General features: G+C 42.3%; 1 protein-coding gene and 1 long non-coding RNA gene across 7 annotated transcripts; both read right to left on the bottom strand.

The window, feature by feature from the left end:
- Positions 1-36,998: 36,998 nt before the first annotated feature.
- On the bottom strand, positions 36,999-121,943 carry ARK2N (arkadia (RNF111) N-terminal like PKA signaling regulator 2N). Of its 6 annotated transcripts, none has more exons than XM_027068899.2 (7): positions 121,634-121,943; positions 83,639-84,423; positions 61,965-62,147; positions 49,463-49,589; positions 48,328-48,381; positions 46,294-46,361; positions 40,823-41,034 (listed from the first exon to the last, which is right to left on the bottom strand). In XM_027068899.2, exons 2-6 carry the CDS (start codon positions 84,351-84,353, stop codon positions 46,334-46,336), a joined length of 1,107 nt encoding a protein of 368 aa, XP_026924700.1. In that variant the 5' UTR covers positions 84,354-84,423; positions 121,634-121,943; the 3' UTR covers positions 40,823-41,034; positions 46,294-46,333. The 6 variants fall into 6 exon arrangements, with proteins under 6 accessions (XP_026924696.1, XP_026924697.1, XP_026924701.1 ...); XM_027068897.2 differs by having other exon boundaries at positions 46,301-46,361; XM_027068895.2 differs by lacking the exon at positions 46,294-46,361 and having other exon boundaries at positions 36,999-41,034.
- A 4,136-nt stretch (positions 121,944-126,079) lies between these two features.
- Positions 126,080-135,561, bottom strand: LOC128312316 (uncharacterized). Its single transcript, XR_008291428.1, has 3 exons — positions 133,528-135,561; positions 132,566-133,311; positions 126,080-126,593 (listed from the first exon to the last, which is right to left on the bottom strand). It is a non-coding gene; the product is annotated as an uncharacterized LOC128312316 (long non-coding RNA).
- Between the last annotated feature and the right edge of the window lie 310 nt (positions 135,562-135,871).

Here is a 135,871-nt window from a genome sequence, read left to right as displayed (position 1 = left end):
TAAACACTGTACAAAGACTCACGTGTGTACACTACTGTAAAGAAAGTTAAGCAAATCGAAACAACAAAGCAATTATTAACTTTGGGAAAAACAAAAACCAAAAAACCAGAAAGAAAACAATAGCACGAATTACAAAGCTCAGTTGTGAATAATTTTTGCATAGGCGTGAATGATACTGTAGACTCTGAATGTTGACTTAAGGAAAAATTGTAAATTAATCATATTGGAAGGATGGGGGAGGGGAGGAGAGAGGATATTAGTGTCAGAGCATTAAACCTCATCTATCATAATGAGCAATCAATCGATAATGCCTATAATTAAGTAATTGAAAGATAGCAGCATAGGCATATTCTTTAGACATATAGAAATGGGTGAATTCCAGAAGAAATAGGTAACAGAGTTTGGTGGTTGCCTTTAAGGAAGAGAACAGGGAAAGTGGGGAAGGGTGGAACAGGGAACCACCACACTGTCATCAGCCTTTTTCGCACTATTTGACTTTCCAAATGTGTGTATACATCATATTGGCTTTCCATATTAATTAAACAAATAAAAGTACAGCAATATTGGAAGGCTCTGACTTGGAAATTGTTCCAATGTCTGATTTGTAAACACTGCACAAAGACTCACGCGTTTGCTCTTACTTAATAGCTTTGGGTCTGAGCTTCTTCCCAAGACGGTGAATATTTCCAAGATATACAATAAGCATTTGTGGAGTGAACAAATGCACCAGCAGATGAGCTAACAAGCCAGACAGCCACCAGAAGTAAAGCAGAACACACAATAACTCATAAGATGCCGGTGTCATGTGGATGGATGCCATCTGCGAGGGGCCATGGCAAAGATGGCTGCACACAACCAGGCAGCCTCTGGGTGAGGGATCCCCATTCTCCACAGGAGGCCTGGTGGTCCCAATCCCAGACACACATGGGACAACTAACCCCACGGCCTGGGCGCCTGTGTCCACAGGAGCTTGGGCTTTGTTAGTAGGACTCCTTTGGTAGAAAGAAATCGAGACTCACCTAAACCACCTTCAGAAAGGAAGACATAATGGTCAGAAAAAGGGACGACTGAATTGGAACAGGGCAGGGCAAACTGGGAAGGTCACCAGAGTCAGCCCTGGGGACCTGCTCCTCTCTGGTGCCACTCCTCCCTCCACGTTCTTCCCTCTCCATTTCTCTCGCTTCTCTGGGAAGCCGACACCGTTGAATGTTCTGGCTAGGTTTGGGGGCATGTCCACCCTTGTGAACGCTCCTCCCCACTGCTGAGCCCAGAAACCTGACCTCTGCAGCCTCCTGGCAATAAAGCTCCAGGCAAGTGACCTAGACTCCATATTGAGGTCTCACCCACACCAGACTTGGACCAGACATGAGCACTGGAAGAAGAAAGTGCCACATGGCACAGGCATCTAGCTTCGGGACAGTGGCACCGTCTTCTCCTAGGCAGGGGCCATCCTTCCTGGGAGCTGAGCTTCAAGCCTGGTTCCCAGTTCTCCAGATGATTCTGTGTGGCTCTTGGCTTACATTCCCCCAGGGTAGACAATGGTTGAAATATTCAAGTGTAACTATTGGGGTTGAGGGCGGGGGGGAGTCCCAGGAAACACTGGTAGAAGAGGGGAAGAGAGGGAAGGAAGCTAACTCAGTATGTGCTACCGGGTGTGGTGGGCTATTTCATGGGCCCCATTCCTCCCCTCCAGTATCCAGTACCCATGCTCCCTGGGAATGTGACTTTACCATGCTTCCCATTCAGGTGGGGAGTGTATTTCTGCACCCCGTGGATCTGCCCAGGCTTGGGCCTTGTTTGGCCCAAGAGAATAGAGATAGAAGTGGCATTGAGTGAGTTCTGGAGCCTAACAAAGCCCTGCAGCTTCTGCCTGTGTCCTTTCAGAACACTGCCTTGAGACTGCCTCACAAGGAAGCTGGTCTAGCCTGCTGGAGGATGAGGGGTCACTTGGAGGGAAACTGAGGCACGCAGCCAACTGCCAGACATGTGAGAGAGGCTATCTTGGACTTTCTTTCCTGCTGAATGCAGCTGCACGAGATGACACCCGCATTAGAGTCGCCATCCAACCCACATGAGAAACAATTCATCATTACTGTTTTACGCCACACAAGTTTTGGATGGTTTGCTCCACGGCAATAGATAACTGTTGTATCAAGCCAGTTGCCAGTCAGGACACCTGGAGTTCAATCCTGCTGGGGAGCTCTGGGAGACAGTGGGGAACAGGCCTCAGAGTTAGCTCCGTTGAAGGAAGGGGGTGTTTTTTGACCTACACCTCATCTGTCATTGGTTCAGGCTGCTTCCAGGGACATGAACTGGCCAGCACTTCTGGTTTGCCTGGCACACAGGCCAAGCGTGCTCCCCGCGGTCAGAGATCTTGTACGGTGTCACAGTAAGTAGACTTGGCGTGTGGCAGTGAACGCAAGGGGGCCTGGGCAGGGCACTGGCAGGGCCTGCTATAGTGGGTATCCCAACGTGCTTTTCAGAAACTTCTTTTCTGATTTAATCAGCTAAAGCCAGTGTCTGATGTTGCATCCTGGAGCCCTCCTGACTGATGAATGTGCGTCTCCGTTCCAGTCCTTCCTGGCTACCAGCTGACCTCATCCCTCTCTAATTCATAGTCCAAATTCTGGAGGCAGCCAAGTGGATTGGCTCTGCGCACCTCCACGGCCCCTGATGGACAGAGTTCTTCCAGCCAGATGGTCACCAAGTGACCTGCACATGGGCCGCCTGCAGTCAGGGGCCCGCCTGGACCAGTCAGGGTTCAGTTACTTCCCTGAGCAGGGCCATTGAGTATGTGCAGGCACCATGACTGATCTGCTCCAACAAGGTGGGGACAGCCATTTGTGTCTGAATTCCTGCCCCTGCCCTATCTCACTGCAGGGACATGGCCCATTGTTCTGCAATTCAGAACTTCTGGGGCATGGAGCTCTCTGTCTACTGTGGGGGGAAAATTAAGGACTCCCTGGTCCCAAAATACTTGCCCCCCCCCCCGGCCCCTTGATGCCACTTAGAAGTAAGATGCACATCTGCATTCCCAACTGGAACCTGAAATGCATTTTCTCACCATACCAAGACCGTCAAAGGTGACCGAGGGCAGTTAACGTTGTACTGTTAATGATAAACTTCAGGAACACTATGAGTTAAAGAGAAATTTGTGGACTGGAGTGAAAAACCAACCACCATTTATAACTTGGTTTCTATGGGAAAAATGCATTCTGAGTTTCCAAACAACTGGCTCACATGGAGATTTCTGGAACATAGCCTGGTCCCAACGTTGGGAACTGTAGGTGGCTTCTCAGTATTCTCCATTAACGTGGTCACTGTGGGTAGTTTGTAGCGGGCTCTTGCGCCAGGCTCAGAGAGCCCGGAGGAAAGCTGTGGGATACTCCGGACAACCTTGTGGAGTACCCAAACCTGTCCTTCTGAAGCTGGACAGGACCTCTGAGCTGACAGGGACAGCAGAGGGCATCTGATCCCACATGCTCCCCAGGGTCACATTGCTGACAGTCTCTGCTTACATGCTCACTGCTACACAGGGATCTTGTAGGGCCAACTGTCACTGGTCAACAGCTCTTTCTTCTATTGAGCTGAAATCTGCCCTCCCACCACGATTCCACCACTGCAATTTCTGCTCAGCCTTCAAGCCTTTCTCAGGTTTTAACGTCTCTGTGAAGCCTTCCCTAACCCCTCATCGTCCTGCACATTAGTTAGAGCACTACTAGCTGCGACCACGAACAAACCTGAAACACCGCAGAATATATCACCCCTTATCAAATAGTGAGTGTCTTAGCTCGGGCCGTTCTAACAAAATACCATAGACAAACACCTATTTCTCACAGTTCTGGGGCTACAAGGTCCTGCAATCTAGGTGCCGGCAGCTTCAGTGTCTGGTGAAGACCCGCTTTCCGGTTCCTGGATAGCCATCGTCCCGCTGTGTGCTCACGTGACAGAGAGAGATGGTCTCTCTCGGGTCTTTACTCGGAAGGCCACTAATCCCGTTCGTGAGAGCCCCACCCACCTTCATGACCTACTTACCTCCCAAAGGACCCACCTCCAGCTACCATCACTTTGGAGATCAGGGTTTCAACATATGAATGTAGAGGTGGGGGACACAAACATTCAGCTCACAGCAGTGGTGCTCCTGGCTGGCAAGCAGGCAGTATTTCCCATTTGGTGATTTAGGGTCCCGGGCTCCGTCACCCTGCCAGCCTGCCGTCGGCAGGTAGGAAGGAGAGCGGTGAGAAGTCATACCTGCTTCTTAACAGCCGACACTTCTTGTCTTGGAATTGATCCATCACTTCGACTCAGTGCCTTTGGCAAGGATTAGGCACATGGCCCCACCCAGATGAAGACAGAGGAGAGGCCGAGAAATGTCATCCATAGTTGGACAGGCATTTGTAGTGACACCTCTAGACAGAGGAAGCAGAAGCACAAAGATAGACATGGAGTTCAATCCCTCTCTCTCTCTCTCTTTCTCTCTCTCTCTCTCTCTCTCTCTCTCTCACACACACACACACACACACACACACACACACTCCAAGCCTGTCCTCAGCTGGTACATGATTCCCAGCTAATCTGCATGTGTTAAGCAATACACTGAGCTCAGTCTTATTGAAGCAAAAGACAGGATCAATCCCTCTGCCCTAAACTCATCCATGTGTCCCCTGAGGTCACAGGACACCAAGGGGGTTAGAAGGCAATGCTCAGAGAAATCCTTCCTCCGGCTGGAGACATAATGGGAATGGAAGCCCGTCTGACCGGGGCTGGGCCTCCCTGCACATGTACTGACTCAAGAGAGGCTACAGTCCCCTGGGGGCAGATGCCAGCAATATTGCCATCTGAGCAGTAGGCCTGAGGCCTTAAGGCACTTTTCCAGGAAGATAGGCAACTGAAAGCAATCGCTCACATTTCTTGGGCACTTAGTACGTACCAGCATTGTTCTGAGAACTTGACACTGTAACTCAACTTTCTTTCATGCTGTTACTGAGTTCTATTATTATGCTGTATATTACAGACAGGCATGTTGAGGCACTGAGGCTGTCACTTACCCAAGGTCACAGAACTAGAATGTGGTGGAACTAAGCCACAGTCCCAAACTCTGGCTGCAGAGCCAGGTTCTAGGAACCACTGACCCTACTGCCCAGCTCCAACAGTGTAGGGGGCCCCAGGGCTTTTGCACTCCTTTATAAAGCCAGCCCACCTCCCTTCTGTTAAGGGCAAGGTGGAGAGGGGAGGGAGCATGAAGACTCCAGGCTAGAGGCTAGGATGAGTTCCTTCTTCGGTCCTCCCCACCCCCACCCCCTACCCCCTGGGTGGGGGGGGCAAGAGTCCCAGTCTGCCACCTGTCACCCCCAGCACTGCAGAGCAGCTGCGCCCAGGAGGCGGGCTCCTGACCTCGCAGCAGGGAGGCTCCAGGGGAGGGGGGGGCAGGGAGGAGAGGCCGCCAGGACCCTTCGTGGACTTTTCTGCTGGGCTTGCAGCAAATCTGTTACCCAAGCTCTTTACAGGGAGAAGTTCCCTTTCCCAGCCCGGGGCCCCTACCCTCCTTCCCGCGCCCCCCCACCCCCACCCCAGGATCCTCCTTCCCAGTCCTGCAGCAGCCCCAGGTGGCTGGGAGGCCAGGGCTGGGGTAAGAGGCTGCAGGAGCCTAGTTCCCACTGTCCCAACGGTGGGAGGACCCCCAAGGAAGCCACCTCCCAGAGACAACTCCTCACACACGTGGTGAAAGCTGGGAACCCTTGCATTTCAGTCTCCTCTGTCAATAAGTGGAAAATAGCTTAGAGGGCGTACCCCCATTTGGAGTCTTAGTTTTCTCATCTATTAAATGGGCTTAGTACCCTCAGTCATTGCCTTCCTGGGGCTTTGCAGGGTGTCAGGTCCTTACTAAACCGGTGTCCCCGTGGCAGGCACCCTTAAAATGGTTAGCTTCTCTAGCAAAAAAAAAAAAAATTCCCGTGGGTGATATTCTGCAGCCATGAAAATGAATGTCAAAGAAAAGATGCTTCATATCATATCTGTTGTGTCCGTTTCCATCAGATGGGGGTCCCCAAATGTGGAGCAACAAGAGGTGGAAGCTGGCAGCCTGGGGCGGGGTGTGCGGGGGTGGGTGGTGAAAGGATTCACCCAAGGCTGAACAAAGAAGATAGAAGTTTATTGAATATACAGCAAGAGGCAAAGGATCTGTCTGCCGGAGGCCCGGATGGGCGCTGTTATTAAAAGGGGAAGGTGAGGAGGTATGGGGACAATGGAATTTTCCCTTTTTTGGTAGTTGTGCCTGGTAGCAAGCAGCCCACTGGTCATGTAGGGCCTATGGGTATTTTGAGGCGGGTGCCTGATGGACCCGTCTGGATTCAGCCAGGTGTTCGCTGTGGGCCCTTTTGCCTTGATGAAGTTTCCATCGCTCGAGCCTGTTGTCTAAAAGTGGCCTCTACAACATCTATACCTAAAAATGAGAAGCCACCATAATGCTAATAATGTGGAATAATTATGGGGAAGTTTTAATTTTGGGGTGTGTGTGTGTGTGTGTGCTTTCAGCTTTTTAAAACACACTTTCTATGAGTATTTGCTACCAGATCAAATTTTTTTTTCAGGTACCTAAAGCCCTAATTTTACTTGTTCATTCCCCTATCACTGAAGGCTCTTTCCAGCCCACATAATACGGTCAGTGAGAGACTTTTCATGCTAGAAGCATCTGGGGCAGTGATTTTTAACTCTTCGAAAGCCACACATTTCTTAGAGAGTCTGATGGAAGTTGTGGGCCAGTCTCAAACACGCGCACACACACACACACACACACACACACATAGATGCAACTCTTATGTGATTTGGCAGGATGTTCTTGGACTCCATGAAGTCTGTCCCTGAACTTCAGGTTAGAAGCTTCTGATTTGAGTAAATTCCCAGGCCGAGGGGTCCCCAGGCCAGGGGAGAGGCTTACTGAAGGTTACCATAGGCTAGTGGCACAGTCTGGGTTTTAAGGCCTCCCCAGTCTGGCTCCCGGCAGCCTTCCCAGCTATGGCTCCACCAGGCCCCCACACAGACAAGCTGGCCTCCACTCATGCTTGGCCTTCTCCAGGCTCTCCTCCAGCCACCGCTCTCCACCCCTCTGCTGAATGCCCAAGTCTTCTTCATCAGTTTGCAGATTGCCTTTAGCTGCATGTAAATGACCCCCAGCTCCCCACAGGAAGAGTGGCTCAAACACCCTAGGGTATATTCTATCTGGGCAAAGTCTAAAGGTGAGCAATCCACGGCGGGTATGCTAACTCGACAGAGGCATCAGAAACACAGGCTCCTTCCACCTTTTTCGCTCTGCCATCCTCAGAGTGCAGAGTCCACGCCCAAGGATGCCTCACGGACCAAGACATATACCAGGAAGCAGAAGGAAGGAAGGTGGAAAAAGCAATAAAGGCACACCTCCCACAAGAGTCGTTTTCCTCTGAGGAGTCTTCTAGAAAGTCCTGCATACCACCTCTGCTGCATCTCACTGATAGGGGGAGGCTCCTTGGCCACAGTCCACTGCAAAGGAGGCTGGGAAATGGAGTCTTTGCAACGAGGCCCTCTGCTCAGGGTTTGGTTACTAGGGAAGAAGGGTGGAGTGGATACTGGCCAGGCAAGCTTCAGCTTCTTCTGTGTCATGTCTACAGCCCACTGCCAACTGCCAGGGTCTCAGCTTCCTGTGCAACCTTCTGGTCTATGTCTAAGCCTGTTAGTTTCCAAGTCCCATCTCCAGATATTATTTTTTTTTTAATTTTTTTTTAATGTTTATTTATTTTTGAGACAGAGAGAGACACAGCATGAGCAGGGAAGGGGCACAGAGAGAGGGAGACACAGAATGTGAAGCAGGCTCCAGGCTCTGAGCTGTCAGCACAGAGCCCGACGCGGGGCTCGAACTCACGAACTGTGAGATCATGACCTGAGCCGAAGTCAGACGCTTAACCGACTGAGCCACCCAGGCGCCCCTCCAGATATTATTTAAATATGTCATTGCTATCAAATTTGGGGGGGGGGGTTGATACATTATAAATATGACTTACTTTTGTAACAATGATACAATTCTTTTTTTAAACCAAAATCTATATTCCAGTTTGATCAGTTGGCTCGATAATATTCTTTACACCACTACAAAAAGCAAACTTACGAAGAGATCAAGACTTATTTCTGGTTCTTTTTCTCTGTAGATTGAAGGACAAACGACTGTGTTTAAAACATTACACAGATTAGGGGCGCCTGGGTGACTCGGTGGGTGAAGCGTCCAACTCTTGATTTCAACTGAGGTCATGATCTCACGGTTCGTGAGTTCAAGCCCTGCTTCAGCTCCGCACTGACAGGTGGCAGCTGCTTGGGATTCTCTCTCTGTGTCTCTGCCACTCTCTCTCTCTCTCTCAAAATAAATAAACAGGGGCGCCTGGGTGGCTCAGTCAGTTGAGCGTCTGACTTCAGCTCAGGTCATGATCTCACGGTTTGTGAGTTTGAGCCCCGCATCGGGCTCTGTGCTGACAGCTCAGAGCCTGGAGCCTGCTTTGGATTCTGTGTCTTCCTCTCTCTCCTCATGCTCATGCTCTCTTTCTGTCTCTCAATACTAAATAAACTTAAAAAAATTTTTTTAATAAATAAATAAACTTCAAAAATATTACATGGATTCCTTGTTTTTTCTTTCAGTATGGCTATTTTGCTCCTATGAAATATGGTTGAATTCATTTATTTCCATCTGAACACAACTTTAGGGGTCACTCCCATCCTTGCTGACCTAATATTCAGTTTTAAATATATAGTATATTGACATAATTCCAAAAGTCAAGACTACATAAAAATGTATGCTCAGAGAAGTGCTGCTCTCATAAACCTTCCCCAGCCTCCTTCCCCCAAACCCCTCATGCATAACCAATTTCTTTAGTTTCCAGTCTAATCCCTTCTCCTATGCTTCTTTTGGAAATAAGCAGATATACATGTGTTTTCTTATTTTCTCTTCTTTCTCCTATAAAAGATAATATGTACAGTACATGTTCCTTTTTGCATTTTTTTGCATTTTTCATTTAACAGCGTATCCTGAAAGTCACGTCATATCAGTTCAAAGAGATCGTCCTCATTGACTTCATAGATGCACAGTATTCCCCGGGGTGGGGATGTTCCCCGGTTTATTCAACCAGCCCCTTGTGCTGTGACACGTAGGCAATTTCCCATGTTTTGCAATCACAAGTTATGCTGCCATGAACCATGTGTGCTTATGTATTTCCACCCTGTTGAGGTATGTCTTCAGGGTAAGCCCCTGCAGCAGGTTACCAAGTCAAAGGGTAAATGTGTCCATGGCTTTGTTAGGTCTTGACGAGGTCTTCTCCAAGGATTGTGCCAGTTTGCACTCCCACCAGCAGCGTGCAAGATGGCCTATTTCTCCACAGCCATGCCAACAGAGAGGATTGCCAAGCAATTGAATTTTTGCCAGTCTGCTGAGTGAGAAATGGTATTTCAGGGTAGTTTTGTTTGTTTTTAAGTAGGCTCCACGCCCAGCACAGAACCCAACTGTGGGGCTTGAACTCACAAGCCTGAGATCAAAACCTGAGGTGAGATCAAGAGTCAGACACTTAACTGACTGAGCCACCCAGGCACCCCTAGCTGAAATTTTAGTTAGCATTTTTCTTAATATTTTTATATTTGAGGGCTATTTTCTTTATTTTTTTTTTTTTTGTTTATTTATTTTTGAGACAGAGAGAGACAGAGCATGAACGGCGGAGGAGCAGAGAGAGAGAGGGAGACACAGAATCCGAAGTAGGCTCCAGGCTCTGAGCTGTCGGCACAGAGCCCAACACGGGGCTCGAACTCACAGACCATGAGATCGTGACCTGAGCCGAAGTCGGATGCTTAACCGACTGAGCCACCCAGGTGCCCCTATTTGAGGGCTATTTTATATTGTGTTTTATGTATGAATTTTCTGCTCATATCTTTTGTCCATTCTGTAAAGTTTTAAAGGTTTTTTTTCCTTCAAGTTTTAAATATTCTTTTTTAATAGTAGGGATATCTCATATTATTATTATTGGGTGACATCTACTTGCTCTGCGCGAGGCACCACGCTGGGGACTAGGGATCGTATACCTAGGGCAGTGATAGTTCAGAAAAAGAGAAGAATTCCACACAATGTCCTGCGAGTTGTAATAGAAACAAGAAAAAGATGGAAGGAACTTCGCTGCCTGATGGAATCTGGGAAGACTTCACAGAGAAGGTGACTTTTAGAAAGCTATCAAAACTATAAAAACATAGAAAGGCAAACAGATACAGGTGAGGAAAGGGTAGGGGAGAGGAGGGCATGGCCTGGACTCCAGGGCCCTTTCCGGCACCTTCTGACCCCTAGACTTGGAGGTGGAGCTCTGACCCCTCCACTCATCCCTCTTCCTGGACCATCCCAGGGTCCTTCCACGGAGTCATAGTTCTGCCTTGTCAAGCTCGCCAGCTGTCATAGCTCCCCTCACTTACCTTAGATGGTTAGACTAGTGGGGGGCAGTGGGTTCTGTTCTCTCTTACCGTGGACTCAACGGCTCAGCTGTTTCAGGCACAAGTGGCCTTGTGGTCTTGTTTGTGGGCCTGAAAACATTGTGTGTGTGTGTGTGTGTGTGTGTGAGAGAGAGAGAGAGAGAGAGAGAGAATGCACAGTGTATGGGGCACATGCCCAGGAACACCCAGGGGAAATGCAATCCATTACCGAGAGGAGAGGTCGTGTTTCCCACATATGCCTACAACCTGTGGGTTTGGTTAAAATTAGCACTCACTGTCCCTGTGCCACCTGAGACTGCCATCCCCAGCTATCTCCCCACCTGCCCAGCCAGGAAAGGAAGGGACAGAGCTCTCAGAGGCCTGGCCTCAGGGGCTCAGGGAGGGCCTCCAGGCAGACATGGGGTGTGAACTAGACTGTGAACGTTGCGGGGGAGGGGGGCGGGAATTCAAAGAAGGTGGAGGCCAGTGGGGAGTGTGAGCAACCCAAGGAGAAGACAAGGATCCCGCACCCAGCCCAGCTCACACATCCTGGAGTGTCTGTGGAGCAGCCATGGAGATGTTAGTGAAGACAGACCCAACAGGGGTAAAGAGGCGTGTGTGCGCAAGCCTGGTAACACGGGGAGGGTTACCAGGGAAGGTGCTGTGATATAGAGAGGCTTGATCACAATAGAAATCCATGTCTCAGGTTTTAGGCCAAGGCACAATCCCAAAGCTGGTCAGGGGACAGCCCTCTTTCACGTAGAGGTTCAGGTACCCAGGCCCGTTCCCTTCAGTGTTTCTGCCATCCCAGCCCTAAGGCAGTGTTGTCTGCAGCTGCCTGGTGTAAGCAGACCTTGGAGGAGGCGTGCCCACTCCTCCAAAGCCCCAGCCAGAAGTGACACCCATCATCCCTTCATACCCTGGGAGGGGTGGCCACTTTTCCAGGTACCTGGGACCCTGAGCCCTTTTCCTTTAATAGGCCCTGCTGGAGTGAGAGACCCCAGGCCCCTCCCCAGCTGACCATGGCCTCTGCAAACCTGAGCCTGCTCTCCTGTGTCCCCATCCTGGGATCTGCTGGCCTGGTTCTCCATGTTCTCTGGTGACCTAAACTGCAGCCTTGGGCTCTCTTTGCTGGATGAGTTTGGACCCTGACACCTCCTGTGCACACGTGTGCGTGCACACGCATACACACAGGCCGGCCTCTCCAGCTCAACAGGAAGCCCCAGCCTGCCCTCAACACTTGTCCCTAGAGGAGCCTCCAAAGGGGATCTGACACCCACAGAGCATGAAGAATGATGCCCAGCTCCAGGTTCAGACTGAGCCCTTGGCCTCATACCCTTTCAAAGGTACTAAGAAAGGCTAATTAAGGGAGTGTGCCTGGGAAGATGGTCTCCACTGTCTCCTTGCAGATTAAGGGGTCCAAATCAGCCATCCTTGCTTCCAGAGTCCAGCCAGATCAACCTCTGGCTTCTAGCACTCACCTCCTCCAGGGAGCCTCCTGGATTAACACTCCTACTACAACCTAACCATGCAAAGCCTCAGTGAAGGTTCATATATTTGACCACATTTGATCTGATCTGTGATCAGAGTCATTTAGGCTACGAAAACCCTCTCCCTCATTATAGTTCTCTGGAGCAGATGTACACAATTCTCCATTCTCGTTTCTTCTTTTTTCCACCTGGTTCAGGTTCCACTATTCTGTACCTGCACATGTTCAAAGTCTAAATCTCACTAGTAGGACTTATAAATGCCACTGATACCAGTGGTCCCGACAGGCTCCTCGATGAACCATTCCCTCCATTTACCCAGAGAGATGCTTCTTTTTCTGTTTTAAACTACATTTTAAAGACAACATTGTACCTGTCCTTTGTCCTTTGTTCTGCAAGCTTTAAAATGGCTTTTGGACAAAAGGGGGAAAAGTATGTCCTTAAGAAATTATAAATCAATGCATTTCCCATTTTTGAAAACGGAACAGGCTTAATGTTTTTACATGGAAAAATATGCATGTTAAGTAAATCCAAACTTTATTCCCAGAAAAAAACATTTAGAGGTGATTTGTAAAGAGTGTTCCTTCCCCCCCCCTCCCTCCTTCTGCCTCCTTCCTTCCCTGCCTCCCTCTCCCTATCTCCCTTTTCTCCTTCCCTCTCCTTCCCTCCCCCTCCCTCCCTCTCTTCATCCTTCCCTTCCTCCCTTTCCTTCTATCTCCCTGCCTCCCTTCCTCCCCTCTCTGTTCTCCCATCTCCTGTGGGCCCCACTCCCTCATCTTTCTTCTTTTTTCCACCTGGTTCAGGTGGAATCTGAAGGGCCCCTTCCTAACAGGTTTCGTAGTTTTGACACATGTACGTTCTTGTTTGGGCCACATGTAATTTTAATTAATGTAACTGGGTTGTGTTACGGATCTCATTCTGACTTCTTTTCTCTTGGCTCTGTTTTAAGCTCCTCCATTTGGTCATATGTACATCAAATCTGTTTCTTCTGACTGCTTGCAAGGAGCCATCAGACAGACCTGAGGGGAGAGCAAGAGAATACCGCAAGCAGGACTGTTTGGGTCCAATGGATTAAATTACCGGAAGGGGCTCAGCCAGGGCCTTCAAACTTTGGATTTGTTTGATCTAATCTTGGGCAGGGCCATCTCCTTAGCGGCACTTACCAAATGGCTGCTGTGGCGGCCCTGTGTCCCATCCAGTTAGGCTGGGATTAATTTCAGAGGTGCTGGCCTCTGTCAGGAGTGGGGGCAGCATGGGGGGATGCCTAGGGGGCATTCCACTGGAAGAGAGGGAGGGAGTGAGGGTAGGGACATCATCAGCTCCCTCATCAGCTCAGTGGGGCTCTGGAAGCTGCCTCAAAAGCACTCCCTGTGTATCCTGATCCCTGGGAAGTAGGAGAGCTGGGGTCAGACTTTCATCTTTGTTCCCATCCCCCCAGCTCCCAGGACCAGAGAACAAAAACTTCCAGAGAAGGAGCCCAGGGTTTGGCGCAGACAGGCTGTGGTGCTCAGCCCTTGCCCAAGCATCCTGGAGGGCAGCGCAGGCCAGAAGCCTGCCTGGTGGCATGGGCTTCGAGGAAGGCCCTTCCCCAGTCCCCACTGCCCATTTACCAAGAGCCTATTAGGAGTTGGGGGACAGAGTACTGAGTTCTAGTGCTGACTCTGCCTTGACTGGCTTCAGGAGGAAAAGGCAGTAGACCAAGCCTCCAGCTGAGGAAGCCCTCCCTTGTCGAATGGCTGGGCTTCTTGAACAGGCTTCCCTGGACCTGATGGCCACACGGGTCCTTGAGGAGGTCTCTCTCCAGTCTGAGCACTTTGTAAGAACGTTTGAAGAAAGTCACTATAGGGAATTGTCCTGAAACGAAATGCATTCGGTCCTCCAAACCTTCATGAAAGTGAGTTTACTAGTAGTGTGAAGGCCTGAGCACCCTGGGGATCGGGGTGGCCAGAGAGGAGGGAAAGGGGAGGCCAGGGAGCCTGAGGAGAATGGCCTCCTTCACAGCGGTGCTATCCCAGGCCCCAGCCCTTCCCCGTCCTTGGCTAGTCCTGCCCACCTGTTCCTGCTGAAAAAGCAAGCTGGTCTGCAGGCTCCCTCCTTCCCAGGACAACCCTCCCCCCATCCCCCCAGCTGCCTGAAGAAGGGGCTGGGAATGGGGATACCAGAGACTATTTCCCCAAACCGGTCTCCCCAGCCCCAGACAAAAGAGGGTGGTCTGGGCTGCCAGGCTGCTGAGCCAAAAGGAGATACTGCTGGCCTGGGCTGGATTTCAGGATGAGTCCCTGGGGTTTGGTGGCTGGCCTCCAGCCTCCTCCGTGTGGAGGAGGGAAGGAAGCCTGTCACCAGCTCGGGCCTTGGATAAGGGAACACTGTCTACCTCTCCCTTCCCGCTTGGTTGATGTCAGTGTAGGAAGTAACCACAGTGGCTGACATTTCTGAGCCATATGCGACAATTCTGTGCTAGGGGCATCACCTGCATGGTCACATCTCAGGTAAGGTGCCCCAGTTATTTCTGTATCACAGAGAAGCAGGCAGATTCCAGGGTCAAGTGACTTGCTAGGGTCAAAAGACTAGGGTGGGTCAGGGACTCAGCCCAGGAAGTCTGGCTCCACGTTCCCCTAGGAGCAGATGGCTCTGTACAGCGGTGAGCAGACCTGGGCCTCCGTGGGCTCCCGGTTACTCTCACGAGCCCCTCTGGCCTAGTTCCCATCCTGAAATTGGGTGGGTATCAGATTTGCCTGGAAGTTTCCCAAACGTGCCTGTCCTGTCTGTCCTCCAGCTGGTATCAGAATAGGCTGGGAGATGTGCACAGAACATGACTGGGGAAAGAACTCCTCCAAGAGGAAGGAGGCCCCAGGAGAGGTAGCCGAGGTCCCATTTCATGTTCTGAGGCTGTTCCAACCCGGCCCCGCCCGTGGGTTGGACGCTCTGCCCATCTTCCAGCCTGGCGGAAGGGTGCAGACATGACCACATATTCATAGCGTCAAGCGTCCTCAAGAAGCATGGGGGCAGCATGGAGAAAGGATTCGGACTGCTGAGACTTACCTTCTGGCTCCTCCATTGCCCAGCCCAGAGCCACAAGACCTCACCAAGCCTGCCCTAGAGGCTGTGGTTATGTCACCTATTTTTGTGTAAATTTCAACATTCCCATCATAAAAAGACTGGTTTTTTTCCCCTCATGGTTTGCAGTAAGGATCAAATGTAATAACGGATGCTTTGCCTCTCTGCAGGCAGGAGAGATGATGGCAGGATTAACCAGCTCACCTCTAATACTCCTTGGAAGAAAGCCTGGTGGAAGGTCAGGGGACCAACCCTGACCGGGAGGAAAGACACAGAGGCCCAAAGAGAGTGAGCGAGTCATAGAGGCGCAGGACAGGGACAGAGGGGCCTGAAGCTTATACTGCGTTTGGGGTGGGGGTGGGGGGGTGGAAGCAGGGTGAGGTGGGCAGGGACTATGTAAGAACAAGAATACAAGCAGAGGGGGGTATAGCTCAGGGGTAGAGCATTTGACTGAAGAAGAAGAATACAAAATGACAAACACAAAATTAGTCCAAATCTGAAAATCTATCTACAAAGAGATAAGAAAGCACAGCAAATTACAAATGTTAAAAAGCTAAGAAATACCAAAAATATCACAAAGTCCAGAAAAAAAACATAACACCTTAATGAATGTGGAGCCCAACCCACCTTTACTGTATTTTTCTTCTATATATTTTTTGGCTGCATACTCTTTGATTACCTCCACTTGGGACAGTTCTGTGATGTTTTTCCATAGAGAAAATGGAAGACTATTCTAGTATTTCCTCTAATATAGTTGATCCAAATTTGTTTCTCTATTATGGTTAGTTTAGAAAATGTTCCCGGTCATAAATTACTATTGCTATTGTCATGTAAATGTTTAGGATTGTTGGGAAATCCGGGAAAATTTCAATCAGTTTCTTTTTGTACGTGAGCTATGAAAATTCAAGGCATCACAAGTTTTCTTGTTCAAATCAGCGAGAAACGTAAACACAAAAATTCTAATAAATTCAGTTTCATGGGACTCCCACTTTAATACAAAAGTACAGTGTGTATTATGTTAAAAAAATTAGGGGTGCCCATGTGGCTCAGTTGGTTAAGCATCTGACTCTTTTTGGCTCAGGTCATGATCTCATGGTTCATGAGATTCATGAGTCTCACATCAGTGAACTCAAGCTCTGCTTCAGGTGAGCTTGAGCCCTGCATCAGGTAAACCCTGTTCCTCTCTCTGTCTTTCTCTCTCCCCCTCTTTCTCTCTCCTTCCCTCTGCCCCTCCTGGGATTCTCTCTCTTTCTCTGCCTTTTGCCCATTTGTGCCCTCTCTCTCTAAAAAGGGGGTTTTACAGTGGGGTTCTGTAGTAGAGGAGATAGATCGAGCAGGATGAGGGTCAGTGAGTGGAAAATCATTCAGAGGAAACATCAAGGGTGAGAAGGGATTCTGGCTAAGCTGACCTCATAGGACTTGCTGAGGGCAGGCCAGGGTGATCAGACATCACCTGGGTGCTAGCAGATGATGAGGGCGACCAGATCTGCAGGCTGGGGCATTCTGGCTCAATAGACTAAGCAGGATTCTTGCTAAAATTGGACGATGCAAAGAAAAACATAGAAGCTCAAAAGTCAGGGCCCCGTTGAGGCTGAGTAGAGTTCGAGCAAGGAGAGAACTTTGTCAATTATAGGATTGCAATTCCATTTTGAATAGGAATTAATAAAACCAAAAAGTTTCTAATTTTATGTATTTGATGACCAGAAGAACCCATCGTTTCAAACCTTATTTCTCCTGAATTACCCACACGTGCATAGGCCAGTGTCAGAGGACAGGCTCACATTGCAATACCACCTCGGGTCCTGTACTCACGTGTCTTGATGCTCATAGCGAGCCATTTCTACACAAACTAGAGTGTAAGTGGCTGAAAATCACATAAATAAATCCCACTCATTCCTAACTAAATGCACCTTCAACTCGACTTCCCCTTAGCTAGATCCCCAAATGCCCAGAGCCACTCCAACACCATCCATCATGAGAAGGAGTGACAGAGGGGGCTCAGAAAGGAAAAAGATAGTAGACTTAACTAATTATCTTACCTCTGCAAATTTTATAAAAATGTATGGCCTTGTGCCTACATTGCTAGGGCCTCCCCCAGGGCTCCATAACTCTCAAATTCACACTGACGGCAAGAGGCCAAGGAGACCGGTCGCGGGATCTAGTGTCCCAACTCCAAATTCCCAGGAAGAACTGAGTGGTCCAGTTTGGTCACAGTCCATCCCTGGACCAATCAACTCCAGCCTGATGGGCAGATATGTATGTCTTGTTGCAATTTAGATGGGGGTAGAGCAGTTCTGAGAGAAGGGCAAGACCGGTTCAGCACCAGCCCTACAGATTTGTACGGCTGCCCTGTAGGGATGGACAGAAGTAAATGCATTCATAAAGCAGGCTGAGAAGGACCTTGCCATTCCTGGACTGTACCTTGTACCTTAATATTTTTCCATATGCTAGGAATTCCTTCCACTCCATTCTCACCCGGACCATCCTGGAACTCAAATGCCATTTCCTCTTTAGTGGTGCCTTTGACTAATTAGCTTCTAATTATGCCTAAAGGTACTAATTATACCTTTATCTAGATTCACCTTATATTGGTCTCATATAAGCACTTTCACTGGTTACAGTTGTGTCTCTCTGCCCAGTCAGACTGTCACGTTGTGAACTCCTCTAGGATGAAAACTATGTCTCGGGGCACCCGAGTAGCTCACTTATAGTGCGGAGCCTGCTTGGGATTCTCTCTCTTCCTCTTTCTGCCCCTCCCGTGCTCTTGTGAGCTCTCTCTCTCTCAAAAGAAATAAATAAACTTAAAAAAAAAAACCAACTATGTCTCATCTTGGCAGCTTCAGCTCAGAGCAGTAGGGCTGGCACATGGTCAACATTCAGGGTATACTTACTGCAATGAAGAGTTTGCAAAGTCAATAAATAAATAACTATCCATCGTCTGGGGTTCGGTTCAAGCCCTCCTCCCACCATAGTAACATTCCCTCCCGTTAACTACCAAATGTCTGTTGAGTGCCTCCTGTGTTCTCTGCCCTGTTTAGGGTGCTGAAAAAGACCCATAGTGCAACTGTGAAGCAAGCAAAGACAATCTGGAAATACTACTGGAATTTCCATTCTCACCACTCCTATTTCTGAGACTCAGAGCCTCTCACCTGGATGTGCTGGGACCCACTAACTGGCCATTTTACCTTCATCTTGTGGCATGTCCTATACCCAGCTCCCCTAAAGACCCGCTTGCCTCAGGTACACAGCACAGTGTGCCATATGGCAAGAGCTTAAGAAATGTCACACAACTAAATGAATGAATGAATGAATGAATGAATGAGCGAGCAAATGAATGCCAATCCCTTGAGAATCCTGTGAGTCTCCCTGTTGTAACACTGATTCTGCAGGAACGCTGCATCTTTGATTACAGTATTGTGTCCTCTTGGCCCCACAAATATGCTGTTATCTGTCAGATTATCAGTCCTGAGTTTGGGTCAGCAAATAAGGTCACTATCATTGCTATTGCAATGGGTAAACCAACCTAAACAGTTCCTCCTGACGTTCAATTCCTCCACAATCAACCCCACCCTACATAGCTGTCTAGACGATGCTCCAACCCGCCACCCCCCCCTACTCCCTGGTCTATTGTTTCAGTAAAAAAAAGTATCCTCACTCGTAAGACACATTTACTTTACTATGACATTAATTGGATTTTAAAATAAGTCAATTGTAGAAAACTTGGAAAAATCAAAAGAACCTAAAAGATGAAAAGCATCTCCCACAGGAGCTTTAATATTTTCTTGCCATTACTTTTCAATGAATTTATGCTTAACTGTATACTTCTAACAAAATTGAGAGCACGCTGTTTTGCAACATGCTCGTTTCCCTTGGCAGTGACTGAATGCACTTCTTTTTGCCTCCACGTCTGCACAGCCAGATACATGAATGTTTGAGTGGAAAGGAACCATAGTAGGGCAGGGGGCGCCTTCAGTCACATTCGGAGAGAAGAGGAAACAGGCTAAGAACCAGCTTGCCCTCCAACGCTCCAGGTGAATGGGAGCCCCTCCCCTCCAGGGCTGGGAGTCCGTCGGTGGGCGGAGCTACTTCCTTCTCGGGGAGCTAAGATCGACCCGCAGGGCCTCTGAGCGCTGGCTCTACCGCCTGAGCAACGTGGGCCAGCCTCCAGTCTTCCTGACAGCCTGTCCACATGGCAAAGACTGATACAGCACAAACCCTTTTCTAGGTGCGACAGTCCTGAACTGACCATCTTAAACATCACCCAAATGCCATTCTCATCCTTCTCCTTGCTCACGCTATTAAACTGTGCCATTTGGGGAGAAGTACAGGTGTCTGTTAGTTACTTCTTTATGGTCTTTTATGTTTTCCAAGTTTTCTACCATGAATTTATTTTACTTCCATTGTAAGAAAAAAAAAATTACTGTATGACTTCCCTGTTTTGTTTTGCTCTTTCCTGTTATGTTTTGCTCTTAATTTTTTTAAATGTTTATTCATTTTTGAGAGAGAGAGACAGAGCATGAGCAGGGGAGAGGCAGAGAGAGGGAGACACAGAATCCGAAGCAGGCTCCAGGCCCTGAGCTGTCCACACAGAGCCTGATGGGGGCTCAAACCCACGAACCGCGAGATCATGACCTGAGCCCAGTCGGACGCTTTACCGACTGAGCTACTCAGGCGCCCCAATTATGTTTTGCTCTTAATTAGCTGAATCCTGAAGTGCCAGCTATGTACTCTATCGGCCCATCCTCCCCACCGTGTGTGCCTCTGACACTTCAGTGACTGGACGAGAGCCCTGGGGCCTGCCAGCCGGGCCAGCTCTCCAGGGTGATGTCCAGCCACTCATCCAGCTCTTGGGGGGAAATGTTCATATCGCTATAGACCTCACTAACCAGCCACCACCCTGCTCACATTCCTCTCTCATGTCCACATGGAAAGCATGGGAAACCTCATTCAGTGCCTTGCCAAGATATGCTGTGCTTTTCCTAACAGGCTGACAATAAATATGTTGAGTGAATGAAAAAAAAAAAAGAATCCTTTGGTAATTAAAGTCACTGAGAGTTTGGTTTGACGTGATTTAATGAATTAGTTCTGGAAAAGCATGGTTTTTTGTAAAGTGCTCCCAACCCATCTGTTTAATAATTCAAGAATGCTGCTGAGGACATTAAACTTACATCCCAACAACCACGTTCCTTTCTTTTAGACAATCAGAACATTTTGCTCCCTCCCGCTGGTTAGTCCTTCCTCTCTCTTGGCTAACCCATCCTCCGAGTCCCATCTCTGGCCATTCGGGATCATTCAGTGGATTCACCTTTTCCTGAATTATAACCATTCACGACCAAGCAAATCAGCAGCAATAGTAACAGTTTCCACCTCTTAGAGCTTGCTCTGTGCCAGACGCTCTGCTAAAGGACTCTACATACTTTATCACTTATACCACTTAATCACTGTATCATATATTTGAATCTATATAACTGAAGTTTTTTTTTTTTTTAACGTTTATTTATTTTTGAGACAGAGAGAGACAGAGCATGAACGGGGGAGGGTCAGAGAGAGAGGGAGACACAGAATTTGAAACAGGTTCCAGGCTCTGAGCAGTCAGCACAGAGCCCGAGGCGGGGCTCGAATTCACAGACCGTGAGATCATGACCTGAGCTGAAGTCGGATGCTTAACTGACTGAGCCACCCAGGCGCCCCTATAACTGAAGTTTTAATCACTTGAGTAACAGGTACTATTGTGACCCCACTTAGCAGATGAGGAAACTGAGATCTAGAGAGGTTCAGTTGCCTGCATTGCTCACTACCCTCAGCTGGTGAACAAACCTGGGGTTTGTCTGGGTCTGAGCTCTCAGTCCTTACGGCCCCACCCCCACCCCCAGGCATTAGCATCTGTGTGACACAATTCAGTCCTCCGATTGCTTCTGGGGCTTTCATCTTGATATTTCTGGTGCCTCTTGGGCAGCACCCCATGACCCCAGGCACACAGCCTCCTTAGAGGCTAAGTGGTCTTACTTGAGCTGCCCCTGGTCCTGCCCTTCACTCGGTGCTGGCCGCTCTTTCACCTTCAACCAGCAGGTGCTGGGAGAAGCCGCCTCAGCAGGCCTGGGCAAGGGTGCAGAGAGGGCCCCACTGTCACCACCCCTCACTGCAGGATGAAGGAGGGACCCCATCACAGAAAGGAGAGGGATGCACCTAACCCCCTTGAGACCCCAGGGAGGTCGACACGGTTAGAAGTTTCCGCCCTCTGTTCTCACCCACTGAACCCCCTCAGGGGCCCAGGCCCCAGCTGACAATTCTGATCATCTAATTCTCAGATTGAATTCAGTGTTTCCCTCCCAACCCAATGAGGGAGGCTTACCCCCCATATCTTCTCAGCCAAACACTGGGCCAGGCATCCTGGGAGGGGCAGAGGCATGGAGACCCTCTTCAGCCTCCTTGGGAGCTTGTATTTCAGCTGCTACAGTACGGCTCAGCACTGATGACAGAGTGAGTAAACCGCCGTCCTTCCCAGGACAGTAGCTGTGGTCAGGACGCTTCAAGCAGGCGAGGCTTGGAGTGTGTGTGTGGAGAAGGGGGTGGATGGAAGGCAGAATTCTGAGAGATGGGAGAAAGGCGGAGGCGTGGGCAAGGCCTGGAGGTGGGAACACGCATGACACATTTGAGTGCAAGGAGTGCGCCTCCCTGGATGGGCCTTCAAGGCCCTCAACCAAGCAATGGCTCCAAAATGCAAACCGCTCAGCTATTCCCAGGAAGAGTGCGCTTGTGGGGAAGGGGGCGGTGGGAAGAGGAGCAGGGAAAGGCCCCCCTCAGGACCCCTCACCCACCAGGTCTACAGAATGACAAGAAAACCTGGGGCTGGAGCTGGGTGTGAAGAGGGGGGCGCCCCAACTCAGCACACAGACCACCCACTTTGGCCCAGAATGGGACACGTCCTCACCTCCAGGTCCGTTTCACCATCTCGGTAGCCCCCCCTATTGCCCCTCTCTGCCAGGCAGGCCACCATCACTCTGACCTGCCTCAGGGCAATGCGCCCCCTCCCTGCCCACCCTCCTCTAGCCATGCTGTTCTCCAGTACATTCCCCACACACATCTCCACATGGCTCCCCAGAGCCTTCAGACCCAGAGTGTGGAGGTAAAGCCCCCGTGGCTTTGTCCCCAACTCTCTAGTGTCCTCTCCTGAGATACTCTGGCTCGTGTCTGGGCCTCTAGCTCAACTTATAATTATAGCCCCATCCCAACAGTAATAAGGAACATTTCTTGTGTTTGTTTTTTTATAAGGAACATTTCTTATATGTGTGCTTAATCCTCACAAAACCTCATGTGGATAAGGTACAGCGAGGTTAAAGGACTTGTCTGCAGCCCCACTAGAGCGTCTGGGTGCAGCATGATTCACACCCAGATGGCTTGCATCCAGAGCCCAGCTTCTACAGCACTAGATTAAAGTCCTTTAGAACCTTCTGTGGGCACCAGCAACCCCCTCACCCTCCACATTCCCCTCTAACCCATGTTGGCTCACAGCCCCCATTGCATTTAAGGTTTCTGCCTCTCTGACACCACCTCCAGGAAGTTTTCTCAGATGCCCCCTCCTCCGCCCTCCGCCCAGGTGTGGGTTGGGGCAGTGGTTCCTCTACTTTGCTGCACCCTGGAATCATCTGGGAATCTTTTTAAAAACTTGTGATGCCTGGCTCCCACTCCCAGCCATTGTGGTGACACTGGCAGTGGGTGTCTCCAGACAACTCTCAAGTGCAGCAGTCTGGTAGTTGCTGGCAGTCATTCCCAAACTGGGTGTGCACCAGCATCACTGGGAGGGCTTATTAAAACAGATAGCCAGGGGATCCAGTGGGGTGGGGAGCACCTGGGTGGCTCAGCTGGTTAAGCGTCCAACTTTGGCTCAGGTCAGGATCTCACGGTTCGTGGGTTCAAGCCCCTCATCAGGCTCTGTGCTAGGAGCCTGGAGCCCGCTTCGGGTTCTGTGTCTCCCCCCCTTTTTTCCCCTCCCCGCTCACGTTCTGTCTCTCAAAAATGAATGAACATTTAAAAAAATGTTTTTAATTAAAAAAAATAGCGGGGCCCACCTTCAGTTTCTGATTTTATACACCTGGGCTAAGGCCCAAGACTTTGCATTTCTTTGTTCGTTTATTTTTGAGAGAGATACAGCACAAGTGGGGGTGGGGGCAGAGGATCCAAGTGGGCTTTGCACCGTGGGGCTTGAACTGGAACGCTGTGAGATCATGACCTGAGGCGAAGTCAGACGTTCAACCAACTGAGCCACCCGGGTGCCCTGGAGACTTTGCATTTCTAACAAGTTTCCAGAAGTTTCCAGGTTCTGTTGCTGCTGATGCTGCTGAAGCTGCCGCCGCCGGTCTGGGGACCATAATTGGCGGGCTCCTGAGCTAAGGAGTCCTCTGGGTACCCATGTGCTCCCAGAGGGCGCGGCACTAATCACCACCTACGCCCTTGTCACATCTGTTGTAACCGGCTGTGTGCTTCTCAACCACCTCTGCCAGGCCCGGAGCCTTCTGCTCAGTTATCTTCAGTAACCCGTGTCAACACATGTTGGGTGAGTGAATCCACCAGACGCTAAAAACATCCTTGTTTCCGCATGGATAAGGAGCTGTGATTATAACAGGAGCTGTCCTTTACTGAGCACCGAGGGGCGGAGTATGTGGTCCTGGCCACAGATGGAAAGGGCAGAGCTGGGATTCCACGCGGCAGCCTGGCTCCCAAACCCACACCTTTAACCACTGTACTGAGAGATCCTATCCTAGGGGTCCCCAAATCTCCCCCATCCCATCCCCACTCCCCAGGCCTAGCCTCCCGGTGGGTCTCAGAGTACAGATCTCCATCTATTGGTGGGTGTGAGCAGCATTTTTAAAATGACCAAATCTCCAGCAGAACTGAACAAACTAGAAATAGATCAGAGTGCACCCATGTAGTAAGGGGAAGTATTGCTTAGCAAATTATACATGTGTGCAACCCTATACTGATGTAAAAACGCATGGCCAACGTGGGTCACGGTCAAGAGACTGCCAAACCCTAGAAATCTCCAGGCAGCAGCCAGCCCTTCACCACCAAGCGGGAGACGGAGAAGAGCTAGGCTGCCCCCTGCTGGGAGCTTCCAAAATTGCACCAGGAGCCCTAAAATCGTCCCTTTGGTGAGAGAGGGTCCGGCCCTGATTGGTGTATGGGTTGCGGGGAGGCAGCAGCAATTTCCTCATGACAGATAAAAATACAAAAAAGTTTGTTGATGAAATATGAATTCATTTTAACTTCCAAAATAAATACAGACCGCATGGCGAGGGACGGTACGGGCTGCGGACTGACCGACCAGCACCGAAGGAACTATGGAGGGCCACCAAACGTTTCACGGATTCTGAGCACCCAGACAAGAATCAAGACTCACATCTTTTTCTTGTTGCAGAAGTGGAGGGAATGTGGCATCCAGAACAGTAGCTACTCTGAGGCACGTATGCACAGATCCTCTTTCATTAAATCTGTTGCTCCCTCATTCTCCTTGAGAACATGGAGGCCGAAGATCACAAGGTTGACAAGCAGAGGAACAAGTCCCAGTCGCCGGGCCTTCTGACCTCTCAGCTGGCTCTCAGGAGACAAAATGAGGAGGGGGTGGGTTGGGACATTGTCCCAGTTGGGCCTTCTATACACCTCTAGCTTAACTCTGCCTTTTCGCTCCTCCCCACACTCTCCCTGGAGGAGCTAATACCTTGCAAGGTGAGTCTATGACCTCAGAGAGGGGGGCCTTCTGGTTTCTAGTGAGTAGCTGCACCGGGTTTGTGCGCCCAAACCCTAGCTGCCAAGTCTGTAGTCTTATGGGAAAAGCACATTTTCACGCAGTTCAACCAGAACCACCTTCTGCTAGAGGATGAGTCTAACAGAAAGCCTTCTTGTCTGCGGTGCACCATGACGGTCTGGGTCAGGGGTGGGGAGCTTGGGAGGGCTGAGTAAACAGGGGGAGGATGCGGACGATTTGCAGGGAACACATTAGGGGCAGGGAAGGGAAGAGGAAGAGGGCTCACAACATGGCTCGAGGGTGGGCACTGCATGACCCCAGGCCAGGCCACAAGCCAAACGTTTGGCGTGAGGTGGTTCCGCAGAACTGAGAGAAGGGCTTCATGTCCAAGTTTGAAGCCGTGGCCGAGAGAGCCCATACAGACACAGAAACCAGGAGGCAGAGGTGACCCCAACACTCAAATGCCCCAAGTCCACAAACCTCTCGGGAGAGAACTCTGGATCTCCGCAGGCATTCTGCAGAGGAGTGGCCGCTAATGTCTCAGGTGAGACCTGAGTGTCCACAATAGCCTCAGGAACACACCAGGCAATAAAAAGGACAGACTTCCCAAAGAGACTCTTTCGGGAGAGCAGAGCGATACCAATCGCAATACGATCAACAACCATACATAATCTATCATCAGGGAGTCCTTAAAAAGGTTCCCACCCTGCACCTCTCCCCTCACACCCTGCAGACAGCTTTTCCTAGACTTTGGAAGAACCGAAAGGCCCGGGGTTAACCCCTGGACAGTCTACACTCTCTCCCCCACGGCTGCCTGTGTAACTGCTCCCATGCCCTCCCGCGTCCAGCTTCAGAGGAAGGTTTTCCTTACCTGACCTGAGTTAGTGAGCCTGTGTTCTGGGGTTTGGCAGCACGGATGTCCAGGGGCTCTATCTACCATCAGGTGTCCCCGTCCCTGTGTCTCCATGGTTCCTGATCATCAAATACAGATGACGTTTGTCTTTCCAGGATCTTTTCAAACTCCTCCTCCACTCTACTGCTCCTTCCAGCCAGTCTCAGCAGCCCTTCCTTTCGTTCACCTCCGAGCTCCTGAGGAAGGTCTGTCCTTGTCCTCACTGCCTTTCCCTCATGCCTTCCTCCACACCAACAGACTTGTGCACCTCGGCTGAGGAAACTGCCTGGACGAAGGTCCTATCTAAACTAGATAGGCAATTATTGGTCCCTCCCTCCCCTGACCGCCTGCAGCATTGGCCGGCTGGCCCTTCTAGCCCCCGTGCAACTCTGGCTGTCACCACTCCCTCCCAGTTTTCTTTCTGCTGCTTCGGCTGCTCCTTTGCAATCTCCTTAGAACACTATTGACAACTGGGGCTGGGTCGTTCTTTGTTATGAGGACTTGACTTGTACATTGTTGGATGTTTAGCAGCATCCCTGACCTCTACTCACTAAATGCCTGGAGCAGCATCTGACTTCTCTCTACCCCTCCCCACCCATCATTGTGACAACCAAAACGTCCTCGGGCTTTGTCAAATGGCCCCTATGGGCAAAATGGCCCTGGCTGAAAACCACTGCCTTAAAAGGGTGCTTCTCTTCCACTGGTCACTTTAGACGTGGGTTTTCTATATAAATCTACATCTCCAATAGTCATGTGGTCACTGCTTGGAAACAAAATGTCTCTTCAGCCTGTTAAGTGCAGAGTGAACTCTAGACTCTCTTCTGGTCTTAGTTTGGAGTCTCTCAGAAGCAGAGCGTGAGACAAGGACTCAGGTGCAGGTGGTTTAACTGGGAGGTGGTCTCAGGAAATAGGAATGAGGAACGGAGGACTGTGAGAGAGCAAAGGAGGAAAATCAATATGAGGTCCAACATCAAAGTCACCGCTGTGAGCAGTGGGGGCTCCCTTACACTAGGAATCTCCTGAGAGGCACAGGGAATGCCTCCCAGAATTGTCCAACCAAAAGATGTAAGGCTGGGCATTTATCCCTCGGGTAGAGCACGTGCGGTGGGGGCATCTATCCAATGGCTCCCCATCCTTCATTGTTGAGGATTGTCCCAGGGCCATTAAACTCCCCTAACTTTGGGCTGCATTTGAGCCATGCAAGCCAAACAGACCTCTGTGGCTTTGAAGAAGGCCCTAGAAAGACATCAGGATGATGCACTCCCTGTGCTGCAATTGGGGGTGCCGTCAAAATGAGTCAAAGCTCACAAAGAACATCTCCCATGGCTGCAACTGAAATCAGAGGGTGACAAGGAGGATGCGACGCAGGGCACCCAAATAGTCTACCCTGGTCTGCCCCTTGCACCTCTCCAACCCACTTCTGCCCCACAGTAAGTCCATTCTGTCACACAGTCTTCAAGGTAGTGGCCAGCCGTGAGCTAGTGAAAGGACACAGGACAGAGGGATGAGCCACCACCCTTCACCGGTACAGCAAGTCGAGGCTGAAATTACTGCTCGTTACCTTCCTTCTCCACCACCTATTCTAGATTTTCCTGCCGGCTAGTCTAGGTTGTGTGCCTGATGGGTTGAGTCAGACCCACATCCGAGGGCTCTGGGCCCTCAGTTGACTTGGCCTTGTAAGGCGACGGTTGCTGCAAGGGCCCATTTTCTGACACTGCCAGGCTTGAGTTCCAGACCTCCTCTCACCTGATGCGAGGGGAGCACTGAGAGTGGTGGTCAAAGGGACTGAGCCCACACCCCCCCCCCTTGATTCCTGTGTATTCCAGCAACTGGGGACACAGCACCACAGGTCAGCTACATTCCGGTGACCGCGCCCAGCCTGGGCATCATCGTCGAGCTGGGGCCTTAGCTGAGCTTTTGCAAAGCAACCCATCATTCTATGAAGCCGGATGCTTCCCGCGATTTGGTATATGCCAGACCAGTGGGTCCCACTGTCACGCACCCAATGTTGCAGCACTTCCTTTGCCGTAAAACGGGCCTCTTGATCTGAGGGGATGTTACGAGGCAGCCCACGTAAATACATCAGGCACTCTGTAAACCCTCAGATTAACACTAGAGTAGGGAAAAAGCCCCAGAGGGAGGATTCGCTCCTCCTTCCAGCATGGGGGGGGGGGGGGGGGCAATGTAATCAACTTCTGGCCAGCAGCTGGCTGGTCAAGGGCTCAGGGCCTGTATCAGTCAGCAGTGGCAGTGGCCAGACCGTCCCGAGAGGGAGCTCGCGCTGGTGGGCCCCTGCCTAGCCTCCATCCGTCACCACGGCTACCCTGCGCAGGCGCTCACCATGCAAGCCCCGGGATGGCTGAGGACGAGGCTGACCTCCACAGGGCATCATGCTGTCCACCTGGTTGTCAAGTGTATCCTCTGTGGTGGGTGCTGACAAGCATGAGCGTGAACATAAAAGACCCACACATTTTGCGTCCACTCCCATAAAACAATCCGCACGCCCCTAGCTCAGGCCTCCCTTGTTTCCCTTCTTCTTAGCATTTTCTTTTCAGGCACCTGACCAACCAAATCCCTGGCCGGTGCACAAGATACATATTCTTATAAAATACACACATCTCCCACTGAACCATGTTGACTTAAGGTGTAGCGCCTGAAGTTCTGCTCATGGAGAGGGACTAACCACTAGGCACTGTCTTTCAGGGCTACCTCACCTGGGGCTTTAGTGACACCAGCAGTCCGGCTACTTCCTCCCTCGGCTGATCACAAGAAAATGCTTGGCGAGAACTGAGGGAGAGTCATCGATGCAACAGCGGGGGTGCCTTGGAGGTCTGGGGAAGAGGCACGTGCCGTGAGTCTGTTTGCGCAGCTTGCTTGTGCCCCCGGGCCCTGCTAACGCCCGATCCTAGATGTTGCCACTTCCATCTTAGAGCCGACTGCTACGGGGCCTGCCTGGATTTGTGACACGAACAGTACAAAACCCAGCTCATGATGAGAAGTTCTGAGGTTTTGGCCAAATGATGTCCCGTAGTCAGGACCCAAGAGCATTCTGGAAGCTGCTTTTCAAATGGGGACTAGAAAGCATAGTCCTGTTCCCAAACCCATAGGGTCCACGATGCACCTCCCCTACTGGGGCTTGCCAGACTCCATGCTGCATCCTTACCCACCATGAATATCTCTAGCACCACTGCACTTGCTGGCCACGTGGTCCACGCAGTCAGATGGACGGACTGGAGCAGTTATTTCCCAATACGCTAGGTATTGTGTCCCAAAGCCAAAGAGGTCCATCAAGTGCTATGTCTCCTTCCTAACAGCAGAGAGTCCAAAGGGCAGTAACGTGTCCTCATTTTAGAGGAGTGTGACATGGTACGCCCCAAAGCCTCTGCTACATTCTCCAAACTTGACCCCTTTTCTGCATTTCCCACTCAGTGTACAATAACCTGAGTCCCTCTCTTCCTTTCTTCCTCACTCACGTGCTCTGCACCCTTTAACCCTCTGTTGCCAAGTCCTAAATAATCAACCGCTTACATTTATTCCTTCGTTCAGATCTCGCTTCCCTGCTCTCCTTACCACCAACTTGATGCAGCCTTCTTCATTTACCTGTTCAACTCCCACAGGAGCTTCCTAATTGAACTCCCCATTTCCAATCTCAATTCTCTTCTACCTCATTCACCCATTTTACCGCAAGGGAGAGCTGCTCTCATTCTGCCCCTCCACACAATACCTTAGTGCTCCCATCATTTCAGACATCCGTCTTTATTGCACTGATGTCTTTAAGTGCGGGCTTGTTGAGGGTAACGTGCATGTTCTACTGGTCGAGACCAATATCCAGAAGTGTCTGTGGGATGTTAGTGAAGTGTTCAAGGCTGTTCGCCGCAAGGCCACGGACCTCTGGCTTACTTCCCAGCACTCACCCCATTTCTCCCAACCAGCAGCTCATTATTAAACCACACTTGCTCTTTCTCCTTTTCACGCTTCACCTGAGCTTTGTGCCTGGAACGACACCCACCACACCCTCCACTCTACTTCCTCTGACCCCACAGTCCCTACCCGTCCTGTGAACTTAGCTCAGCTGTTACCTACAGGAGCTCTTCCCTTACTTGTTCATTCCACCCCAACACTGGCCTAGGGAGCATTCCTTCTGTTCCCACTGCACAGAGCTCTGTCTTAGCACTTGTCAGACTTTGTGACAATGATTTGTTACACCACAGCAAGTTACTTCAGAATGAGGACTGGCCTCCAGTCACCTTCATGTCTCTGGGGACTGGCGCAGTGCTTAGCATAGAGCAAGTATGTACTTAGTGTTTGCTGAACCAGGGAAATTTGCATGGTTTGGGGGTAGCAAACTGGCAGCCTACAGGCTAAATCACACCTGCAGACAAGTTCTCTTTGGCCCACACACTTCCTGGCTGAGTGAGGTCAATTAGGATTGATCCAGGTTATGGGGCTGATGACATGGAATTGGCCTCTACTCCCTTTGGCTGACCATCTGGCCAACCAGACATGTATGCAGGAAATACACCAGACCAAGAATGCAAACGACCACAGCCCCCCTAGGGTGCAGTGTCCCTTACAGCTTGAAAAGTCTCTGCAACCTGTACAGAATGAGGATCAGAGCGCCTGACTTACCCTGACTCACTGCTTTTTATCCCAGGCCAAAAGGACGGGAGGGGGAGGCAGGAAGAGTGGGAGAGGTGGGTGTGGGACAGACCCACTGTACTTTTAGTTCTTCCTGTACCAACACATCTACTCAGGTTGTCTATTCACCAGGTCTGACCATGGCCACTCAAGAACATACACAAATCAGAAATGTCACATTTACATTTTAAAAACCCAGATTCCCTTTTTCTCTTGAAGAAAATCCATAGATCCGGCGACATCAAGCCTGCACTCTCATGACAAGAGATGTGGCTTTCCCCTCAAAGCACAGGCTCCTTGCTCTCGGCCACAGGCCCCACTTGTCTGGCCCAATGCACCGCTTCCATTACCAGCCCTGCTTTGTCGCCATTCTGAAGTGCTCTCAATCATCCCATACTGTTATCTTATTTGACTGCTGCCCCTCCCTGCTCCATGGTGTGCACACAAGTCCCCTCCTTTCACGGATGCAGAGGTTGGGATCCAGGGACGTGGCTGATGTTGGCAGGTCACACAGCTCTTTAGCAATGAAGGCGGGACTCAAACCCAGATCTTGGGACTTTATTTTTCACCACCCCACGCCAGTTATCACATGCTGGAACTGTTGCTAAAGTACTTCACTTGTTTCAAGAATATGCTGAAGATTTAGCCTTGCTGCTATGAAACTGTTAGTGGCCTACAGGCTCGTTTTATTTGATCTACACACTTCCTGGCTGAGTTAACCAGACAGCTGGGGCAGTGCTGACAAGATGGAGGGCCCGGCTTGGCCTTCATTCACTTACTCCTCATGACAAGCCCCTACAGCAGGTACTATTGACCCCATTTTATGGGTGGCACAGAGAGGTCGAGTGAATGCAAGACTGATATTCTGACGATACTCTGGTTTGGTTCTATCCATTGTTTAAATGCCATACTTCAATTATATTTGGCCGACTGCCCCTGCCCTGAGCCACCTGAGTGCCTCCCCCACTGCCCTGGCCACTTTGTGGGGATCTGCAGATCAGCAATGATCCCACATGTGGCACAGCAGTCAGTGGCCATCGTACTTCCAGAGCTGACAGGCTGGTGCCTTAGGCCAAAAGGATTCGGACTACTTCGTGACAGTGGGTTCACATTTAGTGTCACAAACTAATGTGCTCTGCCAAGAGCCCAAAGAGCCCATCGGTAGAATTTAGCCAACCACTATGGGGTGCGGAAGACTACTAAAGGAATGAAAGAGGACAGGTACTATCCAGCACAGCCTAAAAGCCAAGGTCCCAACACATGTTCTGCCTCAACCCCTCTAGGGAACACCAGACTCTCAGCCGAACAGTCACAGAGACTTGGAGCAGGTCACAACCAGGAGGGGTGGGGGCTGCTGCAGCAGGATCTCTGGGGGCAGGGACATGTTATGGGTAGTGAGAAACTGCCCCTACCCCCCAGCTCCGGCCCTGTGGCTCACTGCCCAAAGGACGCAGCTGCGGCCACTGGGGCAGAGTGTCAGAAATGGTGTCTTAAGGTGGCCGTCAATTTTATGGTCCACGCAGGCTACCGTCCTGACCTTGCCCCAGGAGCAAGCACTCGCATTTCAGTGGGGGAACAACTGGTTTCTTTCACGATAACCTTCACCCCCTGGTGGCAGATTTGACCTACACAGAAATCTCACCAAATCTCACCAACTCTCTCCAGAGGGCAGGTCTCTCTTCCTAAAGTTGCTCTGAGGGACAGGAAAGCCTGCACTCAGTGAGAAAGCTGGGCATGCTTGCCTTTGATTCCTGTCACGTTGGTCTCCTAAGTCCCAGTTTCCTAACTGGGTTGCAACTTACCTAAATTTGCCCATTCTGGATATTTCCTGTAAATTAAAGAATATGTGAGCTTTTGTGACTGGCTTTTGTAACTTCTTTCATTTGACAGGTCGTCAAGGTTCATCCACATAGGACACTGCATCAGGGCTTCATTCCTATTTATGGCTGAATAATACTCAACTGTACAGCTAGATGACACTTTGCTTATCCATTCATCTGCTGGTGGCCATTTGGATTGTTGCCCTTTTGGCTACTATGAACAATGGTGCTGTTAATACTTGGGTACCAGTTTTCGTGTGGACCTAGGTGTTCATTTCTTTCGGCTGTATACTTAGCATAGGAGTGGCTGAGTCATGTGACAACTTTTAACAGTCAACCCATTTTCCAAAGTGGATACACCACTTTACATTCCTACCAGCAATGTAGGAGAGTTCTTTCTGATTTCTCTGCATCCTCACCATGTTATTATTTTTTTAATGATTATTTTGAGGGGGGGGGGGGGAGGGCAGAGAGAGAATACCAAGCAGGCTCTGTGCTGCCAGCATGAAGCCCGACACAGGGCTTGATCTCCTGAACTGTGAGATCATGACCTGAGCCAAAGCCAGATGCTCAACCAACTGAGCCATCCAGATGTCCCCCTCACTGTGGTTTTGAGGTGCATTTCCCTGATGATTAATGATATTTAACATGTTTTCATGTGTTAATGAACCAACTATATGTCTCTCTTGGAGACATATCTATCCAGATCCTTTGTCCATTTATTAATTTGTTTCTCTTTATATTATTGACTTGTAAGAGCTCTTTATTTATTCTAGATACAAGTCCCTTACCAGATAAATGTTTGCAAATATTTTCTCCCATTCTGTGAATTGTTGTTTTGCTTTCTTGATGGTGTCCTTTGAAGCATAAAATTTACCAGTTTTATTTTTTTGTTGTTGCTTGTACTTTTGGTGACATACACAAAAAGTGCTGAGAGGAAAAAAAAAGTGTTGAGGACATCTAAAAGGAATTCAGCTTCAGATCTTACCCATGCCCACTAGTATCATCTGGGAAGTCATAAAAAGCTTTTGTTCTTTCTACTTGAGACAAAGAAAATTTAATTTTATTATGAAATATTTAAGATATACATAAAAGTGTAAAGAACATATACCTGTGTCCCCCCCTTACCCAACTTAAGAAATTTTGCCCATAAAGTTGAAGTCCCTGTGTCCCCTCCTTCCCTTCCGGCAGTAACCATTACCCTGAATTGGGTATTTATTATTCTCATGAATTTCTTTATACTCTTACTGCACGTGTATGTATCTTTTATCAAAATATGGTATTTTTTAAGCTTCATATAAGCAGCATCATGTAACACATATTCTGAAATTTGCTTTTTCTCCACTCCACACTGATTTAACTATGTTGATAAAACTGCTATATGAATAGAGATCTAGTTCATTAATTTCCACAGTGGCTAAACATTGTATAAATACACTGTTTATCCATCCCATAGATGAACATTCATGTTGAAATAGCCAAAAACTGGGGAAAATGACACTAAAAATTTTTGAACACATGAAATAGCTTCTCTAGAACCATGGCTTTCCTTATCTTTTTGACTGCAACCCACAGTAAAAGGAATACATCTTATATCTTGACCCTATGCAGATATATATTTGTGTGTAGGTGTGATCAGCATGTAACAAAAGCTTCATATAACAATACTATCTGTTAACTGCTGTGTTGTTATATTCCCTTAAATAAACAAAAGATGGCTTACAGACACTAAATTGATTTCATGACTTCCCTGTATAGGTTTTCAACATGGTTTAAAACCTGTTCAAGAGAATTAGCCCAAGGAGTGAATTTTGTGGGTCCTGACATGTCTTAGCTCAGGATGCTATAGCAAAATACTATAGAGTGGGTGGCTTAAATAACAAACATTTTTTCTCACAGTTCTGGAGGCTGGACATCCAAGACCAGGGTACTAAACATGGTCAGATTCAGCTAAGAGCCTTCTTCCTGCATACAGACAGCTAGCTGCCTTCTTACTGTGTCCTCTAGCATGCAAAGCTCAGGTCTCCTGTCTTCTTATAAGAGCACTAATCCTATCATGGGCACTTCCCTGTTATCTAAACTTAATTACTGCCCAAGGGCTCCATCTCCAAACATCAGACTGGGGAGCAGGGTTTCAATTGGGGGGTGGGGGTGGGGGGAACACAAACATTCAGTCCATACATGAGGTATACACATATTCAGCTTTACTAGACAACTCCACTGTTTTCCAAAGTAGTAGTAGCAAATTATGCTTGCACAAAAAGACAGGTTGTCACTGTTCTGCCTCCTGGTTGGATTTAAATGTACTCCTGATTTGCCTACATGAAATAGCATCCTGTAAAGTTTGTGTTTCCATAATTAGTGGTGCGCCCAAGCATCTTTCCTGTTTACTGGCCATCTGTATTTTCCTGTTCCACCAACTATGAGACAGGGAATCTATCCATGGAAAGAGAATCAATCAAACATTACCTTCTCAGGAAAACTTCCAATTCTTCTCAGGCCAGAGCAAAGTAGAATCAACAGCAAAAAGAATAAAGGAAAACTAGGTGGAGAAAAGACGTTTTGTTTTTCTTAGAGCTAAAAGCCCTAATTTGGCCCACAGGAAAAACCTGCTCTTGCAAAGTCTAGCCATGCAAATCTGGGTAAGTTGTTATTCTTCTGTTCTCGGTCTTCCAATCTGCAAAATTAGGATAACAATCTGTACTACTTCTTACTCCCATGTGGAAATTCTGAACTAAACATTCTTTTAAAACTTTGAAAACTAAGAGTTTGTAGAAAGTCAAGGTTCTATGGTGTTAGTCATCCAGTACCTTCCAAAAGCCTCAGGAAGATGATGGAACCATGGTCCTTTGAACAGCTTCCTAGAATGAGCTGCTGCCCTGAATTCTTGCCTGAGAAGCCCGACAATTCCACAGAACATCAAATTATTACCTAAAATAATACAGTCCTACCTTTCGGTCTCAGAAAAGAGATCTAAAAAATTCTTCATTTTATAGATGCGGAAGTTAACTCCCCTTGGTCAGATGGCCTTTCTGGGGTCTCCTAGTCTCTGGTTCAGGCTTTTCATACACTAGCCACCACACCCTCTGGTCGAATGGCCCTTGTGCTGCAGATGCCAAGATCCATCCTACCGTCGGACTTGCCTGCTTGCGTCAGACTCCATTACAGGAGTGAGGGTTCAACAGTGAACAATACTCCACACCTTCCTGCTCTCAGGAGGGAGCCATCATGGAAAGGAAACAGAAATCTGAGGTGTCAATTATCAAAAGCACAAAAGAAAAAGCTGGGTATCATATAGCTTCTTTCACCAAAGAATAAGAAGCTGGACCAATACAATTTACAAGCAAGGGGCCATGATCTATGAGATCACATGGATTGTTGCTGCCATATCCCCCCTTCTGAGGTTTGACTCCACAGCCGGCACTCGTTCTGACCCTTCACTCACCCACCCCACACCAAATGGGATCTCAAGGCTAGGCGGAAACAAAGAAACAGTGAATGCTCTTCACAACAGCAGTGCTGAACTGAACAGCAAATGGGTGCTCTTTCCACATCACTATAATGCGTACAATCATCACTTGCATCTTTGTCTGAGCTAACTGTTCCTTCCAGTATTTTCGATTGCCGCCTTCTGCTCCAAGTGTATTCTCCCAGCCAAAGCTCCACGGTAGCCCAGGAACTTCTCAGATTCTGTGACTCGGTGCTCTCAAACATGGAGTCAAGGAAGTCAAGAAAATCATACCTACCAATGATCCAGGAAGATCACTCCTTCATAGATCAGTAATATAGTTAAGACAAGTCCTAGAAGAAATTCACTTTACTTCGGCTGCAAAATTGGAGCTGAAGAGAGATATGCATATATTTGGTCAAAGACTTACCTAGAATTTTTCTCCAGAGTGAAGTTATAAATAGCTGCCATCTACCATGAAAAACATACCAATAAGGCAAGGCAAGGCAAGGCAAGGCCAAAAGCTAGCCAAGAACAAAAGGAGGAAGGCAGAATGAGAGTAAGTACTTAGCCACAAATTATTTTACCTACTCGTTCTACAAATGCAGCATCAAAGGGCAAAAAGGTTAAAAGCAAGGGCCTAGATAAACAATTTTCTTCTAGAGTCCAAGAAAAGAAGAGTTTCTCACAGGCACTACTACATCTAAGTCTCAGATACAAGGTAGTACAACAGAACCATTCCAAAAACCTGAAAACATTTCCCCAACTGTTCACAGTGTATTTTCTAATTGTTACCAGGCCCCTTTCTGGTGCAAGCAGAACTAAAAAAATTCTTGAGGAACAATAAGAGATCCAGAAGTGGTATTTTAGGAAATACAGGCCTCATTGTCCCCACCTCCCCATTCCCCTTTACATGAAGATAAGTTACAAAAGTCATGAGATGCTAATATGGAAGTTCCTCTCATTTGTAGAACCAAATAATAAAACCAGAAAGTAGAATCAAATTAAAAGAAAAGTTCTTTAGGCTGTTTTTGAAACACCATACATTTGATTCAATGTTCGACCACGTGCAAAGTACACACAGTCACAGCGCCCTGTCCTGGTGCACTGGTCTCTGAGAAGTTAACTGTCAGCTGACCTTCAGTTCCCAGGAGCAAAGGTGCCTAGCACTAGGAGGCTTTCTGCTCTCTTTAGAATCTCACTGGTCCTAGCTGGAAAGGGATGCAGGGGCTACAGGACAGCCAGAGCAAAGCTACTTTTATCAAGACCTAACACCAATGATTACTTGCAAAATATTTTGGGAGTAGGGCACAGCTACTGCTTGGAAAAAGTTGGCACATCGGTAAGATCTGTTAACAAAATATAATCCGCTTTCACATCCAAAAGCTAACTTAGGAGCTGCTCCAGGCACCATCTAATTAACTGAAGCAGATAGAAAGAAAATCCTCAGAAATTATGATTGTTTAAATACACTCTATTTTATTTTGTCTTAAAATAGTTTAACCTTTATGCTACAGACTTATTTCAAAAAACAGAAAATCTTATCTTGCACCAAAAAATATATATATAACACTCTGTTTTATTATTATTTTTTCTCCAAAGACCATTAAATACTAAATGGAAACAAAAACTAAATAATGAATGTAAAGAAGAACCAAATTTTGTTTTAAAAACTAGAGTTGCACATTTTAAAACATTAATTCTAAGCAATGATTTGTCGTCACTGCATCAAGTCCACACTCACACTCCAGCAACAGCAGATCTGTTAACCACCAAGTGCATTGGTTCCTAGCCATACAATGGCTAACATTTCATTTTCATGGTAAGAGGAGCAAAAGGCTTCATATGACCTTTGTACTCTTTAAAAAACAAAACAAAACAAAACAAAACAACAACAAAAATATTTCCTAGTTATCCAGTGATTTCTCTTTTAAGATCACTACCCTTTAAAATTTGTTAAAAGAATAAGAAGTATGTAGTGTTTTAAATAAAATGAAAAATACAACAGCAATGGACTAAAATACGTGATTATTTTAAACAAACAGTGCACAATCTGAGGAAGTTTGGTTAGGGCGCAATCATTTTTATATATACATGGAAGTCACATCATACACAGACTGGAAAACAGAGATTAGGGGGCTCGTTGCATTTTAAAAAAAAGTTTAAACTAAAAGACAACATTGTGTCCCCAGCTCTTTCAAAAACTTTGTGACACAGTATAAAAAGCAGGCAACAAATTCATTTTGAAGTTACCTATGGTGGTGCTATTCTGCTAAAAGGAACAGTGAACAATGGACTAAGTTAGAAAATCAGACAGTTCATATTCACAACTGATGATAATAAAAGCAGAATTTATGCAATGCTCAACTGTAATAAATCCTGGAGTCCACTCAGTCTGGCCCCTTCCATCATAATGGAAAGACAACTACTGGTGAGTAGATGTATACGCTCTAGGGCAGCCAGGATGACCTGAGAGCTAGTTACTGCTCTGTGGTTTCACACTGGAGGGGAGGGGAGGGAGGAGCTTAACTAAATTGGTGCCACAATCCAACCCGTGACCCAAGTGCACCACTTGAACAGAGACACTACTTTGAATAATGTTCTGTGGAGCATAAAGAAGTACTGATGCTACCAAATGCCAACACTTTAGTTAAAAAACAATTCCTTTAAAAGAAATTTCAAATGTCATTGGACTTGTTTCCCACAGAATTCTATCAGTAAAATACCTTGCCAGAAGCCACACCCTCACTCTTCTGGATCTGGCAATGAAAGAAGAGCTCAAACAGTCTCTCTACAGTTAGTAGGTGGAAAAATCCCAACCCTGTAGGGGGAAAAAAGCTGAGTGTTTCTACCATCCCTCCCTCTCCCCTTTTTGCATGTTAACTTCTAAATCGCTGTTCTGGCAACCAGTCGGGTAGTCAGGATGCTGAAACAGGGGCAGGTGTGGGAAAAGTGCAACCTGGTGTAAAAACACAAGGCCGCAGCGTTCTGCTCCCAATCCACTGTGCATATAGCATACCAGAAGAATTCTCTTTAGAAGGTGACTACTGGGGGCTAAAGAAAGTGTGTCATGGGAAATCACCTGCTGTGTGGAATCAAACAAAACATACTATTAACATAAGAATAGGTAATGCGAAAACATTCTTTAAAATGGGGCTCTGCCCTGATACTGGGGAAAAAATAAGCTGCAAAAACTTCAAGTCATATAATCCACTCTATTCTTGTCCCAATGATTTTCCTGGAAAACACAGACCAGAAATTGTACATTTCTGCTTTGTCTAGCATTTTAATTCAAGTCAAAAACAATGTGTAACAGTAAAATTCAATAAATTAATCCTAAAGTAAAATGTGAAGGTCCAAGGATACACCAGTAGTGAATCTGCAGGTCCTATTTAGCTCTGGCCTCTGGATCTTTGGTTTTTGTCTAGAACTGTGGCCATGTGAGAGATCTGATATATGAGGTGCTAAAACTTGAGGTTCATGATCTTTTAAAAGCCTGATTAAAACTAGATTGGCAGAAAAATATTAGTTGATGAATAACAGAGGCCAGATCAAATGAGATGCTACCAGAGAAGACCAAAGAACACATGCTCATACCCACTCCCATGGAAGAGGTATATGGAATAACTAAAGCAGCAGGAAGAAGGGTAAAGGGATAAATGAGTCTTTATAGAAAAACTGGAGAAAAGGCCAGGCAGGTGGAGCCAGGCAGACTCTGACGCATGCGCTCGCAAGGGTGTCCCATTTGTCTCGGTGGCCATGCCACACCTACCCTGCACAGGACCATGTGCAGAACAGGCGCTTGGTACATTTAGTATGTCCACTAAATGACAACTGAAAATGGTACTTCTCGTGCTCTTAAGATAAGGAAGAGCCACCAAGGCATTTGGGGAGGGAGGCAAGGGCTACAGCAATGTTATATGGTAAATATGGAAACAACAACAACAAAAAGCAAACAAAAACCATGGAAAAACAAAAAGATGAGGTCTTCTAAGCCAATAGTACTTCACTCCTCCCCGTGCACAGTACATAGTGTTCTAACTAGGTATTGCTTGTAAAAGAATTCACTAGTAACTACAACATGTTATAGGAAAAAAGGTAGTAACTAATGCCACAAAACTCCAACACTGGCATTTCCTGAATTCCCTGAAGCTCCTAACCACCCTTTGCTTATTTAGATACTGTAAAACCTACAGTGTCATTTATGTGCTTTGCATCTGGTTTCTTATGGTTCATTTTGATTTTTCCACTTTTAGATGGTAGAGGAGAAAAATACCCAAATATAGCATCAGGTCTATTTCAGCTCAAGCGTTACTTAAAACAGTTGTTGTACATCCTTTACAGAGAGACCAGCTATGAAAGAAGGCACTGCCTTCTCAGACTTTTAAGTGCCCACAGTCTTAGAGACGAAGACAACTTTTCATATTCTACTTAAGTAATAGGTTTCTGTGTTCTCCTGTTATGTAAACAAACCAGGAAAAAAAAGCTGAGGGACAAAGATTTTCTTACTGATCTCTCAATGCTCTCCTTACATGCCCAGAAAACCTCATGGGTATCTAACTGAAATGCCTCTGCCCCAAAAGGAGACATTTTCCAAAAAATTATGAATTATTGCAACAAGGAGACCAACTAAGTCACCTTAGCAGTATTTATAAACACAAAGGGGCATATCAATTATTTGTGCTGTGGGAAATCAGCCAGGAGCAAAGTCAGGAAAGAAGGCAGAAGACTCAAGCTAAAAGAAAAGTAATACTTCTGTCTTCTATTTTTAAGGACAGGTTTTCAAATGCACATGCCCTACTAGGTGCCAATAAGGACCTGACTAAATGTGTGCAAATGCCCTAAGGTAGGAGTGCCAATGGGTGGGCTGACAGTGGTCAAGGCTAGATATTAATTTTATTACACAGAAAAATAAATACAAGATTCAAAAACTGAAATCCATTTCACCTGGTAGTTAAAATATTATTCTAAAAGGAAGGCAGAGTTTCCTAAGATTGAAAGTCACCAAGTAAAATGAAGTTGTCTAAGTTGTCTAATAAAATTCATCATTCTCCTATTCCTACTGAGGGAAAGAAGAAATTCTTTTCTCTGTGCTAAGTTATTTTCCTAAGTGACTTCTTTTAATTAAAAAAAAAAAAAAAAAAAAAAAAAGGGAAGGGGGGGCAATTTTCCATGAGTTTGGATTATACAAATGCCACAAATAGCTTCTGAGGCTGAAGCTATGACAATGAACTTCCATGTCACAAAGAGGAGGAGGAAAAGGAAGGGAACAGTGCAGAGGAGACACAGTGACATTGTATTACAGTAGGTATTTACGTCTGCTATCCTCATCCAAGGTAAGATCAACAACCTCCGCAGGTGAAGCCCAAGTCTGCTGGGGAGTCACAGCAGTCCATGACTGTGTTTGCCGGGTGCTGACATACTGCGTGCCCGAGCCATGCTTCCACGAAGAAACACTCTGAATCACACCTCCTCGAGGATGAACACACCTGCAATTGAGACGAAGAATAAAAGTATAAGCATGGTTAATCCCACTGTAGGAAAAAATATAAGGCAATATGGCTTCACTAGCACTGAATGATACCTTCACAAAGATTAAGCCTATATGAGTCTGTGAAATGTGAGTCTGTGAAACTTCCAACCAATATCCTTCCCTTTTTCCTATTTGTCTCCCTCCTTGCCTTTTGTCAAGTTTAGTCTAAAAGTGTCAGAAACTCCTGAGTTATGTCTAGATCTGTTACTGACAATGCATAGGTAACATGATGTTTCTCTGAACACATTTAAACCTCTGGGGTCTTCAGGACAGGGCAGAATACGAATCCAGAGCAAAACTGGGATACCCAAACAATCTTAATCTAACCAAACGACATGGTAAGAAATGTAAGTACAAGCTGTTTTAAAATAAGTCCTATGCCATACTGGGAAGAATACCTTCAAAGACAGTAATAGTAATACTCTTTTACAGATTGGATTTCTAGAAGTCTGTAAGTACTAGGTCATGCATAAAGGATCAATTTTCCTTATCCTGAAGGTCACAACAGAACACTTGGCTCATTCATCTGAAGTGCTTACGTGCTTTAGTTCAGTGAAAGTAGCAAGGTTGAAGTACTCAGTTAAGGTTCTTTAAAAGTGCTTTATCAGAGGGACAGAACTGCCTTGGTGACAAATCTCACCAAAAGTTCACTGGAAGAAAAAGGTTTCGAAACACTGACATAATGAATTCCACATTCCAGTCAAATGATAAAACTGAGCCTCCAGGATGAATCACTGAGTAACTGGATTCAGATGAGAGGAAGGCAGGCACTCAAGCTATCATTGCTACTTTTGTTCTCACATCCATCACATCCCTATGTAATATATGTAAGAAGTGACAGCTGGCAGGATTCTAGTCACATTAACTACTACAGTGGATCTTGAACAGCTGTTTAACAACCGGTGTACAATAAGCGATGCTGGGTCACTTGAGAATTCCAGCTTTGATACACTGCTACCTGCACTGCCAGGTTCAAAAGAACATTAGGGTAACAATGGACAAATTTTAGCTGCAGAACTGCCCAAGGACCCCTAAGCTCCTGGAAAGAGGTCCTGTTCTTACAAAGGTAGCTTGAAAACTACTCCCTTACCGAGTGAGGTGCCAAAAAACAGACCCCTCAGGGCCAGAGCAGAGCAGGGGGCAGAAGGTAGATTTGTTACCGTACAAGAGGCCCATCATCTGTTGAGAATGGGCTAAGTAGCTACTAGCCCAGAGGCTACTATGTTTTCAAAGATTAGCCAGTGAAAAGCATTAAAATAGGAGACATAAAGTCCAAAGGCTAATCCAGATCTGTCCAACGCATTAAGTACACTCAGATGGAAGTGATCATGTAATCACGGAAGAATGTCAGCCAAAGGAGTCCATTCAATGTTTACAGAAACAGTTTTGATGACTGATGGCACTAGAATACTGTTTCTTAAGCAGTCTCACCTCATTGGACAATCCCAACAGACCTATGAGGTAGATGTGGAAGTTACTATCCATACTCAATCGAAAGCAAAACGGAGGGTTAAAGCGGTTACATGATTTGCCCAGGGTCACACTGCATGAAAGTGGTGGGCCAAGGAGCTTCAAGCCAGGTCTGATGTGGAGTCCAATGCTTTTCACAACATCATGCTGTCACTTCACAAATGTGTATGTTAAGTTAGGTAAGGCAAAACACAGTGAGAGTCAGCAGAGTGCAAAGATAGGCCCAGATTAACGACTTAAAAATATAAAGTTCTTCAATAATTCAAAAGCTCATCTGTACAAGTACTAATTAAAGTAATTGTAGCTAGAAATTTAGTAGAATTCAGAGAATGAATGACTACAGAGAGAATCGATGTCATCTTTGGCAGAATTCCTAGAAATACTTCTGAAATAAAAGAGGTATTTAGTCCCAACTGTTACTCTACACTGCTCCCTAAGTAATCATACAAGGGATTGACTTTAAAAGGGATCTGAGCCAATCTGCTCATTTTACAGAAGAGAAAACCAAGGCCAAAAGGCAACTGTCCAGGGTCTGAAGCAAGGTAAGCACAGAACCCAAACAAAACGAGGTCTCCGGCAGGGAGTTTATTTTCCACTAAGTAACTATGCCTTCCTCAGACTACAGCTGAAGTACTGTACTGTGTCTGGTTGTAAGGAGCACTGCTTAGCCCCTGGGAATCATTACAGCAAAGCAGATTCTAGAAGGTACTGATAGTATACAAGAGTGAGAGGTGTAGAGCCACTATTTACTACTGAGGAATGATGGATAGAGGGAGAATAAGGATATGAGGCACTTCAACTATCTAAATTGGATCACTTCTGTAGTTATGTTACCAATGATTCCAGTTATTGGAAACTACTTTAAGTACTGGACTACTTTAAGCAAAAAACAGAATTTGTTGGAAAGACACTTGAGGACCTCAAAGAACCTCAGGATGATGGGATAACTAGGCCTCATTCACTGGACTCAAGCCCCAACCTCTCAATCTGTTTCTCTTATTTCAAAATTTTAGATTCTCTGGAGAATGTGATGATTCCATCTTTAGTCAAAAGCTCTCCTGGCTCCTATTTAACTGTAACTAGCAGGTCAATTCCCAAAGAAGGGAGAATCGCCATGGAAGAAGGTGGCTACTCCATCTGGTACAGATATCTCAAGAGCAGACTAACAACCATCAATCAGTTTACAGAGGGAAGCTTTAGGTGATCATGACTATGCAACAATTACAACCACTATCAAATGGAATCAACTTCCTTTTACGCTTTCAAGCAAGTGCTGGGACATCTATCAGGAATACGAAAGTATTCTAAGAAGACTTCTAAGGTTATCATTGAGTTTAAAATTTTTAAGAATACAGGCAAAACTCTCTTTTTAGAAGTCACGGGGTGCAGTGGTGGGAAGGCTCTGACAAGAAGATGGTGCAAGAGGGACTTCTGTTTTTTGTTTTTGTTGTGTTGTTTTGTTTTGAGAGAGAGCATGCAAGCCAGACAGCAAGCACAAGTGGGGAAGTGGGGAAGTGGGGAAGTGGGGTAGGAGGGGCAGAGAGAGGGAGACAGATGATCCCAAGCAGGCTCTGCCCTGAGCACAGAGCCCCATGCGGGACTCGAACTCACGAACCGTGAGATCATGACCTGAGCAGAAATCAAGAGTTAGCTGCTTAACTGACTGAAACACCTAGACTTCTGTTTCTTGATCAGAGTGCTAGTTACCGGAGTATGGGCAGTTTGTAAAAACTAAAGTGTACATTTATGACTTTTCTAAGTGTGTTAAAGTCAATAAAACACTCAAAAAATTTTTTATGATTTAATGACCTCAATCATCTTAAATAAAATGGTAGCTAAGAGATGGATGAGGCCAGAACAAGGCTTTTAACACATTCCCTTTTTAAATACACAGCAAAAGGACTCATGCTGGTAAACAAAGAGTGCTGGAGAAACACTTCAACTATTTTATAAGACAGTGTACATTATAGATCAACTTATACCAGATAGGGAAAGGTTTCAGGAGGAAAAGGGACCAGAACAATTGTTATAAGCCCTACAGAGATGCCCTATAAAAACAGAAGTGAGAGACTCAAAATTTTGTTAATCTATGCACATAAAATATACAGTTTCAGGTATTAACACATACCCTTTCCCTGTATGATGAAAGACACGGAGTGGGAACATACTCAGCTGTTTTTAAGTTTGTTTGTTTATTTTGAGAGACAGTGAGTGAACAAGCGGGAGAGGGGCAGAGAGAAGGGGAGGGAGAGAGAAACCCAAGCAAGATCCACGCTATCAGTGCAGAGCCCAATGCAGAGCTCAACCCCATGAACTGTGAGATCATGACCCAGGCAGAAATAAAAAGTTGAATACTTAACCCACTGAGCCACCCAGGAGTCCCATACTCAGCTGTTTTTTTAATTCATCCAAACTAATTCTAGTGTAGATACAGGCTTTGTTTTCACAAAGCATTTAATCTGCATATGATTGACAATAGGTACAAAACATAATCTAGAGTCATATTTTGAGTCCAATATTCAAGAAAATGCTTAGGACTCACTTCCCCCCCCAAAAAACCTACTTTATAAACAGTAAGTTTTGATAGAATAATTTCCTGCTCTTCATATACTGAAACCAATAAAGGAGAGACTTCACAGTGGAAAAGAAAAAACAGAGAAAGAGGGCAGGCTCTCATGGTCAGCTTTAATACAGTTCATTTACTATCCTACGAAAACAACATTAAATATTAATCATTTTTGCTCTCATTTACAGAGCCTGAACGTGACCTCTTAGATAACATTCCTACTTATTTTTCCTAGCTAAAGATGAAGTGAATCTTCATGGCTTCAGAGAAATGCCTGTCTGCCTCCCCTGCTTTTTTAGGGTTAATGTTTACAATTAGTTCTAGGAAGCAATCCGTCTTAAATGCAAAATGCTTCTAGCATCAACTCTTCTGTTGTGGGATGAACCAACATTAAGACAAATGAACACAGGAACAAAGACTACAGTGAGTGAGGTTAGGATCTGATTATTCCCAAAAGCCTCAGAGGACAGGTATCAAAGAAACTGTTCTAACAGTTCCATAACAGAAAGATCTGTGCTATATCCATTTATCTTCCTAGGGCAATTACCAATGAAGCTGGTAGAAGAAAAGGAAAAAGGAGAAAGAAAAGTATCGGCATGAGGGCCATAAATTAAAAGTTCTGGCAAAATTAAGTGGGCACAGAGGAGCTAGAGATGCTGTAAAAGTCTCTATCTCATTTGCAAAGAACATCTTGTGAAACTGGACTGTCCAAAAATTAACTGCTAGAAATGATAACATTTAGGTAACACAGCGAGTTAATTACAACAATACAAGGCAGCCATAAAAGATGTACTCAAACCATTAGTTCAGAAGGCATGCTTTCTAGTCTATGATTAGAAGAAACACAGAAGCTAAAGGAACATATCAAATCTAAATTAAAAGAACAGGTAAAGATATTAACATGCAAGAAAAGAAAAACTTAAAAAAAAGACACACTGTAACTAAAATTACTGAGTGCAATGTCAAACAAAATTCTTCCAATAAGGAAAAACGGCAATGCAATGCAAATCAGAGCATTCCCAAAGAGAAAAGCTCAAGAACCAATTCTGAGTTTTTGAAAACTCTCAGCCCACAACAAGGTAGAATACCAAAAAGAAAAAATAAGAACAGGACAACTAAATCCAAACAAAACATCTATGCATGCAAATCAAATTAGAACAAAAAGATGTGGATCAAAACCTAAAACCTTTTTCCAAGCGATAACCCTGCCAGAAGCCCATCAATACTTCATAACTGCAACCCTAGACCTGTAAAAGAAATAAATTCCAGATGAGATACAGGCAGCCAAAAGAGTAACTCTGAAGCAACCAACAAGAAAACTTCTCCCCCCACCTGCTCCTCAGCTTTTAATCTCAATTATTTGGAAGATTATCATGCTTCCTCGAAAGAAAGTGCTAGAAAATGTTCAGAAAGACACAAAAGAGCCAGTAAGACTCTATTCAGTCCTCAACCCAAAGACCAAAATAAAAGACCCTCTCAGAATGACACAAGCATCAGCTCAAAGTATTCTAACAAAACTTCTCAACGCCAACATTCTATTGTATGGGCAGCATTAACCACCACTGAGATTTCATAATACATTCGTCACCTCTAAGACTGTATTTCCACAGGATTCAAACCAAAGTATCAGAATACATCTTTATGCTTCAGAGCCTGTAAGGAAAAAGTCCTTGAAAGTAATGTTATGTACTGTATGTTATTTAAAATGTAGTCAGCCACTTGACTTAGTTCAAGAGTGGAACAAACATATCTATAGAGTAAAATGACAATCTGGATAAAAGACCTAATAAGTATGGAGAAGGGTGTACTAGACAAAGTGTGTGTGTGTGTGTGTGTGTGTGTGTGTGTTGGGAGTGGGTAGGAACTTAAAATTTAAATTTCTGAGTTTTAAGAGAAATATAATGATAATTTTAACTCTGGATACCAAAAATATTGGTAGAAAAAAAGAAGCTAAGGAGTTCATGATGGAAGAAAAGTTGAACAAAGAAGCCAAGAAGAAGGGTGGCTCACTCTGTAACATTTGTAGGCACAAGTAAACAGCAAAGAAGGGAGACTTGATATAAGTTAATAGAGAACTGAACCAAGTAACATGTTTCAAGAGAGAAAGAGATTAAGTAATAAGCAACACAGGTTATTACCCACTCTTTGCTACTTCAGTAGGAACACATGACTAACAGTGAATTAAAATTTGAAATGTAACTCAAGACAAAATTGGTGAATGGATAATGTGCAAACTGAAGATAATTTACCCGTATCAATCTGTTAATAGGCAAGGTAAGGTTTACAGTAGGGAATAAAAGGATACTCATGTCTTCTTTATTGCAAGGAACAATGGTGAAATAAATAATGGCAAACACATGCTAAAGTAAAGGAAAAAAACCGGAAGGTCTATAGTCTTTCATCTAAAGAGGTAAGTCAACATGAAAGGAACAGATTAAAAAAAAGAGAGAACAGGAAAAAGTACTTGATTAAGGCAGAAAAAAAAAAGGAAAAAGAATGAGATTAAGGAAAGACAGAAGAACGAAAATTCTTTCCCACCAGAAAAGGGGAAATAATCATTAAACACAGGAAAGAAAAAAGGAAGCAGCTATGCAGGAATACTTCTGGCATAAACACAGGACAGAAGATGGAAGTGGTTAGGTCTGATAAAGTGAACTGGCCGCTTTTGGGGAGAAGACATGTTAAACTATGACATAATTTTACAACCTTAAAGTCCCAACAGGTATGACCTGAAAAATGCTCTCAGAAAGTAGAATCAGTTCTAAGACAAAGGTACCTTCGATTTATACGCATGTGTATTTTGCCTGCGCTCTCTCCTCCTAAGTTCACTTTTTACATAAACAACAGAAGAAATGCTGGTGAATGTTTTCCTTTCTAACCAAAGAGTAAAATCAGATCTAAGAGCCAGGTAATGTAGATATTGTGTAGATATATGTATCTACTTGGGGAAATCAGGAAAGAAATCACAACTTAATTCTTGCAGCATAGAAGAAAAGTTGTTTGCTATATAGAACACAGATTTTCTGGAGTCTAAATTTTTGTTTTCTATATAAGAGTGTGTGTGTGTGTGTGTGTGTGTGTGTGTGTGTGTGTGTGTGTGTGTTAAATGTTCCTCAGGAATACCTCTGAGAGGACTATAACCAATTCTTAGGAATACTATCTAAAGCAAGAATCAGCAAATGTTTTTCTACATAGGGCTAGACAGTTAATTACCTTAGGCTTTGAGGGCTATCAGGTGTCTGTTGAAACTTCTTCTCAACTCTGCCACTGGAATGCAACAGCAGCCACAAACAATACGTAAATGAACAAGCATGGCTCCATCCCAATAAAATTTTATTTATGGATAAATATACTGTATTTACGTGAATTCCATAAAACTTCCACAAGTCATAAAACATCATTCTTCTTTTGATCCCGTCCCCCCCTCAACCATTTCACAATGTAAACTAGGGGCGCCTGGGTGGCTCAGTGGGTTAAGCATCTGACTCCAGCTCAGGTCATGATCTTGCAGTCTGGGAGTTCGAGCCATGCGTCCAGCTCTGTGCTGACAGCTCAGAGCCTGGAGCCTGCTTCGGATTCTGTGTCTCCCTCTCTCTGCCCCTCCCCTGCTCACACTCTGTCTCTCTCTCAAAATATTAAATACTAAAAAAAAAAAAAAAAATTTTTTTTTCATTAAAAAGTAAACTAGTCTTAGCACAAGGTCCATATAAAAACAGGTAGCAGACCAGTGGGCTATAGTTTGCTCACCCCTATCTTAAAGAATGACAAACTTCAAAAGTTATTTTCATAACTCTAGACAAGTTCGATGTCTTGTGGCTTTTAATCCTAAAAATAGGACTGCCTGAGTCACATGAACATCACTAGAAATATACTATGTTAGGAATAGACCAAAGTAACTCGCAGGTTTTAATGAACGACAAGAGGTGCTTTAGGAAACAAGCAATACAGGTATGATGTCAGATGTATATTTCCCAATTGTTTGCTCCCAACACATTTCAAGATAAAGTGAAAGGCAAGAAAATATGAATGACAGGGGGAAAGGTAGGATGACACTATGCCATAAGAGAAAAATCTGTCAAGGTATCTAGACATTTGCTAAAAATATGAGGAAAACATCAGTTCTATTTCACATGCATATATGGTTGAGATGTTCTTGATAGAAGATGCAACACATTCTCAAGCTCATTATCATGTCTAATCAAAAAGCATTTTCTAAGCCACAGGAAGCTACGAGATAGCTCCCACCATTCATGCCAGCCATGCCAGGAGGACTACCACTTTCTTCTCACTTTATGGTTAAAATCAAATTCACATTTAAAATATGAGAATGCTCCACTGAATGTCCTACCTTGCATGTTCCTGAACTCCCACAATCTCCACTTCACTATCTGAAGAGGCAATATTAATTTCTTCATTGAGTGGTACATTGCCAGCCGATGTCTTGTCACTTGCTAGGAATCCTGGATCCAAATGACCTGAGAGAGAAGGGGGGTAAAGTAAGCACTACAGTCTGACTTCTTACAAGCAGCATGAAACACTCATTGACAGATTTCCCATCCAGGTTAATCACAGAAACAGAATTGCCATATGAGAGCTTGGCAGAGTGAAACTGTCAAGTCTCTCATTCTCTATTCATTAGGGGGAAAAAAAACTAAGTACTTTAGTAAATAGGTATATATAAACTATGATAATACTCTATTATATTTTATTCCATAATGCTTTTTGCATTCAACTCTAGTCTCCTTTTAAATGACCTGTATAACAGGTTTGTCACCACCCAGAGGGCAATAAGGTTCTCTACTGCTTACTGGTAAATTTTATTATTTATTTATTTATTTACTTACTTACTTACTTACTTATTTTTAAGTAGGCTCCACAACCATTGTGGGGCTTGAACTCATGACCCTGACATCAGGAATCACAACTCTTCTGACTGAGCCAACCAGGCACCACCACCACCACCACCACCACCCTCCCCCCCACCCGGGTAAATTTTAACAGAACAAAATTCTAAAGCAGAAAAGCTCAAAGGCCTAAATAGAATAAATAACAGAGGTACTCATTAATATCATATTTACACTGGAATGCTTTATGAAAGTTTTAACAAACTTCTTTTAAACAACTTTAACAGTTTTTCTCAAAAGGAATGTAGAATTGACAAAATCTGACCCAAAACCACATCTAAAAGAAAAGGCTAGAGGCAGATCACAATTTTTGTTCTGAGCAACTAAAACATAACCTGTACGTTGCTGACAGCTCTTATTAGAAAGAAACCACATATTCTGAAAAAGCACGACAAGTTGTGGCAGTGGGACATATAAGAACTTTTCCACAAGGGGCTTCACAAAGCATCTATTACACGGTAGAATATAACATTCTCCCAACTCACAGAAAACATGAGCTTCACAGAACTCTCTCTCAACAAAGGCTAAGAGCATAACATCAAAGTACACAGACATATAAACAATTCTAACAAGAGTTAAAATAGTTCAGCTTATGTATCCAGCTCTTAAATGTTCTGACCTTTATGAAATAGAATATCTAGGAGTCAACATGAAATAAACCAAGTTGCAACAGGCACAAATTTTCAATTACTCTTTAAAGGGTATTTTTATTTAAATATATTATCATCTGATACAATACTGTTCCTCCACATTTAAAAAAAAATCCTTGGTGACACTTCATATAAACGAAGCACGTATCAGTAAGATTTTACACATACAACTCTCCCTTCTCCCTCCATCACCTTCACATCATTCATACCAATGTTTCAAGGTCACTGAGAAACCTTGTACTTCCATACTCCTGCGAACTTTTAGTATAACCCTCTTGGAAAATGATACACAGTCACAAAGCAAAAGTCTTACAATTTCTATACCCTCTGATCTTGTAATCCCATCTCTGAGAATTTAATTTAGTCCAAGGGAAAAAACTTTAAATAAGCAAAATGTTATGAGGTCCAAAGATAGTGACTACAGTCTATGTAGAAACTTGGGGAAACATATGCATAACACAGAAAGTGTCACGTACAACACTTTAAAGATATTTTGGTGCTGGGTAAAAGTTGTAAAAAGCAATCAAGCTTGACTTGGACTGTGGGTCTTTTTTACAATTCTTTAATATTACTTTTACTTTTTTCTTCAATTGAACACGACACTGATGAGAAAAAAGACTAAAAAGCTTAAAATGGCTTCCAGATACAACAGGTAATTGAGATTATATTACAGTTTGCAAGGGCTTGTTAAACTTTCTGTATTAACGAATAGTCTAAATAGGATTCTACACACTGGCAGTGGGTAAATATCTTTGAACGTCACAAGCAAATGAAAGGTGGCATTCACCAGATAAAGCCCAGTTTTGTTAAATCTGGGTTGGTTGCTTAAATGAAGTATGGTTAAATCTTGATTTGCTAAACTCAGATTCTTGCTCTGATGCCAATACCTTGTTTGTGGCCAAGTCTTTTGTCTAATTTCTAGTTCAATGTTGAAGTTAGAACTATCATCATATACACTATTCCTACTACACTTCTAGGAAAGAATACAAATTGACAGTCTCTTTTTTCAAACCTTCAACTTGTCCATATTCAATCTTTTCAGCAGCCTTGCTTTGTGCAACTATAACAATTTGCTTCTTCTATTTGTTCCTACAATAAATACTTGTTTATGACATGCTATGCACTAGGTGCTACGAATACTATAGAGATCAAAGACAGGAGGTGCAGTGCCTATGCTCAACTCAACGAGCTCACGATATACTTGGGGATTCGAAAAAGCAGTACATTATACTATGGCTTGAAAATTGCTGAGGGGTCTGGGGGGGCTCAGTTGGTTCAATGTCCAACTCTTGATTTCAGCTCAGGTCATGATCCCAGGGTCATGGGATCAAACCCCGCTTTAGGCTCTGCACCGAGCATGGAGCCTGAGATTCTCTCCCTCTGCAGCTCGTTCGGTCTCTCTCTCTCTCTCTCTCTCTCTCTCTCTCTCTCTCTCTCTCAAAGTAAAAGGGGATGGCTCAGTCTGTTAAGTGTCCATCTCTTGATTTTGGCTCAGGTCATAATCTCACAGTTTGTGAGTTTGCACCCCGCATCGGGCTCCATGCTGACAGTGCACAGCCTGCTTAGGATTCTCTCTCCCTCTCTCTCTGCCTCTCCCCTGCTCACTTTCACTCTCAAAATAAACTTTTAAAAAAAGTTTTAAAAAGAAAAAGAAAAAAAAAGAAAATTGCTCAGTCAGAGAGCAATTTAAAGATATGGAAAAGGGAGGGAGTACCTGCGTGGCTCAGTCAGTTAAGGGTCTGACTCTTGATTTCAGCTCAGGTCATGATCTCATGGTTCATGGGTTTGAGTCCAGCATCAGGCTCTGTACTAACAGTGTGAAGCCTTCTTGGGATTCTCTTTTCCTCTCTCTCTGCCCTGCCCCCACTCACCCTCCCTCCCTCTCTCAAAATAAACAAACATTTTCAATGTTTTTTTTTTTTTAATGTTTGTTTATTTTTGACACAGAGAGAGACAGAGCATGAACGGGGGAGGAGCAGAGAGAGAGAGGGAGACACAGAATCCGAAACAGGCTCCAGGCTCTGAGCCGTCAGCACAGAGCCCGACGCAGGGCTTGAACCCACGGACCATGAGATTGTGACCTGAGCCGAAGTCGGACGCTTAACCGACTGAGCCACCCAGGCGCCCCTAAACAAACATTTTCAAAAAAATAAAAAAGACATAGAAAAGGGAAATTTCCCAGACTTAAGAATAATCAAAGACACAGAGCTCTCAGGAAACAGTAGGCACAGATGAGAGGAAGTAGCAATACGGAACACTGTGTTGCCCTTTAGGGTATAAAAGTTCAGTGAGGTGTGGGGTAATATAGTAAAAGCAGTAATGGGAAACAAGGCTGGCAAAGTCAACAGAGTTCAGATCATAGTAAGAAGTCTGGAACTTGACCTTGAGAAGTAGGAAACCACTGAAGAATTTAAGCACTGACATGATCTGATTTTCCATTTTTAAAAATTGCTTTTTGGTGTGTAGAAATGGAACTAATATCAAAGCAGGGAATATTAGAGGCAAGAAAACCAGTTAGACTGCTATCCTGGATGAGAAAGGACTATGGCTGAACTAGAAAAGAAACAAAATGGGGAACAGTCTGTGTGCATGTACACACAGACAGTTAGTAATGGTGGGCAATTCAAAGTAAAAAATGATGGCTAGGTTTCTGATTTAGGTAACCAGATAGAGTAACAGTGCCCTTTGGTGCACCAATGAACAGCTGAGGATGGTTGCTTAGGACGTGATAAGGACATGCTTCTGAGATGTCCACGGGGCAGCTGGAGGTACTGTTCTAAAAACTCATGTCAGAGGTCGAGGGAGAAATAAAGAGTCCTCAGCAACATCTGTGAAGGTAAAAGTTAACAAGAGGAACGAAGAGGGCCTAGAACAGAATGCTGACAAACACCAATAATTAAGGGTGGGCGCATGAAGGGGAGCTCACCAGATTAAGTGAGAGGTAGTAAGAAAACCTTAAGATGTGAAGCCAGGACACCATGGAATGATCATTTCTAGGAAGAAGTGCTTATCAATGCCCAACAGAGAGGTTCAGTGAGAAGAGGGACTAAGTAGAGTCCACTAGAATCAGTAGTGAGATGACTACACATATACCTTGGCAAGAAGAGCCTCAGGAGCGATAGGTATAAAGCCAATGTGGCAAGGCAAGCTGAATGATAATGCAAAGTCAGGGAGAGCAGACACATTTAAACAGTTATGCTATGAAAGAAAAGGCAACAGGATAGTACTAAGAAAGAAAAAAATGCATTTGAGGGAGGGGAATGCATGTGTATGAATAATCTTAAAAGATGGGAGAGACCTGGCCAAATTTGGGGGGGAAAGGCAGAGAACAAACAGATGTGATGGCAGAAGGCTGAGGCAATCTGCATCTGTGAAGAATGTGGGAAGGCCATGTGCAGAGCACAGGTATGGGTAGGGTAGCAGGGTGGGGGTTCAGAAAAGTGAAGGAACACTATGAAGAAAGAACACTGCCTAAGGAAAGACAGGATCTGCTGGGCAGCACTGAGAGCAGGCTGCAGATTAGGAAGTTAAACTCAACCCTCAGCTCTGCAGCTATGTGATTTTCTTCCAGCTACGTTAAGCAGCGTGACACAGGCTCCAAGTGTGCGTACAGGGATCTGACTTTGCCAGCTGGGTACACCAGGAAAGCTGGGGAGCTGGCGAAGGAGAGGTGAGCTTAAACATGCTAGAGTGGGTAAGAAGTGAAGCCAGCAGGGGGCTGGCAAAGGACCGGGTGGCAGGTCAGTGAGGCAGAAGAGCAGTGCAAAGGAAGTAACAGCATAAGAGGACAGAAGAGGCCCCCATGGAAAAGGAGAAAGCAAGAGCAAGAATAGGAGGAAAACCAGTGGTTAGGGGAAGTAAACACCGTAATTCAACCCTCTTGGCTACCCACAAACACAAGCCTCTGGGACCCATCCATTGCTCTCCAGTCTGGTCCTCTACTCGGCTGCTACTCTCCCTTGCTCCATCCAGCCACACACTACTTACCTTCCTACAACCTTTCCAGTGCCCTCTGGAATGTCAGCTCCATGGAAAACTGCACTGAGTTTTTCCTTTCACCTCCCCTGTGGAAACTGAACTCCTGAAAATGCCACCTAGCCTGACTGCTGCTAGGTAGCTGCTCCTACACCTGACTTTCAGGACCAGAATCACTGACAAATCCTGTTGTCCATCCTCATGTACCAACACCAGCAGCCCCTATCTCCCAGGGCACTTCCCTTGACTGCCAAATACCAACTCCAGGACGGTTTCACTCATCCATGAAACATTACTGGCACGTCACTTAGTCTCTATTTTATGTCCCGCTATCATGATTCCTTCTTATATGAGTGCTCATTATTTATGTGGACAACCACCCCAAAATTCTCCATGCCTACTCTCTAAGCAGCTGAGCCCCAAGAGGCACTTAAAACTCCCTGTAGTAGGGGCACCTGGGTGGCTCAGTTGGATAAGCGTCCAACTTCGGCTCAGGCCATGATCTTGCAGTTTGTGGGTTTGAGCCCTGCATGAGGCTCTGTGCTGACAGCTCAGAGCCTGGATCCTGCTTGAGATTCTGCATCTCTCTCTCTCTCTCTCTCTGCCCCTCTCCCGCTTGTACTCTGTCTCTCTCTCTCTCAAAAATAAACAAACTTTAAAAAAACACACAAAACAAACCTCCCTGTGGTAGACTCACAGCAAAGGGCTCAGCCCTTACCATCCCCAAAATAAACAAGATAACTGAATTAAACCAAACTAAAAAAGCAGGTTGTGGGAGTCATGGTTTCTATAACTATAGTTATTACTATAATTGTAACTAAAATATAGTTATATTTGATTACCCAAATCTTTTCAACAGTAATTAAGAAAACACGACAAGAATACGACAGAATTAGTTCTTAGTGCCTCTGTGCCCAGTTCTATCTCCATAGTTCTTTTTTAATTTTTTTTAATCTGAGGGTAGCCCGCAATTCTAATTTATGATTCCAACTTGTGAAATGTTCTGCCCCAGTCATCAATATTTCTAAATAACCGGTCTTCACTGATTAGGTCCCTCATTATTATAACCATATCACCTACAGAACCTCATTTCAGATCTAGACATATCATCACTCTTTTTTAAAGAAAGGGGAAGAAATGAAAATTACTATGCTACTTTTGCTCACAATTTTATTACAATATCTTAAGAAAAACAAGGTAACTGTCACCAATATTTAAGATTCTTCTAACTTTATTCATTCATTATGGATCTAGAAACTAGTAATTTACATACTGACTTCACATTAGAGCAATTCAAATCATTCTGGCGGTACAATTTGGGCCATAAAAATTGTAATCCAACCTTGCTGGTATTTACAGAACTTGTGTGATGTTCTAAAATTGATCACTTAAAATCAGGTTCTCTGATAACCAGTATCTTTACTGCTTAGTCTAAAAATTGGTATCAAATAGGAGCTTCTGGGTGGCTCAGTTGATTAAGCATCCGGCTTCGGCTCAGGTCAGGATCTCGCGGTTTGTGAGTTCGAGCCCCACATCAGGCTCTGTGCTGATGCTCAGAGCCTGAAGCCTGCTTCAGATTCTGTGTCTGCCCCTCTCCTGCTCATGCTCTGTCTCTGTTTTTCAATAATAAACAAAAAAAATATTTTTTTTAAATCAGTATCAAATAAAATAAGTAAGGGATACTGAGGAAAGTGATAGGGACTAAATACAAATTTCTTGGTGAATATTAACTCTAGACTAATGGTGTGAGAGTTGTGCCACATTTCCTGTCAGAGCCATTAGATAAAATGTGCCATTCAGATAACAAGTCAGCTGAGACCCCACCAAGTCTATGGGATGCCATGCTCTACAAGAGACACCAAGGCTTTCTCCAACGGCCAGGAATACATCCCCTCTTCTATCTATTTCAGACCCAGGACTATTAGTCCTTTTCTCTCAGTGTAACACTCTTCAGAATGCCATACATTCCTCTGGGAGCTCCTGTGCAGGGCTTAGTTCTCTGGCCCCTGGGCCATCCTCCACTGTCATCCCTCCAACTCGTGACCTCATAGGAATCCAATGACAGAGCAATGGCCAAAGCATACACAAAAGTGAGTCTCAAAGATGCTATGGAGTTCTCAAACTGTCAATGGCAATTAATCTTTCCTGTTTCAGGATAAGAATAAGCCCTGTAGAGAAAGTGTAAATACCACAATTACCATACATTAAACTGAAAGTAAATCACAGGACTTATATTTTATTGGGGCAGGAGGCCCTCTCTATGCAGCTCTTTGCCTGTGTGGCTCTTTGGAAAGATAACTTCATGTACTCTATAAGAAAATTCTAAATTTTCGTCCTCCCACTACAGACCTTTTCAACACACAAGTCAGAAAGAAACAGCATAAAAAAGTAACTAAATCATCATGGCAAACATTTTTTTTCTTTGTCTTCAAGGAAATAATGTAGCTACTTTTTTCTTAAGGACAAATCATTTTACTTTTTATTTTTATTTTTTAGAGAAAGTGTGCACACATAAGTGGGGAGGGTGAGGGGGGGAGGGAGGAGGGAGAAGGGAGGAGAAGGGAGAAGGGAGAAGGGGGGAGAAGGGGGGAGAGGGGAGGAGAAGGGAGAAGAGAGAAGGGAGAAGAGAGAAGGGAGAGGGAATATCTTAAGCAGGCTCCACACTCAGCACGGAGCCTGATCCCATGACTGTGGGATCATGACCTGAGCCGAAATCAAGATTCAGACTCTCAACCAACTGAGCCACCGAGGCACCCCAATGTAGTTATTTTTTAAATCACAAATCTACTGAGGAAGAACTAGTCCTGAACTGATTTGCAGCACATTAAAGGAAATTATTACATACCGGATGAAAACAGCCTATTAAGTATAAAAAAGGTTAATATCTCAAGTCACTATTCACTTAGTTTTAAACCAAGTAGTAAATTATTACCCTGTATTTAGTTTTTTCAGTAAGAATGTTTTTAAAAAGCTTTAAAAAGTAGGGGAAGAAGGGGGCCTGGGTGGCTCAGTCGGTTGAGCATCTGATTCTTGACTTTGGCTCGGGTCGTGATCCCAAGGTTGTGGGATCAAGCCCCACGTGAGGTGCTGAGCGTGGAGACTGCTTAGGATTCTCTCTCTCCCTCCTTCTGTCCCTCCCCCCACTCATGTACCCTCACTTTCTCTCTAAAATAATAAAATGAAAAAAAATTTTTTTTAAAGTTGGGGAAGAGAGGGTCAGAAATCTAAAATCATATATAGTCCATACAAAACAGGTAAAAATAAGTGGAACCTGAACAAATTTATCTCCTTCACAAGACTGCTACATTGACTTTAAAGTGCTAATAAGAGAAACATGGCCAATCCAGCCTAAATATAAAAAGCCCTACACTAAGAACAGGAAACAAGATTTCTCTGCACTACAACTAGTGTTATGGACAAATCAAGATTATCATCTGTATTTCAGGGATGGGAACATGTTTAATAACCTACCTTCTTGACAAGAAGGCCGATGGGAAAAAAACTATCATTTCTGTATTAGTTTTAATTTCCTTGGGGGCCGGGGGAACACTCTAATTCAGTTCATCACAATTACAAGCTTTCTACACCAAGAGTACTTCAGACTTCTGCTGGTCTTAGCTTCATCTGCATTTACGTTCACAGTGAGCTATTACTAGCAATATATAAAAATTAAGCCATTTTCAGATCTACTGATAGTTTCCTAAACATGTCCAATGCAAGAGTTACTTGGGGGTGATTACCAAAAACAGGTTTTTCAGACCCCATACCAGATCTACTTACAGAATCTTCAAGGAGAAATCTAGGATTCTGAATTTTTATCAGCACCCTGGGTAATTTTGACACCCAGGTCAAGTATCGGACATTCCTGTAGCCAGAGCAACTCATTCCAGGGGAGGACAGTAAATTAGAAATTCACAGATTAGGTCCATTAGTCACCTGCTTCCTTACTCAGCCTACTTCAGCATGAATATATTAGCATAATGCCCGCTAGCATTCCTGAAGGCCTGTGTGCTATATTCTGTACTAAGTACAAACAATAATCTTTCGGGGTGTATACTAGTTTTATTCCAGTTCCACAGACAGGGAAACAACTGTCATTTACTGGAGTTCACACAGTATGTGAGTGGCTGCTGCTTCAAAACAAGATGCTTGTTGGCAGCAAGCTGCCACCTACAACACTATGCGATTCCAGCACCAACCAAGAGAAAAGTAAACACATAGCAAGAGTTGAAATGGAAAGTTGAGATCTTCTGTTGACCAGTGGCTTTCTTAATTTCAATTCTTTTTCTTGGTTAAAACTAAAACTAAAGAGTAAAAACTCTTTTGCATACTGGAACATCACATAATTGCTTAAGGATCCTAAACAGAGTGGGGCTGCGAACATCATCTGAGATGCTGCTACTGATTAACCCCTGAATAGTCAAGTTCAGTGACTGGGTTTTTATTTTGTTGGGAGGGACAGTAGGATAACTCAGATTAACCATCAGAACATTTATCTTAAACTAAAACCACAAGAATGACATCTCATTGATGCTAACAGTTCAAATCTCAAAACTATAAAATTGGCAAACAAGCATAAATTCTGTTAACATTTTGTTGTGGCACTAAGTATATTCAAAATCTCCAAGATGGGTTCCCATTGTGACAATTATATCAAGACTAGAGAATATTAGAAGTTTTCTTTATTACTCACATACCTGCATTGTCAGATTTAGAAAAAAGGACTTTCATGAGCCAATAAATGGCTTCATAAGAAAATGTCATCGGTATCTGTTGAACAGTGATGACCATGTCTTATGATATACAAAAATCTACACACAATTTATGGCCCAATACATACATATGTTCTCTATATATTATATCCTAGAGAAATTAATCACACACATGTATCAAGAGACATACAAGAAATGTTAATGGTAGCATCATTAGGAACAACACTCTAAATGTCCAAAAAGAGAATGGGTAAGTCAACTGTGATACATTCATACAGTCAATACTAAATAGTAAAAAATGAATGAACTAAAGCCATACTTATCAACGAGAATAAAACTTAAAATGTTGAAAAAAGTTACAAATGATTACCTTCTATGTAACAGCAATTAATATTAAAACATGCTTGTTTACAGATATGTAACAAATGCAGTAAAAATATAAATACATACACAGGAATACCAATATCAAATACCAAATTCAAGACAGCTTTGGAGTGGAGAGGGAAAAGGAAGGGGAACAGAGTTGAAGCCATGGGTGTTCCCCCTCACATATTTTTGTCACATTTCATTTCTTAAGAATGGTGGTAAATACCTGAGTGATATACTCTTAAAATTTTGTATAACGGAGGGGTACCTGGGTGGCTCAGTCAGTTAAGAGGTTAAGTGGTTAAGCTTAAGCGTCCAACTCTTGATTTCGGCGCAGGTCATGATCTCACGGTTTACGAGTTCGACCCCCATACTGAGCTCCATGCTGACAGTGCTCACACACTCTCACTCTCTCACTCTCTCTCTCTCTCTCTCTCTCTCTCTGCCTCTCCCCTGCTCACACGCTCAGGCTCTCTCTCTCTCTCTCTCTCTCAAAATAAACTTAAAAAACATTTTTTTGTGTTACTGAAATTCAAAAACACAACCAAAAATAGAATTAAGTACACAAAGGCTAGTGATGTTTTAAACAACCAAGCTAACAATTACTTGAATCTTAAAATGTGATGCTATCCCCAAATGCTGGTAACTTTAAGGATACTTTAAGACCCCACAACCTGCATTATTAGGTTGAAATATCTGAAACTGCTGGGTTATAGGTCAAAAAGTCAAATATTAACAATTCCATGTGGTTTAAACTAATATTAAAACTCTCTCTATAAAAAACAAAAGTTAAATTTTGATGTGTTCTCCAAGAATTTACTATGCAGTGGTCTACATTTTAATGGAAGGACTAAGAAACAAGGAAATAAAACTGAAATAGAATGGACCATTTGTCAATGGATAAAATATGAAGATAAATTTCCCAGTATACAGAACAAATATGTAACTTAGAAACACATATTGCACAAAATGTGGTCAACCTACTGTCCTTTGATATAAAATATTACTGCTTAATTTTTAAAAGTACTTACACATAATAAATCCTTAAAAGATCCTTGTTGAGCAAAGCAAGTCTTTATACATATAAAAATTAAAGTCCAGAGGAGAAACACCTTGTCCAAGGTCAAGGTCAAATAGTTAGCAGTCTAAACCTACTTAAAACTAAATCTAGGTCCTGCTCCAAAATTAGTCACTATAAATTAATCAGAAGTTCAACCAGAGATTTTTATTTTGTTCCAATCAAAGATTATGAAAGGAAGAATTAAGGACAAATGATCTGTGGAGTTCTGTCTTCTTTTTTATTTCTTAACAATTTCAGTATAACAGGTTCTAAGCCCATTATTATTTTTGCAAAACTCATTTGCCATAAACATATTTTAGGTAGTGATTTACAGGATTAGCTCATAAAAGCCAAGGCTATTTATAATTTAACTATAAAACTATATTCCTTCTGTAGCACTAAAGAAAATACACACTACAAAAGTAGTCTCTCCATCCCCTCACCCTCTTTTCTCAAACTTAAGAACTAGTGCTTTAAGAAAAAGGTTTAAATGAGAAAGAATGCTGAAAAAGTACTGAGGAACACACTGCAGGACAGTTGGAGTTGGAGGGAAGGTTTTTAAAAGCAATGCAATGGTTTTTTTTAGTGAATAAATATCACTCTTCAGAATTATTATAGAGCCCAGATAAATTATGCAAGACAGGGATAGAGATTTTCCTGAGATACGAGAAGCAGAAACTGAAAGAAAAGGGTTGGAAAAGACAAACATGAGAACTACTGGAGAGGAATGGACAGGGACAGGGACACTGGCACCCCTAGAAGCAGAAGAAACAGTGCAGCCCTTCTTAGGAACAGCCCCAGGGGGCAGGTGTAATCAGCTCCCTCCCCATACTGCAAGGTTGCTATACGGATTAAGTGAGGGAAATCCCTGGAGAAGGGGAGGGTGGGGGAGTAGTTAACGTATGTTAAGCATTTTTAACCCAAGAAATAGGTATACTGAAATCTGCCTGTGCCTACAATTAATTCTCATTTTTGCTTCCTTCATATTAGGAAAGATGAATGACAGACACGCTACCCACATCTCCTCTTCAGTTGTAAAGGGCACCCTGGATAGTCACAATCATCGAAAGCCAGATGTCTCTAGTTGGCCTGCTCTCCTCGGCAAGGTCTACTACAAGGAAAACAGCTGCCAGGACACATGCACAGTACACCGTTAGAGAAGGGGGAGGGGAGGGAGACCAACCTGCCTCCGCATTCAGCTCCTCTAGAAGCCCGCTGGTCCTCCAGGTAGCTCCTGTGTCCTGGCCTCCTACAGAATTACTGTGCTCTTGAACTACCGCAGCCGCCAATAAATTGTCCACATTTACCACTTCTGGGTCAGAGCTGGTGTCAGACATATCATAATGAGCTACAACTGGAGGTCCATCTAGGGAGGAAAGAAAATGTATACTTGTATCTAACTTGTGGGGTGAAAAATACTTCTGCAACTAAGAGCCCTCTAAATGCCAGTTGCCTTTATCTTATTACTCTACCTGGTCAGAAAAGCTGCACTTTATACATCTAATATTTTGTACATGATGTGAAAGTGGAAAAGATAACCCAAGCTTATAAGATGAGGGACACATTTGAAAAGGAGAAAAGGAGTGTTATTATGAAGAACAGAAGACAAGACTGTACTGAACAAAGTTACACTGAATTCTCGTCACATTCCTATAGAGCAAAAGACTATGAAAAAGGAGAAGACTCCACAGAGAAAGTAAAACTGATTTTTTAAGGAAAAAAACTGATGCAAACTATTAAAAGTCAATTTATAGTTTTTCAGAGAATGAATCTAGTTCTTTCTCTTAGTAGCTAATACTTAAAAAGTCACTGTTAGATTCAAAGAAGAAAGTCAAATACATATTTTTCTATTCTAAAGAAATAAGGTTAACATTAGGAGCTCTACTTGACTATATCCAATAAAGCCCTTTAAAAATACCAGGGATCAGGGCACCTGGGTGGCTCAGTCGGTTAAGCACCCGACTCTTGGTTTCGACTCAGGTCATAATCTCACGGTTCATGGGATCTCATGGGATCGAGCCCCACATCGGGCTCCACGCTAAGCAGGAGCCTGCTTGGGATTCTCTCGCCCTCTCTCTCTGCCCCTCTCCCACTTGTGCTCGCCCTCTCTCTCTCTCTCTCAAAATAAACTTTAAAAAATAAAAATATCAGGGGTGTTATGCATTTTATAACAAAAAGACAATACTCTTTTCTACAAAAAGAAACACTTTTTCTACAAAAAGAAATACTTTTTCTACAAAAAGACAATACTCACAAAATCCACCTTCAGGATTTTGCTTGGGATGTCTTGTTAGGAATATCTAAATTTTCTTTTCCCTGAGAAAGACAACCAGCTCACATTCCAAGGCAATGATACGCAACCTTATGGGTTATTTTAGAGGAAGATATTAAAGTTCTAACTGGAAAAAAAAAAAAAAGATCCCTTCTACCTCCAAATCACCCTAACTAGCCGAAAAAGGCAGCTGATTTCCAAAGAAATTAAACCGCAGTGATTCATGCTAAAGTAACTCAATAATCATGCTTGTAGAATAGATACATGCTTTAAATGCTAATGCTACCCTTTTTCTAATAGCAAAAAACAAAAATAGAGTTTTCATTCAATTATGAAATACATCCCTTACTACCATCTTCATTTTAGAATAAAGCAGAAATAAAGGAATGCAGTTTCTCCCCCCAACAGCTATTTATAAAGTGCAGGCAAATTATTTATTTCCATAAAGATTTTTTTAATATCAAGACTGTTTTACATTCAACACACCTATTTTATGAAACTCTGGACTATGAAGGAATACATATGCCAATGACTCATTAAAATAGAACACAATGAAAGATTAGTTTTAATACAAGCATCCATTGTGTGAATTGTGACTGAACAAAACATGAAACACATCTGGAATATTTATCCCTTAAAGCAAAGGTCCCAAACCAAAAGTTTATGTAGCAACATTTTTAAAATAAAAATGACCAAATAAAAGCAAACGAGTTGTTAAGTGCCACTGTATAAGAACAGACATGTCACAATATGAAATTCTGACGATCATTACAATTTCAGTTGACTACTTAAAGATAATTTCCAATTCCCCCAAAAGGGTAAATCAAGTTCAGAAAATTCGATAGTGTAGCCTCAGTATCAGTTGGTAATGGATTTTAGCTCAAATAGAAAAAAATTAGTTCATGTTTGACGTTTTTCTTTTCTAAAAAAGAAAAGAAAGCTCTATTATTTATGGAGTTCTCGTCAGAGTTCAAAATGATTATTATGGAATCAAGATACTGTGTGATGTCCAAATACTTGGGTGCAGAAGATATGAGGGTCAAGTACAATATTGACTATTTGACCAAATGTTCTATTTTTAAAAGGGCTTAAGTGTTGTTTTGCAAAAAATTAAAGATTTATTTTAAAATTTACACCACTAGTACCATTCACCACCTCTTGCTCTCACATCCCTCCCCCCTACAACCACCAAATTGAGGCATCAGGTCAACAGTCAAGTCAAAATTGTACCACTCCTACATGTAGAATCATGCAAAGAGTAGAGTTGTATATGTACATGCAGAGTTAACATCACCTACCCATGGAAATAACTTGTCTGAAAGTCTTCATCAGTAGGAAATACAAGCATAAACTTGTTATCTGGCTTCATTCTTGTATCTTCCATATTTCCAAACAGCACACCTTATAGCTTAGCTTAAATTTAGTATTCGTCATAAACAAAGACAGTGATATTTTCATATTTTAATTATACTTAAAAGTTAAATTATTATCAGTGTCATTTCTCATTTCCAGTCTATCCAAAACAATGACAGGTCAATACTATACAAACTTTAATAAAGGAATGGATGCCTTTCCATCTCTCTTCCAACTTGAAACCAAAATTAATGATCTTATGTTCCAAGGTTATGTTACACTTATCATTAGCAAACCAAGATGAAATAAAGTAGGTTTAAAGCACTCAGCATTAGGGTTTGAACTTTAAACCACTAAGTAAATACGAGCTACCTGATGGTGATAATTTGTGATATTCTTTTAAAAGTGATTCTTGCTGCACAGCAGAAGTAAGAGACAGGTAAGATCCTGTAGTAATTGTATCTGTCTTTTAAAAGAAAGAAAGGGAAAAAAAGCTATGGAGGAGGAGCTGGGAAAATTCAGCACATTAATGAGAGAAGCAGCAACTATTCTTCCAATTTGACTCTAACAATTCATTACAGGATGGAATAAACATGGAGATACTGTCCTCTCTCCCACTTGATTTTTCTCTATACTGTGAGAACAAATGCACTGCTACTAAGATTACTTTGGCTTTCAAAAGCATCAAAATCGTCACTTCAAGTAAAGTTACACATGGAAACATTTCCAATTTAAAAATTAATCATTAATGTAAGCACATTCCATGTTACATTTAAGGATTAGCCAAACTACACATTCTCCCATCTGCTAAACTTGATGTCTGTCACAATCTTAAAACATAAATTTATAATAATGACTTTCTAGTTTTTCTACAATCCTTAATAGCATATCTCTATAAAGGTAAATGTTAACACAATTAGTTAATAACTAATTGGCCTGTGGTTAATCAAAGTGCTGTCTCTCCTCCTGATTGCAAGATTTTGAAAATTTTGCTGCTCATTACAATTACAAGGCAAAAAATTAAAAGTCAAGCAATCCACTGACTTATGAACATCGATTCACCCATTTTATGCTAGAAATAGGTTTGTACCCTCTCAATTACATCCTAGCCTACACACAGGTTCTAACTTTTCAAATAATAAAATACAGATGTATCTGTGTCATCACACATTTCTGACATAGTGAAGTTTACTCTTTTATGGTTAACCTTCTCTACTACTGTCATCAAGTGTTTAAATTTATGAATTAGTTTTCTTTCAACCTATTATTTTCTTCTTTAAAAAATGTTCTTTAAATCTCACTGAGAGAATGTGAAACAAAACAAAAAAGCAAAACAAAACCAACATCCTTTACTGCATTTATCCCTGACAAACCCCTTTTAGAATTTCACTACCAAAAGCACAAAATTTTTAAAAATGATGTAAGGTAATACATAATTTACCACTCTTGTTTTACAGATGAGAGATCTGAGTCCTAATGAGGTGGAACCAGAAATGAATTACATTACAGTTGTTCAGTGTTGAGAGAACTGGAAATATACAAGACGGAACAGCATAGGAAGTACGTACAGATTTTTGGCAGCCAACATACAGGTTGAAGTCCTGCCTACTACTACTTAGCTCTAGGACTCATTTCTTCACAGAGTTATGGCAAGAGCTAAAGATGACATACCAGCAGAATACTGGACCACTGCCCCATCTTTCCACTATAATTAGCACCTGCCCTATTTTATTTGTTTGCTTATCTTTACATGTAAATTCTACTCTACAGAGCCTGCATGCAAGAAGCTTTGAGAAAAGGGGCACCTGGGTGGCTTAGTCAGTCGTGTCTGAATCTTGATTTTAGCTCCGGTCATGATCTCATGGTTCATGAGATCGAGCCCCACGCTGGGCTCTGTGCTGACAGGGCGAAGCCTGCTTGGGATTCTCTCTCTCTGCCCCTCCCCCTTCTTTCTATCAAAATAAACAAACTTTATTTAAAAAAAAAAAAAAAAAAAAAGCAGGAGCAGCTATGAGAAAACATCCCTGCCTGGGTTGGTGCCTCACACTGGTCATAGATTAACCCCACTTATTAAGCAAATGCTTTCCTGGGATTACTGAGATCTTCACAAATGGGCTTTTGTACGTTTCTTTTTGTCTGAAGTGTAATGTCAGCTTGGGTGTGTTCATATAAAAGTGTTTCATACCCAAACAGAGATCATTTTTGGATTATTTCATATTTTGCACCATCCTAGCCTACAGAGCCTCCCACTAACACAAGTGTCAGTCTCCCAGTACGAGGTCTAATTAGATCTGAGAGATGGGAATTCCTCTAGTATCTCAGACACCCTAGAAACGCACTCCTCCTTCTCTCTCTATTGTTAAGTCTTGGGCCCAAGGAAAGGTGGGGCAATGGCCCAAGACACACTTTGCCCCTTCAACTCCCATTTCTATAACTATAGTAATATACAACAAAGCTCAGAGAAAATTCCTTCTGTCCTCCCCAGTATAGCCAATCTCCTGAAACCCCTCACTAGGAGAGAAAAAAATCTATCTTGTTACTGCGAAATGATCCCATATAAGCTCTACTGCCACAGTCATTAAAGGGCCTATGCCCAGGGCCATTATCTATCTACAACATCATGAGAAAGGTGGAAATCACACTTGGCCTCAATCCAGATAGTCAGATTCAAAAAAGCTACACCTGAAAGAAGCATTCTTAGGAATTACCTAGCCAAGGGGTCTAAGAAGGGAGAGTATATGTGGCAGTAGGCAAGTGAGAGAATGCAGTGTGGGGGGAATAAGAAATTGAGGGGAAGGACAAACCTGAAGAGCTGCAGGAGGAAATTTGCATTTTGGCAGAACCTACTCAAGAAAAAAGGCGTTTTCATTCCATACCAAAATACTTACCAAGGTGAAAATCTGTATTTGCGAATATAAGAGAAAACATACTTGAGAATACTTATGCTGTATTTTTATTACTGTCAAAAATATATATGCACACATAGAACAATGTGAAAAAATAAAAAACAGTCATTTTCAAAGCAGCTGTTGAAAAAGACAAATAATTACATCTACCAGAAAAAAAACAAAAAGCTACACAGAAAAGTGCCATCTCTAAAAAACCAGCTTTAAATACCAAAATCTGTGTGTGTCTATTTTCTCCAGAATAATATCAAATGCTATTTCAGTAAAAAGAAAAATGTCTGAGAAAACAGAGCTAAATGGAAATTAAATGCAATATACAATGAAATTTTATGTTTAGGCATTAAGTCATTTTCCCTTTTTTAATTAAATTTTTACTAATTTGTTTTTTAAGTAATCTCTACACCCAATGTGGGGCTTGAACTCAATATCAAGAGTCGTATGCTCCACTGACTGAGCCAGCCAGCCAGGCACCTGGCATTATGTCATTTCCAAAATAAAACTGTTTTTGTACTTTTTTCATTCTACTCATCTCAATTATTAAAATTTTAGACATTATAAAGTTTGCAAGGTGGGAATAAAGTTTTAAGGACTACATCTGTCCTTATATCATACTAGTAAATGACAAGTCATTTTGTTCACCCAGGAAAGTTACCTATGATACTGATTAAGAGTTAATTTTGAGAGGATCAAAGATGAGGTAAAAGCAAATATTCAAGATTATCAGAGTAGTTAGAAAGTTGATCTCAAGAAAGAAAATTTCATTTTAACATTTCACCACTAACTACAAAGTTGGGAAAATTGGGAGGTTATTCATAAGACAACTCGGGTCACGTATCTGGATATTCAACAAAACCTAAAAGTTCGGAAAACAGGGCACCTGAAGAGGTCACCATCTTTCAATTTATCTTCCTATTTCAGAAACAAACTCATGACCTACTGCTTTGAGGATTCAGAGAACAAAACTGAAATATCTGTACCATGTTCACAAAGAACACAAAAATTAGATATGATTTTAGCCACATCTCCATCTCTATGATCCCTGTTAAAGATATCTCCATTCCAGCTTTCTGATTACTCCCTGAAGTAGTCTAAACTCTATTTTCCAAATATTCCTCAATTTTTAATAGGATAACTCAGTAGAACGTGTAAAGAAAAAGAATCTCAACCTTTTATGTTAACACTGGTATTATTACCTTTTTCAATATAGCAATTACAAAAAAACCTGAAAATCATCCCAAAAACATCATGTAAAATCTATTAATTATTCTGACCACAAACTAATATTGCATAATGGAAAAGCAGGTTTCTTGACTCCCAAACACCTAATGTGAATTAACTGGTAGACAATCACTAATATAACAACCAATGCTATCCTCAATAGAGTAATAAGAAACATTTCTTTTTTGAAACTTTTATTTATCTAGATTAATTGTTACACTTCAAATGCAGTTAGGTAAAATATATAAAGAAAGTGCAATAAAATAAAAATCAGTTATTTAATAACATTCTTTCCAAATCTCAAAGTTGTAAGAGTTTATTACTAAAGAATACACTTCCTCATAGATTATTACTCCTTCATTTTTTAGGATGCCTTCTATTTTATGTTGTAGTAAATTTAATATAAGATCTACTCAATGCCAGTAATAATAGTTTGTTTTCAATCCCCACCAACCTTCCTAAAATTCAGAGAAATTAAAAACAGAAATAAAAAAAAAAAAATGAAAAGTGTAGAAACTCCGAAGTTATTCACGTTGTGTACAATCCATGTATCATACAACTGTTCTGGACAAATTAAAAAAACAAATTTCTTATCTGTACACTGATTAAGGACATAGATGCCATTTATGGAGAGGATTTTGAGAAGAATTTTTCTTCGAGAACAATTTTTACTGAACAATTTTCATAGTAAAAAAATTTTAAGTTTAATAAATTTGCTCAAATTGTTTTGATGCTGTATTTTCTAACATGTGGCATTCCACAAAATCTCTTTCACTGTGCTCTCACTGTATCATTTAAATAATTCAAACTGGAGAGAGGGAAATAAATATAAGCTAAACAAAATGTAACAGGTACAATTACTTTAAAAGGTCACCTTCTACCAGACAGCTTGCCTATAATCTGTTATTCTAAACAAATGATGACAGGAAGAAGCCTGTTCACCATCTTACCTACAACTTTCATGTAGCTGTATCATTAGGCAAATTCAGCTGTATATTAAAAATGAAAATTATCAGTGATATCAATTTGGGTGCTTTATTTGCTCAACAAAAGGATTCACTACAGCATTTCTTCCATTAACAAGCAGATTTAATCGTTTAAAATTATTTCATTTCTAATATTCTGACTTGCACACAAATTTTAAGTAATAAATCTTATGTAAATTGAGATATACCTAGACTCAGAGACCTGGGTCTCTGCTGTTAAATCTACATAACACTGTAGAATGACAAAAGCAATGAAGCAAAATTATTCTTTTACTCAGTCTGCTAGTGAAACACACAAGAGGTCAAAAACCTTTACATGACAAAAACAAAATCCATAAAGTAACTTTTTTCTCCAATTTTATCACCCCAACTAGGTTTATATGTGGGCAACTCTTACATACATGAATGGATATTAATAAAAATCCCTGTAGACTATTCCATTGTTATCTGTCTCCAACAACTTGTCAAATGTAACAATAAAAAAATACAAAAATTAGTTATTTCAGAAGTGGGCATATGTGCACACGTGCAGACACACACACACACAGACCAGACCCCTTGAGATAAGGCTCAATCCTCTGACTTGGTAACAAGAAAAAAGGTTTTTTCTCTTGGACCCCAAAATAATAGAATCCTTTATTCTAAGTTAAAAAAAAACAAAAAACACTTTATACAAGATATTAAATCTTAAGATTTTCATTGTGTTGTGTTCTAAATTGAAATTTTATTTGGGCTTTTATTACACTCATTTTTAATGATGCGCACAAAATATGCATCAATACAAGTAAGACACTTATTATCTAACAAGTGGCTCAAATAACCAGATCGTTCTAATCTGGTTAAATACTCTTAAAATGATTAAAAATCTAATATCCTACAACACTGAGTTAGTACAACCTAGGCAGAAAGTAGTCTGTAGACAGATTATCAGAAAACACATTTATCTTTAGTGAGGGGATAATGCCCCCTTTTAAATATCATCACCTAATTTCATGTGTACATATTAGAGAAATGGGATTTTATTCTTAAATAAAAAGTATTTCAACGACATCTAGATTAATGTTTTAGGTTGAAAGAAGTTTCTTCCAGCATTAGCCCTTTATATACTACAAAGAGGTCCAAACAGGATACATTCCTTAACCTTCTTAAAATTCTAGGAAAATTAAAGGAATTCAAAAGAAATAAATTAGGGAAGACCACTAGACACTTCTCAAACAATACATACACGTACATAAAAATGCCACCACATAATCCATAAGTGATTCCCACTTCTTCGTTTTAGTACTTAAACGTACAACAGTCTCCCTTTAACCACGGTTTCACTGCCATGATTTCAGTTACCATCAGTCAACAATGGTCCGGAAACAGATGATCTTCCTCCTGACAAACGGTCAGAAGGTCAAAAGTAGCCTAACACTACATCACAGTGCCTGTATCATTCACCTCACTACTTCTCCTCACATACGCATTTTATCACCTCACATCATCACAAAAAGGGTAAGTGCAGTACAATAAAATATTCTGAGAGACCCCATTCGCATAATTTTTATTACGATATATTGTTATAATTGTTGTATTTTATTATTGTTGCTCATCTCTTACTGTGCCTAATTTATAGATTAAACCTTATCATACATATGTTTGTATACGAAAAAACAAACTATTTATAGGGTTCGGTACTATCTGTGGTTTCATGCATCCACTGGGGTCTTGAAACATAACCCGCACAGATGAGGGAGTATAATCTTAGGGATACAGGCTTTGCCTCACTGAAGGAGAATTCAATAATCCAAAACAGCAGTTATTTTTTAAAAGTTCAATACTGGATATTTCTGTAAATATATGTAATACAGAAACAAAATTTTTTGAAAGAGGAATTTTTAAATTGTGCAATCTGGACAAGGTGTAACCATTTAATGCACAACTCATATAAAAACTTACTGTTTTTCAAAATAATATTTCCTATAACCGCTCACATTTTAATTTTCAAGGCACTGTGAGAAACTAAAAATCAGGATAAAATTTGTACGTATGTTTCTGCTTCAAAATCATTAAGGTTAAGCACTCCAAACCACAAAATTTCAGATTTTACTTTAGAATAAGTTTTAATATTTGAAACATATTCTACGAATTAAATCAATACATCCTGGTTTCCTTTTTCTACCAAAACCTCTTTCCACTTCTTTATCCAAAATTATGTAGAAAGGTGTCCCAAATTATTAATGTTTAACACCTTCTCAAATATCCTAAATATCATTCTTACCTAGAATATCAATTATTATAACCTATGTTTGAGGAGCGCCTGGGTGGATCAGTTGGTTAAGTGTCTGACTCGAGTTCGGCTCAGGTCATGATCTTGCGGTTCCTGGGTTTCAGCCCTGTGTCAGCATGTGGAGCCTGCTTGGGATTCTCTGTCTCCTTCCTCTCTCTGGCCCTCCTCCCACACAAAAACAAATAAAACCTATGTTTGATAGTTCTAGTCCACTAAAACTTTTTCATTTTTCTCTTAAAGGCAAAAAGTATATCTATAGACTTTTCGCTCAATTGTCTAATAACAAAAACTAGAATATATTCGGTCAATACTAGGAATAATTTGTGTTCTTAAAAGATGAATTATTTTCTATTTTAAAAATAAAAAGCATCAGTACATCCTTAATATATCAAATATTAAATCATGAAACAAAAAAGAAACCTGCTAAGTACTTGAAACAGTTTATACATGCATTAAAAAGTAGTCATGTTAACATGCTGAAATTAACTTTTTAAATTTATTTAAGTAGGTTCCATGCCCAATGGGGGGTTTGAACTCATAGCTCTGAGATCAAGAGTCACGTGCTCTACCGACTGAGCCAGCCAGGCACCCCTATATTGACATTTTTTTTGCCTAAAACTCCATGTCTAGTAAAATCAGTGATCTCAGGAAGAAACTGAAGACAGAACTTCCCTGAAAATATCTCAAATTCAAATAATGACCGCAGATTAGTTAAAATCTAGTCAGTCATCCCAAACCAATGTTCTTCCTGTTGATATAAAACTTAATCTAAAAATAATACTAGCTGAAGTAATTTACATATGTTGCATTATCATTTCAGAGAAAAATATATCAGTTATAATTAACTCCTATCATAGTTTATGTTGAAAATTCATACTAATGTTATGTAAGAGCTTAGCTGATGTTAAGAAATTTATTGCAAGTTGCACTGGTGTTTCCAAACTTACTCCTATTTGTCAAATATCAAGTTCAGGAAATCTGACCATCATTACACAATTAAGAGACTTCTAGTCTTTTTCATCAATTCCTATATACATTCTTCAAAGAGACCTGAGAACATTAACGCCTCCCGAAAGTTAACTCCCAATTCTTACCCATCAGCTTCTAAAACGAAAAAACCAAATCACACAGTTTATTTTTCAATTCAAAACTAGAAAAGGAAAAAAAAAGTTGGCTCGGTCTATTACAGTTAATTTAAAAATTACAAATATTTGGATAAAGAACTAAATAGAAAATATACTAATAACTTTCTAAGTTACTGATAACTTCTTAAAATACTGACCATTTTCTGAGTAAAGTTCCTGATAAACTATTAAAATAAAGGTCTTCATTGTTATATAAACCACCTATCCTTCCTCTTACAAAACAGAATTAGTTTTTCCAACGTTGCAACTTCATTAAGTATTAAAATAATTAATCTGTTTCATATTGAGAAGTTATGAAATTATAAATTTGAAGGGAAAAACCAATAAATTTTTATTGTAAGGAAATCCAGTAGAAAGCAAAATCTGAAACAAAAACAGTATTAGCAAAGTTACATATTCCTACTAAAAATTTCATCCTAATTTAGTGGCTTCTCACCAACCCAGAAAACATAAAATACCAGTATTTCCCAATCTCAGGCCACACATAAAAACAGCTATCATACTGCAAGACTTTCAATCCTGTGATATTTTCTCCCCTTTGACATACTCTGTGGGCCCTTTAACATGCCAAAGGGCCATTTATTTTCAGTCCGGGGATTAAAAACAAAATTAAATTGGTAGTACATTAGCTAATACAGTTAGTCACTAGTAACTTAAAAACCCATTTAATACATACGCTTAACAGAGTGACCATTTCATCTATTTCCTCTAGAGGTACTCTTTACATCAAGGTACCAGACAATTTCACTGAATGATGTCTGCCAGGTTACTGCCTCAGGCAGTGAGCTTTAAGTTAATGCTCAAGATAAAAATTCATCTATGTAGCAATGAAAAGTCCTCATGCAAGCAATCAAACCCTGTTCTTATCTGCTTTCTCTACAGTATCTTGCATAGTAGATACAGAGTGTATATATCCTCAAAAATTAATTCATTCTTCCTACATACAAATGTTACTGAAAGTTGTAATTCATTAAAGACTAGCAACAAATGCATTCATTAAATGACATATGGAAGAATGACATAAAAATGTTCATGCAGTGCATTCATCATTTATGATCTTCAGAGTGGAATTAATTACATGATTCCCTCCTTTGGAATCAGAAGAGAGTCAACAATGTTTGGGGAGAATAAATGTTAAGAGATTCTCAAAGAATTCACTACTTACCTATCTGGATTCACTAACATTCCCTATCTTATATCTTATTTATGTTTTTGGCATGAAAAAAGCATAAAGATGAGGATCACTCCTATTATCGTATAAATGTGGTTCTATGTTCCAACCATATGTAATGAAACACAAGCTAAAATTATCCAACTCTGCTGTTTTGAATATCTATTTTTTTTAAAAGCAACTGTTTACTATTGTACTTTTTAAAACACCATCAAAAGAAACTTACAATAGCCAAAAGCATATTCCTTCTTACACAATCCAAAAAGCAGATAGTTAACACAATTGATTTCTGTGATAGATTCAAAGCTTGTTCTGTAATATTCCCATTTTTGGTCAAATTAACTGGAAAATGTTGTCTTTGGGAATTCTACTGTACTGTCAACATTTCAACAAGTTGCACAAGAACCAAAGGGCTGCTGTGATAGTTCTTGGAAATCAGGCATCTGCATGCCCCAGACTGGGTGAGAAGGGTAATTCTTTGGATGACTAGTTGCATTTTAAGTTCCCTGGGTTCGACAGCTGCTTGTTCTCTTCACCAGTGTCAAGGTGAGTTAGCTCTTCCATCCACACGCAAAATTTCTCCTCTGTCTGCCTCTGCATCTTGGAAAAACAGCCCATGGTCTCTTCTAGGATGCTGCTTATGCAATTCCTATCATACACAGCATCCCTGTCAAATAATCCTGGAATTTCCCTGGGCGCTCCTTCAGTTCCCCCAGCATGACTGAAGTCAGCTTTAAAGACATTGAGGCCATTTGATAAAACATCATTAATTCAGAAAATTGTATTTTTATTAAGACAAGCTTATTCAGGAAAATGACTTGAGCATTACTAAGAAGAGCCATATAAAGCACTGATAAGCAGCACTTAAATTAACTAAAGTAATTCTGAGAAAAATTAAGTAACACTACCATTTTTCACAGCTTCAATATTATTTGCCCAGTAAAACTTGTATTCTGTTACTATACAACTAATCATTAATCTGTAACAGTGGTTTTCAACCTTTGCTGCACATAAAAACCTGGAGTGGTTTAACAAATACCAAAACCTAGGGCTCCCAGGCATTGAAGGTTTGTTTTATTTTGTTTTAAGCTCTCCATGTGATTTTATTGTGTACAACCTCAGTTGAGAACCACTGTATCCTTGAGTATTTTCACAGTCTAGACTTCAAAATTCTAAAAGCTATTTTCACAGCTGACCCCTAATAAATCAGTATACAATTAATTCTCAACTGATTCTTATCAAATGTTCCTACATGATGTTAAAAAATATTCCTTATAGAAAACCATGCAAAGGATATACACAATCCATGTATATACCTCTGGGTCAGCTTTTGTTACAAACCCTGGTCTATGCAAGGTACTAAATTTATGCCTTTAAAAAACAAAACAACAACAAAAAAAGGTTCTGTGTTTAAGTTTAGGATATGCTACAAATCATATCCTCCCCCTCTTAAAAACACATTAATGTCTCTGAGTTGTACTGCAGTAAAGAAACCTGTTTCCACATGGTCCAGCACTTTTCCAAATGTGTGAAGAGTCTACAGCTATTAATATCCAGTAAGAAGTCATTTCATGGTATTCCAGTTTAGGATATGCAGTTTTACATAGTTTTATCCTTGAACTAAGTAAGGTTATCTTTGGTCTGGACTGATCCCATAGAATTTGGGTTCCCAATAAAACTAATTATGCTGATGGGGCGCCTGGGTGGCTCAGTTGGTCGGGCATCTGACTTCGGCTCATGTCATGATCTCACAGTCCATGAGTTCCAGCCCCACGTCAAGTTCTGTGCTGACAGCTCAGAGCCTGAAGCCTGCTTTGGATTCTGTGTGTCTCTCTCTCCCCTTCCCCCCTCACACTCTGTCTCTCAAAAATGAATAAACCTTAAAAAAAAAAAAAATTAAAACTAATTATGCTGAACTCTTCATTTCTTTACGGAGCTACTAAAAATGTTACCTCTTCAAAAAATAAGTAAATAAAAAATAAAAATGTTACCTCTTCAGACCACTCGGGACTACTGTACTATCTAAAATAGCTTTTTGACCCCATTCCTAGTCAATCTTTATCTCTTATATCCTGCTTTATTATTTGTAGTGTATATTCTGACAGCATATGATGAATTCACTTATTATCTGCTCAAAAAAGATGAAGTTTCATGAGAGCAGAGACTTTTCATTCACTACTGCACTCACATGCTGCAAAGCAGGTGCTCATATATTTGCTGAATAAATGAATGATGGAATCAATCAACGTTGGCCTTATACCATCTACTTATAGCAAGAAGTCTTACAAAGAACAGCCCTATGAAATGCTCTATAGTATTTACTCCAGGGTATTTCTGAAAATATGGTTCACTTTATGTCATAGTGGCTTTTTATGAAGATGCAAAAGAAAAATTTCCCAGGTCTCAGTATCAAGAATAGCAGTGTTTCTCCTAGAAAATGAGAACTATTTAATCAGCTTTGCCACCTCTTCACAATGCCTAAAAGGCTATGGGAAAATTTCTGGCCCATACTTAGCAAATAAAAACCTCATGTAGTTTATTATTCTCTAAGTTCATATTATTCCTTTTCCCCTGACTACTCCATCCCTTGTCCTCACGTTTTAAAAAAAATCTTGTTTACACAAAACATCCTCAAGAGGAACATACCTTTCCCCAAAATTTGTATTTGGCTTATGGAAACACTAAATGGAATTTATTTTTAATTTTTTTTTTAAACATTTATTTATTTTTGAGACAGAGAGAGACAGAGCATGAACAGGGGAGGGGCAGAGAGAGAGGGAGACACAGAATCTGAAACAGGCTCCAGGCTCTGAGCGGTCAGCACAGAGCCCGACGCGGGGCTCGAACTCACAGACCGCGAGATCATGACCTGAGCCGAAGTCAGACGCTTAACCGACCAAGCCACCCAGGCGCCTCTAAATGGAATTTAAAGAGTATGAAACTTTCTTTAAGCAGTTTATCCATTATAAATGCTGGGGGAATTTAAATATATAGGACAGGAAATTAAGATGGCTACTTGGATCTGTTTCAGATTCTGGCACTTAGTTTTCAACAAACACTGAAAAATGGGTATTTAAAAGCTAAATTCAGAACATTGTGTAAGATTGCTTATGCTAGGGACAGTGAGATAAGTTGTGGCCTTGTAGAGATGACTATCAGCAATAAATACTGGTAAATAAGACATTTTAAAGTCTTAAAATCAAGGACCAATTAATTATACATTTGTCAAGACCCACAGAATGTACAACACCAAGAGCGAACCCTGATGTAACTATGGACTCTAAGTGATAATGATGTCAATGTAGGTTCATCACTACCTCTGGCAGGGGATGCTGAAAAGGAGGAGTCTGTACGTATGTGGGGGCAGGGAACATATGGTAAATCTCTGTACCTTCTTAGTTTTACTGTCAACCTAAAACTGCTCTAAAAAATAAAGTCTATTTAAAAAAAAACAGGGACCATATTATAACTTTAAACACATGTATGTCCTTTTATTAATACTAAGATATATCCTATTTTGAGAAAAAGACTTACTGAAAGCAAAGCTTATGCTTTTGCATATACAAAGTTAATATAGGCACTCAACTTTAAGGAGTTAGGAAAAGCAGGTGGAAAATAATACCTTAGTGCTTTAACATGAGATTACCAAAGGACACCCACCAGTTAAGACTTCAAAGCTGCCAAATTTAAGATCACATTATCCAAACACTGTACCGAGAAACAATGCATGCTTTTAAAACAATCACTTAAATGGAATAAAAGAAAAAAGTGCTTATACTTGTTAAATTAATACAGAACTGTGCTATAGATTTTATAACTAATAGGATTTTTAAAAACTAGAGTCCACTGTTCAGAACTTGATACCCATTAACAATAATGCAACTCAATTGAGGCAGATAACCAGTTTCACAATGACTTTTAACTATGTAGGAGACTTAACATCACCACTTAACTGAGTAGCTCTCAGCCCTGGCTGTTCACTGTAATCATCTAGGGAGCTTTAAAAATGCAAGATCTCAGGGCACCTGGGTGGCTCAGTCGGTTGAGCATCCAACACTTGATTTCAGCTCAGGTCAGGATCCCAGGATTGTGGGATCGACCCCTATGTTGGGCTCCATTCTGAGCATGGAGCCTGCTTAGGAGTCTTTTTCTCTCTCTCCCTCTGCCCCTCTCCCCAGTGCTTGCTCGCTCGTGTGCTCAAATTAAAAAAAAAAAAAAAAAAAATGCAGGGCACCTGAGTGGTTCAGTCAGTTAAGTGTCTGACTTTGGCTCAGGGCATGATCTCAGGGTTCATGAGTTCAAGCCCTGCATCAGGCTGTGCTGACAGCTCGGAGCCTGGAGCCTGCTTTAGATTCTGTGTCTCCCTCGCTCATGTGCTCTCTCTCTCTCTCTCAAAAGAAAATAAACATCAAAAAAAATTTTTTTTAATGTGTTATCACATACATACATAAAATCTAAAATAACCAAACTCATGAAGTAGATTGTGGCTGAATAGGGAGATGGGTGAAGGTGATCAAAGGGTATAAACTTCCAGTTATAAGATGAATAAATTCTGAGGATGTAAAGTACAGCATGGTGACTACAGTTAACAATGCTGTATTGTATATTTGAAAGTTGCTAAGACGGCAGATCTTAAAAGTTCTCAACATACATAACTACGTGAAATAACAGAAGTGTTAACTAAGCTTACTGTACTAATTATTTTGCAATTTATACATACACCAAAGCATCACACTGTACATCTTAAACTTACATGATGTTGTATGTCAACTGTATCTCAAAAAAGCTGGGAAAAAATGCTGATGCCTTGGGTAAGACCCAGAGATTCTGATTTAATGGTCTGGAGTGGGGCCTGGGCATCATTAGTTTTAAGTGCTCCCAAGTGAGTTTAACATATTGTTAGGTTGAAAACTGCACGGATTTTACCTGCACTGATTGCATTTACTAAGCTGAAAATAGGCAGTTTTCACCTGATTGCTACATCTCGGTATTTTGTTATCAGTGTATTTAGTGAGTGTCCAAAATAGCTACCAAAATACAGTAAGATTACAAGAGGCTTAAAATGGGAAAGTGGGGCTTTTACCCACTTAATATGCAATCTAGGAAAAAGGTTATGGGACTGCTTATGTGGGTTTGGGGTCATCTCCGTGAATTCCCAATGCTTAAATCAATATAAACAATTTTCCAAGTAATTCAATCCCCAATAGGCTAAGAACCCTCACAAATCAACAAGAAAAACAAATGTGGCAGGAGGAAAATGTGCAAAGAACATGAACAGAACGTCTGCTGAAATAACAAATGACCAAACAGAATTTTTCAGCCTCACTAGTGATCAAAGAAATGCAAATTAACACTAAGATACAATTCTTCCATGAAATCAGCAAGACGTTTTAAAATATATTCAACAGAAAGAATATAATGCAACGAATACACAAACTCCTGAACGCAATAAACAATATATTTTAAAAAGCAGTTTGGCAATTATGTGTCAAGAGCCTTTGAGTATTCATACCCTTCCCTAATAGCAAAATAAAAACAGCCCAAAGGACCAACACTGGGGAATTTATTTTATGGTTAGCTAAATAATTCAAAATCCATACACTGTAGGGAGAATATTATATTTTGTTAAAAAGTTCAAAACCCAACTTTAAGAGAGAAAGGAAGATGGACATATACATATTGTGATAGTTTTGTTACATATTATGGGAAGGCAACATACTCAAATGTTAACAAAAGTAGAATTGTGACTTTAATCTTCTACTTCACATTTTTTCTATTTTCAAAATTTTCTACAAGGCATTTACTACTTAAAAAAAAATTCTTTTTCATTTCCAAGCATGAGTTAATTGATCAAGCCTAAGTCTTTACCTCAGAAAAACTGTGAGCTAAGATGATAGTGTATCATGATGCATTTCAGTGCATAAATGTGTATGGTGAGTAAGGGGTACTGAGATCCTGGCTTCACTGGGGCTGAGCCTGGCCACATGGACTGAGAATTCAGGTGATCTTAGCCAGTTGTCCTCAACAGCCCTCCTCCTCCCCCAACATTCTCCAAAATAGATCAATTAGATTTTCTAAATGCAAACCTGCCAAGACAACTGACCCTTACCTACGAAGGCAGATACTATTTTGGTACCTCAGTCTGAAAAGGCATTTATATGGTAGACTATTAAACCACACAAAAGCAGATCATTATAGCCAAGACAAGATGAAGCCACCCTGAGGTTTAGTCTATGCTAAATATTTATCAAAAATAAGTTACTAGAAAAACTTTTCCTTGCTGTCCACGTACACTGATGGACACAAGTTAGTGTGTTCAGAGAACTAATTTCTTGAACTTAATGAAGTCTGATGTCCATTACTCATATTCACTAAAATCAAAATTCCCTGCAAGAGCATATTTTACAGAACTAGTCTCAACTTAGAGTGATTTTACAGAGAAGTGACATTCTGTCCCATCCCCTTCCCCCATCACCAGAAGAAATAATGCTCTCACCATAAAACTGCAAAGAGTGATCAAGAGTACAAAAAGGTCATCTATAAAGATAAATGAGACATTTGATTAAAAGCCTCAAATACTCAAGACTACCATGAAGCATTTTCACATTAATATTCACTACAAATACTCTATGTTTGCTCATCTCTAAGTTCCTCACATGCAAGAACTGCCCGAATTATCTTGATATGGTATCTCCAAACAGATTCTTAAAACAGCAATATGGGGTGCCTGGGTGGCTCAGTCGGTTAAGCGTCCGACTTCGGCTCAGGTCATGATCTTGCGGTCCGTGAGTTCGAGCCCTGCGTCGGGCTCTGTGCTGACTGCTCAGAGCCTGGAGCCTGTTTCAGATTCTGTGTCTCCCTCTCTCTCTGACCCTCCCCCATTCATGCTCTGTCTGTCTCAAAAATAAATAAATGTTAAAAAAAAAAAATTAAAAAAAAAGAAAAAAAACAGCAATATGTTCTCAAAGACTTCAAGGAGAGAATGACAGTGTGGATGCTACGCTGCCTGTCAGTTAACTAAAAACCAAAAATCCTCATAAACCTCTGTTTCCAAATATCAAACTCAATTACTAAGCATGATCAGACACTGTACAAGTCTGCATCGTTATCTTCACTCTTTAAAAGAAAATGCATTAATTGTAAATTATTTGGCATAAGAGAACATTTAGCATAATTCCTTCAATATTTATCCTAACAAAGCTTATAAATGAAGCATTTTCTGAATTACTAAATCAGTTGTACCTTGATGAAAAAGTATAACAAGAATCTCAGTTTCTACTTTTCCTCTGGATTTTCATTCTGTGTAAACAGCTTATTCAAATTTCAAAATCTAAGAGATTCCATCAGGTACATCCAGTTTAAGTTCACCTGAATGTCCATGTTGCTGCCCTCAAGTCAGTTCATAATTTATCCTATCTTTACAATTTATATAACTCTTCAACAACTGCCCTAGCTATAAGGTTGAGTATATCCCCTTCCTGAAGTCATAATGTGACTCAGGAAACTGAGGGGTACATTATTATTACATTACAAATGCACGCTGTCACAATTTTTTAGGGGTAGCAATATAGACAGTTGAAATGAACTTCCTAATATTTAAACTTAGGCTGTTCCCTCTTTTGCGCTTTGCATAACCACCTATATGAACAGTACCTCCTGAAACATGTGGTGTGCAGTGTAGGCAGTCATATACAGTGGCCCAGCACCTTACCTACCATTTGATTCTCTGGGATTACCTTAGAAAATTTCACAAACTTTCAAAAGCCACAAACTTACTAAGTGGTGTAAGCAAAAGAAATTAAATCATAGATTCAGATAATTTACTTTGGTGTTTTGGTTTGCATACACTTCAGAATAGACAAGAAACAGACTGGTGTTTTCAAGTTTTACACACTGGTGAAAGCAGTCATTAACCAAGGAAGTTTGGATAATATACACAAAGCATACCTAATCTACGTAAGCCAAACAGGGGGAGTGCCCATAAAGACATTTCTCATGCCACTTCCATAACTGGATCTATTGTCAAAAAGAATTCTGTTCACCTGCCTTCTTTTCCCTTTCCATAAGGAGGTAAAATATTGGTGTGGTACCTAAAACTCTGTTCGGTGAGTGAAATTAAGCACTGTATTGAAGATTCATTATGATCTTAATTAATAGATTAGAACACAGGACATGAGAATGCATGAATAAACAATTTTACAGGTGTTAATCAAGCTTTCTTAAACACATTATTAAATGTAAAACTTAAATATACCTAGAATCTGCCGGAGAACAACCCCAAAATCTGCTCTCTCATGCTTTCAACTGATGAACGTCAATTAAATCCCCTCCCCAGCAATTTTAACACAGAGAACTACCAAAGGAATTCAACAGATATTTAAACAGTAAGCATTTCTAATTGTTAAAAACTCATATTTAATGTACTATAAGGATGAGACTTTTATTATGAGATGAACACCTATAAAATCATTGTTACTGAGTTTATAGAAGTTTGGTTGGCTATAGGTTTAATTAACCAATATGATTTTTCTTGAAATATTCTTTGTATTATCAGCAATATGCTGTCTTCATGTGTAGAAACAAACATTCCAGAAAACTAGGAGGAAAAAACAATCACCCATAAAATTTTAAAAACCAAAACCTCCCCCTCTTTAATGTAGCAATAAACAATGCTGTCATTATCTATTAAATGCCATGTAGTTTATAAAATGTTCCTAATCATAAGAGTCTCTTCAATAATGAGAATTCGCCAATTAAGAACTGCTCAGACTTCGTCTTTCTTCCACCTTGAATTCTCAAGACTGCCTTTGTAGTACACAGTACCAAATATGGTAATATGGAGAAAACAGGTATGTCAAACATGTAATAAATTACAGACGCTTACACCAATAAGAGCTAGAATAAACAGATTTCTGACAAACTTCTTAAAGCTTGGGGGATAAAGGAGGGAATTCTGCAAAAAGCATTCTTTTCAATGCAAGTGACAACTTAGAACAGAAAAATGTGCCACAAGGATAACTATCTTATCATGCGCTGAACTGGAGGGAAACGCCTAAAACTACGGTTTTTGGAAGAACAGTTATTAGAAAACTTTAACGGAAGATAGAACGTGTTATTTCAGACACCATAAGCTCGAGTACAGTGGCTATATAATAAAGCAAAGTGCCTATTCCTGAGGAGGATTTACTTAGTAATAATGCTGATCAGTGAGTATTAAATCTAAGCAGTGCTAAAAAGGCAATGATGGGAGTTCAGGTAATGGGTTACAGAGAAAGGAAATTCCATTACTTAAAAATAATCTTGTCCCTATTATTAACCATTCAAATATTTTTTTTTTGCTGATGTGCAAAAGTGCACTGGAAACCTCAGAACAGGTTTTTAAACTGGCCATGTCTTGTTAATACACTGCAGTCTTCAAATTTACACAGAGCTGCAGGTCTCCTGGATTTTTTCAAGTGTCACTCATCTAACTCGGCCTGACAGCTTAGAAATGCCATCGGTTGCTCTACAGTCAGTTTAAAAAACATCCTCTACCTGGTATCTCTGCAGTGATTGTCTTGCTGCTCCCTGAAACCTCTTCATCATCATCTGATGAGCTCGTGCTTGAGTCACAAGTCAGGTCACTATCACTGGTACTACTGTCCTGCAATAGGTTATATTTCTTCCGCGCAGCAGCCTCCCTTTTCTGTCTCAGTAGCCTGATTCTCTCCTTGTGCTTTTGGCTCCGATGACCTTTAACCTTGGCGACTCGGCCATTCTGTTTATCACTGGATTGCCGGTTTTTCTTGGCAGCCATAGTAGATGTTTCACTTTCAGATCGGGACCGCCGAGATTTGCGCCCAACAGTGGCACCAGACACTCCAGAAGGGTCTCCTTCCACTGCTGTTTCTGCCTGGGAGGGCTCATTCTCTTCTGCAGAAGACAAGGTATCTGAATCAGCCAGGTGACCACTAGAGGAAGGGGAAAGCATGCAGTGATTAGAGGAGTCACTCTCATAAACTCGGCCAGTTGTTGGCTTGTCACTCTCTGTGGATGCTAATTGAGACTCAGAAGAGTCCCTTCTCAGTTCCATCAACAAGCAGGGCATTGAAGAAAGAACTGTAGAATCCACTACCCCATCTTTCTGAACTTGAGATTCCAGTTCTACAGATCCATCTTCCTCCTTAGCTGTCTCTTGTTCAGATGGTTTCGGTGGGACTTCAGACTCAATGAGTTCTTCGACTTTTCCCACTGCCTCCTCCATCTTCATTTCAGACTTTCAAGTTCAATCATGGAGCAGAGTCTAGGAAACTAGGTCAAAGATGCAACAGGAAAGCAACCTGTACAAAAACACACAAAATCAATAAACAGAAATAGTAGATTATTTAATGAATACCTTTCTAAATGGGTAGCAAAAATTACCATCACACAGGCCTTTAAAATACATGTTTATCTGCCTGATTAAGTCAAATTCAAAGGACTTATTAGTATTACCAAAACACTAGCATACACAATTACTAATAATGGCACGATATTAATCCTTAATTACTGAACTTGCAAGCCCAGCACAAGCATCCAAAGATTTTCAACTTTAAAACCTTATTTAAAATGGTCCAAAAAGGGAGCCTCAAAACTCTGATAGTTAAATATGTACGTTCTGACTTAAACATAAAGGAAAAAGAATGCTTCAAAAAAAATCTGGGAACGAGATTTTTCAAAAGTCTCAGAAACAAGTTAACTATACTCAATAATTTTATACTCAAATCCTCAAAGAGAAGAAGCTACAGTGGAGTAACATCAAATGTACACTTGTGTTTAACATTTTTTTTGAACATTTATTTATTTTTGAAAGACAGAGACAGAGCATGAGTGCGGGGGGGCGGGGGGGGGGCGTGCAGAGAGAGAGAAGACACAGAATCTGAAGCAGGCTCCAGGCTCTGAGCAAGCTGTCAGCACAGAGCCTGATGCGGGGCTCGAACTCACAAATTGTGAGATCATGACCTGAGCCAAAGTCGGATGCTCAACCGACTGAACCACCCAGGTGCCCCCAAATGTACACTTGTGTTTAAAAAAACCTTCAACCACATGCACTTGGCAAATGAGCACCCAAAGTAACTCTGCACCAAACCTATTTGCTATGCCTCTCAGGAAGAGTTGCTCTACAGGGGTATTAAGATGCCAGGCCTGGAATGCCTGGGTGGCTAAGTTAGCTAAGTGTCCAACTCTTGATTTCAGCTCAGGTCGTGATCTCATGGTTTGTGGAATCGAGCCCTGTGTCATGCTCCATACTTGAAGTGTGATTCTCTCTCTTTTGGATTCTCTCTCTCTCTGCCCCCCTCCCTGGATTGCACTGTCTCTCTCTCACTCAAAATAAATAAACTTAAAAAAAAAATGCCAGGCCTGATGATACTGTTTCCTCATGGTCCTTCCTAGTTCCCACATGCCTCTCATCAGGCTGAATGTGAGCCTAGTGTTTCAACATGCTTTATTTCATAAACAATAGCCACTAAATACAGATCAACTACTTTGTGAACCTAGTACACTCTAGTCTATGAATGACTTAAGGGGTTGAAGAGAAAACACCCTACATACATTTTTCACCTTTATATACTAACTTTAGAACCTAACATCCTTCCCCCACTGAATGTGCTACAACTCCACTAACTCATGGAGACACAGGACATAATCTTTAACGGCAAGATTTGTGACCTATGCAGTCTTCATTAACTGGTGGTTTGGTTTTAAAAGGATGATGCTAAGAATGTACCTCACTCTGTACATGTGATGTTATAGAAAGCAGTTACCATGATGTCCCACTGGTAACAGACACAAATACTAAGCTACATGTACTCATCAGGAGCTGTAAGACAGCTCTGCTGCTTCACTCCATCAAGTTACTTGATAGTTCAACATATGGTAGACAGCAACTAGAAGATACTTGGAAAATCCTTTTTTTAATCTAACATGCCAAGGCTGCTTTTTCCCTTACCATAAACATGAACAATCTGTATTACTATCTTTTGTTTTTCATGGCCTTGTTCTCAGCTGCTGATAAAACAGACATTCTGATGAAGATTCCTCAACATATTCATGAAAACCAGAACATTCACGGCCACTGGAAACATTAATTTAAAACAATCTCATATGCAGCCTATTTCATAAGCATATTTGCATCATTACTAATTTTTTGAGTTAAATAAAAATGTAAGCATAAATGTTATTCCTGACACCATTCCAAAAGGAATGCAACACCTCTGAAAGCCAACAGAGGGAGTAAAAGTTAAACCAGAAAACTGCCAGTGTCATAACTAAAGCATGCTGGCAATATAACAGGAAATAAAATATTCATACATATGAAATACCCCATATATGAGGAATAAACCAAGATTTTTCTAGCGAAATGAAAATGAGAGTTGATTCTTCTGCATAGAATGAAGTTAATATTTCTGGAATAAAAAATTTTCTTATAGCTGAAATATTTGAGAAACATACTCAAGTGAAATTAATGTCAGCCATAAAGCACAAGAATCAAAAGTCTCTAATTTTTGAAAGCAGAAGGTATTGGACCTTTTAAAGTATATAACATCAGGTTGAAAAGTAAATATGGGGGCGCCTAGGTGGCTTGGTAGGTTGAGTGTCTGACTTCAGCTCGGGTCATGATTTCGCTGTTTGTGAGTTCGAGCCCCACATCGGGCTCTGTGCTGTCAGCTTGGAGCCTGCAGCCTGTCCCGGATTCCGTCTCCTTCTCTCTCTGCCCCTCCCCAACTTGTGCTCTGTCTCTCTCTGTCTCTCAAAAATAAATACATGTAAAAAAATTTTTTTTAAAATTAAATACGTTAACATGACCATAAAAATCTGGTTTCTTCAGTAGTGTAGGTAAGACAAATAAATCTAAACTGCTTTTCTTTGTAGGAAAACATAACAATATCAGTATTTTCAATATGACAAATCAATCAAATGATTATCTTTCATTTCAAGATCCTTATATCTAAGAGTTAATTGAAATTTACAATACACCAGTCAGAATAGCTAAAAATTAACAACTCAGGCAACAACAGACGTTGGCGAGGATGCAGAAAAAGAGGATCTCTTTTGCACTGTGGTGGGAATGCAACTGGTGCAGCCACTCTGGAAAACAGTATGGAGGTTCCTCAAAAAGTTAAAAATAGAACCACCTACAACCCAGCAATTGCACTACTATGTATATATCCAAGGGATACAGGCATGCTGTTTCGAAGGGTCACGTGCACCCCAATGTTTATAGCAGGCTATTGACAATAGCCAAAGTATGGAAAGAACCCAAATGTCCACATGTATGTGTTTATACACACACACACACACAATGCACACACACAATGGAGTATTACACAGCAATCAAAAAGAATGAAATCTTGCCATTTGCAACGTGGATGGAACTAAAGAGCATTACGCTAAATGAAACAAGTCAGAGAAATGTATGATTTCCCTCATATGTGGAATTTAAGATACAAAACAGATGAACATAAGGGAAGGGAAGCAAAAATAATACAAAAACAGGGAGGGGGACAAAACAAGAGACTCTTAAATACAGAAAATAAACTGAGGGTTGCTGGAGGGGTTGTGGGAGGGGGGAGAGGCTAAATGAGTAAGGGGCATTAAGGAAGACACTGTTTTGGGATGAGCACTGGGTGTTATACATAGGGGATGAATCACTGGAATCTACTCCTGAAAATATTATTGCACTATATGCTAACTAACTTGTATGAAAGAAAGAAAGAAAGAAAGAAAGAAAGAAAGAAAGAAAGAAAGAAAGAAAGAAAGAAAGAAGGAAGGAAGGAAGGAAGGAAGGAAGGAAGGAAGGAAGGAAAGAAGGAAGGAAGGAAGGAAGGAAGGAAGGAAGGAAAGAAGGAAGGAAAGAAGGAAGGAAAGAAGGAAGGAAAGAAGGAAGGAAAGAAGGAAGGAAAGAAGGAAGGAAAGAAGGAAGGAAAGAAGGAAGGAAAGAAGGAAGGAAAGAAGGAAGGAAAGAAGGAAGGAAAGAAGGAAGGAAAGAAGGAAGGAAAGAAGGAAGGAAAGAAGGAAGGAAAGAAGGAAGGAAAGAAGGAAGGAAAGAAGGAAGGAAAGAAGGAAGGAAAGAAGGAAGGAAAGAAGGAAGGAAAGAAGGAAGGAAAGAAGGAAGGAAAGAAGGAAGGAAAGAAGGAAGGAAAGAAGGAAGGAAAGAAGGAAGGAAAGAAGGAAGGAAAGAAGGAAGGAAAGAAGGAAGGAAAGAAGGAAGGAAAGAAGGAAGGAAAGAAGGAAGGAAAGAAGGAAGGAAAGAAGGAAAGAAGGAAAGAAGGAAAGAAGGAAAGAAGGAAAGAAGGAAAGAAGGAAAGAAGGAAAGAAGGAAAGAAGGAAAGAAGGAAAGAAGGAAAGAAGGAAAGAAGGAAAGAAAGAAAGAAAGAAAGAAAGAAAGAAAGGCTTTTACTGCCTAAAAAAGCAATTTTAATCACAAACACTAGCATCATTAATAGGACACCAGTTAGCTCACAGTGGTATGTCCATACGATGTGGCCATGAAGGATGAAAAGGTTCTTTAATACACTAATATAAGCAATTTTCAATACATAATGTTAAATGAACAAAAAAGGTACATTATACCATTTGTGTAAACAAAGAACAAAATTATATTTATATGTGAGTTTGTCTGTAAATGTACAGAATCTCTGGGAGGATACTTAAGAAAATGGTAACACCAGCTACTCTGGCAAGGAAAGAGAGCAAATGAGGGGAACAGGAGTCAAAAGACCTTTCTACTGCACGAAGTCTTTACCTCTTGAATTTACTATCACGTACAAGTTATTATCTATTCAAAAATCCACTCTAACATAAAAGTCTACTGAAGAGTCTTCTGAAGAAAAGGGGATTTGTGCCTTTTCTGCTCATGACACCAACTACTTAACTGTTCGGGTCAAATTTAGTCTGTGAAGTGTAATAGTTGCCCCCTGCAGTGGAATTTTGTTATAATTCATAAAACACAAGGAAAAAAGTCACAGAAAGTAAAAACAGAAGTTCTGACAAAACTCCCTGCATTAGAATAAAAATGAAGTACCCTAAACACAGGGGGAAAAGATGTCATATGTATAGAAAATAATAATCTTCCCAAAGAACCAGAGTATTTACTGCATGTTGTTTTTGGTCAGGGAAAATACATGTATTTTCCTGACAGAGGTAATCAAAAGTAGCTGGCAGCAGAAATGATAAAACTATCAAATGATAGCCGCATCTTATAAATGGGATAAAAGGCTCTCAACCACCTGATTTAACATTCAGTGAATTTACAATGATGTATTAAATAAACAACAGAGAGCATTTATTTATTTTTATTTCTTTTCCACCATGCTGTTCTAATCTCCACTCTAAAGGTGGTCCCCTTCTACCTGGATATTACAGTTAATCCCCCCTCGTCTCCCTAAAGCCCTTGTTGATTATTCTTCAGCATTCATTAACCTCTCACTCAAATGAGATAACTCAAATGGATTATCCAACCATCCATCCACTCATTCATTTGAAAAAATCTTCCTCCTACTTAACCTCCTCAATCTCACATCTCCTCCTCCAATTACCATTCTCTTCTTTCACGGCCAACCTCATTAAAAGAGTTGTCTAAATTCCCTCCAATTTCTTTACTTCTCATACTCCTCCAACCCAATCCCATCTGACACCTGCTTTTATCACACCTGAAGAACAGTTCTTATTAAGGTCATTAATGATCCCCATAACTTTAAATCCAACAAACATAGTTTGGCCCTCATCTTACTCAATGTCTAAGCAGCATTCTATATCCACTCCCTCTCCCCCTTAAACTAATGTTTTTCTGTAGCTTCCAGGCTTCCTTCTTCTGATTGCTCCTTCTCAGCCTACTTTATAGACTTAACTTCCTCTACCAAACCTCAGGCATTAGTCCAAGGGTAGATCCTTTTCACACCCATCAAAGTAATCTTTTCTACCAATCTTTCCAATACCATCCCTATACTAGTAATTCTGTCTCTCCATCTCAGCTCTTTTCCAAGCTCTATACCAGTCTACACAAATAGCCACCTGACATCTGCATTTAGATTTCATAAAGGCCAAACTACAATCTCTTCATGCCCAAAACCAAATTACCCATCTCTGAACTACCCCCTCTCTGCTTCTTCTCTAGCTTTCCCTTGTTCAGTAAAAAAAAGCATCACTGCTTACTTCAGTTGCTCGTATCAAAAACCTGAGGGTTATCCTTGACAATGCCTTCTCCTTTACTTATTGCATCCCATTATTCACTAATTCCCATCGGTCCTACCTCCTTATATTTCCAGCCTACTATTTTCTATCTCCACTGTCAATCACTCTAAACACAACCTCCATTATTTATTTTTCAATGGAACCACTGACAATCATCTTCTCTTTCCATATTCAGTCTTGCTCCTGGACCACCAACCTGAGCTCCATACAGCAGGCAGAACAATATTTTTGCAAGGCAAATATGACATGTTTATATGAGAAATTTTTCTTTTTTAGATTCCACATAAAGTATTTTTTTTTAATGTCTTACAAGGTTGGAATGGGGCGACGAACAAGAGGAGAGTATCAAGGCAACCTGAGTTTTATGGGAGTTATCTCGCCCCTTTATAAAGGATTATATGCAATTATTTTAAAAACCTGGGTTCTGGACAATCAAAATGCAGCATGTATTAGTCCTGCGTTAAGAAACTAAGATGACAAAAGAGGAAGACAGGAAAGAGTTAAACCATGGAAAGGAAGCAATATACTGCCCCTCTAAGACAGAGAAGGGGAAAGTATTAAGAAAAAGGAGTGAAAATAGCAAAGTATAAGGCTAAATGAGGCTACTGTGAACATCTGGAGGAGTTTCTTTCATACTAGACCTCATTCTTGGTCAGCAAAACTTAATACAAGGTGAAATGAGCAGGTTTTGAAATTTGTGAAAATGGAAAAGGGTTCAAACTTTTGCTACAGAAAATCTGAGGAGAATAAAAATGCTAAGCACAGTAATTTACACAGTGTCAAAAAGAATAATTCGCAATACTACTTACTCAATTCCCACACTATGTAGGGACCGCTAACACAAACTTAAGGGATGGGGGTAGGAGGGCAGTGTGTGATTGCTCTTCCCTGCTCAAAACCTCTGCCCACCATCTCCAGTTTCATCTTGGGTCACTCACACCCTAGCTCCCTCTAGCTACAAAGAATATTACACAAACAGTTTTGTTTTGTTTTGTTTTCCTCTTTTCTTTTTTTTTTTTCAGATCTCTGGCCTTTTACTTATTTTGTGCCAGCCCTCTTGCTGGCTACTCTTCACATATATCAGAGTAAGTATCACTTCCTTGGGGTTGCCTTTGGTACCTATTAATAGGATCCCTGTTATATACAGATCATAAGCCTATTTTCTTTCATAGTATTTTGCATAATTGTCATTAATTTTATTTAATGTCCATCTACCATACAAAGGGACTTATATAAATTTAAAGAAATAAAAAATTATATAAATGAAAAATTACATAACCCTCAGCTGACTTATCTCTATGATTAATACGTAAAATAGACCTTAAGGCAAAAATTATTGTCAAGACAAAAGGTGTCATTCTAATTTTCATAGCCCAGTGATAAACAAAATGGGAATCTGTGGAAGTTCCTTCTGACCACAACAAGGCAGTAGAAACCAAGGTCACTGTTAAAAGGGAAGACCAATGAGGTGGTGTTGAGGTTGATCACAGGACCAGGTGTGAAAAAGTAGTGAGGAAGTGAAGACACTAGGGAAATACAGTGTAGGATTTCCAGGCAATAACAAGGGCCCACTTTAAGGGCTGGAGTATGAATTTCAAGTGAAACTGGCACATGTGGTTATGTTTTTCTCCTCTGAAGTTCAGCTACGTAAGTCCAAGCACAGAAGAGGAAGAAATTTAACCAGAATTCTAGTTTCACCAAGCAAGCAGAACAGTACAAGAAAGAAACAAGAGTGCATGCAAGGAAATGATTGTAATTATCACATCCAGAAGGTACAGGGCAGTGAAAATGTCCAATGGAATGGACATCCCAGTGGAGTTAAGGATGGAAGGGTTACATTTATTGGTAACTGCCAAGATCTAAAATAGTGCTATACTAAAAATGTTGTTCTTCAAGGACTATCTTATAGAAATTAAGAGTAATTGACTAGAAACTTTGAGCCATTTGATACTGTCATGACAATCAAACAGCATTTCAATTTCCTAGTAGTTAGCTGACCGTATTTTACAAAACAAAAATCTACCAATTTGGATTGGAAATAAAAATACACTGGTCCAGGGGCATCTGGGTGGCTCAGTCAATTAAGCATGTGACTCTTGATTGTGACTCAGGTCATGATCTCACAGTTTCATGAGTTTGGGGCCCCGTATGGGACTCTGCACTGACCACGTAGAGCTTGCTTGGGATTCTCCCCCTCTCTCTGCCCCTCCTCTGCATCCTGTCTCTCTCAAAATAAATAAATCAACTTAAAAAAAAAATACAATGGTCCTTCGCAACAGATAGTTTGAGAAACATTGGTTAAAGTATGACTGTGGAAATAAGTGGCTAAGGTAGAGAACAAAATCATTACAGGTGAGTTCACAGAACTGAGTGGGCAGTGTCAGAAGGATCATCTGTGTATACTGAAATCACCAAGAATTAACAGTAATAATGGACAAAATGACACTAAGCAAGGAACAAAAATCATCACAGCATAACGGGTCAGTGGTCAAAAGATGACAGCAATTATCTGAAAAGTGGCAATGAGGAACAAGGAAATCCAAGGCAGAGGATAAGGACTGCAGGAGGAAAAAAAGCACAGCCACTCCCTTGCAAGGTAAAGCAGTGCCCTCAGTGGAAAGCCATGTTGCTATTAGTGCAAGAAGGTAAAGGGGAAGTTCAGAGAGGAAGTTAAGAATATTGGTGATTGTGCTGATGATGAACTAAAGTAGAACTGAGCTGGAGAAGGAGGGGAAGGAAAAGAACAGGGACTGCGTGGTGCTTTCTGAAGATTAGACTGCAGGAAATAAGGGGTGACTTAGGAGTTTGGAGCTTCCTGTGGTAACATTCATGAAACAAAAACCTATGTCAAGTACGTACTCAGATGTTTTCTTTTTCATTCTATACATTGAAAAAATTTAGTGTTGGTCATGACTCAGTCAACTGATTTCACAACCCAGTAGGTGGTGACCTAAAACTTGAAAAACATTGTCTAGAGAAACACATGGGTCACAGCAGCTCTGTTTCTGAGATAGACAAAACAAAAACAAAACATCTACTACAAACAGTGGAATGGAAAAATAAATTGTGGTACATTCTACATTGTGGTACAATAAAGGAGCATATAGCCGTGGAAACAAAAGACAACTACATCAACATAGATAAAACAATAAAAACGATGGTAAGCAAAAAAAAAAAAAGCTAACTGCAAAAAAACCTGTGTCATTCAACATATACAAAGTCCAAACTAAGACAAAATAAAACTATTTTAAAAAGCAAAGGAATGGTTACCAAAATGTCAGGATAGTTCTTCAGGAACTGAAGAAGAGGGGACAGATTATGAGTATGCAGGGTTTCGTAAGTATTGGTAGGGCAGGACTTCTGGCTACGAGCAAGGGATGGGGTCAGCAAAACTCCCCAAAATGTAATTATAAGGCATGACAAAATTAATCAAAACCACCAATTCAGAGCTCTAGGAATCTGTCAAAAGTATACACAAAACATACTGATGTTTAAAAACCTGCAGGATTTTTATTAAGAATAGTGGGGGTCTGTGGTGTTCCTTGCCTGGGGCTGCTCCCATTCCTCCCCCAAGTCCATGGAGCTCAATAGGTTCAGCCTAACTCCATGCAGCAGGCCAAGAGGATGTGAGGGTCAGCTTTTGCACTTACAAAGAGGCCTCACTCAATCTGGAACCGCTAGCCACACCTACGTCCCAAGGGCATTATAGGGGCAAGTGACAATCTCAGCAAGCAAGCAGGGAGGCCAAGGGTTCCACTAGCCTGAGGATGTGATCATGAATGGGTCAAGCATATTCTTGGCTGAGGCTGCAGGATTATGCAGAGAAAATGCCAAACGGCCCAAGAGAGTAAAAAAAAAAAAAAAAAAAAAGAAAAAAAAAGAAAAAAAAAAAAAAAGCCAGCAGACTGGAAAATGGCCTGAACTTTAAAATGCTCTCATCCATCCATGTACAGATCCATCAATACAGAACAAGAATCCTTATTGGTGGGAGGTATTTGAGCAAAATTTCTGTACAAGTACTGGCTGATTAGTAAACCGTGTTGGAAAGGACAAGAGCAACCATTAGCCAGGTTTAAAATTTAAAATAGGAAAAATAAAAAATAAAAAACTGAGCAGAGACATAAGCAACAACACACTGCAGGAGAGACAGATTTCAGATTTACCCATTACCTAAACAAAAAAAGAGCAACACGTTCAAAGGGAAAAATAGTAAGAATCCAAATATATTTGGATATATTTGCAATATATTATCTAAAATGTCCAGTTTTCAAGAAAAAATTAAGAGACCTTTAAAAAATAGGAAATGTGACTCATACACAGAAGATAAAAGCAGTCACTAGAAAAACAAGTGTCCTCAGATGGGCTTCACAAAGATTTCAAAAGAACTATTTTAAATATGTTCAAAGTACTAAAGAAAGATATGATTTAAAAATTAAAGTATAGCAACAATGAATGAACAAGTAGACAATCTCAATAAGGAAACAAATTATCAAGAGAACCAAATGGACATTCTCCACTTAAGAAATACAAAAACTGATGGGGCACCTGGTTGGCTCAGTTGGTTGAGCGTCTGACTGCAGCTCAGGTCATGATCTTGCAGTTCATTGAGCTCGAGCCCACATCGGGCTCTGTGCTGTCAGCTCAGAGCCTTGAGCCTGTTTCAGATTCTGTGTTTCCCTCTCTCTCTGCACCTCCCCTGCTTGCGCTGTCTCAAAAATAAATAAAAACTTCAAAAAGAAAAAAAAAAGAAATATAAAAATTGAAAAGAAATTTCACTACTAGGGCTCAACGACATGTTCAAGATGACAGAACAGAGAAATCAGTGAACAAAATGATAAGAGAAACTGTGCAATCGGAAGAAAAGAAAGAAAAAGAATGAAGAAAAATGAACAGGGCCTCTGAAACACAAGGGACAATGTCAAGAATATCAACATGTGTGGGGTGCCTGGGTGGCTCAGCAGTTAAGCTTCCGACTCTTGGTTTCAGCTCAGGTCATGATCTCACGGTTTGTGGGTCTGAACCCCACATCAGGCTATGCGCTGACATTGCAGATGGAGCCTGCTTGGAATTATTCTCTCTCCTTCTCTCTCTGCCCCTCTCTCCCTCTCTCAAAATAAATAAACTTTTAAAAAAAAGAAGAAGAAGAAGAAAAAAAACACTAGAGGCCAGAAAGTAGAATGAGGGGAGGGACCGCCTGGGAGGGAGGCTCAGTAGGCTGAGTGTCCTTTCAGTTTGGCTCAGGTCCTGATCCTGGGGTTGTGGGACCAAGCCCCGTGTTGGGCTCCATGCTGATGTGGAGTCTGCTTGTCTCTCCCTCTGTGCCTCCCACTCCCTACTGCTGGAGCTCTCTCTCTAAAAGAAAAAAACAAACAAAAAAGAGAGAAAAAGAGCGAGAGGGAGAGGGAGAGAGAGAGAGAGAGAGAGAAAAAGGAACAGAGAACAAAGTGCTGAGGAGAAAAACTAAGAATGCTATAACCAACAAAAATATTCTTTCAAAATGAAGACAAAAAGGGGCACCTGGTTAGGCAGTGTGTATAGAGCATGTGACTTTTTATCTTGGGGTCTTAAGTCTGAGCCCCGCGTTGGGTGGAGAGACTACTTTAAAAACAAAAGAATTTTTTCAGGGGTGCCTGGGTGGCTCAGTCAGTTGAGCATCCAACTTCGGCTCAGGTCATGATCTCGTGGTTCGTGAGTTCAAGCTCCGCATCGGGTTCTGTGCTGACAGCTCGGAGTCTGGACCCTGCTTCGGAGTCTGTGTCTCCCTCTCTATCTGCCCCTCCCCCACTCACATTGTCTCTCTTTCTCTCTCTCTCTCAAAAATAAACATTAAAAAGATTTTTTAAAAATAAGAAAAACAAAAGAATTTTTTAAAATGGGGGTGCCTGGCTGGCTCAATTGGAAGAGTATGTGACTCCTGATCTCAGGGTCATAGGTTCAAGTCCCACATTGAATGCAGAGATTACTAAAAAAATAAATAAAATGAAGGGAAGAAAAAAAAAAAAAACAGGCACCTGGGTGGCAGAGTCAGTTAAGAGCCGGACTTTGCCTCAGGTCATGCTCTTGTAGTTCATGGGTTTGAGCCCTGCATCAGGCTCTCTGTCAGCACAGAGCCCGCTTCAAATCCTCTTTCTCTCTCAAAAATAAACATTTAAAAAAATAAAAATAAAAGATTTACAAAAGAAAGAAAGAAAGAAAGAAAGAAAGAAAGAAAGAAAGAAAGAAAGAAAAGAAAATTCCCAGATAAACAGACTAAGAAATTTCATTAGTAGCAGACCTGCTTTACGAGAAATAATAAAGGAAATTCTTTAGGCTAAAAGGAAAGAATTTGTGACTCAAATCCACAAAATGAAATGCAGACAACAAAAAATGCTAAATATGTATGTTAGCATAAAAGATGCTATAAATGATTCTTATTTCTTCTCTTAAAAAATAAGACTACACAGAGCAGTAATTATAACACTGTATTGCAAGGTTTACAATACACACAGCTGTTATAATATACAAAAGTAATACTATAAAAAGGAAGGAGGAGATGGAGCTTTTCCCTACTGGTGCAATGTTTCTATATTTTATTGAAATTAAATAAACACTAATTTGAAGACAACTGTGACAAATGAAGATACAGATGTAATCTCCATAGCAACCACTAAAATGAATAATAGACACACACATACGTATCTCCCAAGACAGTAAAGAAGGTACACAGTAACAACAATAAGACATTAGAAAATAAAATGGCAGGGGCGCCTGGGTGGCTCAGTTGGTTAAGTATCCGACTCTTGGTTTCAGCTCAGGTCATGATCTCACAGTTCATGAGTTCAAGACCCTCATTGGGCTCTGTGCTGACAGCTCAGAGCCTACAGCCTGGAGCCTGCTTCGGATTCTGTGTCTCCCTCACTCCCTCTCTGCCTTCCCCACTTGCACTCAGTCTCTCTCTCTCAAAAATAAACAAACATTAAAAAAATGTTTAAATATTTAAAAAAATAAAACAGCAAATGTAAATCAACTAAATTAAAAATTATATTAAATGTAAATGGCCTAAATGCTCCAATCAAAAGGCAGAGATTATCAGAATAAATAAAAAAGACCCAATTGTATATAGTCTAAGAAACATACCTTAGATTCAAAGATAAAACAGGTTGAGGGAAAATAATGGAAAAAGATATAGTATGCAGAGACCAACAACAGGAGAGCTAATGTTTATATAAACATGAGATAAAAATAGACTAAGACAAGAAATGTTACTAGAGATAAAGAGGGACATTTCATAATGATACAAAAGCTAATGTATCAGGAAAATATAAAAATCAAAATACTAACAAAATGGAAAGGAGAGAATTCAACACCAAAAGTTGCAGATTTCCAGTCCTCAACGGATAAAACTAGACAGAAAGTCAGCAAAAATTTAGAAGACTTGAACATTATCAACCAGTTCAACCCACAGGACAATATGGAACACTCCACTCCTTGGATAGTTATTGGCATTTGCAACTAGGTACAGGGTAACCCCAAACTAAGATATGGACTACTGGAAAGTAAAAAGAGAAACAACCAACTTTAATTTGAACTAGATTAATGCTTAGGAATATAGGTCTCAAAGGAAAAAAATAAAGAGATACAGATTTGGACATTATCCATACAAGAAGAGGTGGTAGATGAATACAGATGAATGGTAGATGAATCAAATTAGAAAAAGCATAAAATAGAGGAGAGACTCTAAACAGACTTTTTAAAAAATGTAAATCTGTTGCTTTAGCATATAAACTGATAGGTAACAAATTATACTTGGACCAAAAAAAGATATAAAAGCATTAATAAAACACACACATATAAGAAAGTCTTCCTTCTCACAATATATTTTTAGATGTTTAAGAACTTCCTGTGAACTTAGAATTGTGAGAATAGACAATGATTAACGGGGTCTTATCTAAGACCAACCACTATAGGAAACACTCCTGAGAGTTTTGACATAGCAGAGTATACAAAATCATTAAACACTCAACATAGGAAAGGTTTGCCTTTTACACTGCTCGATTTTACTCCTTTTGGGCTACAATCACTAACCATCCTTTAACACCATTATAAAGACATAAAATGAATGAATGAATAAACTAAAACAGTATTGTTGTTCCTAATGTGACAAATGCAAACTGAAGTCATCTGCTGTTAGAAGTTTACTGTTGCTACAGGCACTTTTCCGTTGAAACCACAAGTTGACACAATCACAGCCCATTATGTGAAACTGCTTCTAGGCAAGATTTTCTCTACAGTCAAGGTAAAATGGGGCATTCTAATTGCTAGCATTCCTACATATCACCACCTTAGACCTGTAAGAAAAATAAGCAGCTAATGCCTCAAACATGATATATACCGATTAACCCATTAATTTACGTACAAGCCATATTATTAGATAATTCTTGAATTCCAACATTGCTCTCTTATATAAAACAATACTCTGCAGTAAATATGGCTACTTAGACACAAAAGCAACTTTAAAGATGGTCAACATTTTAATGAGAAAATAACAATGCTCCTGATCACTAAAGTACAAGATATAATATTTCCTGTGGTCACAAAAAGTTAAAAAAAAAAAAAATCCTTACAGGCACCTGGGTGGCTCAGTTGGTTGAGTGTCCAACTTCTGACATCATGATCGCACAGTTCAAAAGTTCGAGCCCCGCATCGGGCTCTGTGCTGACAGCTCAGAGCCTGGAGCCTGCTTCGGATTCTGTGTCTCCCTCTCTCTTTCTGCCCCTCCCCCGCTTGCACTCTCTTTCTCAAAATAAATATTTTTTTTAAAAACTTTTTAAATCCTTACAAGTGATCCTATTTCCTTGCAATAATGTGGAACTGTTCCAAACAGGACGCCTTCTACTGTTCTAATCTAGCATCAAATACCAAGTAATAGGGCTTACACCAACCACCCTTGGGAGAACACTATGTTTCAAATAGAATTCATGACCTAATTTTTTCCCAAGATTTAGTCTACTTCGGTCCGTCATTTTGTTTAAAATTGATACTAAAAAAGTTCTCTCTGTATCTGTGACCATAAACCATTCAACATAAAAACAATCTATAAGAAACCCCAAAACCTTTCATATAAGTCTACTCTTATTTTCAATATTTAAATTCTTTACCTACTTCCTTCCTCACAAAAAAATCTATACCCACAAAATTTCAAAGCTACTAAGTATTAAGACCACTAAAACACAAATTTGGGTTCCAAGTTTTCTGCTCTTTAATCAAAACAGTCAGACTCTCTCCTCTAAGTTTTTTTTTTTCTTTTTTAATAAATATTGAAAATAGGGGCACATGGGTGGCTTAGTCAGTTAAGCATCTGACTTTGGCTTAGATGATGATCGCGCAGTTTGAGACCTACACAGGGCTCTTGGCTGTCAGCATAGAACTCATTTCGGATCCTCTTTCCCCCTCTCCCTATGTCCCCTCTCCTACTTGCAGTCTCCCTCAAAAAAAAAAATTTTTTTTTTGAAAATTTTACCAAAGAAGTGTACACATTGTTAAGTATACAACTTGATGATTTTTACAAAATAAACATATCCATATAATGACCACATAGATAACAGAACACTCCCCAAATCCCAAAAGCCTCCTCCATGCCCTAATCATTACCTGCCCCTCCCCCAAAAGTAACCATCTTTTGGACCTTTATCACCACAGATCAAAGTTGTCTATTCTTAACTTTTAAGATGATATAAAGAAATAGGGGAACAGTCTGTATCCATAGTTTGGAAGACTCATTATTGTTGAGATGTCAATTTTTCCCAATCTGATCCAGATTCGATATATTCCCAACCAAAACCCCAAGCTATTTTGTAGATATCGACATACAGATTCCAAAGTTTATATGGAAAAGCAAAAGACCCAGAATAGTCAACACGGTACAGAAGGTTGAAGGACTGACATTACTCAGTTTCAAGACTCACTATAAAAGCTACGGTAATCAAGACAATGTCGTACGAGCCAAAAGGCAGACACACAGATAAATGGAACAGAATATAGAGAGCCCAGAACACATTTAACTAACCACTGATGAAAGAGCAATAAAAGCAATTCAATGGATAAATAATTCTATTGAACAAATGGTACTGGAACAACTGGACATTCACATGAAAAAAAAAATCACCTAGGGGGTGGTGGTGGAATAAAAAAAAAATCACCTAGACACAGACCTTACACATTTCACAAAACTTAACTCAAAATGGATGAGAGACATAAATGTAAAATGCAAAACTATAAAAATTCTAGTGGAAAACAGGAGAATACTTAAGTGAACTTAGGTTTGGCAATGAATTTTCATTTCTTTTAATGTTATTTTTTGAGAGAAAGACAGGGAGAGTGTGAATCCCAAGCAAGCTCTGCCCTATCAGCACAGAGCCCCCTATGCAGGGCTCAATCTTACCAACTGTGAGATCATGACCCACCAAAATCAAGAGTCGCTTAACTGACTGAGCCACCTAAGTGCCTTTGGCAATAAAGTTTTTAAAATTTTTTTTAATGCTTTATTTTTGTTTTTGAGAGAGAGAGAGAGCGCGAGCAAGGGAGAGGCAGAGAGAGGGAGATACAGATTCCAAAGCAGGATCCAGGCTCCGAGCTGTCAGCACAGAGCCCGACACAGGGCTCAAACCTGTGAACCACAAGATCATAACCGGAGCCAAAGTCAGACACTCAACCAACTGAGCCACCCAGGCGCCCCTTGGCAATGAATTTTTAAATGTAATGCCCAAAGCACAACCCTGGAAAGAAAAAATAGACTATTAAAATTAAAAATTTCTGCTCTGCAAAGACACTGAAGGGAACGAAATGTTTGAAAAGTATGTCCATGTCTCACTTTAAAAGAAACAAAAACAAAGGCACACATCTTTCTTGCTCTTTCACCTCAACTACCAAACTTTAGGATCCAACAGCATCTCTAATTCCTTTTTTTCCCAGTGTTGATTCATTTTTGAAAGAGAGAGAAAGAGCACGTGCACATGTGCGATTGGGAGAGAGGCAGGGGGGACAGAGGACCCAAAGTGAGCTCTACACTGATAGCAGAAACAGAAGAGAGCCCAATATAGGGCTCGAACTCACAAACCACGAAATCATGACCCGAGCAGAAGTCAGGTGCTTAACTGACTGAGCCACTCAGAGCCTCAGCATCTCTAACTCCTTATCTTTCGCTGCTTAACCCAATGCAATCTAATCTGTTTCCATTATTCCACCTAAAGTTTGCTAAGACTACCTTTATTTCATGTTATTAAATCCAAGAGACAAGTTTAAGTCTTCATTCCTTACCTCTGAGCAGTATCTGATGCTGTTAACCATATTTCCTCCTTCTTGAAAATCCTTTTCCACAGACTTCTATACCATCACACTATTCTGGTTTTTCCTCCTTCCTCTCCAATTCAACCAACTTATATCTCCTTTGTTGACTCATTCTCATCTCTCTAAATGTAGTTATTTTTTTAAGAATTGTTTTCCCATTTAATCTGTCATGTTTCATCCCAGTGAAGTCTCAGCTCGCATAAGATCATTTAAGTACCAATTCATTAGGAATGGTTAAGACCATTGAGAGAAACCAGGATACATACAACCAAATATTCCATCATCTGTCAACTGGCTTGGTAAGGACTACTTCCAATGTGAGGTGCCAGAATGATGTTCTTCAACTTCAACAAAGAATTATCTTTGACAGGGGCTCTGGGCGCATCATGTCCAAAGTAGCCACTTTAATAACCTACGGGAAGAGTTTCCACCAGGTCATCTTGATTGAATAATTGACATATTCCAGTTTAAAGGATATGAATCAACAACCAGATGAAGAGGCACATGGGGAAAGTATGTGGAGCTTCCATGCTCTCTCCAGGCACACCACTCTCCCCAATCTCCTAGTGTTCACCAACCTGGAACTCCAAATTTAGTTCTTCTTGGCCCAGAGTTGGGCCCTCTTTTCTCTTGTTGTAATTCAAGGTGGTATGATCAACACCTTAGCTCCCAAATTCACAACTTTAGACCAAAGGGCTCTTCCAAAGATCTCCAAAAACCCGGTGATCAATCGCCTCCTTGACATTCTAGTTAAATTATCTTAAAGATACTGCAAATTTCGTGTTTAAAAAAAAAAACAAAAAAACCCAAACCTGCCTTTCCTCTAGCAAGCACTTAATGTGTAATTAATTCTGTATCATTATCAAATCCAAAAGGGATACCCCCAAATTCCATTTTAACACCACATCCTATCAATTTGGCCACCCAAATACCCTTCAGGCATTTTCATTTCCCTACTGCCTGGACTACTATAATAATCATAGTGGTCCCTCATACCCACTCTTGATTGCTACAAATGCAACCAGAATTATTTTGTTTAAAAACTAAAATCTGACCTTGTTATGTGTCTCTTCAAAATATTAAAACCATTTTTAAAATTTTTTTTTCAACATTTTTTATTTATTTTTGGGACAGAGAGAGACAGAGCATGAACGGGGGAGGGGCAGAGAGAGAGGGAGACACAGAATCGGAAACAGGCTCCAGGCTCCGAGCCATCAGCCCAAAGCCTGACGCGGGGCTCGAACTCACGGACCGCGAGATCGTGACCTGGCTGAAGTCGGACGCTTAACCGACTGCGCCACCCAGGTGCCCCTTAAAACCATTTTTAAAAGAAAAACTAGGGCAGAGGATATTTAATTCAACTAATATGTATCAAATACCTATTATGTCAAGCAACGTGCTAGGTCTGGGCTTACAAAAATGAATAAATCACAGTACTCACACTGAGATATAATCAGAAACAAATCAGTGGCTTGAAAACCTACTATTTAAGTGTTTCAGAGCAGTTAAAGACAGTAAGCAGCTCACACAAATGAACTGGATGAATGTAACAAGTAGCGCAAAATTAAGGAAGTGCTACAGGAGAGGTATAAACAACTCCAGACATTCACCAGATCAGAACCAGGAAAACTATCTATGAAGAAGATAATAAAATATGGGTTTGGAAAGGTAAGAATGATTTTAATAAATGAAAGCAAGGATAAAGTGGGCTACCACAGAATCTTAAAACTCTATACCAAGAGAGACATGAGAAAAAACATTAAAAGCAAGAAAGGTCAGAGGCACTGGACTCAAAACCCAAGATGGGATTTCAAAGTTTCATTTGAAATAACTTAAAATTGATTAGATTAATATGAAGAGGTCTATGTTAGCAAAGACAATAATCCTGCATAAATAAAACTGCTGTCAGTCACTTTTCATCAATGTTACTCTCAGCATTCATACAATATGGTAGTAACACTAATTCAATACAGTGGTAGCCATGAGATATGGTGATCCACACCTTTCCAACAAGAGAACAAAAGTTCCTAAGAACATCATTCCTGATGCAAGAAAAGAAAGTTAATTTGAAGCACCATGTATCCACTGACAAATTACTGATGTTCTCTAAGCCACAATTTCCTTGTTTCTAAAACTTCAGTCCTTGGCAGGACAAAATGAGTAACACATGCAAAGCACCTAGTACACAACTTCAAAGTCAAATTTCAAGAAACAGTATTTTTTTAAACCTTTCTATTCTCTCTTCTTCCTCTTCACTTCAAGTTCCTCACAGAACGAACACTGTAACATGTCTATAATGTTATCTGAATCCATTCATGTATTAGGCACATATTTATTGAGTACCTGCACCAGGCACTGGGAAATATGCAGTACTTACCTGACAGTAAAGTCTAAGAAAGAGACAAATGAATAATCACACAACTGAATAATCACACAAACATGAAATTTACTACTGTGGTAAGTATGTCAGAGAGAAGATATATTGGCACCATAAAAAGAGAAAAAGAAAGAGGAATGTAACATAGCCAAAAGTAAATAGGAACCCACTATTACAAAGAGAGGAAGGAGACATAGATTTAAGTTGATTTGTACACTCTGGCTGCATCGTGGAGACAGGATGGAAAAGGAGACAAGTAAATGTCAGTAGAACAATTCAAAGGCAAGGTAAAAAAAAAAAAATTACAGTAGCTCTGGACTAATGGTTCTGGCAACAGAAAGATGTGGATGGATGTGAGATCATGGAGCAAACATGCGGAGTGAGAAAGGCACGTGTCAAGGGCAAGTCTTCGGTTTCTGGATTCTGCAACTAGACTGGCAGTAGAACCAATCACTAAGAGAACATGAAAGGACCTGTGTAGTGAATGGAAGAGAAAAGGACATCAAGAGTTTGGTTTTAGGCTTACGGATTCTAAAGTGCCTTTGAGACATCCAAAGAAATGTTGGAGAAACACTAGATATTTCATATTGAGGTCTAAGCTCAGCAGAGGTTGGGGAGGGATTTTCCTGCCAAGAATATTAAAGTATTCTTGGCACTCCTAAGATCAAATAAAACAATGAACTGGAAAAAATCTAATCTTTGACAATCGGCTACCATTTTCTCTATTTTTCTCTGTGTGCACCTCTCACTGTATGTGTAAGTAATGACATGAAGAAGAAAGGCAGCAGGGCGCCTGGGTGGCTCAGCTGGTTGGGCATCTGACTCTTGATTTTGGCTCATGTCATGATTCTAGGGTCGTGGGATTAAGCCTCACTTTGGGCTCTGCACGGAACATGGAGCCTGCTTGAGATTCTCTCTGCCCCTCTCCTCAATTCATGCTTGCTCTTTCTTAAAATAAAAAAGAGAGAAAGAAAAGAAAAAAGAAAAGAGAAAAGAAAAGAAAGGAAAAGAAAAAGAAATGCAGCAAAGTAGAGAAGAAAAAAATAATTTAGGTAGGAGTCAGGAACTTGGGTTCTAATCTTCATTCTGCCACTAACTGTATAAACTAGGATGAGTCTCAACCTTTGTTCTTCAGTTCCTAATCTGTAAAATTTAAAAAGGAGTAGGAAGTAGAAATACACATTCTGAAGGTTGAAAGAAACACGTGCATATATGAAACAACATAATGCTTTAAAAAGTCTAAAGCATAGGGGCACCTGGGTGGCTCAGTTGGTTGCGTGTCTGACTTCGGCTCAGGTCATGATCTCACGGTTCATGAGTTTGAGCCCTGAGTCAGGCTCTGGGCTAACAGCTCAGAGCCTGGAGCCTGCTTCAGATTCTGTGTCTCCCTCTCTTTCTGCCCCACTCCTGCTCACACTCTGTCTTTCTCGCTCTCAAAAATAAATAAACATTAAAAAGCCTAAAGCATAAACTGCCCAAGCACACTACTTAGACACTTCTCAATACATAGCATTTATGTAGGAATGAAGAGTAGTTTTAGTAGTATTTTAGTGCTAATCTTACATTTTTGTAAAAATAACTGCAAATTATCCAGCCTTTGGATGACTGCATGGAACTGTTTGATGCCCAAGGATACACTACATCTGTTCACATGTATAAAAACAGTAACACTATTAAAGTCAAGCACTCTTTAATCTCCAGAAAACTGCTAAGCATTTAAATGCATTAACCCACCCCCAACAACTCCATAAGGTAAATACTATTATTCTATTTTACAGATAGAAGCAAAGTTAAGGAATTTGCACAAACTCACAAAGTTAATACTGGAGTCAGGATTTTCTCAGAAGCAACTCCAGAGTCCAAGTTCTTTATCAGTCATCATCACTCCACAGTACATCCCACCTAGCACTATATCTTAAAACAACGAGCCACTCAATAAATATTTGCTATTGACAACCCTCAATCCATCACTCTTAATTTATCATAAACAATTAGGTGATAGTTTTGCTAAACCATAAAGCGTAAGGGCTTTGGAGTCAGAGAAACAAAGAGATTACACAGAGGAGTTAATACAGAGAATCTGTAGATTCTGAACCACTTAGATACAATATTTAACTGGTGCTCCCTCCCCCCAAAAATGTTAGGATTAAGTAAAAGGAGAGCAAAGTGCCATGCAAAACCCAGAAAACTTACAGTAATATGACCTTTGTTTTTATCTGAAGCCTATGTGACTTTGGACAAGTCATGTAACCTCACTAAGCACATTTTCCAGCTACAAAATGATACTACAGTTAAGTACTAAACTAAGAATGTTATTTTGAGTAATAATTTCACTTACAATTTACTGATTGTAAACCAGTCAATGCTAGATTAACAATGGAGAAACATTTAATCTGCATTTTACTGTTTTTAAAATAGAACTATTCTTATCTTAGCCTAGAAGAAAAATCTCCTCTAACACTTGCCATCTTTTGAAAAGCTAAAAATAAAACCCTTACAGGGGGAAACCACCTGGGGGGGGGGGGGATAAATATTTGCTATAGATGACAGTAATAAAGTCAAGAAAAAGAATGCTTTCAATATTGTGTTTTCAGTCAAAAATGCTACAGGCTAGCTGCAAAAATTGGAAACGACCAAGACATCCTTCAGCAGGTGACCAAGTAAACTATGGTACATGCCAACAATGGAATATTATTCGGTACTAAAAAGAAATGGGCTATTAAGCCATGAAAAGACCTGAAGAAAACTTAAATGTATGTGACTAAGTAAAAGAAGCCAATCTGAAAAGGCTATATACTCTATAATTCAAACTATATGGCATTCTAGAAAAGGCAAAACTATACAGACAATAAAAAGATCAGTGGTTGCCAGAGGCTCAGAGGAAGGAACGATGAACAGGTGGACCACAGAGGATGTTTAGGGCAGTGAAAACTACTCTGTGTGATACTACAATGGTGGATACACATTATGTGTCCAAAACCAGAAATTATACAACACCAAGAGTTAGCTCTAATGTTAACTATGGACTCTGGGTGATGATGTGTCAATGGAGGTCCCTCAGTTGTTAGAAATGTACCACCCTGATTAAGGATATTGATAACGGGGCAGACCAAGCATGTATGGGACCAAGGGGTACATGGAAAACTCTGTACTTTCCATTCAATTTTGCTGTGAACCTTAAACTACTTAAAAAAAAAAAAAAAGTCTATTAAAATAAATTGCCAAAAAAAAAAAAAAAAATTCATGGTTGCCAAAGAGGAATGGAGAAGGGGAAGGAATAGTAAGTGAAGCAAAGGAAATCTTTAGGGCGGTGAAACTATTCTGCTGGATACCACAATGACCAACAGGCATTAGGCATCTGTCAAAATCCACAGAACTGTTATTCTGTGTTATGGTATCTGTTTTTCAACACAAAAAGTGGGGCCTAACTAATGTAAACATGGACTTTAGTAATGTATCAATATTAGCTCATCAATTGTAACAAATGTACCAAACTAGGGGTGCCTGGGTGGCTCAGTCGGTTGAGCCTCCGACTTCAGCTCAGGTCACGATCTCATGGTCCGTGAGTTTGAGCCCCGCGTCGGGCTCCGGGCTGATGGCTGAGAGCCTGGAGCCTGCTTCTGATTCTGTGTCTCCCTCTCTCTCTGTCCCTCCCCCATTCATGCTCTGTCTCTCTCTGTCTCAAAAATAAATAAAAACGTTAAAAAAAAAAATTCAAATGTACCAAACTTATGCAAGATGTTATTCAAAGGGAAACTGAAGAGGGGGTATGCAGGAATTCTGCACTTTCTGCTCAATTTTTTAGCAAATCTAAAACTACTCTGAAATATAAATTCTATTAATTTTTTCTAAATGCTGAGGAAACTGTTAGCTTGGAGCTGTTGGAAAACCAATTTTGCCCTCATAAAAGAAAAGTCTGGCTAAAAATGAAGCCCACAAAGAAAAGCAGTAGAAAGCCAGTATACAAAGAGAAAAATAGTGCCCAGATGATATCAAATGAGTTTCTAGCCCCAAATAGGCTAGAGGCCAGTTGTACCTTGGATTTATCAAAGTTAAATGAACCTATCAGATCTCATTTTTGCTTTCTAAAAATGCATGTGGTGCTACAGTACACATATGGTACAGTCATCTGCGTAAACATTATTGCAGGAGCTAGGGGTCACTGTATACAGAAAACAGATCTACTTGCAGACTTCACTGAAAAGTCAACACGAGAGCAATCTGCATTACCCTGCATTACCCTGGCCCTTGTATCTTGGCGTCCTAGTGCCTCCAAGCACTGCTACTAGTGACTATAGTCAATTTCAGACACAGCATAAAATTCGACCATGTAATTAGCCAAGACCTCAATGTTTCAAAAAGGCTCAAGGAACATTTTAAAAAGAAATAATATGTAGGCAATTTCAACTGAAAAACCTACTAAAAGAGTGCTTCAGTCACTATTACTTTTAAAAAAGAAATTGATGAGGAATGCCTGAAGTGGCTCAGTCAGTTAAGCCTCCAAGTCTTCATTTAGGCTCAGGTCATGATCTCACAGTTTGTGGGATCAAGCCTCGCACTGGGCTCTGTGCTGACAGCTCAGAGCCTGCTTGGGATTCTCCCTTTCCCTCTCTCCCTGCCCCTCTCCCGTTGGTACACTTGCATGCTCTCTCTCTCAAAATAAACTTAAAGAAAAGAAGAAGAAACTGATCAATGTTTTATTGCTTATTTGTAGACCCTTTATAAAGCTGTAATTTAAAAAGATACAAAGAATGAGTGGTCTGCCCACACTGACAACTTCCTAAACAATTCCATTTAGGTTTCCAGAACATTTTAATTATTTTTATTAATTATTGCTCATAGTTAACCTGAAATGTATAATCCTCATTTCTAAGAAAAGAATATGTAGGTCAATGGCCAAGATATATTTAGATAGAATCAGATAGATATATTTAGTAGAACAGTTTCTGAATTTCCAACCTGCTTCTTAACCTAAGACTAGACTGTGCTACCCAAGTAGCCTCCTTCAACCAAAATGAAAGTTCTGAACATCTGGATCTTTACAAAAGATAATTTAGGTTATATATTTTAAAAATAAGGCTTTCATACAGGCTCCTCAAAATAAGTTTTCCTAATGTATTTGAGGTTTAATATTTAAAATTTGGGGTTTCCCCACAAATATACAAGAATATATCTCCTGAGTGAATAAAGGTATATCTACGTTGTACACTGAAGAAGGTAAACAAGACTGCTCCTTGCTTAGACTTACAGTTTCTTTTACATACATTTCCTTACAATTAAAATAAAACTTTTTAGGCCTACGAGGCATGTACTGCTTTAGTCTCACTTCAGCATCATTTTGTTTCATTAGGATCCAGATTTTTCAACATGTAAATAAGATCTTTTCTGATTCAAGGGGTTCTGCATTTGCTGTTCCCACTACCAGGAAAGCACGTTCCTTCACTCTTTTGAAGGTAGGACAGCTCCTGTATTTCAGGTCTCAATTCAAACTCACCTAAAAAAAGGCCTTCCATAAATATACTAAACACCTCTCACCCATACCCCATTATTCTCCATTTTTTAAAAGGGATCTAAAGTTACCTTGCTCATTTGTGTATTTATAGTTTATTTTCTGTCTGTTTCATAGAATACAAGAGGGCACAAGACTTGTCTCACTGTAGCATCTAGAAAAACACCCAACAGAGCAGACATTTCATATCTGTTGAACAACATATAGTTATATTCAGTATTTATTAAGTAAAAGATATTTTGCTAGGGCCTGTAGATATAATGTTTAAAAAACAAGTTTCATTAAAATAAAATCTTGAGGACATTTTGCTTTTTCAAAAACTGACCATTTTAAAATCCTTTATTTTTAATAATTTCCCAACCACTTAAAAATTTTAAGGACAGGCACCTGGGCGGCTCAGTTACTTAAATGTCTGACTCTTGATTTCAGCTCAGAGTCAAGCTGGGTTCTGCACTGACAAAGCAGAGCCTGCTTGGGATTCTGTCTCCCTCTCTGCTCTCCCACCCCCTGCTCACATGCACTCTCTCAAAAATAAACATTTAAAAATAAATAAATAGGGGGCGCCCGGGTGGCCCAGTCGATTAAGCGTCCGACTTCAGCTCAGGGCATGAACTCACGGTTGGTGAGTTGGAGCCCCGCATCAGGCTCTGTGCTGAGAGCTCGGAGCCTGGAGCCTGCTTCGGATTCTATGTCTCCCTCTCTCTCTGCCCCTCCCCTGCTCGTGCTCTGTCTCTGTCTCTCAAAAATAAATAAATGTTAAAAAAATTTTTTTTTACATAAATAAATACAGGCGCATGGGTAGCTCAGTCGGTTAAGCCGCTCACTTCAGCTCAGGTCACAATCTCCAGCCCCTGACAACTCGGGCCTGGAACCTACTTCAGATTCTGTGTCTCCCTCTCTCTCTGCCCCTCCCCCACAAGTGCTCTGTCTCTTTGTCTCTCTCTCTCTCTCTCTCTCTCAAAAATAAACATTTTAAAAAATGTTTTCAATAAATGAATGAATAAATAAATATTTTAAGGACAAACTCTGCTACAAGTGTAGTTGCCCTTTAGCACTGGCTTTATCTACAAATGCATCATAGCTTAGCACATGCCTTTCAGATATGCGTAATAATGATACAAGACTTAAGAAACTAATTATTTTTTCAAAATTGCAGCCACAGGAAAAGCAAATGGCATGACATTTTTCCTTCCTTATATCTATGGCTCAACTAATACAAACTATCAATGTTTAAATAAATACTAAACCACTTCATAATTTGGTTTTGCCACAATTATACAAGAATACATCTTTTGTGGGCACCCAGCTGGCTCAGTCAGAAGAGCATGTGACTCTTAATCTTAGGGTCATGGGTTCAAGCCCCACTTTGGATGCAGAGATTGCTAGATACGTATACATGTATATGTATGTCTATGGGGTGCATGGGTGGCTCAGTCAGCTAAGCGTCCAGCTCTTGGTTTCAACTCAGATCATGATCTCATAGTTCGTGGGTTTGAGACCCACATCCGGCTGGGTGCTGGCAGTCGCAGAGCCTGATTGGGATTCTCTGTCTCCCTCTCTCTCTGTCCCTTCCCTGCTGGCTCTCTCTCTCTCAAAATAAATAAATATTTTTTAAAGTAAGTAAATTTTAACCAAAAAAAAATCTTATTTCATGTAAATCAAAGTATATCTACCTTTTACATTTAAGAGGTAAACAAGGCTACTCCTTTGATAACTTTCCCTAAAAACAAATATCCATTGTTTTTACTTTGTAGAAACCCCCAAACCACCATTTCTTTAGTATATTTATATTTGGGAAAAAAAAATAGATATACTTTTCTATACCGCACTTACTTAAAATTATGCCCACGGCATACCAATTAACCAATAAAAGTAAAAACTATGACATATTAATAGGGAAGGAGTTTATTAAGCAAGGGAATTGCAGTCTAAATAGCTTCACAGCAGGGGCGCCTGGATGGCTCAGTCGGTGAAGCATGCAACTCTTGATCTCAGGGTTGTGAGTTCGAGCCCCATGTTGGGTGTAGAGATTACTTAAAAAGAATAAAATCTTTAAATTTTTTTAATGTTTATTTATTTTGACACAGAGAGAGAGAGAGAGAGACAGACAGACAGACAGAGCATGAGAAGGGGAGGGGCAAAGAGAGAGGGAGACACGGAATCCAAAGCAGGCTCCAGGCTCTGAGCTGTCACACAGAGCCCAACACAGGGCTCAAACTCACAGACTGCGAGATCATGACCTGAGCCAAAGTCGGATGCTCAACCGACTGAGCCACCCAGGCGCCACAAGAATAAAATCTTAAAAAATGAATAAATAGTCTCACAGCAGTCTAAACAAATATTTTAAAGTTATTTTTTTAATAGGCTTGCCTTCAAAATTCAAAAATTGTGGGGTTTCTTTACAGTTTAAATATTCAACTGTGTTTATTACTGAAACTATGATTCAAAAATGATGCACTCTCCTAGCACTGAAAATCAAAGCAACTAGACTACTTCTACACTGTTGTAAAAATACTTCTTACATTAATGGAACTTTAAAAAAAATCATGAGACTACCACCACCGAGAGAAGTTTCTGCCTCCAAAACAGTTATGATATAAAATAGATTATAGTTTGTATCTACTGCTCTTTTTTTAAGTAAGAATAGCTTTCCTAATAATTGGGACCAAAGTTAAAAAAAAAAAAAAAATCCATGACAATCAGTTGTGAGTCTTTCAAACCATTTTCTAAGCTCTTTGTCAAACTCTGACTACCCTGCACCTAAAAACTTTAAAAAAAACAAAAAAACAGAGCCCAAGTTAAGGTGTTTTGAAGTTTTGCTTTTTTTTTTAATTAAAAAAAAATTTTTTTTTTTAATGTTGGTTCCTTTTGAGAGAGAGAGCATGAGCGGGATAGGAGCAGAGAGAGAGGGAGACACAGAATCTGAATGAAACAGGCTCCAGGCTCTGAGCTGTGAGTACAGAGCCCGACATGGGGCTCGAACCCATGCAAGATCATGACTTGAGCCACAGTCAGACGCTTAACCAATTGAGCCACGCAGGTGCCCCTTTAATTTTTTTCTTCTAACGTTTATTTGTTTTTGAGAGACAGAGAGAGACAGAGCCTGAGTGGGTAAAGGACAGAGAGAGAGGGAGATACAGCATCTGAATGAAGCAGGCTCCAGGCTCTGAGCTGAAAGCACAGAGCCCAACGCGGGGCTCAGAACTTGTGAACTGTGAGATCACGACCCGAGCCAAAGTGGAACACCTAACCAACTGAGCCACCCAGGCGCCCTAATACATAATATTTAATAAATATTTGTTAAATTGATGAACTGAAGAATCATTTTAAAAAATCACCATGACTAATAATGAAACACCTTAACAGTACTATCAACTTGGATATAAAAATAAATCAAAAAGAAGCCCCCTCTTCCTAGATGTTCAGTTCTAGGAAGAGATTCCATTATGTCCCTAATGGTGGTGTTGCCAAATCCTTTGAAGTAGAAAAATTAACCTTGTTTCTAATTTTTATATATAAACACTAACTTACTTTAATGACAACAGTACCCTTATCTTAAGTAAGCACTAATATCTCAAAACAAATACTGCTTTTCAAAGATTTCTTTTGATTATTTGTTGCATTTGGGATTAGTTTTCTACTCAGAAGTTGTAGCATGGATAAAATGAGCAATGCAGTAATCAAAGATCAGGATTGAAATAAAAACTCCTACAAAACTATAATATAGTTGAAATAGCCCTCTTCTCCACAGCAATCCATCCCTTCCCTTAGCTCTCAAACGGAAGAGGTCGAAGAGGCTATAAACAAGGTACAGTATAAAAGGTTAGAACTGGGAATGATGAAGGGCATTCAGAGTGAGGAGTTATGAGTAATTAAGTAATGGAGTTCAGCAGTGATTATCAAGAGCTGCTAATACCACAGAGAACCAAACATTAAGTGCCTCCTAATGCAAGTACTCAACATCACCTATAAAATATTTTCCCCCCTCAAAGAAAAAGGAGAGACTATACATTATAGAAACTGAATCTGATCAAGCCTCTAAATCTAAAGCCAAATAACAAGAAACCAAAGGGACAGAGGAACACATTTAATACCACCATCGGAATATAACTGGCAAATTCAAACTGGGAAAATTTTCTTCAACAAATAATTTGCCAGGGGAAAAAAACAAAGTGGGGGACCTTTAAATTACAAAACATTACAGACCTTATTTGACTCAATCTGAGTTAAGTATAAAAATACATTTATGAGACAACAGAGCAATCTGAATACTAAATATTATATGATAGTAAAGAATTATTGCTAATTATTCTCAGTGTGGGAATAGCTGTTTGGGTTTTTTCCTTAAGAGTGAAGTTGATGGGGCACCTGGGTGGCTCAGTCGGTTGAGCGGCCGACTTCGGCTCAGGTCATGATCTCGCGGTCCGTGAGTTCGACACACTGTCAGCTGTGCTGACAGCTCAGAGCCTGGAGCCTGTTTCAGATTCTGTGTCTCCCTCTCTCTGACCCTCCCCTGTTCATGCTCTGTCTCTCTCTGTCTCAAAAATAAATAAACGTTAAAAAAATTTTTTTTTAAATAAAAATAAAAAAAAAAGTGAAGTTGACTAAGAAACTACAGTGCTAAAAGATTGGAGTACTGAAAAGGAATGTTAAAAATGAATGCAGTTGAATGGATTTGGCCTATCCAAACTGAAATATAAATTGAGAGATTGCAACCACGGGAGAGAGCAACTTTGCTTGCTTGCCAGCCAACCTTTTCTCCACTGATATAAGCTCTATAAATAGGCCAAGAGTGATAATGGCTGCTCAAATCACTTCATGTTACAGATACTACCACTACTGACATGCATCTGGCCCAGCCCCAGGCTGTGAATAAACCAGCATCGAGAGCCAAGGAAGTTACCAAATGCAGAGAATGCACCATGGCTAATGAGAGACCCTCTACTCAAAAGCAACATTGGTGTAAATTAAGGATAAAGAACAGGTTCTAGATTTTCTCCAAGATTTCTGCTCTGGCCATTTCTATCTCCCTCAGAATACAGAACACATAAAGATGGGTCACCACATGGTGGGATCTGAGGTCCCCAAGATAAATGATACCAAAAACTTACCAGAGCAAATCATTTAGGGGACTGCAATGGAGTAAAATAATAGGAAACCCTTGATGATAAAGTGTTGATGTAAGAACAAACTATGCTTCTATGTTAGATTAAAACGAAGGCAGCCAGGGGTGCTGGAGTGGCTCAGTTGGTTAAGCATCTGACTCTTGGTCTTGGCTTGGGTCATGATCTCAAGGTGGTGGGTCTGAGCCAGTGCCCCCCCACCCCCCACGGGGTCCAGCTCTGCCCTGACAGCACAGAGTCTGCTTGGGATTCTGTCTCCCTCTCTCTCTGCCTCTCTCCCCCCTACTTGCTCTCTATCTCTCTCTCAAAGATAAATAAAAATAAACTTAAAATTTTTTTTAAACTAAGGCAGGCAGGATACTGCTTAAAATCTTAACCACATGAGGTTTTTGTTCTTAACACAGAAAGGAAAACAGTTCTGTTTTCCCAGAGTTTTAGTCCACACCCAACTTCCCTATCCCCAACAATACCTTTCTCTAATTATAAGGCATCTAGCAAAATGCTGACTCAGAACATCATAAAAGTTATTTTTTTTAACCAGACAACTCAATAAAAAATAACTTCTAAACACTTTGGTCCATATCTTGTTTCCCTAATGTTTGCCATGCTAATGAAAACTTAAATTTTTTAATTTTTTTTTTAGCTTATTTATTTTGAGAGAGAGAGAGAGGGTACAGGCAGGGAAGGGCTAGAGAGAGAGGGAGAGAGAGAGAATCCCAAGCAGGCTCTGCACTGACAGCGCAGAGCCCGATGTGGGGCTCAAACTCAGGAACCATGAGATGGTGACCTGAGCCAAAACCAAGTGTCGGATGCTTAACCGACTGAGCCCCCAGGTGCCCCGAAAACTTAATATTCTAAATTACTTAAGCACAACCCTAATTTATCCACATTCTTGGATATGACTGCTATAAGTTTCAACAGATTTAATTTTGGTAATCTTTGAACAAATGACCAGAACTTACTAATACTTGGACTTGAAATCCAGGCAGAGGAAAAAGTATTTTGTAAACAAACTGGCAGTACAAAAAAGAACACTCAAGTCCGCATTTTCTTCTACACTTAGAGACCCATTTAAGAAAAATGTCATTTAAAAACAAAAACAAAAGAGGGGCACCTAGGTGGCTCAGGGGGTTGACCATCAGACTCTTGGTTTTGGCTCAGGTCATGATCTCATAGTTTGAATTGGAGCCCCGCATCGGGCTCCACGCTGGCAGTGTAGAGCCTGCTTGGGATTCACTCTACTCCCTCTGCCCCTTCCCCACCTGTGCACACTCTCTCTCAGACAAATAAACTTTAAAAAATAAATCAGTAAAACAAATTGATTTTATAAAGGAAAAGGCTAATTCCACACTATAATTATTTTTACAGTACCGTTTTCTCCTATAGCCCACTATTCTTCACATTAAAAAAAACTTTTTTTTAATGTTTGTTTCTTTTTAAGAGAAAGACAACACAAGCAGGGGACAGACAGAGAGGGAAACACAGAATCTGAAGCAGGTTCCAGGCTCTGAGCTGTCAGCACAGAGCCCAACACGGGGCTTGAACCATGAGATCATGACCTGACGCTCAGCCAACTGAGCCACCCAGGCATCCCAAAACTTTACTGTTTTTTTTTAAATGTTTTTATTCAATTTTTGACAGAGAAAAAGTGGATGAGAGGCAAAGAGAGAGGGAGACAGAGGATCCAAAGCGGGCTCTGTGCTGACAGCAGAGAGCCTAATGCAGATCCCACGAACCTCAAAATCGTGACCTCAGCCAAAGTCAGATGTTTAACCAACTAAGCCACCAGGCACCCAACTTTTCTTCACATTTTAGAGCAGGAAAGAAACTCAGAAGTCATCTGGTTCACTAGATTTGAGTACCTTAGGCAGAAATGGTTTCTTTCATCTTTACACCCATTCCCACCTGTCACCTACTCAGTAAATGGGATTTTAATTTAATCAGGTATAAACAACCCCACATACACATACACGTAAGTCAATTCTGTGGTTGGTTTCTACTTTTAATTAATCTTCAGTTAACTAGAAAATACTCATCTAGGTAGTTTTTAAATTGAATAAATTCAAACTAGTAAGTTAGGGTTTATACCATGTATCTTTTTGCTATTAAATTACAGAGGCTGAAATCCTTGTTTTGAATAGGGACACGAAAGAGAACAAAATCAAAACTGACAATGAGCGCCATAAAGCCACAAAACCTAAAAAAGACACTCATCAAATGTGAGTCACATTGGTTATTTTATGGTATTTTTAAACCATGTCTACTATTATCATCTGCTAACATTATGAAAAATATGTATAATATATACAACACACATTTCCTCCCTTAGTTTAGAAATATAGAAGGAATATGAAATACTTCTTAGTTTCACCCTGCTCCTCCTTCCTTTCACCACAAGGACCTGTAGGCTGAGTGTGAAAACTGACTGAACATCAATCCCACTTGTGCTGAGAAGCTGCCCACACAGAAGCAGAAAACTGTTTATTTCCCCTAAGTTCAATCATGAGCCCTGAAAGAGTAAGGAATATAGGTACAATTAAAGATAAATGCTAAAAGATTTAGAAAAGTTTCAAAACAACAGTCAAATTTAAATTTAAGACTAGAATTTAAAAACTAAAGAAAAATAACTATCAAATTACTTCAGTCTGACAAATAACAATCAACCCAAAATAAAGAAAAACAGCAACATTTCTACTCATTGAACGTAAGGATGAACAAAATCTTTTAAAAGGAATGCCTAGAAAAAAAAAATTTTTTTTAAAAATAGGAATGCCTATTGCATCCTTCATATTCCACCTGAACCTTTTTTCCCTAAAAGAAGAAAATAATTTATTAGCAGACTAAGGTACCTTCACAACATAACCCTCTGTAAATTGAAGGCACTGGTCACACTTAACCAGTCAAGACTATTGATACTCATGACTTTTGCATAGGCTGTTACCTAGCCTAGAACGCCCACCTGGAAACCCATCCCAACTCCGGTTTAAATAAATTTTTTTAATGTTTGTTTTATTTTTGAGGGGCAGTGGGGGTGGGGGGGAGAAGGGAGGAAGAGAAGGGGGGGAGGGGGGAAAGGGGTAGAGAGAAGACAGAAACACAGAATCCAAAGCAGGCTCCAGACTCAGTTGTCAGCACAGAGCCTGACGCAGGGCTCAAACCCATGAGTTGTGAGATCATCACCTGAGCCAAAGTCAGACCTACTGAGCCACCCAGGTGCCCCACAAATGCCGGTTTAAATGGTTAAGTTCCTTTAGCATCAGGACCTGGTCAATCCTATTCACCAAGCATAGCTCTAGCAACTAGAGCACTACTGGCACAAAGTAATAAATAAGTGTCCTGTTTGTCCTGTTTTCTCAATAGCTCTTCCCCCTTTCTACAGTCAGCTTTTTACTCATTTATTACTGTCTATTTCATTTTTACTACAGCTATCCAAGAAAATTTATTTGACCCCAGATTCTTTCTTAAAATAATACAGAATACCAAAATCAGTAGGGTTCAAAAGAAAACACATTAATGGCACGTTTTTAGGAACGACTGGTTGATTCAATCACTACAGCATATGACTCCTGATCTTGGGGTCATGAGTTCAAGCCCCACGTTTGGTGCAGAGTTTACTTAAAAAAAAAAAAGTAAAAATTTAAAAAGTAGCATTTTTAAAAATATTTATTTATTTTTGAGAGAAAAACAGACACAGAGCACACAAGCGGAGGAAGGGCAGAAAGAGAGGGCAAGACAAAGAACCTGAAGCAGGCTCCAGGCCGTCAGCACAGAAACTTATGTGAGGACAAACCCACGAGCCGTGAGATCATACTCTTACCAAAGTCAGATGATCAACTGACTGAGCCACCCAGGCACCCCAAAAGTAGCATATTTATTTTACAGGTTCTCTCAAGTACTGTCAATTACAAGCATGTAAACATGAACATACATGTGTTTTCACATCCCTAGTTACATGCAGGAAAATCAGAAAGGTCTAAGATGGTTTGTCAAAATTACAAACATAGGGTTTGGGTGTCTAGTACATACCAGTTCCAAACTTTAAAAAGAAACAAAACAAAACAAAAAACATTCTAATTGCCCATACATCAAATTTATTCATGCACATGTCAGAACAAAACTGTAAAACTGAATATCCCAGCAAAACAATTCTTTGAATGAGTTTACAAGTTACATAAAAGTTACTAGTCATATAGTAAGGAGCCTTAAAGTACCAATGTCACTATCAAATAAAATCTTTGAAGGACATACAGTGAACACTCAGTTCCAACAGAATCTAAAGCTGAATTTATCCTTAATATACAGATCTGGGATTAATCATGAAAAGTATAAAACAAAGAGCCTTATGGCACTCATTCATAAATGCATTTAAGAGTAATATACACTAAATTAGTGAGGAATTTAACAACTACACTGTGAACGTAATATGAAGCTAGCAATGGGGAAAGTTTCCAGCTCCAAAATCCAGGCCACTCATTTTCCACAAAAAAATGTCAGAAAAAATTGTTTCATTAAGAAACCATTTAGCTGATGCTTCAGGTATAATTACCTTGAAGCTTCTCTCTGCTTTTCATGTTGTCTACACCTGTATTGAAGTTTACATCTACATGTTAACATTATGAAAAAATATATGGCTTGAAGTTTCAAAAGTATGGGGCGCCTGGGTGGCTCAGCCAGTTGAGCATCCAACTTCGACTCAGGTCATGATCTCACCGCTCATGAGTTCCAGCCCTGCATTGGCTCTGTGCTAACAGCTGAGAGCCTGGAGCCTGCTTCAGATTCTGTCTCCCTCTCTCTGTCTCTCTGTCCCTTCCCTGCTCATACTCTGTCTGTGTCTCTCTCTCTCAAAAATAAACAAACATTAAAAAAAAAAAAAAGTACAGTCATACTGAAAAGCGTTCTGATTTAAAAATGGCTAAAGGGGTGCCTGGGTGGCTCAGCTGGTTAAGCATTCGACTTCGGCTCAGGTCATGATCTAACAATTCACAAGTCTGAGCCCAGCATTAGGCTCTGTGCTGACAGCTCAGAGCCTGGAGCTTGCTTCAGATTCTGTGTCTCCCTCTCTCTCTGCCCCTTCCCCCCACTTGTGCTCTTGTGCATGCTATGTCTCTGTCTCTCTCCCAAAAATAAATAAAAACATTTTTAAAATTTACCAAAAAATGGCTAAAAATATTATTTCTCAATGGAACTGCATGAAATTTCATTGAGATCCTTTTCAAAGTAGCATAGGTCACTGCAGTAAATTCCATTTTAGTTTCCTGAACTAACTTCTATTAAAAATTTAACTCAGTTTTATATTTACTAAGCACCTACTGTGCATAAAGCACTAAACGAGGCATCATATTTGCCAGATTAGACAACTAAAATATTACACTTCGTAGTAATTAGACAACCAAAATATCACACTTCCTACTAACAAACGGTTAGCGTTATGACTCCTCGGGACATCAGGTAATAACTATCAATTGTAGGCCTCTAAAAATGCTTGTTAAACCAAAAGGCAATGCTCTTGCTGGAGGAATCCAGATTGCCTAGATCAGCAAAACTACATTAGAAAGTTAATAGCCTCCATCCTTAAAATATCCCTGGAGAAGAAAGGGAGTGATTCAAACTGTTAGCATGTGCCCAACAACACTACACAATAATAGGCTAGGCAAAACTGCCAGATGTATTTGTAATTAAGAGGTCCAACCTTGACAAAGCATCACCAGTGGGATTTTCATCCTGCTGGCTGGAAGGATTCAGAAAGCAAAAGCTCAGTCAAGAAGTGAAAAGCACATCTAAGTATAAACTGCTCGGGCGGTTCAAGCTAGAACAAGTACCCACAGACGTTCATTCCTTCAACCTGAGAGACTCTATTCTGACACAGCAGAGAGGACGATTTAAATGGGAAAATAAGGAGCACCTGCGTGGCTCAGTCCCTTAAGCGTGGGCTCTTGATTTTCGCTCAGGTCATGATCTCAAGCCCTCCATGGGGCTCTGCGCTGACAGCGGGAAGCCTACTTGGGATCCTCTCTCCCCTTCTCTCTCTCTCTCAGAATAAGTAAAATAAAATTAAAGGAAAGTAAATTAATGAGAGAATGCACAGCCTGCTGTTCTCGTGGGGGCTGCTGCCCCAACAATAAACTGAGGTCGGTGCTATAAGAAATTAATTACAAAGTAGGAAGCGCTACTGCGGAGAAGTGAAAATTCTCTGGCAAGAGCCAGAGAAGACAATGATCTTTGACTTGGGATCCGTCAGTTTAACATTTGCGCCGATTTTCCAAAGAAAGTTGACAAACTCTCCACCAGACGTCAATTCTGGAGGCTGACACATCCCTCCATCGACTGGAGGCGTCTGCCGACCCAAGGTAGTGGAAGCGCCGAGAGGCAGGCGGCGCCAGCCAAAGGAAGCTTTTTCTCCCTCTCCTAGGCCGCGGCAGCCGCGGCGCTGGGGCGGCTGCCTGGGCTCCCGGGAGCAGGGGCAGGAGTCGGCGCCAGATCCCCGATCGCGGAGCTGGCAGAGTTGGCAGAGCTGCCGCCGCCGCTTCCCCGGCGGGCCGGGACGCAGGAAAGTTGCGTGAAGACAACTCCAGGCCGAAAAGCGGCTCCCCCGCGCAGCCCGCGGGCTGCGGCATCTCCAGCCTCCTCTCAGCCCCCGGGGACAGGGACCCGCGGCCCGCGGAACAGGAGAGGGAGCTCCGCCCGCCAGCTGGGCGAAGCCGGGAGGACCCGAGGGTCACTGCCGGGCGGGCGGGCGAACAAGGCGTCGGGCGACTCCGCTCCTCTCGGGAGCCCCCACCCGGGCCGCGCCTCCCGCCAAGTCCGGGCGCGAACACTAGGCGCCCGCCGGCCGGGCCCTTCACGACCCCGGCGCCCGGGCGCCGCAGATCCCACACCCGCGGCCCGAACCCCTCCGACTCAACCCGACCCCTCCCCGGGACGCAGCCCGGTCCCACGGCTCGACCCGCAGCCGGGCCGCGGCCCTGCGCACCTTCCCGCCTCACCTGCGCTCCGCGGCAGCTCTGCACCTCCTCGCCCGCTCCGCGCGCCCCGTCGGGGCACGCACCGACCCCCCGGCCGGGACTCCCCCGGCCGCGGTGACTCGGGACGCGACGTCCACCGCCGCCTTCTCCTCCTCAGCACAAGCCCCGGCGGCGAGCAGAGGGTCGCAGTCAAAGCCCCGCCGGGGCTAAGGCGAATCTCGCCACCTCCACAGCCTCCACCACCAAGTCCCTTCACTCGTCCGCGCCGCCCGGAGAAAATGTCACCAGAGGCCGTTCCGCTCGGCGCCTCACTTCCGCCCGGAACCACAGAGGCCGCGCCGGTCGGCTAGAGCGGCCGCTGCGGCAGCGGCCTCCAGGGACTGGCTCGGGAAGTCGAGGGAAAGCCAGACAGCGCCATCTAGCGGACAGGAAAACGCAATCCTCCAGCTGCAGGGCGCCCAGCGTGCGGAAACCAGCTTCCCCGGCTCCTTTCCCGCGCTCCGTCCATCTGATGAGGCAGCTCCCTTCCGGAAATGTCCTTCCCAGAGGGTCGGAAATCAGCCAATGCAAGTCAAGGATAATGCCCTAAAAGAAGGACAGTGCTCCCTTTTCAGTGCACTTCTCACTATTCACCCCTTCTGAAGCCTTCCCTCAGGGAGCTCCTAGTGTCTGAATCCTTGAGTGACTCTTCACCGCTCCTTTCGTGGCAGCAAAGTTCCCTGGCCCCCACAAACTGATTTTCTCTAAGTTGGCTACAGCAATTTGAGAATCAAGGCGGGGGGAGGGGGGGGGGGGCGGACCGGAATGAAAAGGAAAGCCAGTAAGAGCAAATAAAAAGGGCCAGCCTGATGTCTGAGCCTGGACTCCCTTGCGTGCTTTTGGCTCCTGTAATCTTGCTTGACTCTTCCTTCCTTGCCTGCTCCAGCCAGCAACCAGGAATCAGAAGCTTGACTGTACTAGTCCTGCCCAACCCAGAAGCGCACATGTATAAAGGATCAATAAAACCCAAGCTGGGTGCTCAGCCTTTGGAGGTGATTCTGCTGGGCCAGCACTGGTGCAAAATAAAGTATTTTCTGATTTCTCGAGTGCATGTCGCTTGTGTCTTCCTGAACGCCTAGTATTTCCTGTAACATTTTCTCCCCACTTTTTTTGCAGATGGTGACAGCTTGGCTGGTGAAAATTCGGCTGTGCTCTTCTCTTGCAATAGCATCAACATCCCATTGGAGTTTTCTGGTCAGGAACCCTACAGGCCTGGCATATAGACCGCCACCTGCTGGTGAAACCGGATCAGCCAGGGAGACCCTGCTCTCCCCTATGGGCTGCGGACGCCCCAAATTCCACCTCTTCAGAGTCACTGCTCTCATTTGCACTTCAGCATGGGAGGGGTGATGCATCTGTGCATTCTATGAGTTTTTGAGACCTTTTCTTGACGTCTGTGATTGAAAGAAATGTGCTATACGTGGAACCTGGAGGAAAGGTGAAGTGGGTACTGGCTACCTGGCTGGTATAGGGCTTAGAAGGAGAAAGAAGAGGTACTGAGAACAAACTTTATAACTCAAGATCTAGCCAAGGACCGGCACTCCCAAAGGCAGGGTTCTGAAAAATGAATAAGTAAGAGCTTAAGGAGAATATGTAAAAGGTCTTTACTTTTTCAGGAACCAAGCTGGAAGCTGGGGTGACCACTACCCAAGAGGAGATTATGAAAATCACAGCGCTAGCCCCACGTTCCCCTTAACATCAGTGTTCCCATCAGATCAGGTGCTTCAGCTGCCCCAGTTCACTCATGTATGTTGACTGCGCACAAGCATGAGAATTTTCCATCCACGGCTAAACTAATAAATTGATAATCATTTTATATTAATAGCTAACTTTTTTTTAATACCCGCTATGTGCCAGGCACTGTGCTGTGCAGTGTGTGTGTGTGCCGTGAGTTTAAGTGGATTCAGTCATTTAATCCTCACAACAACCCTATGAGTTTGGTACCACTACCAACCCCAGGTGACAAAAAAAGAAAGTGAGGCACAGAATGGCAAGGTCACACATCAGTACTGGACTCCAACACAAACAATCCAAGTCCAGAGCTTGCTTTCTCAACCACTACCACCAGCTACCTCTTTGAGACTGAGAACATACTGTGTGCCAGATACACATCTTGTCTATGTATGATATTTCACTTATTCATGCATTCGTTTATTCATTGATTTCCCTGCCACCTTAGTCCCCAAAGAACTTGAGAAGTTGGGGGGTAGTGATAAGAGCCCAAGCTCTTTCAGAAGAAGAGGAGAAAATTTAATTACCAAGATCACAGCTGTCAGTCTTGAAGTGAAAGTGTAAATGTGGACTAATACTGTCTAGTTTTTCTTTGACAATCTTTTTTTTTTTAATGTTTATTTACTTATTTTGAGAAATGGGGAAGGGGCATAGAGGGAGAGAGAAAGAATCCCAAGCAGGCTCCATGTTGTCAGCACAGAGCTGACAATCCCATAAACCATGAGATCATGACCTGAACTGGAAAATCAAGAGTCAGAGGCTTAACTGACTGAGCTACCCAGGCAGCACCATGGTTTTTCTTTGACATTCTTATCAGTGCTGTAGATACTGAAATGTCTCCCAGAATCTCATGTGCGTGCCATGCTCAGCTCTGCAAGCTCCTGAAATCCCATCTCCATAAAACCAGTCCAGTCCAGCCACCATCCATATCACTAGCAACTCTCTCCATCCCATTGTCTCTACAGAAATTTGTCAAGAAACCTCTGTTCACAGACCCTGTCCTACAAACACGTCCATCCCTTAGCCTACCTGCAATGTTATTACTGAATCATAGCAATGGTTCTCTCAACTTCTGTCGTAAGCCTTGGAGGCCAGGGCCAGGCTTGTCTGAATCACTCCTCGGCATTATTGTTGCACCTGATGCATCACCTGCGCTGGGGCTGGGCCTGCAGCAGGTTCCTGTTAGAAATGGCCTCGGGGCACCTGGGTGGCTCAGTTGGTTGAGTGTCTGACCTCAGCTCAGGTCATGATCTCATAGTTCGTCGGTTCAAGCCCGGCATTGGGTTCTGTGCTGACAGCTTGGAGCCTACTTCAGATTCCATGTCTCCCTCTCTCTCTGCCCCTCCAACGCTTGTACTCTGTCTCTCAAAAATGAATAAACGTTAAAAAAAATTTTTTAGGGGCACCTGGGTGGCTCAGTCGGTTAAGCGTCTGACTTCAGCTCAGGTCATGATCTCGTGGTCAGTGAGTTCGAATCCTGCATTGGGCTCTGTGCTGCCAATTCAGAGCCTGGAGCCTGCTTCAGATTCTGTGTCTCCTTCTCTCTCTGCTCCTCCCCCGCTCATGCTCTGTCTGTCTCTGTCTCTCAAAAATGAATAAATGTTAAACAAATGGTGGCCTGAACAGTAGCATCAAAGTGTGGCTGGCCTTGCTTGGACTATAGTCTGTTCCCTCCCGACCAAGCACATTACTTCTGCTGTTTCCCCCTGCAAGGTGGATGTTATTATTAGAACCACTCTCTAGATGATGAAAATGGGAGATCTGAGAGACAGAGCTCTCATCTCTGGTGTCTGGGCTGCCCCTACTCTTCTCAGATTGCTAAGAGCTGGGCTACCCCCCTCCCAGTGTAACCACCCACCCATCTGCCCTCCACCCCCAGCATAACCAGCATTCACTCCAATCTCCCAGCACCTGCTATACAGGGAAGTGCTGCACCTCTGCACTTGGTGGCCACATAACCTCCAACAAGCCACCACTTCCAGAGTTAACACTACTTGCTTTGCCTTGGAGCATTATTTCACAGAATTAAATTACGTCCTCCACGTGGAAGGCCATCTAGAACATTCTAAGGATTCCAAGTGGCAAAGGTCACATGGTCATCAGCACCAGGGGCTCTGGAGTCTGGCAGGTCTGAATTTGGATACAGGTCTGCCTCCCTCTAGCTGTGACCTCTGGGCAGTTGAGCAATCCTGTCAAGCATAAACATCCTCACCTGTTCAACACGGAGGACTCCTGATACTACGTTGTAGGCTCTCCTGGGGGTTAAGTGAAGTGACTGGTGTGTGTAAAGTTATCAGCATAATTCATGGCTCAGAGAGAACACTCCGTAAAGGGGGTCCTTGTTCTGATGGCAACAGTCCAGGCCAGCACCTCACTGGTTAGTACAGGCACAGACTCGCACTGCTTTACAATGATGTTGCCACCTCAACCACCAAGTCCACATGGAACCAGAATGGAACAGGGCAGAAGATGTCATGCAAGTGGAGCCATCTGCAGCTAAGAGTGGCTGGGAGGGGACACCTCCTTCAGCTCCCTTGTTTGCTGGGGTGGCTGAGCGAGGCTCCTCTGTCTTGGGCTCCCCGTCCCTCTTTCCAATCAGGTGACCCCCTTGATATCCCTTCTATATGGAAAATCTGTAACTTAAATTGTTGTAAACGTTTATTCATTTTTGGAGACCGAGACAGAGAGAGAGAGAAACAGAGCACAAGTGGGGGAGGGGCAGAGAGAGAGGGAGACACAGAATCCGAAGCAGGCTCCAGGCTCCAAGCTGTCAGCACAGAGCCCGACGTGGGGCTCGAACCCACAGACCATGAGATCATGACCTGAGCTGAAGTGGAATGCTTAACCGACTGAGCCACCCAGGTGCCCCAGGAAAGTCTATAACTTGTATTAAAACATGAAAATAAATGCAAAAGATAGTTTAAATTTTTTCAACAAATGTGTGTTGCCCTCTCATTTTTTTCCTGTAAGGACTAGCTCTGAATGACACAGCAACCGACCTTGCGGGGCCTCCAGGCTGGAAGCTGCAATCTTCTACTCCACTGCCCATCACAGGAGCAGCTTGTTCCCTCTGTAACATCTGCCCTCCCAGGTGCCTGTGGTGCATGCTCCTCTTCCTCACCCATCTGAGTCACCGGAGACCACGGGGCCCTGCTCTGGGAGAGACACTCTTTCATGGGTGTGAATGGAGGAAGTCCATCTGAGGATCTGCCTAGGGAGATACAGAAACCAGAAAGGATGTCAAGACAAGGAAGTGGTGCGAGAGGCTGGGAGGAGGCAGGCAACGAGTCGAGGGCAACGAGAGATGCCTGAGGGAAACTGGAGCCCGCCCCACCTCTGTTACAAAGGAGGAGAGTCAGCGCCGAGGGCAAAGCCCATTGCCTCTCTTTCTCCAAGCCCCCTTGGGTGTCCAGCACAGAGCCTGGCAGACAGGACAATCCAATAAATATATGTGACGGGAGAAAAGAGTATGCAGAGAAGCTGACCTTGGGGAAAAAGGGGCAAGAGGTGAAAAAGTCCCTGGGATGTTTGGAGGACAACAACCCCAGGGCCAGACTGCCTGTGGCTGCACAGCAGAGGGTGAGGAGAGGGAAGGCCTGAAGGGAGGTAGGGGGCTGGATGTGAGCTTAAGGAGTCTGGGCCTGCTGGGCTGAGTTCCTTAAGCACCAGTAGGAGAGCAGGATGTGACATCTCCACCTCTACTGAGTGTTATGAGCAGGACCACAGACAGCAGATCCTCTCTGCCCACAAACAACCTGGCAAGGCATTGACCCCACGCTGATCACACTGGGGGGCAGGTAGAGCTCTGGGACGGGAGAGGCTAAATCTGGTTACTGTCGAAGGAGGGGGGAGGAAAGCCTTAGGAAAGAAGGGAAGGGCCTGAAGCCCTAGGGACCTTCCTTGGGCAGGCGGGGGAGGGGCGTGCAGATAAGGGAGTTCCAAAGATACACCGTGATTTGAAAAAAAAAAACTCAAGGACTTCCGAGCAACTGAAACACCAGCCTTATGGAGAAGGTCCCCTGTCCCCCACCTTCCCCTCTCCAGCTCTGAAAACTATGGTATTTAAGTAAGAGCAACATCAGGGGATCTGTGGCCTAATTAAAACTATAAGGTCTTTGTCCTCAGTTCCTGGCACCGAGCTCCTAAAAGCCTTGGAATTTCCTAAGTGCTAAGAGTGCCTTTTGTCATTCTTAAGAAAGCCCTTTCAGACACTTCAGAGTTTGTGTTAATGAGGGGAGTCTTGGTGGGCCCGCAGGTAGCTTCAGATTGGGGGCTGGTTGCCAGAGGGACAGGAGGAGAAGGTTAGAATTTTCAGCCCCACCCCCATCCCAGGAAGGGGAGAAAGGCTGGAGATTGAGTTCGGTCACGAATGGCCACTCATTTAATTAGTTGTACCTACATCCAGAAACTCAATAAAAACCCCTAAACAACGGCATTCGCAGAGCCCCCATGCTGGCGGAGCACATTGAGACGCTGGGAGAGTGGCGCTCTGGGGGAGGGTACGGAAACTCTGCCCCAGCCCCCAGCCCCCCTTCCACCATGATTCCTTTCCATTTGGCTCTTCCCGAGTTGTATCCTTTATAGAAAGCCAGTAATCATAAGTAAAGTACTCTCCTGAGTTCCGAGACTTTCTAGCGAATTACCGAACTTATGGGAGAGTCATGGGGACCCCCAAATCTGTAGTCTGCCTGGCATAAGTGTGGGTAGCCTGGGGACTTTTCTTGTGCTGGCACCCGAAGTGGGGGCCCTCTTGTGGGGTCTAGGCTAACTCTGGGTAGTTAGTGTCAGAATTGAACTGAACTGTGGGACACCTAACTGTTGTCAGAGAATTGGCGTCAGGAAAAAACCACTCGGGATCCTAAAAACTTGGACTTAAAATTAATATACTTGGTTGTATTTTTTTTTTTTAGTTTATTTAGTTATTTATTGAGAAGAGAGAGAGAGAGAGAGAGAGAGAGAGAGATCCCAAGCAGGCCCCGTGCTGTCAGCACTAAGCCCTACATGGGGCTAACTATGAGATCATGACCTGAGTTGAAATCAAGGGTCAGAGGCTTAGCCTACTGAGTGACCCAGGTGTCCCTTAATATATGTTTTAAATAAACAAGTTATTTTTAGCAAGACCAATCCTACCAAATCTCTTCAGACTCCTCACCTCCCTTTCCCTGTGGTGTCTCTACTTTTTCACCGGTGGCCAATGCTGCCAGCACCCAAGACCCCAGGAGGTGGAGTAGTTGGATGCTTTGCCTTTCCCGGTGGTACTGAAACATAAAGGAGTGACTTTGAGGAGGAATTAATCTTTCATGGTGATATTTCAGGTACCAAATCCTGTGGGGAGATGGTCCCAACATTCCTCAATGGCACCTATTTTTTTTAAGTTTGTTTGTTTCTTTGTTTATTAATTAATTAATTTACTTATTGAGAGAGAGAGAGAGAGGGAGAGAATGAGCCAGGGAGGGGCAGAGAGAGGGAGAAAGAGGATCAGAAGAGGGCTCTGTATTGACAGCAGACAGCCCGATACGGGACTCGAACTCACGAACCCCGAGATCATGACCTGAGCCAAAGCCGGACCCGTAACCGACTGAGCCACCCAGGGCCCCCCCCCCCCTCACTGGCACCCCTTAAGCGGTCATCTACTCCACGTGTGTCTTAGGAGTGCCCAAAGAAGTATGCATGCATGCCCTTCAATTTTATTTAAAAGACATCTATTGCAAGCCCGGCCACTAAAAGCAAGGCACCGGTGTTAGGCCCTTCACATGTGGTATTTCATTTATCCTCACCACAGTCAGCAAGGGCAGGTAGGTTTTACAGAAGGAGACTGAGGCTCAGAGAAGACAATGCACCTGACCAAGGTTACATGAGCTGAAGGGGCAGAGCCAGGATTCCTGGAAAAGAACAGCCCATACCTCCTTCCAGAACACTGGTGTCTATCTAGTAATAGGGCTCATTCTAGAAACAAATCACAGTAGTTCACGGGTAGAACACAGCAATCCCCAAAGCAGGGGAAGAGCATGTGGAGGGAGAAATTAATTCCCGAGAGCAAGAAGGACTTTGTGGAAGAGGAAGCTTTTGACCAGTGCCTTGGAGAAAGCAGGGCTTCCAAGGATAGAGATGAAGAGAGAGGTATCCCAGGCAAAGTCTGGCTTGAGGAAAGCCTGGGATCCAAAAATACAGGGCAGAGACAGTCCAGAATAGTTGTATTTCTCATACAAGTGATGTATCAACTGCTGTGATTTGGGCCCTCACCTCCCTCTCCTCCAATTTTGTGTTCATCTTTTTTTTTTTTTTAATATTTATTTATTTTTGAGACAGAGAGAGCACAAACAGGGGAGGGGCAGAGAGAGAGGGAGACACAGAATCCGAAGCAGGCTCCAGGCTCCAAGCTGTCAGCACAGAGCCCGACGTGGGGCTCGAAATCATGGACCGTGAGATTGTGACCTGAGCCGAAGTCAGACACTTAACCAACTGAACCCCCCAGGCGCCCCTTGTGTTCATCTTTTTGCCGAAACAACATATGTATGTGCAGTTTACCTTGAACACTATGATTTCATTAGCTCTTCTTTTTTTTTAATTTTTTAATTTATTTTTGAGACAGAGAGAGACAGAGCATGAACAAGGGAGGGTCAGAAAGAGGGAGACACAGAATCTGAAACAGGCTCCAGGCTCTGAGCTGTCAGCACGGAGCCCGACACGGGGCTCGAACTCACGGTCTGCGAGATCATGACCTGAGCCGAAGTCGGCCACTTAACCGACTGAGCCACCCAGGCGCCCCTCATTAGCTCTTCTAAACAGTCAGGAAAGGTATCAGGAAAGTAAGAGCAGGTATTATTAACATTTTGCAGAGATTATATGACACAAGGAGATACTGAATAATTGCTCATCACACATTCAGTAATGAGTGAGTGAATGAATGAATGAATGAATGAATGAATGAATGAATGAATGACTTGCCTCAGGTCACCAGCACTGGACAGGAGAGTCAGGACCAAACCCAGCTCTGCTGCCCCAGACTCTTCACCACCGCACATATCTGGGGGCCTTAGCAATGCCATTGTGTGTGTGTGTGCGCGCGTGTGTGTGTTGGGGGGGGTGGGAATTAGACTCATTATTGTGTTTTATAATGTGCTGATCACTTGAAAAAGGCTCCAGCCTGAGAACAATACGAGCATTCATTAAACTACTTCAATAGACTGACAGCAGCAACAATAACCTAAAATTAAATGAAGCAGAGGATCTCATGTGACTCCTCTCTTGAGGAGTCAGTGCAAAGGCACCGGGCTTTGGGAAACAGGACGGGCCCCTAGGGGAAAGACAAAGCAGAGGTTTACCGAACCCATGTAGGGGAGCAGGCTGGGAGGGCCCTCGCCAGCCAGACGGGCCAGACCCAGGGATGCAGGAAACCAGGCAGCTTCTTCCAAAGGACTCCCTCCTCTGGAGCAACTGTCATTTACTGGGAACCACGAGTAACCACCGGGCCAAGAAGGGGGCCTAAGAGAGCACCCTTTTATTTTGCAGAAAACAGGCTTTGGTTTCTGTTTTACTAATTTTGCTTTTTGGAGAAATGTGTCCCTTAATGCACTTAGTAGAGCTGCTCCAGCTTTTAATTCCACTTGTGGTTTTTGCCATGAGTCCTTCAAGTCCCCAGAAGAGCAAAAGACCAACTCTCCGGGGAGGCAGCTCAAGATCCCTCCCTGGGGTGATGGGGAGGCCTCACTGAGTGAACTATGTGTGCACAGCTGGCTCCATTCTGTCACCTAAGAGAACACACACCCATGTATTGTGGGTCAGTCTGAAGGATGTACAAGATATACACCGGCCAGTCCCTGCCTTCAGAGACCTAAGACCTTGCTTATGGGATGTACAAGGTGGCCTTACCTAAGGCAAACTGTAAAATCAGTTTCTCTTTGGTGTGTCTTTTCTCACTACATCCAGGACCCTCCTTGACCCAGTCAGTGCTGTCACCTGTCACCACTCAAGGCCCCAGGACTGTAGCCTTCTTTGCCTCTCTCTTCCCCACCTCTGACACCCAAAACATCCTGGCCTAGGACTCAATTTCTAAGGCTTCTAGTCTCCACATCATAACAAAAATTAATTAAGCAACCCAATTCTTACTAGGGTGATAGCTGACTAACACACTGCCTCTCCCAGGTGATGGCATTTTGTCCAACTAAAATAAACACTTCTCTAGAAGTCATCAGGGAATGACATAAAAGATAGGAATTTCAGACATCTAGGCAGGTCAGCTGGGAGGAGGGAGATATTCTTGGTTAGCCAGGTTCTTCAGAATTCTCAAGTCACAACAATCTGACAGCCTGGGAGGACCAATCTAACGCACATTCATTTATGTGTTCTGACCAAGCCCCAGCCCCAACTGTTTTCTCAGTCCTCGTATACCAGGAACCAAGAAGCTCTAGCATTTACAATTAAAGAAGACAAGAATAACTCAAAGGGAAAGAATATTAAGAAGAGAGTTGAGAGAGAAATCTGGGCTATTGATTATTCGTACTAAAACAAGTCAGAGAGGGAAAGGTCAGTATTGTATGTGGAGAGTCCCGCTCTGCGGTGGGCTGACAGTGGGCGCACAGTGTAAACAGAATACAAATATGGGATGTTTCAGGCCTTTGTAAACCTCAGAAGCTTCATGAGCCTATTTCCTCGCCCAACCCTTTGGAGTAAGGGTGGCAACCGTACCCCAAACTGGATTTCCTATTGCCACAGGGACTGCAGGAAGCTTGCCTTCATTCTGGCAGGTGACGATCCTTTTGTATAACCATATGCCATTAATCTGCCTCTTGGGAGACATGTGTTTTCAGCCAGAAACCCTAAGTCTATGTTGTTGAACTAGAAGAGCCAGAAACACTAAGGAGGCAGCTTATCTTCCTGGAAGGCCCCAAAGAGGTTGCCCCTGGCTACCAGGGGGTGGGGATGTCCTGTCCCTGCCAAGGCTCCCCTGTGCCTGCCAGCCAGCCTGTCAGATTCTAGTGGCAGACAAGGCAGTGACACTGAGGGTTCACCCCGGCCAATATCAGGAGCTCTGCAGAGGGTCCCCAGATGCTCAAGGGTGCCCCTGCTGGGCTTATATCTCTCCCCCAAACAGGGACCGATCACATTTGTCTTGTCTTCCCCTCCCCACCGCTGTTCCCTCTTTTCTTTCCTCTCTCCATTCTTTGGCTGCATCTTCTTTACCCTCCGCTCCTGCGTTGTGTCCCGGCTTACATCTTCTTGGCCCACATTTCTGCTTTGGCTGCATGCCTCTTCCACTTCCCTCCTGTCCTCAGACACAGGACTCTGGATGAACCTGGAGGAAAGAAGGAATCAACAGTCCACGGGGCGACACTCAGCCAGCAGAGGCCGAAACTGGTAGATGAGTGTCCTGTCTTCTTTCCCTCGGGTGGACAACTCTATGGCCCCTTCTGCAGTGCTCCTCAGAGGCGACCAGCAGGACCATACTCCGTTCAGCCTCCACGGAGACCAATGTGGTAGCATTCCCCCGGAATGGCTCTCCCTCCTTCCACATGCTACTCTTCCCAGTCCCTCCATCCTCTACCCGAGGAGCTTCCCAAGTCAACTACCTATGTGCAAGCTCTTGTCTCAGACTCTGCTTTTGGGGGAACCTCAACCCAAGCTCTCCTTCCTCGCTCTGTCCCCCACCCACCCAGTCCCCACTCAGCTTCCCTTCTTCTCTTTGCTGGTCTGCTCTCCTCCTCTCAACATATATTCTCCTCCCCAGTCTACCTCAGAGATAGATGTTGTGTCCCCAGGCTGAAGGAGCATGAGAAAGTCAGACATTCTGTCACCACACCATTCCCTGGGAGCTTTGGCTCTGCATCAAGGTGGAGGGGGACAGCAGGCACAAGAGAGAGGCTGGAGATGGGATAGAGATGCTTGTGGTTTCTAAGAGGTCTTTAGTAGAATGGAGGTGACCAGTGGGTCTGAGAGAGAGAGAGAGAGAGAGAGAGAGAGAGAGAGAGAGAGAGAACTCTATAGATCTCCTGGCATGCTTGGGCACGTTGCTCCCAATGGCCCAGTGCTGGCTAGAGGAATCCTTCCTATCCCACACAGACTCACCCCCACCCCCACCCCCACCCCCACCCACCTGGGTTCATTTTCCTGTGGAGCTTCTTCTCTGGTCTCCCTGGGTTCCTCACCCTCTCATGCCTGGGGCTTGGCCTTGAACAACACTTCTATTCTCCATCTTCCTTGAGCGAAGGATACAGTTTGCCTTACTGGGGCTTTCAGTGTCTGGAAGGGGACGTCTGGTGGCTGAAGAATTCCTCTTCTGGGGCTGTGCCAGGCTGCCATGAGGACAGGTCACCATCCAGTCTTGAGAATGATAAAACATTCTCCAAATGCCCACACTACAGGCAAAAGATGAGGGGATGAGGGGCTAAATTCTGGACCAGTTCAAGTCTTGGCAAAATTTGGGGGGCAGAAGAGGGGGATGGGGAGCAACGTTTCAGGACTTAAAGGCTCCAGAATTCATTCCTAGTGGATGATAATTTATCCTCCAACTCAAGTATGCAAGAAATACCATTTTTTTATGTCCTATGCATTTTTTCAAGATTTTTCAAGATTTATTTATTTTGAGAGAGAGAGAGCACACACGTGCATGCGTGCACATGCGTGAGCAGGGTGGAGGTGGGGAGACAGAAAGAAAGGGAGAGAGAGAATCCCAAGTAGTCTCTGTGCTGTCAGTCTGGGAGCCTGATGAGAGTCTTGATCCCACAAACTATGGGATCATGACCTGAGCTGAAAAGCAGAGCTGGATGCTTAACCCACTGAGTCACCCAGGCACCCCTAAGATTTTATTTTTTAAGTAATCTCTACACCCAAGGTGGGGCTCAAACCTATGACCCCAAGATCAAAAGTCACTTGCTCTACCAACTGTGCCAGCCCTGTGCCCCTCTTTATGTCCTATAAATAAATTTAATTAAAAAATTTTTATATTATTTTTTATTTTAGAGAGAGAGAAAGCACACAAGCTGGGGAGAGGGAGAGAGAGAGAGAGAGAGAGAGAGAGACAGAGAGAGAGACAGAGAGAGAGAGAGAATTTTAAGCAGGCTCCACACTCAGCCTGGGGCCTGACATGGGGCTCAATCCCATGATCCTGGGATCATGAGCTGAGCTGAAATCAAGAGTCAGACACAACCAACTGAGCCACCCAGGCACCCCTACATCAATTTAATTTCTACTCCAAGGCCCCAGTTGGCAAGAAAGTCCATGTCGGTCATTCCTGAAGCTTCATTTCCCTTCCCCACTTAGGACCCTCAGATCTCAAGTGCCCAGAAAGGTAGGGTGGGGTCTTGTCTTTCATCCAATGTAGATACATCATTTGCCAAACCCCAGTGATGGGCGGTAGCTGACTCTGTTTTCATGTCATTTTGGGGAGCAAAAATCTTTGCTGGCCACCTCCATCAAGGGTAAGGGCACCCACAACTCTCTCCCCCTTTCTAGACCTTCATTTCTTCTTTCTCAAAGGTCATCTCCCTCTTTACCCCTACCCTTCCCCCACAATGTACAGAAAACCCGCTGAATTTAGATTCGTTCAAAGGACAGGAAGTCATTGAACTCAGGCTCGTCTGCTTTGCACCAAGTCCAAATTAAGGAATTACCAACTGGCCAGTATACTTAAAATGGAAGGGGTGGGGTGGAAAACTATGAGAAACACACAGATTAATATGTCAAAATGTCATCCTGCCACTCATTCATACTCCAGCCCTTTATGGACACCTGCTTTGGAGCCAAGCACCATGCGAGCCCTGGGGACACAGATGTGACCAGAGGAAGTCCCTCCAGGTACAGCACTCAGCCTAGTCTGTCCTAGTAGAGAACACGGACATGAAGTCACCTAACATTAGGACTGTGTGACAAAATAATAGAAATATGCACCCAGAGTCATAAGAGCTGACATGAGAAGCTCCAAGTGTGACCTGGGCCCCGAGGAGGACTCAGCTAGGAGGAGGCCTCTGAGCCAAGACTCAGAGAATGAAGAGAATCTTGCAGCACACAGAAGAGGAAAGATGTTCTAGGTGGGCATCCCAGTGGAATCTAAGAGCCAGGCCATTCTGGGAATGAGTGGTCCTGGACGGAAAGCACCCATTTGGGCGTGGTAAGGGCATCAGTTAAGAGACGGGTTTGGGAAAAAGAACAAAGTCCCCTGGAAAGGGCGCCTGGATGACTCAGTTGGTCCGACTTTGCTCCGACTTAAGCGTCCGACTTTGGCTCAGGTCATGATCTCACAGTTCATGACTTCAAGCCCCGAGTGAGTTTGAACTCTGAGTCAGGCTCGCTGCTGTCAGTGTGTAGAGCCTGCTTCAGATCCTCTGTCTCTCTCTCTCTCTCTCTCTCTCTCTCTCTCTGCCGCTCCCCTGCACACCCGTGTGCATGCACTGCACTCTCTCTCTCAAAAATAAAATAAACTTAAAAAAAAAAATCCCTGGGGAAAACTAATATGTAACATGGGCTACAGTACTTTTTCCTTTTTTCCTTTCC

The sequence above is a fragment of the Acinonyx jubatus genome, chromosome D3 (assembly GCF_027475565.1).
Source record: "Acinonyx jubatus isolate Ajub_Pintada_27869175 chromosome D3, VMU_Ajub_asm_v1.0, whole genome shotgun sequence".
Classification (NCBI taxonomy): Eukaryota; Metazoa; Chordata; class Mammalia; order Carnivora; family Felidae; genus Acinonyx; species Acinonyx jubatus.
The sequence above is the reverse complement of the archived record's forward strand: the minus strand, read 5'-3'. Positions and strand labels throughout refer to the sequence as shown.

Coding starts and splice junctions, on each gene's coding strand:
- ARK2N (XM_027068895.2), bottom strand. CDS start 84,353: ATGAAGATGGAGGAGGCAGTGGGAAAAGTCGAAGAACTCATTGAGTCT. Junction 48,382..49,462: donor GGAGTTCAGGAACATGCAAG/GTAGGACATTCA, acceptor GTTGCATTCCAG/TGGCAGAGTTGAGAAGAAGT. Junction 41,035..48,327: donor GATAGCCCTCAAAGCCTAAG/GTAATTAACTGT, acceptor TCTCAATTGCAG/GTGTGTTCATCCTCGAGGAG.